Below are 139,642 nucleotides of genomic sequence, written 5' to 3'. Positions count from 1 at the left end.
GTGCGCTCTCACAGGGAGGGCCTCCTCGGGGTACCGTCGGTTAGACAATGTCGACTGGCGGCTCCCAGGGGAAGGGCCTTCTCTGTGGGGGCTCCTGCCCTCTGGAATGAATTGCCTCCGGGGCTTCGCCAACTCCCCGACCTCCGGACCTTCCGCCGCGAGCTGAAGACTCTTATTCCATCGAGCAGGGCTAGCCTAAAAATGCTGTTTTAATGGGGTTTTAGATTGTTATTGTTTAGTTTTTAGGAAAATTTGGCCATAAGTTAAATTAATTTTATCCTGTTTTTTTAACTTGTATAATAACGTGTTTTTTAAATTGGCTGTTAACCACCCTGAGTCCTTCGGGAGAAGGGTGGGATATAAATATGATTAATAAATAAATAAATAAATAAATAAATAAATAAACTCCCAGAATTCTCTAGTCAACATTGGGAATTCTGGGAGCTGAAGTCCAGACATCTTAATGTTATTGTGATGGAGGAACTCTGCACTAATGCATGCAAGACTTTCTAGATGGTTCTAGGGAAGGAAGGTTGTATTAATTTAAGCACTTTTCAGCATGATTTACTTTGTATGTATATATGTCTCCATGCACTTGTACCTGTGTGTGTTTCTCCAGTCGGTGATCTTATATCCCTGATGACCTGCTAATTTTACTGTAATACTTTGAACCTAAAATAAAGAAATAAATCTATTTTTTAATTCTTATTTTTGCATTTGTTTCTTAGCCAGCTTGCCTGCTTTTATGCGATGCAGGGACCCCCCCCTTAAAATGTCCACCTACATCAATGAGGCTTAACTCTCATGGGGCACATGCTGTGAGTCCAGCCGGGTGTGTGTGTGTCTCCTGGCCTGGGGGTCAGCTTCAGTGTTTCATGTGAATTCCTCTCGGGTGGTGGTCAGTTCCTCCTCTTTGGGGAACTCCAGCAGGGGCTGCTAGGGGTGCAGCTGCTGCTCCCAGGGGGCTTTGGATCCCCCCACCCACCAAAAAGTATGTGAGGTTAACTGCAGCTAGAATTGCATTTGCACAACATTGGAAAAGTGGAGAGATTCCTACTGAAGAGAAGGTGATAAGGGAAATATTAGACTGTGCAGAAATGAATAGATTAACCTTAGCAATTAAAGTTTGCTATTGCTATTGCTAACATAGTGTAAGCCGCCCTGAGTCTTCGGAGAAGGGCGGGATATAAATACAAATTTAAAAAAAAAATTTTTTTTTTTTTAAAAGAGAAAGACCAAACTGAATATGATATGATATGGGGAAGTGTTTTATCAATGGTTGGAGAATAAAAACGGAGTTTGGAAATGAAGGAGACCAAAAAATAAGTAGAAAATATATGAAGAAAGAATTATAAATAAGAGGAAAATTGTTAGTATATGTATGAAGAGAATAAGGATATTTGATGTTAACAGGGTATTATTATTATTGAAAGATGCTGAGAAGAAAATGGGGAATTTTCCAATATTTAAATGTGTAATGTACTTAACATAACATAACATAATAACATAATAACAGAGTTGGAAGGGACCTTGGAGGCCTTCTAGTCCAACCCCCTGCCGAGGCAGGAAACCCTACACCATTTCAGACAAATGGCTATCCAACATTTTCTTAAAAATTTCCAGTGTTGGAGCATTCACAACTTCTGCAGGCAAGTCGTTCCACTGATTAATTGTTCTATTGGGAAATTCCTCCTTAGTTCTAAGTTGCTTCTCTCCTTGATTAGTTTCCACCCATGGCTTCTTGTTCTACCCTCAGGTGCTTTGGAGAATAAGTTTGATGTTAACGTTAACGTAAACGGGAAAGATGCGATAAATGAACAACACGGTAGCACAGAGATCTATGTATCCAGACAACAAACTGTGTAAGGAAAGATGGAATGTTTTATCTTTGTTTTTGTTTTTTTAAATTATAAAAAAAGTAAAGTACATGAGGAAGAGGAAGATGTGACCACAAAGGCTTTGGGCAGCTATGATGGCAATCTTTCAGGCAGCAGGGAACTGCCCTGGCTGCTGATGGCTGCTGATGGCTGGGTCTTCCCTGGCAGTTATAGCCTCTCCTGCCCCCTCCCCTCATTCCACTGTGACCTCAGAGATGACCCCACCACCACCACAGGGCATAAGCAACAGCCACTGGGTGGGCAGTCACGCCCTGGCGATGCCACCTGGACTCAAGGGCTCAGACAATTGGCTCCCCTAAATGGGACCCAATTTCGTTTAGAAATCAAAGTATTGACCTAGGAGCCCCAAGATGGAAAGTTCTAGTCCTGGAATAGGCAGCAGACCCAGGTGCTTCCATTTGTACAGGAAAGGGATAAGTGTAATATTTATTTTACTATTTATTTATTTGTCAAACACAACAGTATATGTAAGTATAAGCATGAAATAACCATACGAATTGGATACAATCAAAGGGAACATTAGGACAGGAACGGAAGGCACGCTGGTGCTCTTATGCACGCCCCTTACAGACCTCTTAGGAATGGGGTGAGGTCAATAATAAGACAGTTTTTGGTTAAAGCTTTGGGGATTTTTGGAAAAGAGCACAGAGTCAGGTAGCGCATTCCAGGCATTAACAACTCTGTTACTGAAGTCATATTTTATATGAAATATGATCATATTTTATATGATCATATTATATATGAACATGTATATATATGTGTGTGTGTGTGTGTTCATATATAATATATGCTTCTGTCCATGTCTCTGGTATTTGTCTGTTTGCCATTACTTCATTCATAACTTCTAGTAATGGGAGACTCAATGACTCCTGAAATGTTTTATAATATTCTGCTGATAACCCATATGGGCCCGGTGCTTTCCCATATTTTTTTTTTAAGTGCTTCAGTCAATTCCATCACTGTTATATTTCCTTCCAACATCATTTCTATGTCTCTGGAAATATGGGGTAGATTTGCTTTCTGTAAATATTGTTTCGCATTTTCCTCATGTACAGTATATTCTCCTGATCGTATAGTTTTGTATAATAATCTTGTACAATTCTTCTCTTCTCTGTATTTACGTATTGAACCTGACCTTGATCATCTTGTATGATCAAAAGATCATACAAGACCCGGTGGCCTAGAGGTGGAGCTTTTGTTTCACAATCAGGAGGTTGCGAGTTCAATCCTAGGTAGAGGCAGATGTAGGGTCTCCTGCTTGGGCAAGGGGTTGGACTAGATGACCTGCAAGGTCCCTTCCAACTCTGTTAATCTAGTATTCTGTTATCCATTAATCCTATTATTTGTCGGGACTCTTTCTCTTTCTTCAGTTTATATGCTAGCCATCTACCTGGTTTGTTAGCATTTTCAAAATAATTTTGTTTCACCCCTCTATTTTTTTGTGCTAAATCTTCTTTTTCAGTTAGGGCCATTTTATGTTTAATTAATTCCATTTTCATTTTGACATCTCTTTCCTCTGGAAATTTCTGTAAATTTTTCTCTAACTTCTTATGGCTGTTTTCTAGCAATTTATAAACTTTGTCTTTTCTTAGCATTTTTCTTCCTTGCATAGTCTATAAACAGGCCTCTGGCGTATGCTTTCATTGTGTCCCACCGGTTCTGTAATGATGTATCTTCCTTTTTGTTTTCCTTAAAAAAAAAAAAGGTCAGGTCCTCTTCTATTTTCTGTACAAAGTCTTTATCTTTTAATAATGTAGCATTTAAAGTCCATCTACTTCTTCTCCTTTGTCCTTTCCATTTCATTGTTATAGGATTATGGTCCACCCAAGTATTAGGTTTTATTTCAATTGCGTTGTCATCCATATCGTATCTATTCTGGACCATGATAAATGCCTATTTGAATAAAAAGTATATTGGTTGCTTTTCGGATGTCTTTCTCTCCATACATCCTTTAAAATTCATTTCCTCAACCATTTTAAAAAATGATCTCGGAAGGATCTTTCTATTTTGTTTTGTCATTTTTTGAGTTTTGTAGTCTAATTTTCCATCAATTATGCCATTTAGATCTCCCATCAAACAGATATGTTCATAGTCCAGATCAGTGATTTTCAGGTGCAGTTTCCTAGAGAAGTCATCTTGATTATTATTTGGAGCATATATTGTTATTATGAGTATTTTCATATTATTATTCGTTATTTCCACCATCAAGATCCTACCATTTTCATAGAAATGTTGCTAACAACTCTGATTCCTGGAATTCAACCAATGTAACTTCTCCACTTGTATCCATGTCTTCCTCTTTAAGATGTTCTGCAGAAAATTCTCTGGCTTTATCTAATGAGTCAATTCTATATTTTTGTTGTTTCCATGTTAACATCAAACCCTCTGGTGTCAACGATTTGTAATTCACGCCCTTCTGCAACAGGACCTTGGTCAGAAAATGATATTCTCCTCTGATTTCCCTCACTCTTCTCGGGACTTGTTTCAACACCACAATGTCCTTATCTTTATATTTAAGTGTTTTATCTCTTGACACCTGTAATATTTGTGATTTGATCGATTTTTTAGTAAACCTTGTGTGAACTTCCCTTGGAAGATTGTTTCTTGTGGCATATCTCGTATGTACTCTAAAAATGTCATCGATACCGTCCATTATCTTTTCATTGGTAATTTCAAAGGCCTCAGCTAGGATCGCTACCATTTTCTCGGCCAAATTTTCTCCCTTTTCCTCCTCTATATTTTGAAATCTCAAATAAAATTCTGCTCTATCCATTTCCCAACCAAGTATTCCACTTCTATCTCGTTCAACCTCTGCCAATCTACTATAAATATTACTAAAGTTTTGTTCTCTGTGCTCCTCTCTTTCCTCAAACTTTTGAATTCTATCCTCATATTTTTGCATCATTTTGTGGATATTCTTCACCTTCTCATCTGTATTTTGTTTCCTTTCCTCAATTTTTTTCTGATCTTTGTTCAATTTTTTTCTGACTGTACAGGAAAGAAGCAAGAAACCCAGGAGGTGGTGAGTATTTCCAACGTTTTCCTTCCACAGCAAAAGACCAGAAGGTGGTGAGTATTTCCAACGTTTTCCTTCCACAGCAAAAGACCAAGAAGTTCAGCAGGTGGTGAATATTTCCAACGTTTTCCTTCCACAGCAAAAGACCAGGAGGTGGTGAGTATTTCCAACGTTTTCCTTCCACAGCAAAAGACCAGGAGGTGGTGAGTATTTCCAACGTTTTCCTTCCACAGCAAAAGATCAAGAAGCTCAGGAGGTGGTGAGTATTTCCAACGTTTTCCTTCCACACCAAAAGACCAGAAGGTGGTGAGTATTTCCAACGTTTTCCTTCCACAGCAAAAGACCAAGAAGCTCAGGAGGTGGTGAGTATTTCCAACGTTTTCCTTCCACAGCAAAAGACCAAGAAGCTCAGGAGGTGGTGAGTATTTCCAACGTTTTCCTTCCACAGAAAAAGACCAGGAGGTGGTGAGTATTTCCAACGTTTTCCTTCCAAAGCAAAAGACCAAGAAGCTCAGGAGGTGGTGAGTATTTCCAACGTTTTCCTTCCAAAGCAAAAGACCAAGAAACTCAGGAGGTGGTGAGTATTTCCAACGTTTTTCTTCCACACCAAAAGACCAAGAAGCCCAGGAGGTGGTGAGTATTTCCAACGTTTTCCTTCCACAGCAAAAGACCAGGAGGTGGTGAATATTTCCAACGTTTTCCTTCCACAGCAAAAGACCAAGAAGCTCAGCAGGTGGTGAGTATTTCCAACGTTTTCCTTCCACAGCAAAAGACCAAGAAACTCAGGAGGTGGTGAGTATTTCCAACGTTTTCCTTCCACAGGAAAAGAGCAAGAAACTCAGCAGGTGGTGAGTATTTCCAACGTTTTCCTTCCACAGCAAAAGACCAAGAAGCTCAGGAGGTGGTGAGTATTTCCAACGTTTTCCTTCCACAGCAAAAGACCAGGAGGTGGTGAGTATTTCCAACGTTTTCCTTCCACAGCAAAAGACCAGGAGGTGGTGAGTATTTCCAACGTTTTCCTTCCACAGCAAAAGACCAGGAAGTGGTGAGTATTTCCAACGTTTTCCTTCCACAGCAAAAGAGCAAGAGGTGGTGAGTATTTCCAACGTTTTCCTTCCACAGCAAAAGACCAGAAGGTGGTGAGTATTTCCAACGTTTTCCTTCCACAGCAAAAGACCAAGAAGCTCAGCAGGTGGTGAGTATTTCCAACGTTTTCCTTCCACAGCAAAAGACCAGGAGGTGGTGAGTATTTCCAACGTTTTCCTTCCACAGCAAAAGACCAAGAAGCTCAGGAGGTGGTGAGAATTTCCAACGTTTTCCTTCCACAGCAAAAGACCAAGAAGCTCAGCAGGTGGTGAATATGTCCAACGTTTTCCTTCCACAGCAAAAGACCAAGAAGCTCAGGAGGTGGTGAGTATTTCCAACGTTTTCCTTCCACAGAAAAAGACCAGGAGGTGGTGAGTATTTCCAACGTTTTCCTTCCAAAGCAAAAGACCAAGAAGCTCAGGAGGTGGTGAGTATTTCCAACGTTTTCCTTCCACACCAAAAGACCAAGAAGCCCAGGAGGTGGTGAGTATTTCCAACGTTTTCCTTCCACAGCAAAAGACCAGGAGGTGGTGAATATTTCCAACGTTTTCCTTCCACAGCAAAAGACCAAGAAGCTCAGCAGGTGGTGAGTATTTCCAACGTTTTCCTTCCACAGCAAAAGACCAAGAAACTCAGGAGGTGGTGAGTATTTCCAACGTTTTCCTTCCACAGGAAAAGAGCAAGAAACTCAGCAGGTGGTGAGTATTTCCAACGTTTTCCTTCCACAGCAAAAGACCAAGAAGCTCAGGAGGTGGTGAGTATTTCCAACGTTTTCCTTCCACAGCAAAAGACCAGGAGGTGGTGAGTATTTCCAACGTTTTCCTTCCACAGCAAAAGACCAGGAGGTGGTGAGTATTTCCAACGTTTTCCTTCCACAGCAAAAGACCAGGAAGTGGTGAGTATTTCCAACGTTTTCCTTCCACAGCAAAAGAGCAAGAGGTGGTGAGTATTTCCAACGTTTTCCTTCCACAGCAAAAGACCAGAAGGTGGTGAGTATTTCCAACGTTTTCCTTCCACAGCAAAAGACCAAGAAGCTCAGCAGGTGGTGAGTATTTCCAACGTTTTCCTTCCACAGCAAAAGACCAAGAAGCTCAGGAGGATGTGAGTATTTCCAACGTTTTCCTTCCACAGCAAAAGACCAAGAAGCTCAGGAGGATGTGAGTATTTCCAACGTTTTCCTTCCACAGCAAAAGACCAAGAAACTCAGGAGGTGGTGAGTATTTCCAACGTTTTCCTTCCACAGCAAAAGACCAAGAAGCTCAGGAGGTGGTGAGTATTTCCAACGTTTTCCTTCCACAGCAAAAGACCAAGAAACTCAGGAGGTGGTGAGTATTTCCAACGTTTTCCTTCCACAGCAAAAGACCAAGAAGGTCAGCAGGTGGTGAATATTTCCAACGTTTTCCTTCCACAGCAAAAGACCAAGAAGCTCAGGAGGTGGTGAGTATTTCCAACATTTTCCTTCCACAGCAAAAGACCAGGAGGTGGTGAGTATTTCCAACGTTTTCCTTCCACAGCAAAAGACCAGGAAGTGGTGAGTATTTCCAACGTTTTCCTTCCACAGCAAAAGAGCAAGAGGTGGTGAGTATTTCCAACGTTTTCCTTCCACAGCAAAAGACCAGGAGGTGGTGAGTATTTCCAACGTTTTCCTTCCACAGCAAAAGACCAGGAAGTGGTGAGTATTTCCAACGTTTTCCTTCCACAGCAAAAGAGCAAGAGGTGGTGAGTATTTCCAACGTTTTCCTTCCACAGCAAAAGACCAAGAAACTCAGGAGGTGGTGAGTATTTCCAACGTTTTCCTTCCACAGCAAAAGACCAGGAGGTGGTGAGTATTTCCAACGTTTTCCTTCCACAGCAAAAGACCAAGAAGCTCAGGAGGTGGTGAGTATTTCCAACGTTTTCCTTCCACAGCAAAAGACCAGGAGGTGGTGAGTATTTCCAACGTTTTCCTTCCACAGCAAAAGACCAGGAGGTGGTGAGTATTTCCAACGTTTTCCTTCCACAGCAAAAGACCAGGAAGTGGTGAGTATTTCCAACGTTTTCCTTCCACAGCAAAAGACCAGGAGGTGGTGAGTATTTCCAACGTTTTCCTTCCACAGCAAAAGACCAGGAAGTGGTGAGTATTTCCAACGTTTTCCTTCCACAGCAAAAGACCAAGAAGCTCAGCAGGTGGTGAGTATTTCCAACGTTTTCCTTCCACAGCAAAAGACCAAGAAGCTCAGGAGGATGTGAGTATTTCCAACGTTTTCCTTCCACAGCAAAAGACCAAGAAGCTCAGGAGGATGTGAGTATTTCCAACGTTTTCCTTCCACAGCAAAAGACCAAGAAGCTCAGGAGGTGGTGAGTATTTCCAACGTTTTCCTTCCACAGCAAAAGACCAAGGAGCTCAGCAGGTGGTGAGTATTTCCAACGTTTTCCTTCCACAGCAAAAGACCAAGAAGCTCAGCAGGTGGTGAGTATTTCCAACGTTTTCCTTCCACAGCAAAAGACCAGGAGGTGGTGAGTATTTCCAACGTTTTCCTTCCACAGCAAAAGACCAAGAAGCTCAGGAGGTGGTGAGTATTTCCAACGTTTTCCTTCCACAGCAAAAGACCAAGAAGCTCAGGAGGTGGTGAGTATTTCCAACGTTTTCCTTCCACAGCAAAAGACCAAGAAGCTCAGCAGGTGGTGAGTATTTCCAACGTTTTCCTTCCACAGCAAAAGACCAAGAAGCTCAGCAGGTGGTGAGTATTTCCAACGTTTTCCTTCCACAGCAAAAGACCAAGAAGCTCAGGAGGTGGTGAGTATTTCCAACGTTTTCCTTCCACAGCAAAAGACCAAGAAGCTCAGGAGGTGGTGAGTATTTCCAACGTTTTCCTTCCACAGCAAAAGACCAAGAAGCTCAGCAGGTGGTGAATATTTCCAACGTTTTCCTTCCACAGCAAAAGACCAAGAAGCTCAGGAGGTGGTGAGTATTTCCAACGTTTTCCTTCCACAGCAAAAGACCAAGAAGCTCAGGAGGTGGTGAGTATTTCCAACGTTTTCCTTCCACAGCAAAAGACCAAGAAGCTCAGGAGGTGGTGAGTATTTCCAACGTTTTCCTTCCACAGCAAAAGACCAAGAAACTCAGGAGGTGGTGAGTATTTCCAACGTTTTCCTTCCACAGCAAAAGACCAAGAAGCTCAGCAGGTGGTGAATATTTCCAACGTTTTCCTTCCACAGCAAAAGACCAAGAAGTTCAGGAGGTGGTGAGTATTTCCAACGTTTTCCTTCCACAGCAAAAGACCAAGAAGCTCAGGAGGTGGTGAGTATTTCCAACGTTTTCCTTCCACAGCAAAAGACCAGAAGGTGGTGAGTATTTCCAACGTTTTCCTTCCACAGCAAAAGACCAAGAAGCTCAGGAGGATGTGAGTATTTCCAACGTTTTCCTTCCACAGCAAAAGACCAAGAAGCTCAGGAGGATGTGAGTATTTCCAACGTTTTCCTTCCACAGCAAAAGACCAAGAAGCTCAGAAGGTGGTGAGTATTTCCAACGTTTTCCTTCCACAGCAAAAGACCAAGGAGCTCAGGAGGTGGTGAATATTTCCAACGTTTTCCTTCCACAGCAAAAGACCAAGAAGCTCAGCAGGTGGTGAGTATTTCCAACGTTTTCCTTCCACAGCAAAAGACCAGGAGGTGGTGAGTATTTCCAACGTTTTCCTTCCACAGCAAAAGACCAAGAAGCTCAGCAGGTGGTGAATATTTCCAACGTTTTCCTTCCACAGCAAAAGACCAAGAAGCTCAGGAGGTGGTGAGTATTTCCAACGTTTTCCTTCCACAGCAAAAGACCAAGAAGCTCAGCAGGTGGTGAGTATTTCCAACGTTTTCCTTCCACAGCAAAAGACCAAGAAGCTCAGCAGGTGGTGAGTATTTCCAACGTTTTCCTTCCACAGCAAAAGACCAAGAAGCTCAGCAGGTGGTGAGTATTTCCAACGTTTTCCTTCCACAGCAAAAGACCAAGAAGCTCAGGAGGTGGTGAGTATTTCCAACGTTTTCCTTCCACAGCAAAAGACCAGGAGGTGGTGAGTATTTCCAACGTTTTCCTTCCACAGCAAAAGACCAAGAAGCTCAGCAGGTGGTGAATATTTCCAACGTTTTCCTTCCACAGCAAAAGACCAAGAAGCTCAGGAGGTGGTGAGTATTTCCAACATTTTCCTTCCACAGCAAAAGACCAGGAGGTGGTGAGTATTTCCAACGTTTTCCTTCCACAGCAAAAGACCAAGAAGCTCAGGAGGTGGTGAGTATTTCCAACGTTTTCCTTCCACAGCAAAAGACCAAGAAGCTCAGGAGGTGGTGAGTATTTCCAACGTTTTCCTTCCACAGCAAAAGACCAAGAAGCTCAGCAGGTGGTGAATATTTCCAACGTTTTCCTTCCACAGCAAAAGACCAAGAAGCTCAGCAGGTGGTGAGTATTTCCAACATTTTCCTTCCACAGCAAAAGACCAAGAAGCTCAGCAGGTGGTGAATATTTCCAACGTTTTCCTTCCACAGCAAAAGACCAAGAAGCTCAGGAGGTGGTGAGTATTTCCAACATTTTCCTTCCACAGCAAAAGACCAGGAGGTGGTGAGTATTTCCAACGTTTTCCTTCCACAGCAAAAGACCAAGAAGCTCAGGAGGTGGTGAGTATTTCCAACGTTTTCCTTCCACAGCAAAAGACCAAGAAGCTCAGCAGGTGGTGAATATGTCCAACGTTTTCCTTCCACAGCAAAAGACCAAGAAGCTCAGCAGGTGGTGAGTATTTCCAACGTTTTCCTTCCACAGCAAAAGACCAAGAAGCTCAGCAGGTGGTGAGTATTTCCAACGTTTTCCTTCCACAGCAAAAGACCAGGAGGTGGTGAGTATTTCCAACGTTTTCCTTCCACAGCAAAAGACCAAGAAGTTCAGCAGGTGGTGAATATTTCCAACGTTTTCCTTCCACAGCAAAAGACCAAGAAGCTCAGGAGGTGGTGAGTATTTCCAACATTTTCCTTCCACAGCAAAAGACCAGGAGGTGGTGAGTATTTCCAACGTTTTCCTTCCACAGCAAAAGACCAAGAAGCTCAGCAGGTGGTGAATATTTCCAACGTTTTCCTTCCACAGCAAAAGACCAAGAAGCTCAGGAGGTGGTGAGTATTTCCAACATTTTCCTTCCACAGCAAAAGACCAGGAGGTGGTGAGTATTTCCAACGTTTTCCTTCCACAGCAAAAGACCAAGAAGCTCAGGAGGTGGTGAGTATTTCCAACGTTTTCTCTCCACAGCAAAAGACCAAGAAGCTCAGGAGGTGGTGAGTATTTCCAACGTTTTCCTTCCACAGCAAAAGACCAAGAAGTTCAGCAGGTGGTGAATATTTCCAACGTTTTCCTTCCACAGCAAAAGACCAAGAAGCTCAGCAGGTGGTGAGTATTTCCAACATTTTCCTTCCACAGCAAAAGACCAAGAAGCTCAGCAGGTGGTGAATATTTCCAACGTTTTCCTTCCACAGCAAAAGACCAAGAAGCTCAGCAGGTGGTGAGTATTTCCAACATTTTCCTTCCACAGCAAAAGACCAGGAGGTGGTGAGTATTTCCAACGTTTTCCTTCCACAGCAAAAGACCAAGAAGCTCAGGAGGTGGTGAGTATTTCCAACGTTTTCCTTCCACAGCAAAAGACCAAGAAGTTCAGCAGGTGGTGAATATTTCCAACGTTTTCCTTCCACAGCAAAAGACCAAGAAGCTCAGCAGGTGGTGAGTATTTCCAACGTTTTCCTTCCACAGCAAAAGACCAAGAAGCTCAGCAGGTGGTGAGTATTTCCAACGTTTTCCTTCCACAGCAAAAGAGCAAGAAACTCAGGAGGTGGTGAGTATTTCCAACGTTTTCCTTTCACAGGAAAAGAGCAAGAAACTCAGCAGGTGGTGAGTATTTCCAACGTTTTCCTTCCACAGCAAAAGACCAAGACGCTCAGGAGGTGGTGAGTATTTCCAACGTTTTCCTTCCACAGCAAAAGACCAGGAGGTGGTGAGTATTTCCAACGTTTTCCTTCCACAGCAAAAGACCAGGAGGTGGTGAGTATTTCCAACGTTTTCCTTCCACAGCAAAAGACCAGAAGGTGGTGAGTATTTCCAACGTTTTCCTTCCACAGCAAAAGACCAGAGGGTGGTGAGTATTTCCAACGTTTTCCTTCCACAGCAAAAGATCAAGAAGCTCAGGAGGATGTGAGTATTTCCAACGTTTTCCTTCCACAGCAAAAAGCAAGAACCTCAAGAGGTGGTGAGTATTTCCAACGTTTTCCTTCCACAGCAAAAGACCAAGAAGCTCAGCAGGTGGTGAATATTTCCAACGTTTTCCTTCCACAGCAAAAGACCAAGAAGCTCAGCAGGTGGTGAATATTTCCAACGTTTTCCTTCCACAGCAAAAGACCAAGAAGCTCAGGAGGTGGTGAGTATTTCCAACGTTTTCCTTCCACAGCAAAAGACCAAGAAGCTCAGGAGGTGGTGAGTATTTCCAACGTTTTCCTTCCACAGCAAAAGACCAAGAAGCTCAGCAGGTGGTGAGTATTTCCAACGTTTTCCTTCCACAGCAAAAGACCAAGAAGCTCAGGAGGTGGTGAGTATTTCCAACGTTTTCCTTCCACAGCAAAAGACCAAGAAGCTCAGGAGGTGGTGAGTATTTCCAACGTTTTCCTTCCACAGCAAAAGAGCAAGATACTCAGGAGGTGGTGAGTATTTCCAACGTTTTCCTTTCACAGGAAAAGACCAAAAAGCTCAGGAGGTGGTGAGTATTTCCAACGTTTTCCTTCCACAGCAAAAGACCAGAAGGTGGTGAGTATTTCCAACGTTTTCCTTCCACAGCAAAAGACCAGGAGGTGGTGAGTATTTCCAACGTTTTCCTTCCACAGCAAAAGACCAGGAGGTGGTGAGTATTTCCAACGTTTTCCTTCCACAGCAAAAGACCAGAAGGTGGTGAGTATTTCCAACGTTTTCCTTCCACAGCAAAAGACCAAGAAGCTCAGCAGGTGGTGAGTATTTCCAACGTTTTCCTTCCACAGCAAAAGACCAAGAAGCTGAGGAGGTGGTGAGTATTTCCAATGTTTTCCTTCCACAGCAAAAACCAAGAACCTCAAGAGGTGGTGAGTATTTCCAACGTTTTCCTTCCACAGCAAAAGACCAAGAAGCTCAGCAGGTGGTGAGTATTTCCAACGTTTTCCTTCCACAGCAAAAGACCAAGAAGCTGAGGAGGTGGTGAGTATTTCCAATGTTTTCCTTCCACAGCAAAAGACCAAGGAGCTCAGCAGGTGGTGAGTATTTCCAACGTTTTCCTTCCACAGCAAAAGACCAAGAAGCTCAGCAGGTGGTGAGTATTTCCAACGTTTTCCTTCCACAGCAAAAGACCAAGAAGCTCAGGAGGTGGTGAGTATTTCCAACGTTTTCCTTCCACAGCAAAAGAGCAAGATACTCAGGAGGTGGTGAGTATTTCCAACGTTTTCCTTTCACAGGAAAAGAGCAAGAAACTCAGCAGGTGGTGAGTTTTTCCAACGTGTTCCTTCCACAGCAAAAGACCAAAAAGCTCAGGAGGTGGTGAGTATTTCCAACGTTTTCCTTCCACAGCAAAAGACCAGATGGTGGTGAGTATTTCCAACGTTTTCCTTCCACAGCAAAAGACCAGGAGGTGGTAAGTATTTCCAACGTTTTCCTTCCACAGCAAAAGACCAGGAGGTGGTGAGTATTTCCAACGTTTTCCTTCCACAGCAAAAGACCAGAAGGTGGTGAGTATTTCCAACGTTTTCCTTCCACAGCAAAAGACCAGAGGGTGGTGAGTATTTCCAACGTTTTCCTTCCACAGCAAAAGATCAAGAAGCTCAGGAGGATGTGAGTATTTCCAACGTTTTCCTTCCACAGCAAAAACCAAGAACCTCAAGAGGTGGTGAGTATTTCCAACGTTTTCCTTCCACAGCAAAAGACCAAGAAGCTCAGCAGGTAGTGAGTATTTCCAACGTTTTCCTTCCACAGCAAAAGACCAAGAAGCTGAGGAGGTGGTGAGTATTTCCAATGTTTTCCTTCCACAGCAAAAGACCAAGGAGCTCAGCAGGTGGTGAGTATTTCCAACGTTTTCCTTCCACAGCAAAAGACCAAGAAGCTCAGCAGGTGGTGAGTATTTCCAACGTTTTCCTTCCACAGCAAAAGACCAAGGAGGTCAGCAGGTGGTGAGTATTTCCAACGTTTTCCTTCCACAGCAAAAACCAACAACCTCAAGAGGTGGTGAGTATTTCCAACGTTTTCCTTCCACAGCAAAAGACCAAGAAGCTCAGCAGGTGGTGAGTATTTCCAACGTTTTCCTTCCACAGCAAAAGACCAAGGAGGTCAGCAGGTGGTGAGTATTTCCAACGTTTTCCTTCCACAGCAAAAACCAAGAACCTCAAGAGGTGGTGAGTATTTCCAACGTTTTCCTTCCACAGCAAAAGACCAAGAAGCTCAGCAGGTGGTGAGTATTTCCAACGTTTTCCTTCCACAGCAAAAGACCAAGAAGCTGAGGAGGTGGTGAGTATTTCCAATGTTTTCCTTCCACAGCAAAAGACCAAGGAGCTCAGCAGGTGGTGAGTATTTCCAACGTTTTCCTTCCACAGCAAAAGATCAAGAAGCTCAGGAGGATGTGAGTATTTCCAACGTTTTCCTTCCACAGCAAAAGACCAAGAAGCTCAGCAGGTGGTGAGTATTTCCAACGTTTTCCTTCCACAGCAAAAACCAAGAACCTCAAGAGGTGGTGAGTATTTCCAACGTTTTCCTTCCACAGCAAAAGACCAAGAAGCTGAGGAGGTGGTGAGTATTTCCAACGTTTTCCTTCCACAGCAAAAGACCAAGGAGCTCAGCAGGCGGTGAGTATTTCCAACATTTTCCTTCCACAGCAAAAGACCAAGAAGCTGAGGAGGTGGTGAGTATTTCCAACGTTTTCCTTCCACAGCAAAAGACCAAGAAGCTCAGGATGTGTTGAATATTTCCAATGTTTTCCTTCCACAGCAAAAGACCAAGAAGCTGAGGAGGTGTTGAATATTTTCGACGTTTTCCTTCCTCAGCAAAAGACCAAGGAGCTCAGCAGGTGGTGAGTATTTCCAATGTTTTCCTTCCACAGCAAAAGACCAAGAAGCTCAGGAGGTGTTGAATATTTCCAACATTTTTCTTCCACAGCAAAAGACCAAGAAGCTCAGCAGCTGGTGAGTATTTCCAACGTTTTCCTTTCATACGAAAAGAGCAAGTAACCCAGGAGGTGGTAAATATATCCAACGCTTCCCTTTGTACAGGAAAGGAGCCTTTATGATTCTGGAAGAAAACCCATGTGATGAATGAGTATTTGTGTAACCTTGTAGAGGAATGGAAATTCATAATTTTGGATCTATAACCAGGCGATGGTGCGTATTTGTCGAACCTATTACAGGAAACTGCTTCATGATTTTGGGCCCATCATGAGGAGATGGTGAGTCGTTTTATAACCTATTACAGGAAAGAGAGCTTCTTGACCGACGACTTTAAAAGCATTTTTTTACTACCTATTCACCTGAACCGGTAGTACAAAAGTGCCTAAAAAGTTAAAAAAAAAAAGAAAAAGGTTCCAACAATCAGCCGAGCAAAGCGCGATCGTTGGACCATTTTTTAAAAACTTTTTAAAGCATTTTTAGCTACCGGTTCTCCAGAAAAAAATAATGCTAAAAAAGGGGGGTGAGAGAGTTTCGATCGTTCATTGCTCAGTTGATCATCGGCACTTTTTTCTTTTTTACATTTTTTACTACTGGTTTGGGCGAACCGACCTGAACCGGTAGCATTTCACCCCTGCGCAATAAACAGAAGACGGTAACTTCTCGTACTTTAATTGGAAAGGTAAGTTCTTATCGGCAATACACATGACTGGTGTTTTAGTGGCTTTGGGGCAATAGTCAAAAGATGGTGAATATTTTGTCGTGTCCCACTCCTCCGCTGACGGCCGGGTCAGGGAAATCCGAATCAGGCGTGCCTCTGCAGCTCTGCCAAAGTCCTAGCAAAGTCCTCAAGGCAGGCAGGAGACCAGAAAGTGACTTCAGCAAGATATGTTCGACTTTGCCTGACTCAGAGAATGCCAGAAAGCAGGTCCTTTATATAGGCCATGGGGTGTGGCTCCATGACTCAGCACTTATCCAGGCCTGCCCCTCCCCTCCTTCTGACGCCGCCGCCTATCAATTCTTCTGAAGCGAGGGTCACTCCAGTCGGCAGCTGTTGGTAATTGACCTTCCTCAGGCTCACATGCTGTGGGGGAGGGGGAGGGGTCTAGTTGCTCCGTTTGCCTGGGCATGGAGCCAGGGCTGGGGCCGGGAGGTGCTTCTTCCTCCTCAGCCTGTCTGGGCATGGAGCCAGGGCTGGGGCCGGGAGGCATACTAGGACATTCCTCAGCGTTCGGAAGCAGATAAGAAGGCCCCGGCTGCGGTGAGAGCGGGCAAGACACAACATATTTGTGGAACCTTATACTAAGACAGCCATTTTCACGACTTCAGGCCTAGAACCAGGAGTCAGTGATTTCTAATCTTGCAATACACATGACAGGCGGCTGAGTGACTTTGGGCCAATATCCAGGTGAAGATGTGTTCCATTCCTGCAATAGGCACGTCAGGCTGTCGGAATGAATTTGGGCCCATAATCAGCAGACAGTGAGTTCGAGTCCTGAAAATATGAATGACAGGTATCTGAATGATTTTCGACCAGGAATTGACGGTGAGTTCTAATCCTTCAATTCTCACAACGGGCCGGCTTGGTGACTTTGGACCAATAACCAAGAAAGGATTATTTCTTTTCTTGCAATAGGCCTGGTGAGTTTTGATCCTGGAATCCTCATGAGTGGCGGCTGTGTCACTTTGGACCTAGCACTAGGAGATGGTGAGTTCTAGTCCCCCAATAGATACCAAAGCCTTTCCTTCCTTCCTTCCTTCCTTCCTTCCTTCCTTCCTTCTTTCCCTTCGGTTTCTCCCTCCCTCCTTCCTTTCCTCCCTCTTTCTCTTTGGTTTTTTCCTTCTTTCCACCCAACCTTCTTCCCTCCCTCCCTCTGGCAGAAGGCCATCTCAGTGGCCTTAGGCCAACCATTCTTTCTCAGCCCTAGGAAGGAGGCAATGGCAAACCAGTTCTCCAAAACCTCTCCAAGAAAAGAGACCGGACTTGTTCAGACAGTCTCCGTGAATTGAACGGAAGGAAAAAAGAGCAACGTATGACGAAGAAGGAAGCCCCCCACCAGCGCATTACGTCCTGGTTAAGACCACGATGAGGCTGGACAGAGGCCCTCTCGGCCCCCACGCAGACCAGTGTCCTGTCAGATCCATCACCTTCGACTTGGCGCCTCACAGTCTGCCATGAACCGCAGAAAGGGAGGGGGGAACAAATGGGCCATAGAGGTGTGTGTCTTTACGATGGGAAATTGGGAGCAGGGGATTGACAGGTGAGGAAGAACAGAGCGGTTTGGAATCCAGCCTATGCCAGCATCTTCAAGGCCGCAAAACCTGAAAGCGGAATTTCACCAGCTTAAACACCTCAGCGCTTCCCAAAACATCCCAGCCCTTGGATGGACTATGGGGGGAGGGTTGGGGGAACCAAGCAGTTAATGCTGAATTGACGCGCTGGAAGTTCAGATTCTGCATGACTCTCCTGCGATGAGCGTCTGTCAGTAAACATGCCTTTCACTTCAACCAAAGAGAGTCGAGGGTTTTACTTCCTTGGGTGATCAGACTGGGGCAGGACTGACAGTCCCCACTCCCTCCATTGTGTGATCTGAAGTCAATGACTGAAGAGGGACCCAAACCATTTCACCGGGCAACTGCTGAATGAGCCACAAGTCCTCTGTTGTGTCAACCAACAACTCATGAATCCAGACCGAAGTAATCTGGGCATGCTGGCTGGGAATTCTGGGAGTTGAAGTCCCCACATCTCAAAGTCGCCAATTGGAGAAACACCGATTTAGAGGCTCTCTGACTCCAGATGGCTGCGGGCAGCTGACTTTCCCCAACAGACCTGTCAAAACAAAAATAAATGAAAATAAATGGACCATGATCATCTAGGAGACCTCTGAACACACGGCAACCCATGAGGGCATCTCTGTCACCAATCCCAACAACCTGGCACCACACCCAGCTTCGGCACACGGAAGAAGTCTACCTGGATTCATCTCAATTTGCTTCATAATTTATTCCTAATAAATGTCCAAGACAAATCACGATACCCAGTGACTCCTGAGCCCCCTTCATTCCGGCTGCCAAACTGTCCACTGGGCACACCTCAGAGTTTCATGGTGCCCCCTTTTCTATTTGAACTTTCTCTTGCATCTTCTGCCCCACGCCGGGCCTGGCTGCTCCCTGTCAGCAATTTCAAAGACGGTGATGCGCAGTTTGTCCAAACCCCACTTCTTCCGATTGGGGGATCCCTCTCCTGCCCTGCCCTGCCGTGCCCTGTCGGTTGTGCACCTCGCTCAAGAAATGCTCCAGTTCGTGCTCCATGCAAGCCAGCTGGTGGGTGAAATGCTGGAGGGCAGGGTTGGTGCCCAGAGGGCTGGATCTGAACTCGGGCTGGGCCAAGACGAGGTACTTGGACAATTGGTCCCTGTCTTCTTCTGAAGCGGACGTCTAGACCTCCTGCACCAGTGAAGGAGAATGAGGGGGAGACCTGTCTTAATTAACAACCAGTTGTAATTAATTGACTCCTGGTGGACAACCACATAAGTATGAGCCAACAGTAGGCAGCAGCAGTCCAAAATACCAATGCAATCCTAGGCTGCATTAATAGAGGGATATAATCACTTGAAGGTCTAATAATTTTTCAATTAATTAATGACCACTCGTAGTTTCTTCAATAATTAGTGGTCACTCATAGTGTCTTTATTAATTAATGACCAGTCATAGCTGCTTCATTAATTAAGTAATGGCCAATTTGTTACTCCTTGCAATGTCTTAATTAATGGCCAGTTGGAGTTTGTTCATTAGTGTTTTTTTTTATTTTTTTATTTGAATTTATATCCCACCCTTCTCCGAAGACTCAGGGCGGCTTACACAGTGTTAAGCAATAGTCTTCATCCATTTGTATATTATATACAAAGTCAACTTTTATTGCCCCCAACAATCTGGGTCCTCATTTTACCTACCTTATAAAGGATGGAAGGCTGAGTCAACCTTGGGCCTGGTGGGACTTGAACTTGCAGTAATTTCAAGCAGCTGTGTTAATAACAGACAGACTTAGTCTGCTGAGCCACCAGAGGCCCTTAGAGGCCATTAGTGACTATTCATCATTTTTATCAATTGTTGGAGCTTCTTCAGTAATGAATGACCAGATCAGTCATAATTTCTTCATCGTGACCAGTCGTAATTACTTTATTAATTAACCAATGACCAGTTGTAGTTTATAGTTTATAGAATAGAATAAGTAAGTTGTATTTACTTACTTATTAACCACTCATGTTTTAATTAGTGACCAGTTGTAGTGTATAGAATAGAAGAGAATAGAATTTTTTATTGGCCAAGTGTGATTGGACACACAAGGAATTTGTTTTGGTGCATATGCTCTCAGTGTACATAAAAGAAAAGATACGTTTGTCAAGAATCATAATGTACAACACTTAATGATAGTCATAGGGTACAAATAAGCAATCAGGAAACAATCAATATCAATATAAATTGTAAGAATACAAGCAACAAAGTTAGTTTCATTGATATATTACTCACCAGTCATACCATAGTTTCTTCATTAATTAATCTGCATTAATTACTCTGCAACCCAACAAGACAGACACAGACTTCAGAGGATCATTAGAACTGAAGAAAAAACCATGGCTACCAACCTGCCTTCCGTTGAGGACCTGTATACTGCACGAGTCAAAAAGAGGGCTGGGAAAATATTTATAGACTCCTCACATCCTGGACATAAACTGTTTCAACTCCTACCCTCAAAACGACGCTATAGAGCATTGCACACCAGAACAACTAAACACAAGGACAGTTTTTTCCCAAACGCCATCACTCTGCTAAACAAATAATTCCTCAACACTGTCAAATAATTTACTAAGACTGTATTACTATTATTCTTCTCTTCCTTGCTAGTATCTATCTCTTCCCACTTACGACTATAACCATGTTGCTTTTATCCTTATGATTTATACTGATATTGTTTCCTGATTGCTTAATTGTAGCCTATGACTATCATTAAGTGTTGTACCTTGACGAACGTATCTTTTAGAATAGAATAGAATTTTTTATTGGCCAAGTGTGATTGGACACACAAGGAATTTGTCTTTGGTGCATAGGCTCTCAGTGTACATAAAAGAAAAGATACCTTCATCAAGGTACAACATTTACAACACAATTGATGGTCAATATATCAATATAAATCATATGGATTGCCAGCAGCAAAGTTACAATCATACAGTCATAAGTGGGAGGAGATGGGTGATGGGAACGATGAGAAGATTAATAGTAGTACAGATTTAGTCAATAGTTTGACAGTGTTGAAGGAATTATTTGTTTATCAGAGTGATGGCCTTCGGGAAAAAACTGTTCTTGTGTCTAGTTGTTCTGGTGTGCAGTGCTCTATAGCGTCGTTTTGAGGGTAGGAGTTGAAACAGTTTATGCCCAGGATGTGAGGGATCTGTAAATATTTTCACGGCCCTCTTCTTGATTTGTGCAGTATACAGGTCCTCCATGGAAGGCAGGTTGGTAGCAATTGTTTTTTCTGCAGTTCTAATTTCTTTTATGTACATTGAGAGCATATACACCAAAGACAAATTCCTTGTGTGTCCAATCACATTTGGCCAATAAAAAAAAAATTATTGTAATGACCAGTTTTTCATTAACTGATGACCACTCATAACTTCGTAATCACACTCCTGATCTGTGGTATGTCCACTCCACCTGCTTTTGTACATGAATGGACCCCAACCTGCCACAAAAATGTATTTGCACCAAATTAGAAACCCCCAAAACAAACACATCCCTCCCAGCTCACATGGATCACTTTTATTTATTTATTTATTAAATTGTAATGGTGTCCATCTCATTGATACAACAACTCTGGGCGGGTTAGCATAGAATTTAAAAAAAAAAGACAATACAAAAGCATCTCAATGAAGATGCTTAAAGAGAAAGCCGTTTATTTGAGCCAGTCTGCATGGAGGCTGCAGCTACGTCTTTCCCTGACTTGGCTGCGTGGGTTGTGCGAAGCCAACCTTTGGGGGACTCCTTGCCATCTCAGAGAATCATAGAATCCTAGGGTTGGAAGGGACCTTGGAGGTCTTCTAGTCTGACTCTCCGTCCAAAACAAATTGTTCATCCATCCTTCCTTCCTTTTCTTCCTTCCATCTATCATCATTCTCATCTCCCTCGCTCCCTCCCTCTCTCTTGTATCTAATTTATCTAATCTCTATCATCTTATCTATCTCATAGAATCACAGAATCATAGGGTTGGAATGGACCTTGAAGATCTTCTAGTCTGACCCCCTGTCCAAGATAAATTATCTGTCTCTGTCTGTCTTTCTGTCTGCCTGTCTGTCTGTCTAATCTATCTATCTATCTATCTATCTATCTATCTATCTATCTATCTATCTATCTATCTATCTATCTATCTATCTATCTATCTATCTAATCTATCCATCCATCATTCTTCCATCCATCATCATCTCTCTCTCTCTCTCTCTCCCCCTCCCTCTCTCTCTTCTATCTAATCTCTATCATCTTATCTATCTCATAGAATCACAGAATCATAGGATTGGAAGGGACCTTGGAGGTCTTCTAGTCTGACCCCGTCCAAGACAAATTATCTGTCTGTCTGTCTGTCTGTCTGTCTGTCTGTCTGTCTGTCTGTCTGTCTGTCTATCTATCTATCTATCTATCTATCTATCTATCTATCTATCTAATCTATCCATCCATCATTATTCCATCCATCATCATCTCTCTCTCTCTCCCCCCCTCCCTCTCTCTCTTCTATCTAATCTCTATCATTTTATCTATCGCATAGAATCACAGAATCATAGGGTTGGAATGGACCTTGAAGATCTTCTAGTCTGACCCCCTGTCCAAGATAAATTATCTGTCTCTGTCTGTCTGTCTGTCTGTCTGTCTATCTATCTATCTATCTATCTATCTATCTATCTATCTATCTATCTAATCTATCCATCCATCATTCTTCCATCCATCATCATCTCTCTCTCTCTCCCCCCCTCCCTCTCTCTCTTCTATCTAATCTCTATCATTTTATCTATCTCATAGAATCACAGAATCATAGGGTTGGAATGGACCTTGAAGATCTTCTAGTCTGACCCCGTCCAAGACAAATTATCTGTCTGTCTGTCTGTCTGTCTGTCTGTCTGTCTATCTATCTATCTATCTATCTATCTATCTATCTATCTATCTATCTATCTATCTATCTGTGCCGTGGTAGCTCAGGCTAGTAAGAAGCCTGTTATTAGAACACAGCAGCCTGCAATTACTGCAGGTTCAAGCCCGGCCCAAGGTTGACTCAGCCTTCCATCCTTTATAAGGTAGGTAAAATGAGGACCCAGATTGTTGGGGGGGCAATAAATTGAATTTGTAAATATACAAATAGAATGAGACTATTGCCTTATACACTGTAAGCCGCCCTGAGTCTTCGGAGAAGGGCGGGATATAAATGTAAATTTAAAAAAATATTATCTATCTAATCTTTCCATCCATCATTCTTCCATCCATCATCATCTCTCTCTCTCCCCCCCTCCCTCTCTCTCTTCTATCTAATCTCTATCATTTTATCTATCTTATAGAATCACAGAATCATAGAGTTGGAATGGACCTTGAGGTCTTCTAGTCTGACCCCCCCCCCACTCAGGCAGGAAACTTAGTTTATACCATTCTAGACAAAGGCTGTCTAATCTCTTACAACGGCCCTTTAAAAATAGATTTATGACACTTTTTCACACTTGTTACCGTTGCAGCATTTATATGGTCAAATGATCAAAATTCAGATGTTTGGATTTTGAACTGACTTTTATTTATGACGGTCGCAATGTCCTGGGGGAGTGGACATGGCGGAGGGAGACTGCACCAAAAGGCTGGCCCCCTGCTGCCCTCTGCTAGGGCATGTGTGAAATAAGTAAAAATAAATGAATGTAAAACGGATTTATTGTGTTTTTTTGTTCATCAAAAAAAGTTTTGCGAGAGGTTGCACTGCCGCCCACCGCCAGCAGAGGGCAGCAAGAGACCAGACATAAATATAAGTTAGTATGGCTTTTTTAATAGAATGTCGGTTTACATCTAGTCCTCTACTTACAACCATTTGTTTAGTGACCGTTACACTGACACAGAAAACAGCGACTTCACCATTTTTTCACACACACACACACACATATATATATATTTCTTTTTGTCACAACAGTATACACAAACAATTGTCATAGATAAAACAACATATTTTGAAGAAAATATATACATATATGTAAAAAAAATATGCATCAACTATATTAATTTGATATGATGAAGGGAACAATAGGACAGGAACGGTATATGATCTCCTGCTTGAGCAGGGGGCTGGACTAGAAGACCTTCAAGGTCCCTTCCAGTTCTACTTCTGATTCTGAAAATTCAGGTGCTTAGCAACCGGTTCGTATTTATGACGGTCGCTGTGTCCCCGGCTCATGTGATCCCCTTTTGCAACAAGCCAAGTCAACGGGGGAGCCAGATTTGCTTAACCGTGTTGCTAACCTAACAACAGTGGCGAGAAAGGTTGTAAAACGAGGCAGAATTCACTTAGCAACTGTCTCGCTCAGCAGGAGAAATTGTGGATGCAACTGCGGTTGCAAATCGAGGACTTTCTGTATTTTAATTAGCCTGCTTTGCCAACTCAGAAACCCGCCCTTCAAAACTCCGTATTTTGCTTATCCCCCCACTAAATCTGAATTCTCTCTCTGATCCAGTAACCTCATGGCAGGAAGCAACTTTCCACAGACACCCGATGAGAAGGACTCTCCCTCTCTCTCCATCCATCCCTCTCTCCCGCTCTCTCTCTCTCTCTCTCTCTCTCTAATTATATATATAATCTGTATTTGTCTCTCTCTGTCATCTGTATCTGTATCTATTATCTATTAATCTCTCTCTCTCTCTCTCTCTCTCTCTCTCTCTATATATATATATATATATATATAATTATATATATATAATTATATATATATATATAATTATATATGGAATTTGTATGTCTCTCTCTCTATAATTATATATGGAATTTGTATGTCTCTCTCTGTCATCTGTATCTATTATCTCTCTCTCTGTCATCTTCAGGCTTCAGCTTCGTGCTTCTGGGAGCAATGTGTGATCGCAGCTGTTTCATTGCTCCCAGAAGCACGAAGCTGAAGCCTGAAGATGACGAATGAGACGAAACGTCGCCAAGACACTTCCAATTTTACACGGAGAAAACCCAACAACCAAAGACCTATATACAAACACCGTGAAAACCTCAGAAAACAAATATATATATATATATATATAATTATAATTATATATGGAATTTGTATGTCTCTCTCTCTCTCATCTGTATCTATCCATCCATCCATTTATCTACTATCTATCTATTATCTCTCTCTCCCTCCATCTCTCTCCCCCCCCACTCTCTATAATTATATATGGAATCTGTATCTGTTTCTCTCTCTCATCTGTATCTATCTATCTGTTATCTATCTATTATCTATCTATTTATCCAGCCATCTCTCTATCTATTCTCCCTCTATATTATGTGTTTGTGCGAGTGTGTGTTGTGTGGTCCGATAGATAGATAGATAGATAGATAGATAGATAGATAGATAGATAGATAGATAGATAGATAGATAGATAGATAGATAGATAGATAATGAAAACAAAAAGGAGAGAAAGATAATTTTTGGAAGTTGCATAGAGAGACTCCACTTCTTTTAGAGCCAGTTTGCGGTTTTTCCGCATTTCCAGCAAGGAAAAAAAGAAGAAGGGGAAAAAAAAAGGCAACGAAAACGACAAGAACGTTGAAAACTGCAGAATGAATGAATGGGAAAGCGTGAAAGGCGACCCGCCATCGCTTCTTCCACGTGGCCCTCTACATTCTGAATAACTCTACCGGCCGAGACAGTCGCTCGCGCGGGGAAGAGCTCCTCCCCTCCCCTCCCCTCCAGCCCAGCCGGCTGCGGAGCTCTCGCGAGACTTGGGCGCCGAGCGCTCGCGAGAGCCGAGGGCGTCGGTCTCGCGGGACTTGGCTGAGGGGGGCGGCGTTTCGGCGGCGGCGGGCAGCCGGAGCGCGATGGCGGCCGAGCGGGCCCGCTGGCGGCAGCAGAACCCGGAGGCTCCAGGGCAGCAGGAGCGGCGGCAGAAGCGGCGGCGGCCACAGCAGCAGCAGAAGAAGCGCTCCAGGGCCGGGCTGAGGCGGCGGCCGAGAGGGGCGGGCCGGGCCTGGCGGGGCGGCAGGGGCTGCTGAGGGGGCCTCAAGGCCTGCCGGGCGCCATGGGCCAAGGCAGCGGAAGCGGCGGCGGCGGCGAGCCGGAGGCCAAGGCTCTCCACACCAAGAGGCTCTACCGGTGAGCGAGCGGGCCCCGTCGTCCTCGGACGGCCCTGAGGGACTCCAGGTCCCATCATCCCCCGCGTGGGGGGGGTGAAGGGAGGGGGGAAATGAACACAGGCCGCGGTTGGTGGGGGAGGGGGGAGGAATGAACTCCTCCTCATCGCCCCTTTCTCGGCCCGCGGGAAAGCGTGCGGGACTCCAGCACCCATCATCCCCTGCAGGCGGGGCGGGGGCACGCGGGTCCCTCCTAGCCAGCGGAAGGTGGGGGGGATGGGGAGCCTCTTCTTACGATCTTAGCGGAAGTGGGAAGGGGAGGGTTTGCGACTGCAGGTAGTCCTCGACTTAACGACGGTCCGTTTAGTGACCGGGCGGTGGGGGGGAAAAACAACGACTCGGGGCTCGTTTTTTTTCACACTTTTAACGACCGTTGCGGCGTGTGTGGTCCATTTCCCCCCCCATCACGTGATGAAATATAGGGATACTTACGACGGGGAGGGGTTTGGGATGTCGTGTGATCCCCTTTTGAGTCAACGGCGGGGGGGGGGGAAAGCCGGATTCGCTTAACGACCGTGCTCCTGACTCCAGAATGGCGAAGGTTCGCTTAAATAACGTGGTGGCCAAGAAAGGATCTGAAATGGGGGCAAAACTCACTTAGCAACATGAATTTGGGGTGTGTGGGTTTGGTCGTAAATCGGGGGGGGGGACTTGCTAATAGCCAGCCAACATGGAGCAGGGCTTTTTTGGGGAATTATAGGTCCTGCTCCGAAATGCAGCCGTGGAGGGTGGCAGGGAATGTCCCCACCATTGAAACATGTACCGTTTGAAACCCCCTCCCCATTGCCCCCACCTAGCCCCCCCTCCTTTTTACCCCTTGCCCTGTCCTTTAAATCTGCAGCTAATTGTTGTCACAGCCTCTGTTGAAGGGGCTGAAAGGGTTCCGGCGTCCTGGTACAGTCAGCTTACGCCATCATTGACTGTTGGGGAGGAAGTACTGACCCCCAGGGAGGGAGTGCGCAACTTAGGCGTTCTCCTGGACGATCGGCTGTCCTTAGAAGAACACTTGACGGCCGTCGCCAGGGGAGCATTTTATCAGGTGCACCTGATTCGTCAGTTGCGCCCCTTCCTTGACCGGGACGCCTTACGCACGGTCACTCATGCCCTCGTCACTTCCTGCCTGGGCTATTGCAATGCTCTCTACATGGGGCTCTCCTTGAAGAGCACCAGGAGGCTCCAGCTAGTCCAGAATGCAGCTGCGCGGGTGATAGAGGGGGCACCGCGCTGCTCCCATATAACACCCATCCTGCGCGGCCTGCACTAGCTGCCGGTAGCCTTCCGGGTGCAATTCAAGGTGCTGGTTATCACCTTTAAAGCGCTCCATGGCTTAGGACCGGGGTATTTGCGAGACCGCCTTCTGCCACCGATTGCCTCCCAACGACCTGTGCGCTCCCACAGAGCGGGCCTCCTCAGGGTGCCGTCGACCAAACAATGTAGGTTGGCGGCCCCCAGAGGGAGGGCCTTCTCTGTGGCGGCAGGGGCTGCTGAGGGGCCTCAAGGCCTGCCGGGCGCCATGAGCCAAGGCAGCGGAAGCGGCGGCGGCGGCGAGCCGGAGGCCAAGGCTCTCCACACCAAGAGGCTCTACCGGTGAGCGAGCGGGCCCCGTCGTCCTCGGACGGCCCTGAGGGACTCCAGGTCCCATCATCCCCCGCGTGGGGGGGGTGAAGGGAGGGGGGAAATGAACACAGGCCGCGGTTGGTGGGGAGGGGAGGAATGAACCTCCTCATCGCCCCTTTCTCGGCCCGCGGGAAAGCGTGTGACTCCAGCACCCATCATCCCCTGCAGGCGGGCGGGGCACGCGGGTCCCTCCAGCCCAGCCGGCTGCGGAGCTCTCGCGTGACTTGGGCGCCGAGCGCTCGCGAGAGGCGAGGGCGTCGGTCTCGTGGGACTTGTCTGAGGGGGCGGCGTTTCGGCGGCGGCGGGCAGCCGGAGCGCGATGGCGGCCGAGCGGGCCCGCTGGCGGCAGCAGAACCCGGAGGGTCCAGGGCAGCAGCGGCGGCAGAAGCGGCGGGGGCCCCAGCCGCAGGAAAAAAAGCGGTCCAAGGGCGGGCTGCGGGGGCGGCCGAGAGGGGCGGGCCGGGCCTGGCGGGGCGGCAGGGGCTGCTGAGGGGGCCTCAAGGCCTGCCGGGCGCCATGGGCCAAGGCAGCGGAAGCGGCGGCGGCGGCGAGCCGGAGGCCAAGGCTCTCCACACCAAGAGGCTCTACCGGTGAGCGAGCGGGCCCCGTCGTCCTCGGACGGCCCTGAGGGACTCCAGGTCCCATCATCCCCCGCGTGGGGGGAGGGGGGAAAATGGAACACAGGCCGCGGTTGGTGGGGAGGAATGAACTCCTCATCGCCCCTTTCTGGGCCCGCGGGAAAGCATGCGGGACTCCAGCACCCATCATCCCCTGCAGGCGGGGCCGGGGCACGCGGGTCCCTCCTAGCCAGCGGAAGGTGGGGGGGGATGGGGAGCCTCTTCTTACGACCTTAGCGGAAGTGGGAAGGGGAGGGTTTGCGACTGCAGGTAGTCCTCGACTTAACGACGGTCCGTTTAGTGACCGGGCGGTGGGGGGGGAAAAAACGACTCGGGGCTCGTTTTTTTTCCACACTTTTAACGACCGTTGCGGCGTGTGTGGTCCATTTCTTTCCCCCCCTCCGATCACGTGATGAAATATAGGGATCCTCATACTTACGACGGGGAGGGGTTTGGGATGTCGTGTGATCCCCTTTTGAGTCAACGGCGGGGGGGGGGGAAGCCGGATTCGCTTAACGACCGTGCTCCTGACTCCAGAATGGCGTTTAAGGTTCGCTTAAATAACGTGGTGGCCAAGAAAGGATCTGAAACGGGGGCAAAACTCACTTAGCAACATGAATTTGGGGTGTGTGGGTTTGGTCGTAAATCGGGGGGGGGGACTTGCTAATAGCCAGCCAACATGGAGCAGGGCTTTTTTGGGGAATTATAGGTCCTGCTCCGAAATGCAGCCGTGGAGGGTGGCAGGGAATGTCCCCACCATTGAAACATGTAGGGTTTGAAACCCCCTCCCCATTGCCCCCACCTAGCCCCCTCCTTTTTACCCTTGCCCTGTCCTTTAAATCTGCAGCTAATTGTTGTCACAGCCTCTGTTGAAGGGGCTGAAAGGGTTCCGGCGTCCTGGTACAGTCAGCTTACGCCATCATTGACTGTTGGGGAGGAAGTACTGACCCCCAGGGAGGGAGTGCGCAACTTAGGCGTTCTCCTGGACGATCGGCTGTCCTTAGAAGAACACTTGACGGCCGGCGCCAGGGGAGCATTTTATCAGGTTCACCTGATTTGCGAGTTGCGCCCCTTCCTTGACCGGGACGCCCACGACGGTCACTCATGCCCTCGTCACTTCCTGCCTGGGCTATTGCAATGCTCTCTACATGGGGCTCTCCTTGAAGAGCACCAGGAGGCTCCAGCTAGTCCAGAATGCAGCTGCGCGGGTGATAGAGGGGGCACCGCGCTGCTCCCATATAACACCCATCCTGCGCGGCCTGCACTAGCTGCCGGTAGCCTTCCGGGTGCAATTCAAGGTGCTGGTTATCACCTTTAAAGCGCTCCATGGCTTAGGACCGGGGTATTTGCGAGACCGCCTTCTGCCACCGATTGCCTCCCAACGACCTGTGCGCTCCCACAGAGCGGGCCTCCTCAGGGTGCCGTCGACCAAACAATGTAGGTTGGCGGCCCCCAGAGGGAGGGCCTTCTCTGTGGCGGCACCGGCCCTATGGAACGACTTACCTCCGGGGTTACGCCAACTCCCCGACCTCCGGGCCTTCAAGCGTGAACTAAAGACTTTATTATTTCACCGAGCGGGACTAGCCTAAGAATGTATTTTAGCGAAATTTTAATGGGTTTTTAATCGGTCTTCGACCGTTTTAGTGATTCGGCCACTAAATATTTGTTTTTAAATTGTTTTTTAAATAGTGTTTATTTATTATATTTATATCATAGTGTTATATGTATTTTAATATTGGCTGTACACCGCCCTGAGTCAGAGGAAATGACAGGATTTGAGGTAGTAAAAAAGGTTAAATATTTAGGGGTCTATATTAGCTCATCGAACAAGAAACTTTATAAGAATAATTATGACTTGCTATGGCAAAAAGTTCAGAATGATATGAATGGCTGGAAGAAATTGCAGTTATCCCTATTGGGAAGGATTGCGGCTATTAAAATGAATGTGTTACCTAGATTTTTGTTTCTGTTCCAGATGATACCTATAATTAAAAAGGATAAAAATTTGGAAGATTGGCAGAGTGGGATTAATAAATTTATATGGCAGGGTAAAAAGGCGAGGGTTAAAATGAAAATAATACAGGATTCACGGGAAAGAGGTGGTTTAAGAATGCCTAATTTTAAACTATATTATGAAGCAGTAACCCTCTCAGTAATAAGTGACTGGTTTAACTTAACAGAGGAAAGAATTTTGAATATAGAAGGTTATGACTTGTTATATGGATGGCATGCGTACTTATTTTATGGAAAAAGTGGATAGGGCTTTTAAGAATCATGTGTTGAGAAGTGCTCTTTTGGTCTGGAATAAATATTCCTATAAATTAGATTATAAGATTCCTATATGGGCGAGCCCTAGACATGCAATAGAGAATATAAATATAGAACAGAAACAGGAAATGATTACATATAAAGAACTTTTGTATGCTGAAGGAGGTAGATTGCAATTAAAATCATTACAGGTATTAAATGAAGAAGGGAGGAATTATACTTGGTTTCAATATGGGCAAATAAGTGCTAGATGCAAAGAAGATCAAAAAATTGGTATAATGCAAAGGAGGAAAATTTAATAAAGCAAATTAGAAATCAGACCCAGGAGCATATAAAGAGATTGTATAATGTGTTGCTTGAAATAGATTCGGAAAAGGATTTGGTAAAGGATTGTATGATAAAATGGGCACAGAATATTCAGGAACCAATAATGTTGGAAACATGGGAGAAAATTTGGGTTAGAAATGTTAAGTTTACACAAGCACAGAATTTAAGGAAAATTTTTATAAGATGTTTTATAGATGGCATTTAGATCCCAAAAAATTATCATGTATGTATCCTAATATCCAAGCGAAATGTTGGAGGTGTGATTGTGATGATGCTACATATTTTCATATTTGGTGGACTTGCAAGAAAATTAAGGTCTTTTGGATAAGAATTTGGTGGATTATTCAAAATGTACTGAAGAAGAAGATAAAGTTCCTGCCACAATTTTTCCTTTAAATCTGCAGCTAATTGTTGTCCCAGCCTCTGTTGAAGGGGCTGAAAGGGTTCCGGCGTCCCGGTACAGTCAGCTTACGCCATCATTGACTGTGGGGGGGGGGAATACTGACCCCCAGGGGAAGAGTGTGCAACTTAGGCGTTCTCCTGGACGATCGGCTGTCCTTAGAAGAACACTTGACGGCCGTCGCCAGGGGAGCATTTTATCAGGTTCACCTGATTTGCCAGTTGCGCCCCTTCCTTGACCGGGACTCCTTGCGCACGGTCACTCACGCCCTCGTCACTTCCCGCCTGGACTATTGCAATGCTCTCTACATGGGGCTCCCCTTGAAGAGCACCGGGAGGCTCCAGCTAGTCCAGAATGCGGCCGCGCGGGTGATAGAGGGGGCACCGCGTTGCTCCCGTATAACACCCATCCTGCGCGGCCTGCACTGGCTGCCGGTAGCTTTCCGGGTGCAATTCAAGGTGCTGGTTATCACCTTTAAAGCGCTCCATGGCTTAGGACCGGGGTATTTGCGAGACCGCCTTCTGCCACCGATTGCCTCCCAACGACCTGTGCGCTCCCACAGAGCGGGCCTCCTCAGGGTGCCGTCGACCAAACAATGTAGGTTGGCGGCACCCAGGGGGAGGGCCTTCTCTGTGGCGGCACCGGCCCTATGGAACGAGTTACCTCCGGGGTTACGCCAACTCCCCGACCTCCGGGCCTTCAAGCGTGAACTGAAGACTTTATTATTTCACCGAGTGGGACTAGCCTAAGAATGTATTTTAGCGAAATTTTAATGGGTTTTTAATCGGTCTTCGACCGTTTTAGTGATTCGGCCACTAAATATTTGTTTTTAAATTGTTTTTTAAATAGTGTTTATTTATTATATTTATATCATAGTGTTATATGTATTTTAATATTGGCTGTACACCGCCCTGAGTCCTTCGGGAGATGGTGCCGTATAAAAATGTAATTATAAATAAATAAATAAATAAATAAAGGATCAATGGACAGTCTTAGGAACGGGGGGGGGGCGCGGTCCTGGTTGCTCTTGTGAGCTTGGCTGTTTCCCTGTAAACGTTTCATGACCCAACTAGGGAACGTCATCAGGGTTAAAAGGGAAAGGTGTTGCAGGGCGGAGACAACTGTGGGATCCTTGGTGAGGTCTCTAAGCTTGACAGACATTTCATAACCCAAACTAGGGGACATCATCAGTACACTGATTTCATGACTTAGTTGGGTAATCGAGCATCTGCAAGAAAACAAGAAAGCTCAGAGAGCGCCCAGGACCCCGCAGTCTTCCTCTTCCCCCTCCGCCCCTTCTCTTCTGGCACTGATGATGTTCCCTAGTTGGGTAATGAAATGTCTGCAAGAAAACAGTCAAGCTTAGAGACCGCCAAGGACCCCACAGTTGTCTTTCTCCTCCTCCTCCCTGCAACACCTCTGCAAGAAAACAAGCAAGCCTGGAGAAGACCCTATGGTCCTCCCCCCCCCTTGAATTTGTAAAAAAACCCACCCTGCGAATTAAGTTATGCCAATTGCTTTCATTGCTGTAGTGTACGTACTCGTGCAAAGGGTTTTTTCCATGCAAGTGAACTCTCCTCTCCACAAACCCCTTTCCCTTCTAGCACTGATAATGTTACCTAGTTGGATCATGAAACCTCTGCAAGAAAACCACCAAGCTCAGAGACCCCCTCATTTCAACCCTGAACTACAAATATTCTCCTTTACGGCCTCAGGCCTCACCTTGACCTATGTGTTCCATTATTTCTGCTTCTATTTGACTTTCCCATCTTGGGCACATAGGAGATTTCATTATTCATAAGACAGTGATGGCAGTTGACATTTTGAGCGGCCCTCTGGATTGGAGGAGTCTGGAGGGCATGTTAGGGGGCAGGCAACCCACTGACCACTTATCCACCTTTAAGCCTACTTCACGATTTGCCAGTTTGCCATGCCTGGCTGCTAAAGCCAGCAAGAAAAATGGGATGTGCGCTCAGTGATATTAACCAAGCAACTGAGAATCTTCCATCCTCCTTGATTTAGTGGGGATTCCCCAAACACCATTGATACTAGGTATTTACCAAGAACTTCACATAGTTCCCTCAACTTCTTCAAAAGTTAATTCCTGTTCTTCTGCATCCTCCAATAGCATCCTCAGTTTTGGTTGGGAGGATATTGTGCTCCTATTTTCCAGAGGTCTTAAAGCTATAAGGATCTCTTACACACACACACACACACACACACACACACACACACACACACACACACCCAAAAGAAGCAACATACCATGACATGAATGTCAAGTCAAGGTTTTGAGACTTGCTTTGTAAGGAGGACTTTGCAAAGGTTTGCTTTCGATGCTGGTGTTTGTACATACTGTGTGGCACAGACTGGATGGCTTGATCTGTCACTTTTCCCTGGCTTTGGAATGCTTGGATTGTGGCCATAGAGCTTGGCAGCTGGTGCCACTGTGAGGACTTTTAATAGACCATGGCACATGGCTTGCTATCTGCAAAGAAGCAAAGCCCGCAAGTATCTTCCCATCCCAGAGAAGAGGTGCTTTTAAGCGGCGGCTGGGGGTGGGGGTGGTTAGTACAATTCAGCAATGTTCCTTCTTTGGGAAGGCACAGAGCTTAGATCCGTGATGGCGAACCTATGGAGCGCGTGCCACAGTTGGCATGCGGAGCCATATCGGTGGGCATGCAAGCTCAGCTCCGGCGTGAGCATTTTTGGGCCTTCTGGGCCACCCAGAAGAAGGGAAACAGGCTGTTTCCGGCCTCCAGAGGGCCTTCTGGTGTGTGGGGAGGCCGCTTCCCTCTCCCCAGGCTCCTAGGGAGGCTCTGGAGCCTGGGGAGAGCAAAAAACGTGCCTATCGGGCCCACCGTGCCATCGCGTGCCAAAAGCGGGGAGCACAGGGGGTCGCGTGCCCATGCATGGGGGGTGGGCACATAGAATTATGGGTGTGGGCATGTGCATGCGTGACCTCCCCCCTCTTGGCATGTGATGGCAAAAAGGTTAGCTATCACTGGCTTAGATTGTCCCCCCCCCCCAAAGGTGTTTTTCCAAAAGGCAACTGGGCTGCCTTGTTGTTGTTTTTCCCCTTAAAAATGTTTTGTTTCTCATCTAAGAAGCTTCTTCAGTACCGGTTGCCTTTCAGCCAGAACTGAAGAAGCTTCTTGGTTGAGAATGAAACATTTTCGAGGAGAAAAAGAATACCTCCCAAGAAAGTCCAGTTGCCTTTTAGAAAAGCATCTTTGGGACAACCATGACCTGGATGATGGAAAATCTCCATAGTCAGGTTGGATTGTGGCTTTTTCTTGTCAATTGAAGCCATTGCGGGATGAGAAGGCTAATTTTACAGCCCTCCAGCTATGCATTCCAGAAAGGTTTTTTTTTTTTTAATTTGCATTTATATCCCGCCCTTCTCCAAAGACTCAGGACGGCTTACACTGTGTCAAGCAATAGTCTTCATCCATTTGTATCTTATATACAAAGTCAACTTATTGCCCCCCCAACAATCTGGGTTCTCATTTTACCTACCTTATAAAGGATGGAAGGCTGAGTCAACCTTGGGCCTGGTGGGACTAGAACCTGCAAGTAATTGCAAGCAGCTGCTGTTAATAACAGACTGTCTTACCAGCCTGAGCCACCAGAGGCCCTATTGGTGGCTGTATTATGACAGTAAAACCTACAACTGCACACTAAGCCATAAATTTATGGTATAAAAATTGCTTTGAGCGGGTTCATGTAACACGCTAAGCAATACATAGTCAAAGCGTATTTTACTTTATTTATATTTCATACTTCTTATCTGCCCATCTTCTTCAATGAGAGTGTCAGGCATTCTCCAGTCAGGAAGGAAAACCCTTGGCTCCATTTGGGTGAAGTGATAGGTTCTTTAACTAAAGGTTGCTGGTTGCAGTAAAATCAGGCTGGAACTAAGATTCCCCCCCCCCCCGCAAAAGGTTACAAATTTCCCCCCTCATCCCAGCCCTCCCCCCTTGTCCTCAGCCAATGGAGAGCCACATAGGTGTTTTGAGAACCACTGAGATGTTTGGTGCAACCCAAATTCCACTCTCAGAGAGTGGCCTTGAAGACTGGCACAAACCGGTTTTATGCCTCCCTCGTCTTCATCAAGCTGTCATTCCCCCTTCCCTATTTCACATCCCCATACACGTTTGTCCCCCTCCCCCCTAGCTTTTGATGGCAGAATGCCGGCAAGGCGCCAAGCCGAAGATGGCAGAACTGACGGAGAGGTTCTGGGCGGTGCTGAGGGGCTCTGGGTGGTATATTATAGCATCGTGTTATGTCTGAATCCAACTGAAGACTTTCCCAGCAGCGGCTCCTTCCTAACCTTAAATGCCTCCTGTGCTTTTCGTAGAGCTGTGGTTGAAGCAGTGCATCGATTGGATCTCATTCTTGGAAACAAGGCAGCTTATCAAGAAGTATTTAAGCCGGAGAACATCAGCCTGAGAAACAAGTAAGAAAATTGGACTTTTCTTTATTCCATGTTCTGTATTTTATCCAGATGTACGGTCTTGAAAGGCCAGGATGCAACAGTCTTACTTGAACGGAATAAGTCCGGGTGAAATATTGCTGGAAAAATTTAGTTCCATGGAAATAAGGTAAAGGTCAAGGTTCCCCTTGCACATACGTGCTAGTCATTGCCGACTCTAGGGGGCGGTGCTCATCGCCATTTCAAAGCCGAAGAGCCAGCGCTGTCTGAACACGTCTCCGTGGTCATGTGGCTGGCATGACTCAATGCCAAAGGTGCACGGAACGCTGTTACCTTCTCACCAAAGGTGGTCCCTATTTTTCTACTTGCTTTTTTTTTTAATGTGCTTTCGAAACTGCTAGGTTGGCAGAAGCTGGGACAAGTAACGGGAGCTCACCCCGTTGCACGGCACCACTAGGGATTTGAACCGCCGAGCTGCCGACCTTTCGATCAACAAGCTCAACGTCCTAGCCCCTGAGCCACCGCGTCCCCCTCCCATGAAAATACAGAATATCATAAAAAACAGTGTATTCCTGTGTGGCAAAACTAGCTTGCCGTTCATTCATTCATTCATTCATAGTCGAGCGTACTGTCTAGGGCTCATATTCCCGAGGTTCAGCCTCAACGTAATTCTACGGCGCAGAATATTGTCTGGAAGCAGCTTCATAGATAAGCAGCCTAGTAATCTCGGGTCTTTGCTGTGCGAATTGAGTGGCCTTGATGGGTGGGGAAGATAACCTGCTGACTTTTAACAGAAGGCAGTTCCTAGTCTTCGAAAATTGCAGCTATACTGCAGAGGCATTGTGGCACAGTGGTTAGAAGGCAGTATTGCAGGCTAATCCTGCCAACTGCCAGCAGTTTGATCCTGACTGGCTCAAGGTTGACTCAGCCTTCCATCCTGCCGAGGTCGGTTAAATGAGGACCCAGATTGTTGGGGGCCGTAGGTGACTCTAAACTGCTTAGAGAGGGCTGTGAAGCACAGTGAAGCGGTATATAAACTGCTATTTTTATTCTACTCTTGTTCTTCTATTCTATTGATATGCTATCTTTTTGCCTTTTGGGGTTTTCATGGCATGGGGTTTTCATGGCAAAGATACTGGAATGGGTTGCCATTTCCTTGGATCACGTTTTGTCAGAGCTCTCTGCTATGACCTGTCGGTCTTGGGTGGCCCTGCACGGCATAGCTCATAGCTTCATTGAGCTACACAAGCCCCTTCGCCACGACAAGACGGTGATCCATGAAGGGTGTTGTGACCCAGGCCCAAGTAGGTAGTAATAAATTCAGTCTGTGAAAAAACAAAAAAACTTTATTTGAACAGCTGGGAATTACTTCATTCCCAGCCTCGTTCAACTCAAAGTAAAACAAATGCCTCCCAACACAAATTCCTCAGTTATCTCGCAAACCTTGGTCCAATTAGGCAAACTGCCAAAGGCCCTTCCTGGCAAATGTCCAGAAGCCACAAAAACAAAGACGTAGCCAAAGCAGAAGACGCAGCTACAACGTTGTTTTCCGGCAAAGGCCAAATGCCGTTGCTGGTCTGTTTTAAGCCTTATGGGAGGGACCAATCTTCTCTTGGCCCTACTCCCGAGTTGTCCTCTTTGCTTGAGCTGCTCTTGCCTTCTGGCAGCTCTTCTCGTGTGCCTTAGGAACAGGAGGAGCCTGTTCCTCTGCCTCACTATCAGTCTCTGGAGGCTCTGGAGTCCGCACCTCACTCCCTGATGGCCCTGGCCCCACCTCAGCCTCATCGCTGTCTGACTCCATTGCCAGCTCTGTAGGCTGCTGACGGACCACAACAAAGGGGTAGAATATAGTATTGCAGGCTAACTCTGCCAACTGCCATCAGTTCAATCCTGATTGGCTCAAGGTTGACTCAGCCTTCCATCCCTCCATGGTTGGACCCAGATTGTTGGGGGCAAGAGGCTGACTCTGTAAACCGCTTAGGGAGGGCTGTAAAGTACAATGAAGTGGTATATAAGTCTTAAGTGCTATTGTTATATAAGGAGCTTATGCTTATGAGCCAAGGAATCTTGAAGTCATCCCACTGGCAGCTGATTTGTCACAGCAAGATCTGAGGAAGTGACGTCCTTCCTTCCGATCTTAGGCGTGTATACATGATTAGGACTTTTTTTAAAAAAAGTGGGTTTGAGACAAATTATGAGCAGCGTCTCTCTCTCTCCGCTCTTTTTTCCTGCCCCAGGCTCCGCGAACTGTGTGTAAAGCTGATGTTCCTACACCCTGTGGACTATGGGAGGAAAGCAGAGGAACTGCTATGGCGGAAAGTTTACTATGAAGTCATTCAGCTGATCAAAACGAATAAAAAGGTAAGCAATACGTTCTGATAATGTTTGTGTTAAGCAACACACTTTGCCTGTGACCACAGCAGGCCTTCATCCCCGGCTGTCAGCTTTAGTGATGCTGTGCCCAAGGGTGGTTGTCACAATGTTTGCATGGCTGTTTTTCTGAATGGTGGTGTGACCTAGGCCCAAGTAGTTATTACCAGACACAATCAGTCCTAAACAAACATATTTTATTAGAACAGCTGAGAATTAACTTCATTCTCAGCTTAGTCCAAATTAAATCCAAAACAAAGTCTTTCAGAAAAAATCCTTCAGCCTTATCACAAACCTTTGTCTTCTTTGGTACCCTGCCAAAGACTTTTCTTGGCAATGCCCCACGAAGTTCAGAAACAAGAGAAGCCGACTAGAAAGAGCCATCGCTGCTCTTTTAAGCCTTATGGAGGAGCCAATCATCTCCTGGCCTTACTCCTGAGTCGTCCTTTTTGCTTTAGCTGCTCTTGCCTTCTGGCAGCTCTTCACATTCATGCACTAGAAACAGGCTCCTCCTGTTCCTCTGCATCTCTGCTGTCCGCCTCTGGAGGCTCTGGAGTCCGCACATCACTCCCAGATGGCCCTGGCCCCATCACTGCCTCCGATGCAGAGCCCTCGTCCGGGCCTTCCCCTGACTCCAGGACTGGCCCATCGCCCTCCCCAGTCACTTTCCGACTCCACTGCCAGCTCTGCAGGCTGCTGGCGGACCACAACATTTTTTGACAAGCAGAATACAGAATAACAGTTGGAAGGGACTTTGTATTGTAGGTCATCTAGTCCAGGAGTCACCAACCTTTTGGACCTCAGAGACCACTAAATTCATAATTTTAAATCCTGTGGACCAGTAATGTGGATTTTTAAAGAAGATAAATAGTATTTAAAGGTAAAGGTTCCTCTCGCACGTACGTGCTAGTCGTTCCCGACTCTAGGGGGCGGTGCTCATCTCTGTTTCAAAGCCGAAGAGCCAGCACTGTCCGAAGACGTCTCCGTGGTCATGTGGCCGGCATGACTCAACGCCAAAGGCTCACGGAACGCTGTTACCTTCCCACCAAAGGTGGTCCCTATTTTTTCTACTTGCATTTTTAGGTGCTTTCGAAACTGCTAGGTTGGCAGAAGCTGGGACAAGTCATGGGAGCTCACCCTGTTACGCGGCAGCACGAGGGATTCGAACCGCTGAGCTGCCGACCTTTCGATCGACAAGCTCAGTGTCTTAGCCCCTGAGCCACCGCATCCCTAAAATAGTATTTAGTGCAATATAAAAAATGAAAATAACTTTTCTGCGGACCACCAAAATTTTCTCACGGACCACCAGTTGGTGACCGCTGATCTAGTCCAACCCCTTGCCCAAGCAGGGGACCCTGCACCATTTCTGACAGGCGGCAGTCCAGTCTTTTCTTGAAAGCAAAGTTGATGGGGAAGCCAGGTTCCCTTAACTGATCAGTTACTAACTGATCAGCTGCGGGGATTCACTTCCCAACTGTGCCAAAACGGGTCGTAAAATGGAGGCCTCTGGTGGCTCAGACTGCTAAGACAGTCTGTTATTAACACAGCTGCTTGCAATTACTGCAGGTTCAAGTCCCACCAGGCCCATGGTTGACTCAGCCTTCCATCCTTTATAAGGTAGGTAAAATGAGGACCCAGATTGTTGGGGGCAATAAATTGACTTTGTATATAATATACAAATGGATGAAGACTATTGCTTGACACAGTGTAAGCCGCCCTGAGTCTTCGGAGAAGGGCGGGATATAAATTCGAATTTTTAAAAAAATCAAGTTAACAAAATGTCTCGCTTAACAACAGAAATTTCGGGCTCCAATGTGGTCATAAGTTGAGGACTGCCTACGATGAAAAGCTAGAGATAGACCCTAACTTGCTCTCTTCTTTCCCCAATCCGCAGCACATTCATAGTCGGAGCACCCTGGAGTGCGCCTACCGGACTCACCTGATTGCTGGCATCGGGTTTTACCAGCACCTGCTTCTCTACATCCAGTCTCACTATCAGCTGGAGTTGCAGTGCTGCATTGACTGGACCCACGTTACGGACCCCCTGATAGGTCAGTGCTTCTCGAGGTTCGGTCCTGCTTGATCCATCTTGCCTATTCATGCTTTTGCGGCCAAGAATAACGGACTTGGAGGGGACTTTGGAGGTCCTCTAGTCTACTCCAATCCCCTGCTCAAGCATTCCTGCACCGTTTCAGGAAAATTAAAAAAAAACCCATCACTGGAGGTTTTTAAAAACAGGGCAGCCACAACTTCTGAAGGCAAGCCATTGCACTGATTAATGGTTCTCACTGTCAGGAAATTTCTCCTTAGTTCTCTCCTTGATTGGTTTCCACCCATTTCTTCAAAGACAGAAGGAACCTGGAATTAATGAGAAACTTCCTAACGGTGAGGACAATTAACCAGTGGAACAGCTTGCCACCAGAAGTTGTGGGTGCTCCGTCACTGGACAGTCACTTGTCTGAGATTGTATAGTTCTCCTGCTTGAGCAGTGGGCTGGACTAGGAGACCTCCAAGGTTCCTTCCCTTCCCTTCCCTTCTCTTCCTTTCCTTTCCTTTCCCTTCCCTTCCCTTCCCTTTCCTTTCCTTCCTTTCCCTTCCCTTCCCTTCCCTTCCCTTCCCCTCCCTTTCCTTTCCTTTCCTTTCCTTTCCCTTCCCTTCCCTTCCCCTCCCCTCCCTTCCCCTTCTTTTCCTGCCTTCTGGTGCTTTGGAGAGTAGGTTGACCCTCATCTTTGTGGCAGCCCCTTAGATATTGGAACATTTCTATCATGCCCCCCCCCCTCCAGAGTGACATGATAGCAGTGAGAAGTACACTTGAATTATTTTTCCTGAAGAAACATTTGTGTCAGATCAACCCTCTTCACTATGCCCTGCTAAGCTTGCCGGCATCCTTCCATAAATGGGAGGGGGGGTCAAGAGTAGTAAAAGGGGGAAGATGTCCAAGAGATGCATGCATGGGGGGGGGGGCGGAAATGGTACTGACAGGAACCAGACATATTAAACAAAACATCACACCGGCATGCTATTGGACAATGACGATCAAGCAGGGGAGGGCCACGAACAAGGGGACACTTCATAGTCTTTGCATGGGGAACATCCCTTCTAGCCTTGTTTTGTTTGCAACCGCTAATCCTTAGTAAGAGAACCTGTCACTTCAATCAAAGGGAGCCGAAGGTCTTTCTTTCCTAGGGACCAGGCTGGGGCCAGACTTGGTTAAATTCTAAACCAGTGGTCACCAACTGGTGGTCCGTGAGAAAATTTTGGTGGTTCGCGGAAAAATTATTGGCATTTTTTTGTATTGCACTAAATCAGGGGTCCTCAAACTACGGCCCCAGGGACGGATATGTGCAATGAACGGTTGTGTTGCTGCAGAGAGTCTCCCCCTTTGGGGTCTTTTTGTGTGGGTCGGAGGGGGGCGGAAATTCCAACTTGGGGTCTGCTTCAGCCTCCTGGTGCAGGCTTTGGGCGAAGGCTGGAGGGAAGTGTTGCTGATGGTGAAGATCCGGAGGGCCTCGTTCCAATGGGACTGCATCATGGCCTGGAACTGGCTGACCATCTCAGCCCACTGAACCTCCAGGTGCTGGTACTTGGCCTTGCACTCCCCCAGGTCTTCCCTCTGCTTGGAAAGCCTAGGAGACTCTATGGTGGGGGAACCTCCCTTGGGCAGGGGGTTGGACTAGAAGCTCCATTTCAGTTCTATGATTCTATGAAGTTGTATAATGAAACAGAGTTGAAATTTCGAGGTGGACAGTTGATACAGCAAAAATAAATACATGTAAATTGTGAAATATACAGAAATTACTTTCAAGATGGGGTTCGTGGGGACACTAGGTTCTCTAGTGTAGATGTCTTTTTTTTTTTGGAAGGTGGCTACTATTTCAGATAATTTTGATGTCAGTATTAGAATGCCATAAGATTTGATCTGTGTATTTAATTTTTAAAATTAACGTTTAACACGGGGGTTCTGCAGACATGGTCTTTCTTGGGGTTTAATGCATATTATCTTGCTCTTGATTTTAAAAAATACAATTTGGTTTTGGATTGTAGACCTCTGTTGGACCACAAGAAAAAATGAATTGACAGCTTAGAAGTCGTCCTAAATCAAATAATTGGGAACTGGTAACCTGAAGAATAATTTTGCATGACATTTGCACAATTATTTAAATTATCTCACACTAGCTTCTAATATAATAGGACAGTTGTTAGGAGCAGCTTTAAAAAGGCGGAGGGAATGGATTTTATTGTTATGTTTCTTAACCTCAATTTCATTGTAATCGCCTGAGATTCCTCAACAGCTTTAAGTGAGATAGAAATTTCCAGATTAAAAATTGCCTTGGAAAATAGAATAGAATAGAATTTTTTATTGGCCAGGTATGATTGGACACACAAGGAATTTGTCTTGGTGCATAGGCTCTCAGCGTACTTGAAAAGATACGTTCATCAAGAATTCTAAGGTACAATACTTCATGCTAGTCAGAGGATACAAATAAGCAATCAGGAAACAATATCAATATAAATTGTAAGGATACAAGCAACAAAGTTATAGTCATACAGTCATAAGTGGGAGGAGATGGGTGATGGGAACGATGAGAAGATAAATAGTAGTGCAGATTTAGTAAATAGTTTGACAGTGTTGAGGGAATTATTTGTATAGCAAAGTGATGGCGTTCGAGGAAAAACTGTTCTTGTGTCTAGTTGTTCTGGTGTGCAGTGCTCTATAGCGTCGTTTTGAGGGTAGGAGTTGAAACAGTTTATGTCCAGGATGCGAGGGGTCTATAAATATTTTCACGGCCCTCTTCTTGATTCGTGCAGTATACAGGTCCTCCATGGAAGGCAGGTTGGTAGCCATGGTTTTTTCTGCAGTTCTAAAGAGAATAATCACAGCTTGGTTTGTGATTAGGTAACTGCTAATCACATTTGCGCATTTTCAGCCCTCGGCTGGTGGGAATCTGCCTGGCTGTCGCCCATCGTAACTTGCTAGATGACAAGTGTCCTTGACAACCGTTGCTGTGAGCATCTCTCTGGCATTACTGTAGAATTGATGGAGTACGTTTTAACCATTTTCAGGCCCACGCTCAACTTCTTCGCCTTTTGGTGTCCTGGTTAAACCTTAAAATCTCATCCAAATCTCTGTAAAAGCCCTTGGCTGCACAGAGAATGAGTTATAACCCCCCCCCCCAAATGTGACAACGAAACTCAAAAGTAGCCCATTTTAGGCTTTTCTTAAAATGGTTTTAAGAAAACCAAGCTGTTTTTTTCCCCCCAGATGGGCTCCCCATCAGGCTGCAATCTACAAAAATAAAAATGAGAATACATTCTACAATCAGAACAAATGAATGTTGTTGATTTTGCGGCACATTCACAGCCCTGGCAGTTAAATTTATGACAGTTATCTTAGATCATAAATGACCTCATGCAAACTATGAAGTGTACATTTTACACAACCGGTGAAACCAAAACCAAGCCACTGTTTTATGGTTTGACTCCTGTGTGAGTTTTGCTCAGTTCCCTTGTGGTATTAAGGCTTCCTTTGGTTTCTCCCCCCCCCTTTTTTTTCTTTTCTTTCAGGGCTTAAGGTGCTCCCTGGCCATTTTTAAATCATACATTTTGCAGGTGGGGGGACACATATGGGAGGTCTGACAGTGAGTGGCTTCTCTAACCTTGCTTGCATCCTGCCATAAACGGAGGGAGGGTGGTCAAAACTATTTTGGGAACATGTGCAGGAGGCTGTAAAGTGGGAGGGGGAGGGAATGGCACTGACAGGAACCAGAAGTGTTACACGGGATTGATCCAGCCGCCCAAGAATGCCTGGCCTGGGAAAGAATGTGAAGCTGTTTCAAGCTGCAGCCGTTTCCAAAGCATCAAAACCATCGTAGCGGGTTGCTATTGAACACTGACAATGTGGTCACAGGAGAGAGGACCACGGAAGGGGAAAACCTGTGCGTGGGAATACTCAGTTCTAGCCTCGCTTTTATCCTTAGTAATCCTTAGTAAAAGAATCTATCATTCCAATCAAATGGAGTCGAGGGTCTTTCCTTCCTAGGGACCTAGCTGGGGCAGGTCTGACAGTAGAATAGAATAGAATAGAATAGAATAGAATAGAATAGAATAGAATAGAATTTTTATTGGCCAAGTGTGATTGGACACACAAGGAATTTGTCTTGGTGCATATGCTCTCAGTGTACATAAAAGAAAAGATACGTTCATCAAGGTACAACATTTACAACACAATTGATGGTCAATATATCAATATAAATCATAAGGATTGCCAGCAACAGAGTTATAGTCATACAGTCATAAGTGGAAATTGATTGGTGATGGGAACTATGAGAAGATTAATAGTAGTGCAGATTTAGTAAATAGTTTGACAGTGTTGAGGGAATTATTTGTTTAGCAGAGTGATGGCCTTCGGGAAAAAACTGTTCTTGTGTCTAGTTGTTCTGGTGTGCAGTGCTCTATAGCGTCGTTTTGAGGGTAGGAGTTGAAACAGTTTATGTCCAGGATGTGAGGGATCTGTCAATATTTTCACAGCCCTCTTCTTTTTTTTTTTTTTTTATTGAAAGAGTTTTAAAAAACAAAAACATTTCCCCCCTTTTCCCCCCCTCCCAAAACCCTCCCCGGCTTCCGGATCAATCACAAGGTATTGTTATACATAAACCAAACATAGAATAAAATTTTCCCTTCCAATCCAAATAACCACATCCAAAGCTTTTCATCTCCCAACCCCCTCCCCATTACATAAAATAACTTTCTAATTATTCGAAGGCAATCTGATATTTCTTAATCTGATATCTGTTTTGTAGATAATCAATCCATTTTTTTCCATTCAATTAAATATCTTTCCTGCGTATTGTCTTTTAAAAACGCTGAGATTTTAGCCATCTCAGCCAAATTAATAACTTTCAATATCCATTCTTCTATTGTAGGTATCTCTTCTTTCTTCCAGTATTGTCCAATCAACAGTCTTGCTGCTGTTATTAAATTCAGAATCAATTTAGTCTCAATCCCTGTACAATCCGTTATAATTCCCAAAAGGAAAAATTGTGGCAGGAACTTTATCTTCTTCTTCAGTACATTTTGAATAATCCACCAAATTCTTATCCAAAAGACCTTAATTTTCTTGCAAGTCCACCAAATATGAAAATATGTAGCATCATCACAATCACACCTCCAACATTTCGCTTGGATATTAGGATACATACATGATAATTTTTTGGGATCTAAGTGCCATCTATAAAACATCTTATAAAAATTTTCCTTAAATTCTGTGCTTGTGTAAACTTAACATTTCTAACCCAAATTTTCTCCCATGTTTCCAACATTATTGGTTCCTGAATATTCTGTGCCCATTTTATCATACAATCCTTTACCAAATCCTTTTCCGAATCTATTTCAAGCAACACATTATACAATCTCTTTATATGCTCCTGGGTCTGATTTCTAATTTGCTTTATTAAATTTTCCTCCCTTTGCATTATACCAATTTTTTGATCTTCTTTCCATCTAGCACTTATTTGCCCATATTGAAACCAAGTATAATTCCTCCCTTCTTCATTTAATACCTGTAATGATTTTAATTGCAATCTACCTCCTTCAGCATACAAAAGTTCTTTATAAGTAATCATTTCCTGTTTCTGTTCTATATTTATATTCTCTATTTATTTATTTATTATTTATTTATTTATTTATTAATCATATTTATATACCGCCCTATCTCCCGAAGGACTCAGGGCGGTTTACAGGCACTTAAAAATACATAACACAAATACAATATAAAAACAATTAAAAAACTTATTCTAAAGCCCGTTATTAAAATATAAAAACAGAACCCAATTAAAACCCATAAATTTAAAATCTAGCTCAGTCCTGCACAATTAAATAGGTATGTTTTAAGCCCGCGGCGGAAGGTCCGGAGGTCCGAAAGCTGACGAAGTCCGGGGGGTAGTTCGTTCCAGAGGGTGGGAGCCCCCACAGAGAAAGCCCTTCCCCTGGGCGTCGCCAGACGACATTGCCTCGCTGACGGCACCCTGAGGAGACCCTCTCTATGAGAGCGCACGGGTCGGTGAGAGGTATTCGGTAGCAGTAGGCGGTCCCGTAAATAACCCGGCCCAATGCCATGGAGCGCTTTAAAGGTGGTCACCAGAACCTTGAAGCGCACCGAAGGCCACAGGTAGCCAGTGCAGTCTGCGCAGGATGGGTGTCGCGGAGCCACGAGGGGCTCCGCTCTATCACCCGCAGCCGCATTCTGACTAACTGTAGCCTCCGGATGCCCTCAAGGAGCCCCATGTAGAGAGCATTGCAGTAATCCAGGCACGTCACGAGTGCGTTGACCGTGCATCATCCCGGTCCAGAAAGGCGCAACTGGCGTACCAGGCGAACCTGGTAAACGCTTCCTGGAGACGGCCGTCAAATGGTCTTCTAGAGACAGCCGCTCATCCAAACCCTCTCCATCGGGCCACTGACTCGCCACCGATGGTCAGCCTGATTTAGCTGACTGTACCGGGATGCCGGCATCCACAGCCACTCTGTCTTGGCGGGATTGAGCTTGAGCCTGTTTCTCCCCATCCAGACCCGCACGGCCTCCAGACACCGGGACAGCACTGAGCTTCGTTGGGGTGGTCCGGTGTGAAAAGTACAGCTGGGTGTCATCCGACACAGCTGGTACTTCACACGAAACCACTGATGATCTCACCCAGCGGCTTCATGTAGATGTTAAACAGAAGGCGAGAGGATCGACGCGGCACCCACAAGTGAGGCGCCTCGGGGCCGACCTCTGCCCCCTGTCAACACCGACTGCGACCGGTCGGAGAGATAGGAGGAGAACCACCGATAAACGGTGCCTCCCACTCCCAATCCCTCCAACCGGCGCAGCAGGATACCATGGTCGATGGTATCGAAAGCCGCTGAGAGGTCTAATAGGACCAGGGCAGAGGAATTGCATGTCTAGGGCTCGCCCATATAGGAATCTTGTATTCTAATTCATAGGAATATTTTTTTCCAGACCCGCAAAAGAGCACTTCTCAACACATGATTCTTAAAAGCCCTATCCACTTTTTTTTCATAAAATAAATACGCATGCCATCCATATAACAAGTCATAACCTTCTATATTCAAAATTCTTTCCTCTGTTAAGTTAAACCAGTCACTTATTACTGAAAGGGTTACTGCTTCATAATATAGTTTAAAGTTAGGCATTCTTAAACCACCTCTTTCCCGTGAGTCCTGTATTATTTTCATTTTAACCCTCGCCTTTTTACCCTGCCATATAAATTTGTTAATCCCAATCTGCCAATCTTCCAAATTTTTATCCTTTTTAATTATTGGTATCATCTGGAACAGAAACAAAAATCTAGGTAACACATTCATTTTAATAGCCGCAATCCTTCCCAATAGGGATAACTGCAATTTCTTCCAGCCACTCATATCATTCTGAACTTTTTGCCATAGCAAGTCATAATTATTCTTATAAAGTTTCTTGTTCGATGAGCTAATATAAACCCCTAAGTATTTAACCTTTTTTACTACCTCAAATCCTGTCATTTCCTCTAGTTTTTGTTTCTGTTGTATAGACATATTTTTAATTATCACTTTTGTTTTATTCTGATTTATTTTAAATCCTGATACCTTTCCATATTTATCAATTACTTCCAACAAAAATCTACTTGAATTTATAGGATTCGTTAACGTAACCACTACATCATCTGCAAAAGCTCTAACTTTATACTCATATTGTCTAATCTTAATTCCCTCTATTTTCATTAATTCTCGTATTTTATCTAATAATGGTTCCAGAGTCAAAACAAACAATAATGGTGATAAGGGACATCCCTGTCTCGTTCCTTTCGCAATCTTAATAACTTCTGTCAAGCTACCATTTACTATAATCTGTGCTGTTTGCTCTCCATAAATCGCTTTAATTATTCTAACAAAACAGTCTCCAAATTGCATTTTCTCTATTAATTTAAATAAAAAATCCCAATGCAATCGATCAATTGATCGATTGCACAGCCCTCTTCTTGATTCGTGCAGTATAAAAGTCCTCAAAGGAAGGCAGGTTGGTAGCAATTGTTTTTTTCTGCAGTTCTAATTATCCTCTGAAGTGTGTCTTTCTTGTTGGGTTGCAGAACCGAACCAGACAGTTATAGAGGTGCAAATGACAGACTCAGTAATTCCTCTGTAGAACTGGATCATCAGCTCCTTGGGCAGTTTGAGCTTACTGAGTTGGCGCAGAAAGAACATTCTTTGTTGTCTTTTTTTGATGATGTTTTTGATGTTAGCTGTCCATTTTAGATCTTGCGATATGATAGAACCTAGAAATTTAAAGGTTTCTACTGTTGATATTGTGTTGTCTAGTATTATGAGAGGTGGAAGTATGGAAGGGTTTCTCCTAAAGTCTACCACCATTTCTACGGTTTTGAGTGTTTTCAGTTCCAGATTGTTTTGGTTGCACCACAAGGCTAGTCGTTCAACCATAACAAGCAGAAGTTCTTTGTGAAGGGTAATTGTCAGCTGTATTGATTTTCCAGCATTTTGCTCTTAACGCTATGCCACCCTGTTTCTTATTTCTTCCACAGGTTGCAAGAAGCCAGTCTCTGCATCAGAGAAGGAGATGGATTGGGCTCAGATAGCCTGCCACCGGTGTCTGGTCTACCTGGGGGATTTAGGTGAGAGAGCATTTTCCCTGGTTAAAAGTCCTGTGGCTTGGATTTATTTGCAATTGGGTGGGGCAAAGAAAGCCCTGTGTAAGTAGGAGACCATATTGGTTGTGGTAGCTAAGTTTGTGACAAGCCCCTCGGGACTTTGATTTTTACTTTTCCACTGCATTTTGAAGATTAGTAATCTACTGTCTGAAGCATTTCCAGATACTCGGCTACATAAAAAAGGATTAGTATATTTTCCTTTCAGTTGGGCATCAGTTCCCTGGTGCTAGTTTATGACTGCCATAAAGTAATTTATTTACTTTCAGTCAGCTGTCAGAAGGCTTCCACTTTTGCACCTAAACCAGTCAAGTATCGTCGGTTGTGTATCCTCTTAGTTGTGTTTCTTAAGGCTTCTGTGTGTCTTTTGTGCCTTATCAGCTCGCTATCAGAATGAATTGGCAGGTGTAGACACAGAATTGCTGGCTGAAAGGTTTTACTATCAAGCTCTTTCCGTGGCCCCACAAATTGGTGAGTATTTAGTAACCCGACACGCACGTGTACAGATACGCACAATCAAACATCCACTTGTGTATTCGGTAACTGAGCACAAATATGAGTCGGCAACATAGACAGTATAACTTTTTTTTTGAATTGCATCCAAAAACAAAACAAAACCCGGGACCAACATATCAATACAAACTACCTCTCCAAAATTTGGCTCTGCCGGTAGTCCTCGACTTACAAAGTTCATCTAGTGACCAAAGTTTACAACGGCGCTGGAAAAAGTGATTTAGGACCGTTTTTCACACTTAACGACCGTTGCAGCATCCCCACGGTCACCTGATTTAACATTCAGACGCTTGGCAATGGACTCATATTTGTGACGGTCGCGGTGTCCCGGGGTCATGTGATTTCCCCCTTTAACGACCTTCTGACAAGCCGAGTCAATGGGGAAGCCAGATTCACTTAGCAACCGGGTTGCTAACTTATTAAACGGCAGCGATTCACTTAACAACCGTGGCGAGAAAAGTCGTAAAATGGGGGCAAAGCTCACTTAACAAACGTCTCACTTAACAACAGGAATTTGGGGCTCAATTGTGGTCGTATGTCGAGAACTACCTGTATTTATGGCGCTTGTAGCATTCCGAGGGGGGGGGGTGTCTGTGTGGCACATCATTGCCATTTACAACCTCCTGACAAGCAAAGCCACTGGGGGAAGCTGGGTTTGATTAACGACCGCATGGTTCACTTAACGACTGCAGTGATTTGCTTAACAACCATGCACAGTCCATGGGGGAAGCTGGGTTTGCTCAACAACTCACTCACGAACCGCAGTGATTTGCTTCCCAACCAGGGCCAAAAAAAAAAAAAAAGGTTATAAAATCAGATGCGATTCAATGGAAATTTGGGTCCCAATTTTGGTTGTATGTCAAGTACTTACCTGTCCTGGCTTTGGTCCCATAGCATTGCTAGAACATTAGCATCGGATCCCATGCACACCTTGGCCCAGGAAGTTCTGCTTTAAACGCAGAAGGAAGAATCTGTTGTGATTGTGAAGAATAACTTTACAAGGGCACAGTGTCAGGGTTCCAAGTAAGACTCTGAGGCCAGAGGTTCCTCAAAGTTCCATTTTATCGGAGATGTCACATTGGCACACCTGGGAAAACCCAAATTTGAAAATCTCCATGTTTTCCCCACCCAAAGGAACGTTTGAGTCCCTGCCCAGCACCCACAGGTCCATCACGCAGTCCTGGAGAGGCCTCCCAGTCATGCCACTCCAGGTGCAGGCTGAACCTCCTTGACTCCCTCAGGGCCTCTGGTGGCTCAGCAGACTAAGTCTGTCTGTTATTAACACAGCTGCTTGCAATTACTGCAAGTTCAAGTCCCACCAGGCCCAAGGTTGACTCAGCCTTCCATCCTTTATAAGGTAGGTAAAATGAGGACCCAGATTGTTGGGGGCAATAAAAAATTGACTTTGTATATAATATACAAATGGATGAAGATTATTGCTTAACACAGTGTAAGGCGCCCTGAGTCTTCGGAGAAGGGCGGGATATAAATTCAAATTTAAAAAAAAACTCCCAGAGAAAAGAATGTTATTGTGGCTAGATTAGGGGCGCGGCGGCTCAGTGGCTAAGACGCTGAGCTTGTTGATCAAAAGGTCGGCAATTCAGTGGTTCGAATCCCTGGTGCCGCCTAAACGGGGTGAGCTCCCGTTCCTTGTCCCAGCTTCTGCCAACCTAGCAGTTCGAAAGCACGTAAAAAAATGCAAGTAGAAAAATAGGGACCACCTTTGGTGGGAAGGGAACAGAGTTCCGTGCGCCTTTGGCGTTGAATCCTGTCGGCTACATGACCACGGAGACGTCTTTGGACAGCGCTGGCTCTTCGGCTTTGAAACGGAGATGAGCACCGCCCCCTAGAGTCGAGAACGACTAGCACGCATGTGCGAGGGGAACCTTTACCTTTATGGCTAGGTATCCCTGCAAGTCCATGCAACCGCCCCTCCCAGTTTCCCACAGCACTAAGTGTGGGCAGCCCTGAAGATCCGAAGGAAAAGATGGCTTCCCTGACAGGCCCTGGATGTTTGTGTCTTTAGGTTGTGTCGTAATGGAATGTGTTTGTTTTCTGTCTTTGGGGGACAGGGATGCCTTTTAACCAACTTGGGACGCTGGCTGGAAGTAAATACTACAATGTGGAAGCTACCTATTGCTACTTGCGCTGGTAAGTGTGTCTCCTACGGAAAAGAAACAATTTCTAAAAGGCAACTGCCCTTATTTTACTAGTCTAAAGAAAAGAAGAACTACGGGTGTGACAGGATAGCAGTCTTCCGGTGTTTGAGGGGCTGCCCCAAAGAGGAAGGGGGTCAAATTATTCTCCAAATCACCAGAGGGCAGGACCAGAAACAACGGATGGAAACTAACCAAGGAGAGAAGCAACCTGGAATTGAGGAGCAACTTCCTGACACTCGGGACAATTAAGCAGTGGAACTGCTTGCCACTAGAAGTTGTGGGAGCTCCATCACTGGAGGCTTTCAAGAAAAGAAATTATGCTGGCCGGTGCGCATAAGCTGGTCTTCAGCTTTCCGGCACATGCATGCGCGCCAAAAACCAGAAGAGCAGCTGGCAGTGGCGCGCGTGCCCACAGAGTGGGCTCTGCATGCCACAGGATTGCCATCATGGGTGTAGGTTTTCCTGCTTGAGTAAGGGGCTGGACTAGAAGACCTCCAAGGTCCCTCCCAGCTTTATTGTATTCATACTTACGGCATGAAAACCTCTCTGTCCAGTAGACCATGCCAGCTGGCGATGGAGGGCTACTGGGCTGTGTTTTTTTCTCCCATCTCTTGTGCCCCCAATAAGGCAACGCGATGCAGGGAGCGAGTGTCCCCTTTCTTCCCCTCTCCATATTGTCAGGATGGGCAAGATCATTCTTGCTTTTCCGCTTGGGCAAAGGACTGGACCCGAAGACCTCCATTCTCTATGGCTCTGCTATTTTGTGATTCCTTTTTAGGGAATTGAGGAGAGTATGTTTGAGGTCAGATTGGGTGGAACTGATGGGATGACTGGCGGAGGATGTCCTTCTGAACCTGAGCTTCTCCGTTGCTTTATTGGTGTTTCTCAAATTTAAGATATCTGGGCTTCAGTTCCCAGAATTCTCCAGCCAGCATAGGGGAATTCTGGGGGTTGAAGTCCAGACATGTTAAAGTTGCCAAGATTGACAAAGATTTGATTTAGATCATGGGTCTCCAACCTTGGCTGGACTTGAACTCCCAGCTTTGCTGTCTGAGGGACTCTGGGAGTTGAAGTACACAAGTCTTAAAGGGATCGAGGTTGGAGACCCCTGATTAGATGAAAAGCAAAATTGGGGATGAAATAGAGCTTGACTCATAGAAACTCTTGCCGAGTAGCCATTGCCTTTTTTTTGGAGGAATTGTTTTATTCCCAGCTCACGTTTCCTAAACAGAAAGGTGGCAGGTAGAGTTAGATTCGTATAACGCCTGGCAAAGGTTAGCGATGTGGCATTCGTAGCCTCCAAAGTACGTGGATCGTTTTTCTGGTGGCCTCCTTAACTAAATAGAATAGAATAGAATAGAATTTTTATTGGCCAAGTGTGATTGGACACACAAGGAATTTGTCTTGGTGCATATGCTCTCAGTGTACATAAAAGAAAAGATACGTTCATCCAGGTACAACATTTACAACACAATTGATGATCAATATATCAATGTAAATCATAAGGATTGCCAGCAACAAGTTATAGTCATACAGTCATAAGTGGTAAGAGATTGGTGATGGGAACTATGAAATGATTAATAGTAGTGCAGATTCAGTAAATAGTCTGACAGTGTTGAGGGAATTATTTGTTTAGCAGAGTGATGGCCTTCGGGGAAAAACTGTTCTTGTGTCTAGTTGTTCTGGTGTGCAGTGCTCTATAGCGTCGTTTTGAGGGTAGGAGTTGAAACAGTTTATGTCCTGGATGTGAGGGATCTGTAAATATTTTCACGGCCCTCTTCTTGATTCGTGCAGTATACAGGTCCTCAATGGAAGGCAAGTTGGTAGCAATTATTTTTTCTGCAGTTGAACAATGAACAAGAGTTCTGGTGAAATTTCAGCCTTCTTGTTTTTGTTTTTTTTTAAACAAAATTTACACCTATGACCTAGTCCAGCATTCTTGCAGTGGCTTCCATGACCTGGAACATGGTTTCTCTGAAGAATGTAGGCTTGGTTGATCTCAAGATTCCCCTTAAGGGGTACACACTGAGCATGAACTAGTTTCTATGTTTCATGAGCAGACAGGCAATTTTTGTGGAAGGGGGAGAAACTAAAATCACCAAGGTAAAACCTTGGAAAAACCTGGAAATAAGCGCTTGGCCTTATTATTTTGGGGCGTGTGGAGCAAAACGGCTCCTCTTGCTGTCTTACCTGATTTCCAGCTCTGTCTCCCTAACCCTAACCAGAGAAAATTGTGGGGACTGGCTGCGCATGCGCTTAAATATTTCCAGGGGAGGGCTTATTTTCTGGGGAGGTCTTATTTTTGGGGAAACACGGTAGAGGGAGGAAAGGAAGGAAAGAAGGAGGAAGGGAAGGAGGGAGGAAAGAGGAAAGGGGGGAAAGAAGGAAGAGATAAGTTTGAAAAAGGAAGGGAGGGAGGAAGGAAGGGAGGAAGGAAAGGGAGGGGAAGCAAGGAAAGGGAGGAAGGAAGAAGGAAAAAGGACAGGAGGGAAGGAAGGAAAGAAGGAGGGAGGGAGAAAGAGGTCTTCTGCGAATAAATTGATAAATTGCAGCGGCTATTTATTCTGACCTTTCATTCTGTGTTAAACATCTTGTTAGGAGGAAGGGAAGGAGGGAGGGAGGGAAGGAGGGAGGAAGAGAGGAAAGTGGGGAAAGAAGGAAGAGATAAGTTTGAAGAAGGAAGGGAGGAAAGGAAGGAAGGAAGAGCGAAGGAAGGGAGGGAGGAAGGAAAGGAAAGGAAGGGGAAGCAAGGAAAGGGAGGAAGGAAAAAGGACAGGAGGGAAGGAAGGAAAGAAGGAGGGAGGGAGAAAGATGACTTTTATTTATTTATTTATTTATTTATTTATCACATTTTTATACCTCCCTATCTCCCTAGGGACTCAGGGAGGTTCACAGGCAGATAAAAAAGATACATATAAATACAAAATAAAATAACACTTAAAAAACTTATTCTACATGGCCAAATTTTAAAAACAATATAAAATAACCCATTAAAACCAATATAAATTTAAAATCTAATCCAGGCCTGCGCAAATAAATAGATGTGTTTTAAGCTCGCGGCGGAAGGTTCGGAGGTCCGGAAGTTGACGAAATCCTGGGGGGAGTTCGTTCCAGAGGGTGGGAGCCCCCATAGAGAAGGCCCTTCCCCTGGGTGTCGCCAGACGACACTGCCTAGCCGACGGCACCCTGAGGAGTCCCTCTCTGTGAGAGCGCACGGGTCGGTGAGAGGTATTTGGTAGCAGCAGGCGGTCCCGTAAGTAACCCGGCCCTATGCCATAACTTCTGCTAATAAATTGATAAATCGCCGCAGCTATTTATTCTGACCTTTCATTCTGTGTTAAACATCTTGCTAGGAGGAAGGGAAGGAGGGAGGAAGGGAAGGAGGGAGGAAGAGACGAAAGTGGGGAAAGAAGGAAGAGATAAGTTTGAAGAAGGAAGGAAGGAAGAGCGAAGGGAGAGAGGAAGGAAAGGAAGGGGAAGCAAGGAAAGGGAGGAAGGAAGAAGGAAAAAGGACAGGAGGGAAGGAAGGAAAGAAGGAGGGAGGGAGAAAGATGACTTCTGCGAATAAATTGATAAATCGCAGCCGCTATTTATTCTGACCTTTCATTCTGTGTTAAACATCTTGCTAGGCACAAGATGTTTAAAAGAGAATTAAGGCTATTACTTGGAGAATCCGATTGAGAAAGTAATTTTTCTCCTCCCCGGACTTCCTTCCCCTGTTTAGCATTCAGTCGGAAGTGTCCTTTGAAGGCGCTTACGGGAATCTCAAGCGCCTCTACGACAAGGCAGCCAAAATATATCACCAGCTGAAGAAATGCGAGACCCGGAAGCTGTCCTCAAGCAAAAAAAGGTGAGAAGGCAGCGTCCATCCATCCATCCATCCCCTTCCCCGCCCCCAGAGGCCCTCAAGAATGACTCGGCCTCCCGTTGGCATTCAAAGGCGGATGCAAACTGGAATGGCCAGTCACTCATCGGACGGACAGCTCTCACTGTAGTTGGGCCCAAACCTGTTTAAATCTGCCATTTTCTGACTCTCTTTCATGGCTTTAAGACGTCGCTGGAGGATGCAGCGCTGATACATTCCTTTCTTTCTGTCTGTCTGTCTGTCTTCCTTCCTTCCTTCCTTCCTTCCTTCCTTCCTTCCTTCCTTTTTTTGCAGTGGTTTTCAAACTTGACAACTTTTAAGATGGGTAGAGTTGAAGTCCCCTTACCTTAAAAGTTGCCAAGGATGGAAAAATCTTGAGGAAAAAAAGACAAATTTGAAAAATACTGCTTTAGAGCAGGGGTCTCCAACCTTGGCAACTTTTAAGACTTGTGGACTTCAACTCCCAGAGTGGGCTGAGCAAAGCTGGCTGAGGAACTCTGGGAGTTGAAGTCCACAAGTCTTAAAAGTTGCCAAGGTTGGAGACCCCTGCTTTAGAGCTTAAAGTAAAACCAATCCAGCTTACCCAGTTGGTTTGTTGTTGTTGTTTAATCAATTTTTAATTTTTTTTAATTGGATTTTTTTAAAATTTAAATCGGATTTTTTAAAATCAAATTTATTTTAATCAAATGCTCTAGGAGTAAAATTCCATCTAAAGATAGTTTTCTACTTAAGATACATTAATTAGTTTATTCAGCATGAAATGGAGCTTAGTTACGTAGCATGAGGGTGTATATTCTGCAATATTGGGACTGTTAGTGAGTCAACCATGCGTCAGATAGAAATGATAATTATGATTTAAATCGAGTTGATTTAAATCAAGCCTTTTTACTAGTGTTTTAAATCGACTTGATTCAAATGAAATCCACCCTGCTCAATGATATTGGGAAGTGAGGTTGAAGCTTCTTTTAACCAACTTAAATTTGTTTCTGTTTTATATCCTTGGTCCTTGCTAGTGCTAGACCAGGGGTAGTCAACCTTTTTATACCTACCGCCCACTTTTGTATCTCCGTTAGTAGTAAAATTTTCTAACCGCCCACCGGTTCCACAGTAATGCGCCGTGTATCATCATCTGCGCATGCCTCTCGCGCATCGTGGATTGGGTTTGTGGGGGCGGCTACCAGCTCTGCTTGTCTGTTACAGCTGGGTGGTGTGGGGGGAGATGGGCGAGCTATTCTGGGACGAGGCTCTTTCGTTTGCTGTCGTACTATAATGTCATTTAGTTTCACTTACGTAACATGAACTAAACTTATGTTCGGGCGACACAAATCGTATATTTTCAGAAATTTAAATGGTCACGGGGAATTTTATGAAAACCTAATGAAAATGTTTTTAAATAATGCTATGAAATTTTTTAAAAAGTCAATTAAATTAAAAAAAAGGAAAGTGCTTCAATATCGGACAAAACCCCTACCGCCCACCATGAAAGCTGGAACGCCCACTAGTGGGCGGTAGGGACCAGGCTGACTACCACTGTGCTAGACCATAGCATAACAAGGAAGCCCTGGGGCAGTTATCTTAGATTAGAGGTGCCTTGGACAGCCAAAGTTTTGCTCTAAGAAAACCAGCTTGTTCGGCAAGCCCTTGGTACTTGCAAAGGTGGACAGTTAGTCCTCGCAGTTCATTTAGTGACCGTTCAAAGTTACAACGGTGACTTAGGACCATTTTTCACACTTAACGACCGTTGGCAGCATTCCCATGGCCACAGGGTCAAAAATTCAGACAACTCGGCAACTGGTCCATATTACGACGGTCGCAGTGTCCTCTTTGACGACCTTCTGAGAAGCAAAATCAACGGGGAAGCCAGATTCCCTTAACAGCCCTCCTCCTAATTGAACGACTGCGGGGATTCACTTAACAATGGTGTCAAGAAAGGTCATAAAACGAAGCAAAATTGGCCAAGTGTTCCCTCCAGTCATTTCCCCCCCCCCCCTTGGCAAAAGCAAACGAGCGAAAAATTCACGAGGTTTGTCTGACTTGTATCAAAACCTACTAAATGAGTTGGAATGGTGTAATGTCGGGACTGCTCGGCAAACACTCCCGAAGGGAAAGGGTAAGGAAAGAAGAGTAAAGAAGGAAGAAAGTAGGTAGGCAGGTGGGTAGGGAGGAAAGAAGGGAGGGAGAAGAAAAGATAGGAGGAGGAGAAGAAGGAGAAGATAGAGGGTTAGAAAGGATGGTAGTGAGAAGTGGGAAAGAGGAGGGGAAGTAGGAAAGCGAGGAGAAGGTGGTGGGGGAAGTTTAAGAAGGATGAGAAGGGAAGAAAGGATTAAAGGGGGGAGTGGCAGTCGAGCAGCCCTGACTGAGTATAATTTGAGTATAGGACTGATTGTTGGATAAGTGATTGTATTGTACACTGGTCAAATTGTGGGAATTATTATGGAAAAATAAAAATTTTGCAAAAAAAGGAAAAAGGAAAACCTACTAAATGCTCCCTCCCCCTGTTTTTTCTTCCCCACCGTCTCCAATTTGGCAGGTGCAAAGACATTAAAAGGTTACTGGTGAGCTTCATGTATCTACAGAGCCTCTTTCAGCCAAAGAGTAGGTAAGTCTAGAATGTGAAAACTTCTCATGCCGTAAACGCACTTATTTAAGAAAAATTTCAACAGTGGCCTTCTTTGGTGGACGCGTTGGGCTGGTCTGCTCCGCAGCAGACTTCTGCGCGCCCTGCATGGCATAACAGCTGCCACCCTAATAGCAACAGCACTTAGACGTATATACCACTTCACAGTTCTTTACAGCTCTCTCTAAGCAGTTTACAGAGTCAGCCTCTTGCCCCCAACAATCTGGCTCCTCATTTTACCCACCAAGGAAGAAAGGAAAGAAGGAAGGAAAGAAAGAAATAAGGAAATGAAAAGGAAGGATGGTTGGATGGATGGATGGAAGGAAGGAAAGAAGGAAGGGCAATAACACTTAGACTTATATATCGCTTCTAAGTGCTTTCCAGCCCTCTCTAAGTGGTTTACAGAGTCAGCCTCTTGCTCCCCAACAACCTGGGTCCTCATTTTACCCACCAAGGAAGGAAAGAAGGAAATAAGGAAATGAAAAGGAAGGATGGATAGAAGGAAGGAAATGAAAAGGAAGGAGAATGGATATTGAAAGTTTCCAATTTGGCTGAGATGGCTAAAATTTCAACCTTTTTGAAAGACAGTACTCAAGAAAAATATTTAAATGAATGGAAGAACTGGATTGATTATATTCAAAATAGATATCAGATTAAGAAATTTCGGATTGCCTTTGAATGAAGGATGTTGTTTTTGATTTTAATGGAAGAAGTCAGGTTATGTGGGAGAGAAGGATTATAATTGTGTTAGATTTTAAAAATTTAATGTATGATTGTTTGTTTAATGAACTATACCTTGTGTTTGCTCCAGGAAGTCGGGGGGGGGGAAGGGGGTTTTGGAGGGAGGGGGAAGGTGGGGAGGGGAAAAAAATTTAATTGTTGTTTTAAAACTTTTTCAATTAAAAAAAAAAGAAATGAAAAGGAAGGAAGGAAGGAAGGAAGGAAGGAAGGAAGGAAGGAAGGAAGGAAGGAAGGAAGGAAGGAAGGAAAGGCAATAGCACTTAGACTTATTTACTGCTTCACAGTGCTTTACAGCCCTCTAAGCGGTTTACAGAGTCAGCCTCTTGCTCACCAACAATCTGGGTCCTAATTTTACCCACCAAGGAAGGAAGGAAGGAAATAAGGAAATGAAAAGGAAGGATGGAAGGAAGGAAGGAAGGAAGGAAACAGGATGGAAGGAAGGAAAGGCAATAGCACTTATATACCGTATATACTCGAGTATAAGCTGAGTTTTTCAGCACGTTTTTTGTGCTGAAAAACGTCCCCTCGGCTTATACTCGGGTCTATACGGCTTATACTCGAGTTTTTGTTTTTTTTAAGCCCCTCGGCTTATACTCGAGTATATACGGCTTATACTCAAGTTTTGTTTTTTTTTCCTTTTTTTCACATTTTACCGGACGGCGCGGGGAAGCCCTGCCGGTGCAGTGAGAGGGCGGGGCGGGGGAGCCGCCAGCCTTCTCAGCTGAGGGAGGGAGGGTTTCCCCAACTGGTAGGTGCCTCATTTCCCACCCTCGGCTTATACTCGAGTCCCCAGTTTACCCCAGTTTTTGGGGTAAAATTGGGGACCTCGGCTTATACTCGGATCGGCTTATATTCGAGTATATACGGTAGCACTTCACAGTGCTTTACAGCCCTCTAAGCAGTTTATAGAGTCAGCCTCTTGCTCCCCAACAATCTGGGTCCTCATTTTACTCACCTCGGAAGGACGGAAGGCTGAGTCAACCTCGAGCCTGGTGAGATCTGATTACAGGCAGCCGGCAATCAGCAAATTACAGGCAGCCGGCAATCAGCAGAAGTAGCCTGCAGTACCGCAATCTAACCACTGGCGCCACCACAGCTCAATAAATTAGATGCTATGCTATTAATGATACCCTGTGTCAGACCTGCCCCCCTCCGATCCCTTCAGGAAGAGAAACCCTCGACTCCCATTTGGTTGAAGCAAAAAATACTTGTACTAACCAATCTGACGTCGTCGAGATGTTTTGGGAAACAGTGAGGTGTTTAGCCTGGTGATCTTGCAATTGTAAGATTGCAAATTTGTGTGTGTGTGTGTGTGTGTGTATGGATGCTGTGGGCTCTTTGTTCAGATGCTGTGGGCCATGTTTCAAGATTGTTTCCCCTGACATATTCTGGACATCGGCTTATTGTGGCTTTGCCGTGAGGGCCCCTGTTCAGATTCTCACACCTTCCCCCTGTCTTCTACACAATTGTGGCTGTCTCCTGGTTGCGACAAAGCTTGACTTTGCGCTTCGACCCTCTGCCTTTTCTCTCCCCTCAGTTCTGCCGACTCGGAGCTGACCTCCCTCTGCCAGTCGGTCCTGGAGGAATTGAACCTCTGCCTTTTCTACCTGCCCTCTTCACCCCACCCGAGCTCCACCACAGAGGAGGAGGAGGAGTGGGAGAACGGCTGCTCCTTCCTGCCAGACCTGCTCATCTTCCGCATGGTCGTCATTTGCCTGATGAGCGTCCACAGCCTCAAGAGGGCAGGTAAGTGGCACACCTGGCAGGTTCAGAGCCAGGAGGCTCCGGGTGCCAGATAGATAGATAGATAGATAGATAGATAGATAGATAGATAGATAGATAGATAGATAGATAGATAGATAGATAGATAGATATTTCTTTCTTTTTCTTTCTTTATCTATCTATCTATCTACCTACCTACCTACCTACCTACCTACCTACCTACCTATCGCCCCTTCCTATTATCTCTCTCTCTCTCTCTCCCTACCCTCCTTCCTTCCTTCCTTCTTTCCTTCCTTCCATCCATCCATCCATCCATCCATCCATCCATCCATCCATCCCTGTCTGTCTGTCTGTCTGTCTGTCTGTCTGTCTATCTATCTATCTATCTATCTATCTATCTATCTATCTATCTATCTATCTATCTATCTACTTCCTATTATCTCTCCCATCTACCTACCTACATCTCTGTCTCTCTCTGTCTTCCTTCTTTCCTTCCATCCATCTTTGTCTGTCTCTCGGTCTATCTCTCTCTCTCTCTCTCTCTCTCTCTCTCTCTCTCTCTCCCCTTCTTATTCTCTCTTCCCCATCTATCCTACCTACCTACTTACCTGCCTATCCTTATTATCTCTCTTCTCCATCTATCCTACCTACTTACCTACCTATCTCTCCTTCTTATTATCTCTCTATCTTCCTTCCTTCCTTCCATCCATCCATCCATCCATCCATCCATCCATCCATCTATCTATCTATCTATATCTTTTTCCTTCCTATTATCTCTCTCTCTCTCTATCTTCCTTCCTTCCATCCATGTCTGTCTGTCTGTCTCTCCTTCCTATTATCTTTCTCTCTTCTACCTACCTATCTCTCCTTATTATCTCTCTCTCTCTCTCTCTCTTCCTTCCATCCATCTATCTATCTATCTCTGTCTCCCCCTCTCTCTGTCTCTCATCTATCTATCTATCTATCTATCTATCTATCTATCTATCTATCTATCTATCTATCTATCTATCTCTTATCTATGTTATCTATGGAATTTCTAATAATAATACACACTTATATTAAGTTATAATCTGTCATTGTTCAATTATTTCATATTTCCTCTTATTTTTATTATATACTTAATTATTATACTTATTCAATTATTCCATATTTCCTCTTATTACTTTTATTTTATTTTATTATATACTGTATACACTAATATTCCCCCTTCTCTTATTTCTATCGCTTATTCTAACTTTTAATCACGTCACCCTTTACTAAAAAGTGTTTTCTTTCTATCCTACCTAACTTCTAGTCGTGTCACTGACCTAAAAAAAAAAAGAGAAAAAAGAACAACAAGAAAGAAAAAATATCTATCCATCGTCTCTTGCCCGCTTCAATACCTCAATTGCTATGCTTTTTTTGACTTGCCTCCCAAATTCCTCTCTTGAATCTTTATCCCTGTCTGTGTCTGCTTCTTGGCTTTGCAATCTAGGTATTTCTCCCTTGTGCGTTTTTTTGAACGGAGTTGTCGTCTTTTCTGAATTTGGTGTAACTGTGGCTGCTTCTCATTTTCTTTGCAGGCTCCAGACAATACAGCGCAGCCATTGCCTTCACCCTGGCCCTCTTTTCACATCTGATTAACCATGTCAACATCCGCCTCCAGGCCGAACTGGAAGAAGGAGAGAACCCAGTTCCAGCCTTCCAGAACGACGGCACCGGTAAGGACATGCATCCCCTGGAGAGCTGCCCCTTGGGCGGCTCATCTCTTGATCCTGGGGGCAAAGCAGATGGGGTCATACCAGAGCCCCCCCCAACCCAGCTCTTTAGGAGCAATGCACAGAGAAATTACATGTCCAAGAGACCAACACGTTGCCTAGTTGACTTAACAGGTTGTGTTTCTGAGTGCTAAAGGCAACATAGCGTATTTTTCGGAGTATAAGACACACCTTTTTTTCTCCCAAAAAAGAGGGTGTAAATCTGGGTGCGTCTTATACTCCGAATGTAGCCCCGCCCAGCTTCTGAAATCCCCAAACGGAGGTTTCAGATGCTGAAAAACGAAGCTTCAGCAAAAAAGCCCCTAAACAGAGCTTCAGAAAAGAAGCCTCCAAACAGAGCTTCAGAAAAGAAGCCCCTAAACAGAGCTTCAGAAAAGAAGCCTCCAAACAGAGCTTCAGAAAAGAAGCCCCCAAACAGAGCTTCAGCAAAAAAGCCCCTAAACAGAGCTTCAGAAAAGAAGCCTCCAAACAGAGCTTCAGAAAAGAAGCTCCTAAACAGAGCTTCAGAAAAGAAGCCCCCAAAAAGAGCTTCAGCAAAAAAGCCCCTAAACAGAGTTTCAGAAAAGAAGCCTCCAAACAGAGCTTCCGCAAAAAAGCCCCTAAACAGAGCTTCAGAAAAGAACCCCCCAACCAGAGCTTCAGCAAAAAAGCCCCTAAACAGAGCTACAGAAAAAAAGCCCCTAAACAGAGCTTCAGAAAAGAAGCCCCCAAACAGAGCTTCAGCAAAAAAGCCCCTAAACAGAGCTTCAGAAAAGAAGCCTCCAAACAGAGCTTCAGCAAAAAAGCCCCTAAACAGAGCTTCAGAAGAAGCCTCAAACAGAGCTTCAGCAAAAAGCCCCTAAACAGAGCTTCAGAAAGAAGCCCCAAACAGAGCTTCAGCAAAAAGCCCCTAAACAGAGCTTCAGAAGAAGCCCCCAAAAGAGCTTCAGCAAAAAGCCCCTAAACAGAGCTTCAGAAAAAGCCCCTAAACAGAGCTTCAGAAGAAGCCCCAAACAGAGCTTCAAAAGAAGCCCTAAACAGAGCTTCAGAGAAGCCTCAAACAGAGCTTCAGCAAAAAGCCCCTAAACAGAGCTTCAGAAAAGAAGCCCCCAAAAGAGCTTCAGCAAAAAGCCTAAACAGAGCTTCAGAAAAAGCCCCTAAACAGAGCTTCAGAAAAAAGCCTCAAACAGAGCTAAACAGAGCTTCAGAAAAGAAGCCCCCAAAAAGAGCTTCAGCAAAAAAGCCCCTAAACAGAGTTTCAGAAAAGAAGCCTCCAAACAGAGCTTCCGCAAAAAAGCCCCTAAACAGAGCTTCAGAAAAGAAGCCTCCAAACAGAGCTTCAGCAAAAAAGCCCCTAAACAGAGCTTCAGAAAAAAAGCCCCTAAACAGAGCTTCAGAAAAGAAGCCCCCAAACAGAGCTTCAGCAAAAAGCCCCTAAACAGGCTTCAGAAAGAAGCCCCCAAACAGAGCTTCAGCAAAAAAGCCCCTAAACAGAGCTTCAGAAAAGAAGCCTCCAAACAGAGCTTCAGCAAAAAAGCCCCTAAACAGAGCTTCAGAAAAGAAGCCTCCAAACAGAGCTTCAGCAAAAAAGCCCCTAAACAGAGCTTCAGAAAAGAAGCCCCCAAAAAGAGCTTCAGCAAAAAAGCCCCTAAACAGAGCTTCAGAAAAAAAGCCCCTAAACAGAGCTTCAGAAAAGAAGCCCCCAAACAGAGCTTCAGAAAAGAAGCCCCTAAACAGAGCTTCAGAAAAGGAGCCTCCAAACAGAGCTTCAGCAAGCCTAAACAGAGCTTCAGAAAGAAGCCCCCAAAAGAGCTTCAGCAAAAAGCCCCTAAACAGAGCTTCAGAAAAAGCCCCTAAACAGAGCTTCAGAAAAAGCCTCCAAACAGAGCTTCAGCAAGCCCCTAAACAGAGCTTCAGAAAAGAAGCCCCCAAAAAGAGCTTCAGCAAAAAAGCCCCTAAACAGAGCTTCAGAAAAAAAGCCCCTAAACAGAGCTTCAGAAAAAAAGCCTCCAAACAGAGCTTCAGCAAAAAAGCCCCTAAACAGAGCTTCAGAAAAGAAGCCCCCAAAAAGAGCTTCAGCAAAAAAGCCCCTAAACAGAGCTTCAGAAAAAAAGCCCCTAAACAGAGCTTCAGAAAAGAAGCCCCCAAACAGAGCTTCAGAAAAGAAGCCTCCAAACAGAGCTTCAGAGGCTTTTTCTTTTCTTCTTTTCTTTTCTTTTCTTTTTGAATTTTTTTTTTGAATTTTGTCTTGCCCTTGGGTGCTTTAGAATAGAATAGATTTTTTTATTGGCCAAGTGTGATTGGGCACACAAGGAATTTGTCTTTGGTGCGTACGCTCTCAGTGTACATAAAAGAAAAGATACCTTCGTCAAGAATCATAAGGCACAACACATAACGATAGTCATGGGGTTACAAATCAGCAACCGGGAAACCATCAATATCAATATAAATTGTAAGGATTACAAGCAACAGAGTTACAGTCGTAAGTGGAAGGAAATGGGTGATGGGAACGATGAGAAGATTAATAGTAGTGCAGATTTAGGAACTAGTTTGACAGTGTGGAGAGAATTATTTGTTTAGCAGAGTGATGGCATTTGGGAAGAAACTGTCCTTGTGTCTAGTTGTTCTGGTGTGCAGTGCTCTATAGCGTCGTTTTGAGGGTAGAGGATAGAGAATAGAATAGAGTAACAGAGTCGGAAGGGACCTTGGAGATCTTCTAGTCCAGGGGTCCCCAACCTTGGTCCCTTTAAGACTTGTGGACTTCAACTCCCAGAGTCCCTCAGCCAGCAGCAAAGCAGGAGTCTCCAACCTTGGTCCCTTTAAGACTTGTGGACTTCAACTCCCAGAGTCCACAAGTCTGGGAATTGAAGTCCACAAGTCTTAAAGGGACCAAGGTTGGAGACCCTTGTTCTTGTCCAACCCCCTGCTCAAGCAAGAGACCATATACCAGTGATGGCAAATCTTTTTGGCACCGGTTGCCCAAACCGGAATGTGCATGCATACACATGCATGTCCGTGGGTGCACATACCAGAGTACCAAACACCAGCTGGCCAGTGCACACATGCCTGGGTTTTTTTTGGCCATTTTTCAGGCCGTTTTCCTGGCTATTTTTCCAGCTCTTTTCCGGCGCCCGCGAAGACCAGCTGGAAACCAGAAAAGCAGTTGGCAACGGCAGGTGCCCACAGAGAGGGCTCTGCGTGCCGCCTCTGGCACGCATGCCATAGGTTCGCCACCACGACCCTGTACCATTTCAGATAATTAGCTGTCCAATCTCTTCTTAAAAAGCCTCCAGCGTTGGAGCATTCGCAACTTCTGGTGGCAAGCAGTTACCCTGATTAATTGTTCTAACTGTCAGGAAATTTCTCCTTCGTTCTAGGTTGCTTCTCTCCTTGATTAGTTTCCCTTTTTGGGGGAAGGCCAAGAGGGTGGGGTGGGTCTCACGGCGAGGGATGTGATGTTCCAGAGGGAAGAAAAATCCCTTCTCCCTGGACCCCTCCGGATGGAGTCCTTGACCAATATTATTATTATTTATTATTGTTTAAATTTATATACCGCCCTTCTCCCGAAGGACTCAGGGCGGTTTACAGCCAAATAAAACAAACATATAAACATATAAAAGTTAAGAGCATTATTAAAAAAACTTATTCAAATTGGCTAACACTAAAATCCAATACAATTAAAAAATTAAATTAAAAACTTCATTTAAAAGCCATTAAAAGCCCCATTAAAAACTATCAGGCCAGCCCTGCACGACGAAACAAGAATGTTTTTAGCTCGCATCTAAAGGTCAGGAGGTCAGGGAGCAGACGTAACCCTGTGGGTAGCTCGTTCCAGAGGGCAGGAGCCCCCACAGAGAAGGCCCTCCCTCTGGGAGTCACCAGTCGACATTGCCTGACGGACGGCACCCCAAGGAGGCCCTCCCTATGGGAGCGCACAGGTCGATGGGAGGCATTTGGAAGCAGCAGGCGGTCTCATAAATAGCCCGGTCCTAAGCCACGGAGTGCTTTAAAGATGGTAACCAACACCTTGAATTGCACCCGGAAGACCACCGGTAACCAGTGCAGCCTACGCAGGAGAGGCGTTACGTGGGAGCCTCCAGTTGCTCCCTCTACTACCCGCACAGCCGCATTCTGGACCAGTTGGAGCCTCCGAGTGCTCTTCAAGGGGAGCCCCATGTAGAGAGCGTTGCAGTAGTCTAGGCAATAGGGTCCGTAGCAGGGTCCCTTCCACCGGAATGATTGATGGCTCAGTTCTGGGGAGGGGAGGTGGCAAGGTCCATTGTGTCTCTGGGATTTTGAGCTGCAGCTGTGTTTGGCTATCCCTGCAGAGGGCCCAGAGGGCCAGGAGATGGCAAACTCTGTCGAGAGAGAAACGGAGGCCGACCCAGCCAGCCACCGGGCCCCGGGGGAGCCACGGCAAAACGACAGCCAAAAGGGCAAGAAGTATTCGCGCCTGTCTTGCCTGCGCCGTCGCCGCCGGGCCCAGAAGGTGGACGAGAGCGACTTGAGCGAGGGCTTCGACTCGGATTCCAGCCCCGAGTCCACCAAAGCCAGCGGCGCCTCGGAGACGGGCTCCGAGAAAAGCGACGAGGAAGCCGAGGCGGCCTTCGACATGGAGACCGATTCTGACATGAACAGCCAGGAGTCCCGCTCGGATCTAGAGGACATGGAGGAAGAGGAGGAGGCTGAGGCCGAGACCGAAGGGGGCAGCGGCCAGCCTCGGGGTGTCAAGAATGGGACCAGGGGAGCCCCAGACTTTGTGGCAAGCGAAGGGGGTCGGCTGCCGGACTCAAAGGGCCCCAGCCTCCCCAAGACTGAACCTCCGGAGCCCGTGGCCAACGGGCCAGGCTCCTTGGGCGGAAGTGAGGCCAGCATCGCCAGCAACCTCCAGGCCATGTCCACGCAGCTCTTCCAAACCAAGCGGTGCTTCCGGCTGGCCCCCACTTTCAGCAACGTCCTTCTCAAGCCGGGCTGTGGGCCGCCCGCCCCGAAGGAGGCAGCAGGAGATGGCAAGCCTTGTGTAAACGGGGATGTGGAGAGGTCGGCCGCACCTGAGCCAGGTGAGCTGCCAAGAGGGTTGGTTGGGGAAGACAGACAGACGGAGGGGCAAGGAAAAGGGGAAAGCCGGGTTTATCTGCCTCTCGGGCAGGAGTGAAATGTAAAATTTGTTACTACCGGTTCTGTGGGCGTGGCTTGGTGGTGGTGGGTAATGTGACTGGGTAGGCGTGGCCAACTTTTTTTTTTTAACTCTTAAAAACATTTTTTCTACAACCTCTTCAGCCGAAACAATGCTTGTAAGAGGTTCTGACAATCCCAGTTGAGTTGCCTGATCGTCAGAGACTTTTCTTTTCTTTTAAAAGCATTTTTTTTTTTATTTTAAAAGAAAAAAAGCCTCTGACGATCAAGCAACTCAGCTGGGATTGTCAGAGCCTTTTAAAAGCATTTTTTCTATAACCTCTTCGGCCGAAGAGGTTGAGAAAAAATGCTTTTAAAAGGTTCTGACGATCCCAGCTGAGCCGCGTGATCATCAGAACCTTTTTTTGTTTTTTACTTTTTAAAGCGTTTTAAATCTCCATTCCCTCCCACTCCTGGGGGAAGGATACTGCAAAATCCCCATTCCCTCCCCACTCCAGGGGAAGTATATTGCAAAATCCTCATTCCCACCCCACTCTAGGGGAAGGATGCTGTAAAATCCCCATTCCCTCCCACTCCTGGGGGAAGGATATTGCAAAATCTCCATTTCCTCCCCACTCCAGGGGAAGGATATTGCAAAATCCCCATTCCCTCCCCACTCCAGGGGAAGTATACTGCAAAATCCCCATTCCCTCCCCACTCCAGGGGAAGTATATTGCAAAATCCCCATTCCCTCCCCACTCTAGGGGAAGGATATTGCAAAATCCCCATTCCCTCCCCACTCCTGGGAGAAGGATATTGCAAAATCCCCATTCCCTCCCCACTCTAGGGGAAGGATATTGTAAAATCCCCATTCCCTCCCACTCCTGGGGGAAGGATATTGCAAAATCCCCATTCCCTCCCCACTCTAGGGGAAGGATATTGCAAAATCCCCATTCCCTCCCCACTCTTGGGAGAAGGATATTGCAAAATCCCCATTCCCCCCCCCCACTCTAGGGGAAGGATATTGTAAAATCCCCATTCCCTCCCACTCCTGGGGGAAGGATATTGCAAAATCCCATTCCTCCCACTCCAGGAAGGATACTGCAAAATCCCATTCCTCCCCACTCCAGGGAAGGATATTGCAAAATCCCCATTCCCACCCCACTCTGGGGAAGGATATTGCAAAATCCCATTCCCTCCCACTCTGGGGAAGGATATTGCAAAATCCCATTCCCTCCCACTCCTGGGGGAAGGATACTGCAAAATCCCCATTCCCTCCCCACTCCAGGGGAAGGATATTGCAAAATCCCCATTTCCTCCCCACTCCTGGGAGAAGGATACTGTAAAATCCCCATTCCCTCCCACTCCTGGGGGAAGGATATTGCAAAATCCCCATTCCCTCCCCACTCTAGGGGAAGGATATTGCAAAATCTCCATTTCCTCCCCACTCCTGGGAGAAGGATATTGCAAAATCCCCTTCCCACCCCACTCCAGGGGAAGGATATTGCAAAATCCCCATTCTCTCCCCACTCTGGGACCAGCCAGAGGTGGCATTTGCCGGTTCTTTGAACTACTCAAATTTTTCCACTACCGGTTCTCCGGAACCTGCTGGATTTCACGCTTAGTTTTAACCATCCGTTTTTCTCTGCTCTAAGACGATGTTTCCGAGTCGGAAGAAAGCATTTCCAGCAGCAGATCCTGCCGGAACGAGCGCTCGCTCCAAGAGAAGCTGGAAATTATAAGTGGCGAAGGATTGCTGCCCACGGTCAAGGTGTTCCTGGACTGGCTGAGAACAAACACCGACCTCATCATCATGTGTGCGCAGGTGAGTGGCTCTCGGCTCCTGCGGAAGCCTCTCTCCCCCCCCCCTCCCTTTTGCTGCCTTGGGTTCAAATGTCCCAAAGATGTTGTGTTGTTGTTTTTTTCCCTTCAAGAGGCAACTTGGACTTTCTGGTTTTTCTTTCGAAGACGTTTCGCTTCTGATCGGAGAAGCTTCTTCAGCCCTGACTGGATGGTGGGGAAGGGAAGGATTGATATTCCTTGCAGACAGATGGTCATTTGCATCCTTTTAGAGAGCCCGTTGGGTTCTAAAGCTGGGTCAGTTCACAGGAATTACCCCCCCAAAATCAGGAATGAACTGGACTTGGTGGCAAAGTGTCGCGAAACATGGAAAAGAGCAACTTTGCAACCCTGAGCTGCAAATTTGAAAGATAGGTTGCGCTGGTGTGTATCAGATACATCCCAGTAGAGAATTGGATGCACTTTGTATAAGATTCATTCAATCAGAGCTGGAAGGGACCTTGGAGGTCTTCTAGTCCAACTCCTTACTTCAGCAGGAGACCTTATACCATTGCAGAGAAATGGTTGTCCAATCTCTTCTTAGAAGCCTCGAGTGATGAAGCACCCAAATCTTCTAGTGGCAAGCTGTTCCACTGGTTAATTGTCCTCCCTGTTAGGAAAGTTTCTCCTTAATTCCAGGTTGCTTCTCTCCTTGATTAGTTTCCATCCATTGTTTCTTGTCCTGCCTTCTGGTGCTTTGGAGGAATAGGCTGACCCCCCCCCCCTCTTCTTTGGGGCAGCCCCTCAAATACTGGAAGACTGCTATCATGTCTCCCCTAGCCAGACCCGAATCCTGCAACCGTTCTCCATATGTTTTAGTTTCCAGGCCTTTTAATCATCTTAGTTGTTTTTTTCTCTGTACTTTTTCCAAAGTATCAACATCTTTTTTTGTTAACGTGGTGACCAAAACTGGATGCAGGACTCCAGGTGTGGTTGCCTGGCTAAACTTTGGATGCCTGACAACACTGGTGAGTTTGCAGCATCCCGTAGTCACATGACCATTTTCTGCAGTGGCTTTGCTGAAAACCAGCATTTGCATTTCCCCCTCCCTTCTAGCCCTGATGATGTTCCCTAGTTGGGTCATGAAACTTCTGCAAGAAGACCACCAAGGACCCCTTCTCCTTTCTTTCTTTCTTTCTTTCTTTCTTTCTTTCTTTCTTTCTTTCTTTCTTTCTTCCTTCCTTCCTTCCTTCCTTCCTTCCTTCCTTCCTTCCTTCCTTTCCTTTCCTTTCCTTTCCTTTCCTTTCCTTTCTTGCTTTCCTTTCTTGCCTGCCTGCCTGCCTGCCTGCTTGCTTGCTTGCTTGCTTGCTTTCTTTCCTTCCTTCCTTCCTTCCTTCCTTCTCCTCCCCCTCCTCCTCTTAGCAAACACCTCTCACTTCTAGCACTAGTTGGGTCATGAAACATCTGCAAGAAAACCACCCAGCTCAGAGACCATCAAGGACCCCTTCTCCTTCCTTCCTTCCTTCCTTCCTTCCTTCCTTCCTTCCTTCCTTCCTTCCTTCCTTCCTTCCTCTTTCTTTCTTTCTTTCTTTCATTCTTTCTTTCTTTCTCCTCCTCCTCCTTCTCTCTGCAAACACCTCTCACTTCTAGCACTGATGATGTTCCCTATTTGGGTCATGAAACATCTGCAAGAAAACCACCCAGCTCAGAGACCATCAAGGACCCCTTCTTCCTTCCTTCCTTCCTTCCTTCCTTCCTTCCTCCCTCTTTCTTTCTTTCTTTCTTTCTTTCATTCATTCTTTCTTTCTTTCTCCTCCTCCTCCTTCTCTCTGCAAACACCTCTCACTTCTAGCACTGATGATGTTCCCTATTTGGGTCATGAAACATCTGCAAGAAAACCACCCAGCTCAGAGACCATCAAGGACCCCTTCTTCCTTCCTTCCTTCCTTCCTTTCCTTCCTTCCTTCCCTCCTTCCTTCCTTCCCTCCTTCCTTCCCTCTTTCTTCCTTCCTTCCTTCCTTCCTTCCTTCCTTCCTTCCTTCCTTCCTTTCCTTTCCTTTCCTTTCCTTTCCTTTCCTTTCCTTTCTTGCTTTCCTTTCTTGCCTGCCTGCCTGCCTGCCTGCTTGCTTGCTTGCTTGCTTGCTTTCTTTCCTTCCTTCCTTCCTTCCTTCCTTCCTTCTCCTCCCCCTCCTCCTCTTAGCAAACACCTCTCACTTCTAGCACTAGTTGGGTCATGAAACATCTGCAAGCAAACCACCCAGCTCAGAGACCATCAAGGACCCTTTCTCCTTCCTTCCTTCCTTCCTTCCTTCCTTCCTTCCTTCCTTCCTTCCTTCCTTCCTTCCTCCCTCTTTCTTTCTTTCATTCATTCTTTCTTTCTTTCTCCTCCTCCTCCTTCTCTCTGCAAACACCTCTCACTTCTAGCACTGATGATGTTCCCTATTTGGGTCATGAAACATCTGCAAGAAAACCATCCAGCTCAGAGACCATCAAGGGCCCCTTCTTCCTTCCTTCCTTCCTTCCTTCCTTCCTTCCTCTTTCTTTCTTTCTTTCTTTCATTCTTTCTTTCTTTCTCCTCCTCCTCCTTCTCTCTGCAAACACCTCTCACTTCTAGCACTGATGATGTTCCCTATTTGGGTCATGAAACATCTGCAAGAAAACCACCCAGCTCAGAGACCATCAAGGACCCCTTCTTCCTTCCTTCCTTCCTTCCTTCCTTCCTTCCTTCCTTCCTTCCTTCCTTCCTTCCTTCCTTCCTTCCTTCCTCTTTCTTTCTTTCTTTCTTTCTTTCTTTCTTTCTTTCTTTCTTTCTTTCTTTCTTTCTCCTCCTCCTCCTTCTCTCTGCAAACACCTCTCACTTCTAGCACTGATGATGTTCCCTATTTGGGTCATGAAACATCTGCAAGAAAACCACCCAAGCTTAAAAGAGCACCCAGAACCCCACTTTCTTACATCACAGCTAATTTAAAAAAACCAAACCATTCTTTGTGCTTTCTCTAAGGAGCAGCTCTGGGTTAAAAGCCACATTATTTGGGCCCTGAAGGATCTCCCACTTTATCCTCCCAATAATTTGATCCTGTGGCTTACGGTAGGAAGACGCAAACCTCGCGGTTGAAGCAAAGACACTAACGCCCTGGCGAGATCTAAAGCCACGGGTGTGCCCCAGTATTCAAGCTTCCCTGTTGTTTCCCACCTTCTCTCCTTGCAGAGTTCGCAGAGTTTATGGAATCGGCTTTCGGTCCTCCTGAACCTGCTTCCTTCAGCGGGAGATCTGCAAGATTCAGGTACCCACCTCGGAAGGACGGAAGGCTGAGTCAACCTTTAGGAGGGAGGGAGGGAGGAAGGGAGGAAGGACTAGCAGTAGCACTTAGACTTATATAGTGCTTCACAGTGTTTTACAGCCCTCTCTAAGTAGCTTACAGAGTCAGCCTCTTGCCCGCTAACAATCTGGGTCCTCATTTTACCCACCTCGGAAGGACAGAAGGCTGAGTCAATCTTGAGCCGGTCAGAATCGAACTCCTGGCAGTGGGCAGAATTAGCCTGAAATGTTCTAATCATTGTGCCACCATGGCAAGGAATGGAAGGAAGGAAGGAAGCAAGGAAAGGCAATAGCACTTAGACTTATATACCGCTTCACAGCCCTCTCTAAGCCGTTTACAGAGTCAGCCTCTTGCCCCCCAACAATCTGGGTCCTCATTTTACCTACCTCGGAAGGACGGAAGGCTGAGTCAACCTTGAGCCTGGTGTGATTCAAATTGCCAAATTTCAGGCAGCCGCCAGTCAGTAGAAGTAGCCTGCGATACTGCCCTCTAACCACTGTGCCATCGAGCCTCATATTCACTCATCAAGTGAATTTTACCGCATTTTATGACCTTCCTTGCCACAGTTGCTAAGTGAATCACCGCAGCTGTTAAATTAGTAACGCGGTTGTTAAGTGAATCAGGCTTCCCCGTTGACATTGCCCGTCTGTAAGAGTGAAAAATACAGTCGTAACTCACCTTCTTCAGTTCCGTTGTCATTTTGAACAGTCACTGTTGTAAGTCGAGGGCTACCTGTATATGAATATTATAATAAAATAGAATAAAACCATCCAAATTCAGAATTAAAAAAAGGGCCCCAGAGAAGCTCCAGATCTTTCCTCCCGCTAGGCTCTGTCGGTGATTGTCTCCCTTCTTGTTGCAGGGTTGTTTCTCTCCAGCGAAGTGAAGAGCATGTTGTCGGGCTGCGAACTTCCCGACTTGAACACTTGCTTGCTCCTGCCAGAAGATGTGGCCCTCCGCAACCTGCCCCCCTTGAAGAGCGCGCACAAGAGGTTTAACTTCGAGCAGGACCGGCCTGTCCTTACCGAAGTGGAGGAGGTGATGGGAGATTCCTTTTTTAACAAAAAAAATAAAAAACACCCTAAAAGTTGGATTTGGGTTGAGTTGAGGGTTACAATAGCACTTAGACTTATATACCGCGTTACAGTGCTTTTGCAGCCCTCTCTAAGCAGTTTACAGAGTCAGCCTCTTTCCCGCCAACAATCTGGGTCCTCATTTTACCCACCTCAGTAGGATGGAAGGCTGAGCCCAACCTTGAGCCGGTCAGGATTGAACTGCTGGCAGTGGGCAGAGTCATCCTGCAATGCAGCATTCTAACCACTGGGAGGGAGAGAGGAAGGAAGATAGCAATGGTACTTAGACTTATATACCGCTTCGCAGTGCTTCACAGCCCTTTCTAAGCAGTTTACAGAGTCAGTCTATTGCCCCCCAAAATCTGGGTCCTCGTTTTACTGACCTTGGAAGGATGGAAGTCTGAATCAACCTTGAGCCAGTCAGGATCGAACTCCTAGCACTGGGCAGAATCAGCCTGCAATAGTATATTCTAACTACTGCACACCATGGATGGGTGGATCAATGGGCAATAGCAATAGCACTTAGACTTATAAGTTGTTTACAGAGTCAGCCTCTTGCCCCCAACAATCTAGGCCTCATTTTACCAACATTGGAAGGATGGAAAGCTGAGTCAACCTTGAGCTGGTCAGGATAGAAGGAATCGTACTGCTGGCAGCGAGCAAAGTTAGCCTATAATACTGCATTCAGATATAGATAGATGATAGACAGACAGACGAGAAACAAATAGATCTACAGAGAGAAACATAAGATGTAGATAGATAGCAATAGCGCCTAGACTTACATACTGCTTCGCGGTGCTTTTACAGCCCTCTCTAAGCAGTTTACAGAGTCAGCCTCTTTCCCGCCAACAATCTGGGTCCTCATTTTACCCACCTCAGTAGGATGGAAGGCTGAGTCCAACCTTGAGCCGGTCAGGATTGAACTGTTGGCAGTGGGCAGAGTCATCCTGCAATGCAGCATTCTAACCACTGGGAGGGAGAGAGGAAGGAAGATAGCAATGGTACTTAGACTTATATACCGCGTTACAGTGCTTTTGCAGCCTTTCTAAGCAGTTTCCAGAGTCAGTCTATTGCCCCCCCCCCAAATCTGGGTCCTCGTTTTACTGACCTTGGAAGGATGGAAGTCTGAATCAACCTTGAGCCAGTCAGGATCGAACTCCTAGCAGTGGGCAGAATGAGCCTGCAATAGTATATTCTAACTACTGCACACCATGGATGGGTGGATCAATGGGCAATAGCAATAGCACTTAGACTTATAAGTTGTTTACAGAGTCAGCCTCTTGCCCCCAACAATCTAGGCCCTCATTTTACCAACATTGGAAGGATGGAAGGCTGAGTCAACCTTGAGCTGGTCAGGATAGAAGGAATCGTACTGCTGGCAGCGAGCAAAGTTAGCCTATAATACTGCATTCAGATATAGATAGAAGATAGACAGACAGACGAGAAACAAATAGATCTACAGAGAGAAACATAAGATGTAGATAGATAGCAATAGCGCCTAGACTTACATACTGCTTCGCGGTGCTTTTACAGCCCTCTCTAAGCGGTTTTCAGAGTCAGCCTCTTGCCCCCAGTAATCTGGGTCCTCATTTTAGTGACCTCGGAAGGATGGAAGGCTGAATCAACCTTGAGCTGGTCAGGATTGAACTGCTGGCAGTGGCTCTTATGGCTCTTATGGTCCTCCATCTCTTCAAATGTGGCCAGGTCCCTTCCGTCCCTGCGATAATTGGAACTGGATGCAGGCTCTTCCACACTGCTCAAAGCAGGGATGTGCCAACCGTCCCACTAGCAAAGAAAGACTCCTGGCCATTAGTTTTTGCCAAGAGAAGCTTAAATGGTTGCAGAAATAGCAAAGCTGAATCTGAGGTTTTCCCGCGCAAACATCTCAAAAGTAAATTTTATACACACACATACAGAGGCTAGCTGCAAATGTCCAATCAGGTGTTTGTATATTATTTAGGAACCAGGTTCTCGGTTCCCACCTCAGCTGTCCTTGCCTGGCTGAAACTTCTCATAATTCACCCAGCTCAGCTGGGCTTCCATCCCCCCCCCCACTTCTTCCTCCTTACGTTCCAATCTTAACCTTACACACACACCCCGTTGCTAATGTCAGGCTGTCAGCTCACGAAGCTTGGATAAGAGGAAGCCATGACAGGATGTTTCTCAAATTAGATTCCCCTTTGTGTGAAGCAGGTCTTGTTCACCTTCCTTGAGAAATCCTCTGCCAGCTAATTGCAGTGGGCAGTTTGAAGTCCAGCTGGGCTGAGATGGTTACTTCCACTGTCCGTCCGTCCATCCTCTGCTCCCCCCCCCCAGCCCAGCCGCTTTGCTTGCCTTCTCCTTGGCTTGACTCCCCCTGTGAAATGTCCCACTCCGACGAACGAGTCAAGGAAGTCCGTAACAAACTTGGCAACGAAGCCTTTGCAGCTTGCCAAGTTCCTTTGAGGTTTATCAGGGCAGGCAGGAGTCCAAGTTGTGACTTCAGCGATAGAGTCCGATATCAGCAAACTAGATGAGACTTTGCTTGACTCAAGATTGGAATGCCAAAAGCAGGTCCTTTATGTAGGCTGTGGGGTGTGTCTCCATGACTCAGCATTTATCCAGGCCTGCCCCACCCTTCCTTCTGCTGGCGTCACCTCTCAGATCTCCGGAAGCGAGGGTCCTCCCACTTTGAATTGTCTTTAGCTGGATCTGCTGTCAGCGTCTGGGAAAGGGAGGGGTCAGAGGGAGTAGGCCCGGGTAATTCCACTACCTGGCTGGCTTCCTGCTCTGAAGGCTGAGCCAAAGGAACACACGCTGTATGAGTGAGGTTTATTGAGCTTCTCCTTTCACTCCTTGAATCCTCTCTGGGCATGGGGCCTTGGCCTGGGGCTGGAGTCATGACAGGCCGTTCATCTTCATTATCAGACTCGGAGTCTGATAAAAGGCCCCTGTTGGAGACGGGAGGGGCCCGGCTGAGGAGAGGAGGGAGGACGAATCACAACACCCTGGCTTCTCCCACTTGCCCTAAAGATGCCCTGTCTTCTCTCCCGGCAGTCCGTGGTTCGCATCTGTTGCATCCGAAGCTTTGGCCATTTCATCACCCGTTTGCAAGGCAGCATCCTGCAGTACAACTCCGAAGTGGGGATCTTCATCAGCATCGCGCAGTCGGAGCAGGACGGCCTGCTGCAGCAGGCCCAGGCGCAGTTCCGCATGGTGAGCCCAGAGGGGTGGAGTGGTGATAGAAACCAAGGCTGGGTTGGGTGCAGGGGTAAAATGCACTTACCTTGGTTGCCGGTTTAGAGATGTGAGTGCGTGCTCTCGCTACGTGTGTATGCACGTCTTCTGCGCATGCACAGAGAGTCAGCGTACGGGATGTGATGACGTTCAGGCGAAGAGCCAAGAGGGACGGGGAAGCGTCGGCGTGTCCTCTCTCTTCAAGCGGGTCAGGTGGCTTTTGCTGCGGCGTGGTTGCTCCAGCAGCTTTGGCTCTTTCTCTGGGCATCGAGAGGGCAAGCGCAGGCAGTCACTGGGCTTCGCTGCTGAAACCCCACATGCCAATGTGCTGGTGAAACCCAGCCGGCAACATGTGAAGGTTGCAGCTTGCAGGGAGAGAGATTTGAATCGGTTCGGTTTGGCGAACCGATTCAGATCGTCCCTACCGCCTCGGACGAAGCGGTCGAATTTCACCCCGGTTGATGTGGGCAGGGGAAAAACTAACCAATTTCGTTGTATATGTGATGTACAATAACAACAAAGGCTGTACTATGACTAGCTGACCGGTGGTCCCTCTGCCACGTAACTAGTCACAACCGTTGGCGGTCGTCTTCTCCTTTACTTCCTCTTTTACCGCTTCGGGTGTCGAGGGAGACGGTCGGTTCCTCGTACGATCCCCTCTTTGGAAAAAACTGGCTGATTTTTAAAAGGGGGCATTTCTTTGGGGTTTGCGAAAAGTTTGGAAACAGTGGGGTGTTTGGTGAAATTTTGAGAGGGGTGATGGGAGAACGTGGGGCTGTTAGCGGTCTAGTAGTGAAGGCGCCAGGTTAGAAACCAGGAGGTGGGGGAGTTCTAGTCCCGTCTTAGGCATGAAAGCCAGTTGAGTGACTTTGGGCCAGTTCCCCTCTCTCAGGCCCAGCTCACCTCACAGGGTGATTGTCGTGGGGGAAAATAGGAGGAGGAAGGTATTAAACCTGAATTTGATTGGGGTGTGGGATTGTTTATATCCTTGGGGGTTCTGACATGAATTCTGTCAGCGTTTGCGAAACTGCCTTCTGCCACCGATTGCCTCCCAACGACCTGTGTGCTCCCACAGAGCGGGCCTCCTCAGGGTGCCATCGACCAAACAATGTAGGTTGGCGGCCCCCAGGGGGAAGGCCTTCTCTGTGGTGGCACCAGCCCTATGGAACGAGCTTCCTCCGGGGTTACGCCAACTCCCCGACCTCCAGGCCTTCAAACGTGAACTGAAGACTTTATTATTTCATCAAGCGGGACTAGCCTAAGACATATTTTAGCGAATTTTAATTGGGTTTTAATCAGTCTTAGACCGTTTTAGTGATTCGGCCAGTAAATATTTGTTTTTAATTGTTTTAAAATATTGTTATTTATTATATTTATATTGTATAGGTGTGGGTATTTTAACATTGGCTGTAAACCGCCCTGAGTCCTCCGGGAGATGGTGCGGTATAGCAATGTAATTATAAATAAATAAAATAAAGCATTCCAGAAAACCCCCCTCTTCAAGTAAAGACTCCGAAGCAAGCATCTTTCAAAGTTCTTGTCAGGCCTGGAAACCATACTAGACTTTAGGGTTCCAGACCCTGCCACATTTTTCCCCTGAGGGGAGGAAGGGGGGCTGAGGGGTATGGTAACATTCTTCAAGCGGTCAAGGTCGGATGGTGTTCACATCTGCAGGAAGAGTGGCGAGAAGATATTCGAATGAACTGGGAGAACGTGGGACCATGTGACCAGCAAAGGGGTCAGGGGGGGTGGGACTCTTGGGGTTTGTATAACTGGGGAAAAGAATCCGGAAGTTCAGTTTTGGAATTTCACTCATCGCGTGCCAGTTTCCTCATGCTAGTAAAAAACTCTGAAAGACAATGGCTTCTGAGTTTTTTTTATGCAGAAGAGGTTTTTCTGGAACCTTGACAGTTCTTTTACCAGAATAGGTAAACTGGCACAACTGGGGAAATCCGAATCTGGGAGATCCGGGTCTTCCCCCCAGTGAAACACACTCCAAAGCCAACCTCCCGACCCCTCTGCCGATCACATGCTCCAGTTGCCAGCCGTCCCATCTCGAGACATCCTCTGACCGCTCCTTCTCCAGATGCAGTCCTGGCCTGACCTTGACGGGCAGGAAGAATGTTATTATGTCTAATGGCCCCTTCTACCAAACCCTCCCCCCACTCCCACTTTCCCACACAGGATAAAATGGCAGCGCGGAAGCCTTCTGCCTAGTGTGGCTTCCAAAGCTGACAGACGTCCCCGTCCCCCCCTTGCAGAAGAAAAGACACCCTGGAAAACAAGACAGACAAATACAAAAGATGGAGTTAACGCCCAGCACACACTCTCCTCAGTACACCCTCGCCTAACCCCCTCTCCCCCTCTCCAGAAGGACCTTTAGGTTTCTCAGGGAATTTGTCGTGAAATTGCTTGACTAGAGTATGAAGCATTCACATCCCAACTTTTCACCCACGTAGCTTCTGACAAATTCAGTTCGACACAGTTTGGAGCTGTGGGGGAGGATGGAGCCTTCAGCCAAAACAACATAGCTAGCCGATCAGTCAAGTACATTCCAACGGCTGTCTGGCAAGAGAAGAGAAGGCGGCAGGCAACCGGCTCTCATCTTGGTTGGGCAATGTGACGGTTTGCTTTGGAAAAATGTAAAAAAAACTTATTACTTCTATCGGGGGTGGAAAGCGCGGAAACTTTCAGTACTGGCTTTCCACCAGGAGTGCCAAGATGATGCATCTATTCTAAATAAATTCGATCTTTGAGGAAATGCAGGGCCTCGGAATTCGATTTGTAACAGGTGCATTACTTGGAACCTGACAGAAGGAAAGGGGTATTAGGTCTGCTTGCTGCCTTGAGTGATTTATAAAAACCAGGTGGGGGTTAAATAAATAAATAATCTAGCCCTTCACTCTTTGCCTGTCCTTTGTCCTTCTGAAAAGAGATTCGCCTTGACAGTAATGTTTCTGTAAATCTGGATAGAAGTACGTATTGTCCTCAACTTTGGACCGCAATGGAGCCCCTAAGGGAGCCTTGCCCCAATTTATTACTTTCCTCGCCGTGTTTCTTAAGTGAATTACTGTGGTTATTAAGTTAGTAACACAATTGTTAAAGTGAATTCGGGCTTCCCCATTGATTTTGATTGCGAGAAGGATTCAGAAGGTGATCCCGTGACTTCTGGGGCACTGCAACCGTCATAAATGTGAGTCAGTTGACAAGCATCTGAATGTAAATTGTGCGACTGAGGGTCTTAAGTGTGAAAAACCATCGTAAGTCACTTTTTTCAATGCGGTTGTAACTTTGAATGGTCACTAAACGAACTGGTGTAAGTCAAGGACTACTTGTACACATTCCGGTTCATTTAACAACCGTTCAAAGTTACAACCGCCCTGAAAAAAAGTGACTAAGGACCGTTTTTCGCACTTAACAACCATTGCAGCATCCCCAGGGTCGTCATCTCAAAATGATGGTCAGCTTGGCCACTGACTCATATTTATGACGGTTGCAGTGTCACGGGATCCCCTTTTGCGACCAAAGTCAATGGAGGGGTGGAAAGCCAGATTCACTTAACAACCGTAGTCATTCAGTAGCCTTCTCCTTGGCATGACTCCGTCTGATGCTCCAACTGTGGCAAGAAAGATCGTAAAACGGGGCAAAAAAAATTCCCTGAACTGTCTCACTTAGGCAAGATAAACTTTGGGCTCAACTGTGGTCATAAGTTGAGGACTACCTGTATATGCACACACGAGAGGGGTTCTTGCCCGGGGTGCTTGCAGGTTAAACCTCATGAGTCCAGTTGCTGGAAATGCATAATAAGGGAAGCTGCCCTTAATTGGTGCATAATCAGAAATGGTATTCAGCTGGTTCGCGCCGGTTCAGGCGAACCGGTAGTGGAAATCGCAGGTGGGCTCTATGCCGTCCTATTTAGGCACATTTTTGAGGCTGGGCGCATGCGCGGAAGTGGCGCGCATGCTCACATTTGCGAACCGGTTGGGAAAGTAAGTGAATACCAGCCCTGTGCCTAATTCCAGCATAGGGTTACGGCTATGGAGTTATACCAAGGATTTGGCAGGACAAGAAGTTACTGAGGGATAGAATCAAGATCACGTGAAGCGTTAATACCACTTTATCATGCCTTGGGAAGGCCACACTTGGAATCCTGCATTCAGTTTTGGTCGCCACAATGTAAAAAAGATGTGGAGACTCTAGAAAGAGTGCAGAGAAGAGCAACCAAGATGATTAGGGGACTGGAGGCTAAAACATGATGAACGGCTTCTGGAACCGAGTATGTCTAGTTTGATGAGAAGGACAACTAAGGGAGACATGATAGCAGTCTTCCAATATCTGCCACAAAGAAGGAGAGTCAAGCTATTCTCCAAAGCACCTGAAGGCAGGACAAGAAGCAACGGGTGAAAACTAACCAAGGAGAGAAGCAATTTAGAAGTAAGGACAAATTTCCTGATAGTTAGTAGAACGATTAATCAGTGGAACGACTTGCCTGCAGAAATTGTAGATGCTCCAACACTGGAAGTTTTAAAGAAGATGTTGGACAACCATTTGTCTGAAGTGGTGTAGGGTTTCCTGCCTAAGCAGGGGGTTGGACTAGAAGACCTCTAAGGTCCCTTCCAACTCTTATTCTATATTATTCTATTTTGATGAGGTACTGAGAGACATCACAATTCAGGCACGTAAGGTGCAAAGACAGAGCAGGAACACACCTGTTGGGGAGCAAGCATGGGAAGAAAACTTACGGTTTATACTTGGCTTTATCAACACGTCATCTGCAAATACCTGGTCCCACTCCGTTCTTTAAGTCATCTGTGAAACTAGGTAAAATATAGGCCTATAAGCAGGATTCAGCCCAACATAGCTTCTTCCTGGATCTTAAATTTAGTTTTTTGGGTCTTTAAAACTTGGAAAAGTTTTCTGGGTCTTTCCAAAGGTTTGCATGGAAATGTTGTATGGTCAGCATGATTAAAGTGGGGGGGGGGAAACACCCCTATATTATCTGGTATCTGTCAGAGAATGAAGCGTGATGGGAATTCACTCTTCGCCATCGGGAGTTTTTGGAAGCCGTAAAAAGTATTGTATCTGGAAAACGGAGAGGTCATGATTTAAAAAACTGCCTAACTTGGTGTCCCCTCTGTCCATCCCTCCTAGGCTGCCGAGGAAGCCCGACGGAACCGGCTGATGCGTGACATGGCCCAGCTTCGGCTGCAGGTACAGGGGCTGGCTGAGTGGGGAGGAAGGAGGGCCAGGTGGGGCTGCTGCATGTCTGTCTGAATCGGGACCCTCTGTCAGTTTTGGAAGGCAGTTTTCTTTTTGCTTCTAAACTGCCACATATTTTAGCTGGGGAAGTTGGGAGGGGGTTGTTGTTGGAGCGGTAGAAAGTTAGTCATAACAACATTCCGTATTCAAGGACTTTTGCCTGCGTCTGATGTAGACTGCCTGAAGACTGTCTCCAATCGAGTGCGAAGAGTTGATTGGACAATGTGATGAACTTGTGGGTGTGGGGCAGGGCTGGAAGTTTCAGATTCGGTTTTTCCCCAGATATACCAACATGACATCTCTAATAAATTGGAACTTTGAGGAACCTCAAGCCTCAGAGCTTTATTTCGTTGGGGGGTGTTCCCTGGAACCCTGATACCCTCCTCCAATCAGATCCATCCTCCTGAGCAGGGAAGGAATCTGACTTGCTGAATCATTTATTTATTTCATTCATTCAATTTGACTTGACTGATAAGGCTGTCCCTCTTGGGAAGCAACTCTCCTTGGCAAATCCAATTAAATAGCAATAGCGCTTAAATATTGCCCCGTTACACTTTGCACGCTCTCTGAGGGGTTTATAAATATCAGCCTCTTGCCAACCCTCCAACAATCTGGGTCCTCATTTTACCAACCTTGGAAGGATGGAAGGCCGAGTCAATCTTGAGTCCTGTCGGGATCGAATTTCTGGCTGGGGGCAGAGTTTGCCTGCAATACAGGTAGTTCTTGAGTTACCACAATTCATTTAGTGGACAGCGGCGCTAAAAAAGGTGATTTATGACCATTTTTCACACCTACGACCGTTGTGGTATCCCCATGGTCACTTGGGATTCAGACACTTGGCAACTGGTTCGTATTTATGACGGTCGCAGTGTCCGCAGGTTACGTGATCCCTTTTGTGACCTTCCGACAAGCAAAGTCAGTAGGGTAGCCGGATCTATTTTTAACAGCTGTATTACTAACTTAACAGCTGCAGCGTTTTCACTTAATCCCTGGCAAGGAAGGTCGTAAAATAGGGCAAAATTCACTTAACAGTTGTACCACTTAGCAACTGGAATTTTGGCCTCAAGTGTGGTTGTAAATCGAGGATTTACCTGCACTGCACCACCAGATCTCAGACATCCGTGTAAAAATCTTAGGCAGTTGGAGTGAGCAAAGCACCGGAAAGCATTTTCGCCCGCACAGTGCCATGCGCTTCCTTCGGTCATCCTGTACGGCAAGTATAAAAAGATACCATTGGCTGAAAGACTCTGTTCTTGTGGCTCAGGAGACGGGCAGACTGTGGGTCTCATACTCCTTCAGTGTTCCTTTTATACAGAGAGTCGGAAAAAAACATATACTGCCAATAATTGATAGGTATCCTGGCCGTTCCGACATTGCTTATCTCCAGTGGCTGCTTAACGATGAACGGTCCATATCTACAAGGCAGGTGGCCAGATTCTGCGCATCAGCACTGGGGATTCGTCGGAAACACACGTCTATTCCACCATAGTTACGTTATATAACAAATGGGGTAAACGCTTTGCACTGCTTAGTCCTTTCCAGAGATGGTATTCAGCCGGTTCGTGCCGGTTCGCATCGGTTCGGGTGAACTGGTAGTAGCAACCTGCGGGTGGGCCCGCCGTGGCGCCATGCCGTCATATTTAGACATATTTTGAAGCTACGTGTGAACAAAACGCATGCATGGAAGGCTGCGCGCATGCATCGAGGTAGCTCATGCAGTCACATTTGTGAACTGGTAGGGAAAGTAAGCAAATACCACCTCTGGTCCTTTCCCTTTTAGTATCAAACTGATATTAGTATTAAACAGGCCACACATTTTATGGATTGTAATTTTTAGTATAGTTAGACCATGTATAATTGACAGACTGGATTTTATCATAGATTTTAGTTATTATTTCATAATAAGTAATAAATAATCATATCATTTAGTTAGAATTTTCAGTTGTACATTTACTGAGTATTGTTATTTGTTCTGCTCTCTGGTCCATGACTGTAATAAACCGAATTGAATTTGAAGTGTAGTAATAATAAACCCCAGGGAAAAAAATATGAAGCACATAAGTGAAGCAGAGACGCAAAGAATCCGCTTTGCACTTGAATCAAACATCGCAATATTCCATTCCTCCATCCATTGCAATCTGCCTGTATTTAACTATATTAATTCTGGGAGAGGAATTGCGCTCATTCCAGCTGAGAAGATGGCAAGTTGTGTGTGTTTGCATGAAATAACTTTCTGGCTTTGTTGCTTTCTGCCGAGCTGCAAGGAGCCACTCGAGACGTGACGTTTCTGCTCAGAGCTTCTTCACTAAAGATTCTTGTTTCCATTTCTTTCCCCCTCCTTCCCTCAAAAAGCTGGAGGTGTCCCAGCTGGAAGGCAGTCTCCAGCAACCGAAGGCTCAGTGTGTGATGTCCCCTTATCTGGTCCCGGACACCCAGGCCCTTTGCCAGCATCTCAGCCCCATCAGGCAGCTGGCCGCCAGCGGGAGATTCATTGTCATCATCCCACGGACAGGTAAGCAGAACTCACGTAGAAGCTGAAGCAGAATGGATCCCTTCTGGCGCATTCCTAGTAGATTTAACCCAGGGAAGTTTCTTCTGTACCTCAAAAAATGGCTGCCTAGAAAGGAAGAGGAAGGTGTCTGGGGATGTTGGGCCATGAGAAACATGCAGGGGTGGGATTCAGCCGGTTCAGGCGAACCGGATGTTAATTTTAATCTGATTCGCCGAACCGGTAGTTGCAAGGACTGGCTAACCCCTCCCTTCCCAGGAGTCTCCACGTGGCATGTTTTGGATGCCAGGTTAAGTGCAGGGCCCACATGGAAGCTCTGGTACAGTGAAAAATGGACCTACTGGAAATGGCCGTTTTTGTCCTCCCGGAGGCTCAAGAAAAGCCTTCAGAACCTGGGGAGGGCAAAAAACGGGCCTACTAGAAGCCCAGAATTTAAAAGGAAACAGGTAAGGTGGTCCTGCCCTGATCGGCTTTTGCCTCCACAGATTCATCAGGCGGGGAAAAAACATTCCAAATGTCAAAATTACCCTCCGTTGAAACATTTTGAACGAACGACATTCCAAAGAAGAAAAGGAAATTTAAAAGAAGCTGCTTTGTCCCCTTATTTTTCATTGATTGGGAAGGTGGTTTTTGTTACTCGTGAAACTACAGGTCGTCTTCAAATTACGACAGTTCATTTAGTGACCATTCAAAGATACAACAGCACTGAGAAGGGACTTACGACCGTTTTTCATGCCTGGCGACCATTGCAGCATTTCCATGGTCACGTGATCAAAATTCAGAGGCAACTGACTCGTATTTATGACGGGTGCAATGTGCCAGGGTCTCCTGATCCCCTTTTGCGACTTGACAGGGCACCTGGATTCACTTAACGACCGTGTGACTAACTTAACAGCTGCAACGATTCACTTAACGACCGTGTGACTAACTTAACAGCTGCAACGATTCACTTAACGACCGTGTGACTAACTTAACAGCTGCAATAATTCACTTAAACAGTTATGGCAAGAAAGGTTGTAAAATGGGACAAAAGGTCCTTAAGTGTCTCGCTTAGCAACAGAAATTTTCAATGGCTTTAGGAAGGTTTCCAGCCCCTTGGGACTCGAGGTTGCAGGGGCGGATTCAGCCGGTTCAGGCGAACGGATGTTAATTTTAATCTGATTCACGAACCGGTAGTTGCAAGGAGCCACTCGCTTCTTCACTAAAGATTCTTGTTTCCATTTTTTCCCCGCTCCTTCCCTCAAAAAGCTGGAAGTGTCCCAGCTGGAAGGCAGTCTCCAGCAACCCAAGGCTCAGTGTGTGATGTCCCCTTATCTGGTCCCGGACACCCAGGCCCTTTGCCAGCATCTCAGTCCCATCAGGCAGCTGGCCGCCAGCGGCAGATTCATTGTCATCATTCCGCGGACAGGTAAGCAGAACTCAAGTAGAAGCTGAAGCAGAATGGATCCCTTCTGGCTTATTCCTAGTAGATTTAGCCCAGGGAAGTTTCTTCTGTACCTCAAAAAATGGCTGCCTGGAAGGGAAGAGGAAGGTGTCTGGGAATGTCGGGCCATGAGAAACATGCAGGGGCGGGATTCAGCCGGTTCTGGAGAACCGGATGTTAATTTTAATCTGATTCGCCGAACCGGTAGTTGCAAGGACTGGCTGACCCCTCCCCTCCCCGGAGTCTCCACGTGGCACGTTTTGGATGCCAGGTTAAGTGCAGGGCCCACATGGAAGCTCTGGTACAGTGAAAAATGGACCTACTGGAAATGGCCGTTTTTGCCCTCCCGGAGGCTCAAGAAAAGCCTTCAGAACCTGGGGAGGGCAAAAAACGGGCCTACTAGAAGCCCAGAAACGGGCTCTTTTCCAGCCTCTGGAGCCCAGGGAAGGCCGTTTTCAACCACTGGAGACTTGAGGAAAGCAAAAAGTCCTTCCCCCCCACCCCCCCACCCCACGGTGCAGGAAGCCGACTAGGCCATGCCCACCCATGGCCACACCCACCCAGCAAACCAGGCAGAGAACCGGTTGCTAAAATTTTTCAATGGCTTTAGGAAGGTTTCCGAGCCCCCCTTGGGACTTGAGGTTGCAGGGGGCGGGTGGTCCGTCTGCTCGGTGACCTACGAGGAAGTAACCAGAATGCTTAACTCTCGTTTTCTGCTTTTTTAGTCATTGACGGCTTAGATTTCCTGAAGAAGGAGAATGCAGGCGCTCGCGACAGCATCCGATACTTAGAAGCAGAATTTAAAAAGGGAAACAGGTAAGGTGGTCCTGCCCCTGTTCGGCTTTTGCCTCCACAGATTCATCAGGCGGGGAAAAAACATTCCAAATGTCAAAATTACCCTCCGTTGAAACATTTTGAATGAACGACATTCCAAAGAAGAAAAGGAAATTTAAAAGAAGCTGCTTTGTCCCCTTATTTTTCATTGATTGGGAAGGTGGTTTTTGCTACTCGTGAAACTACAGGTCGTCTTCAAATTACGACAGTTCATTTAGTGACCATTCAAAGATACAGCAGCACTGAGAAGGGACTTACGACCGTTTTTCATGCCTGGCGACCATTGCAGCATTTCCATGGTCACGTGATCAAAATTCAGAGGCAACTGACTCATATTTATGACCGTTGCAATGTGCCAGGGTCTCCTGATCCCCTTTTGCGACTTGACAGGGCACCTGGATTCACTTAACGACCGTGTGACTAACTTAACAGCTGCAACGATTCACTTAAACAGTTATGGCAAGAAAGGTTGTAAAATGGGACAAAAGGTCCTTAAGTGTCTCGCTTAGCAACAGAAATTTGGGGGTCAATTATGGTCTTTAAGTTGAGGACGACCTATACAGGAAAGAATGGCCTTGGGAAGGAGTTTTTGAAAGAAAGAAAAAATTAAGCAAAAAGCTGTAAGCAGCTGTTTAGTGTGATAATTTTTAAATATCTGTACAAAAATAATCCTTTTTTTAGAATTTAGAAAAAAAATGTATTGGTCAAGTTTATTTTTTTTATTGGCCAAGTTTATTGGACACACAAGGAATTTGTCTTGGTGCGTATGCTCTCAGTGTACATAAAAGAAAAGATACCTTCGTCAAGGTATGGAATAGAATAGAATAGAATAGAATAGAATAGAATAGAATAGAATAGAATAGAATAGAATAGAATAGAATAGAATAGAATAGAATAGAATAATATATACAGTAGAATAGAATAGAATAGATTTTTTTTTTAATTGGCCAAGTGTGATTAGACACACAAGGAATTTGTCTTTGGTGCATACGGTCTCAGTTTCCATAAAAGAAAAGATACCTTGATCAAGAATCATAAGGTACAACACTTAATGATAGCATAGAAAATTAGAATAGAATAGAATAGAATAGAATAGAATAGAATAGAATAGAATAGAATAGAATAGAATAGAATTTTTTATTGGCCAAGTGTGATTGGACACACAAGGAATTCGTCTTGGTGCGTATGCTCTCAGTGTACATAAAAGAAAAGATACCTTCAACAAGGTATGAAATAGAATGGAATGGAATGGAAGAATAGAATAGAATAATATATACAGTGGAATGGAATGGAATAGAGAATAGACTGGACTGGACTGGACTGGAATGGAATGGAATGGAATGGAATAGAATAGAATAGAATAGAATAGAATAGAATAGAATAGAATTCTTTATCGGCCAAGTGTGATTGGACACACAAGGGATTTGTCTTTGGTGCATATGCTCTCAGTGTACATAAAAGAAAAGAAACATTCATCAAGAATCATAAAGTACAACACTTAATGATAGTCATAGGGAACAAATAAACAATCGGGAAACAATATCAGTCGTAAGGTTAAATCGTAAGGATACAGCAACAAAGTTACAGTCATACAGTCCTAAGTGAGAGGAGATGGGTGATAGGAACGATGAGAAGATTAATAGTAGTGCAGATTTAGTAAAATAGTTTGACAGTGTTGAGGGAAATATTTGTTTAGCAGAGTGATGGCGTTCGGGAAAAAACTTTCCTTGGGTTGATATTTCTCCATCACAGAGACAGAAACTTTCTCCACCCTCAGTTCTAAAGCTATTTGCTGCATCTCTTACGGCTAGTTTTTCCTTCCTTATATTTAACCTCGGTTACCCCCATTTTTTTTCCACTGGGCTCCTTGACCTTCGTTGCTAGTGCTTGCACATCATTCGCCTCTTTCGCTACCGGAGTAAGGTCATGACTACTTAATACTATTATTATTCTCTTCTCTCCAGGTACATTCGCTGTCAGAAAGAAGTCGGGAAAAGTTTTGAGAGGCATAAGCTGAAGAGACAAGATTTAGATGCTTGGTAAGTGTAAGGACCAGCTTACTCCCCTTTCCCCCTCACCCTACCCTTCCGAGAAAGTACGAACTCTTGAGAATTTTGTTTTCAAAAGGAAAGTTTTATTGAAAGGGATGAGAGCAAGTCAAAACTCAAAGCAGGCTCTGGGGCCCCTCAGGGCGTGCAGTTCGGGATAAAGGAAATTAGGAACCCCTGCCCACCTTCCGATGTGGATTCCGACCAATGTGAATGCGAATTGCACCAGCCTGTCTGAAAAACAGATACAAAGAGCTTCTCAGGGTCATCTTACAATCCACTCATTTCCACCACCACCTTCCCTTTCATTTCCCGAGACCGTCGGGAAGTTCTCCAGACATTCCTGATTTCCTTAGAAATCAGGTTAAAGTTTATACAAAGGGGACCAGGCAGGAAATTGGATACTTGGAACACATAGGAAAAGAACTAAATGTGAGAACTCCAAATCCACACACACACCCTTCTTCCACGAAGAATGGCAGATATACAGATCTGACAGTAAGCCTGTGGACTTAATCCCTTAACTCGGGGGTCCCCAACCTCAGGGCCGTGGGACCCCTACTGGGCTGTGGCTTGTTTGGAACTGGGTTGGCCCAGCGACTGGCCAGCGCACTCATGTGTGGTGCATGGTGACTTGCAGCTTACGCGGACAGTTCAAGTTTACAACAGCACTGAAAAAAAGTTAACCGGGGACCGTTTTTCACACTTAACAACCATTGCAGCGTCCCCGTGGTCGCGTGATCAAAACCCAGACACCTGGCAACAGATTCGTATTGACGACAGTCCGCAACGTCCCGAGGTCACGTGATCACCTTTTTGCGACCTCCTGGCAAGCAACGTCAAAGGGGAAGCCCGATTCACTTAACAACCGGGTTACTAACGTATCAGTTGGGGCGATTCACTTAAAAAAAAAACGAGGAAAGGAAGGTCGTAAAATGGGACAAAGCTCCCTTAACCAATGTCTCACTTAGCAACACAAATGTTGGGTTCGGTTGTGGTTGTACCTTGAGGACTACCTGTACCTGGGGGTTGCTATCTCTCTCTCTCTCTCTCTCTCTCTCTCTCTCTCTCTCTCTCTCTCCTACTGCCTTGTTTCCACCTTGTGTCCGTCCTTCCTCCCTTCCCAGGAACCTCTATAAGATCTTGGACAGCTGTAAGCAGCTGACCGCCTCTCAGGGAGGCAGCGAAGACGACACGGCTGGCATGGTGACCGTCATCACCGGCTTCCAACTTGAGGATCCCAGCAAACTTTCTGCTCCCATGCAGGTAGGTGTCCGGCATAGACTAGAACGACAGAGAATTGGAAGGGACCTTGGAGGTCTTCTAGTCCAGGGGTCTGCAAACTTGGCTCTTTTAAGACTTGTGGACTTTAACTCCCAGAGTTGGAAGGGACCTTGGAGGTCTTCTAGTCCAGGGGTCTGCAAACTTGGCTCTTTTAAGACTTGTGGACTTCAACTCCCAGGGTTGGAAGGGACCTGGGAGGTCTTCTAGTCCAGGGGTCTGCAAACCTGGCTCTTTTAAGACTTGTGGACTTCAACTCCCAGGGTTGGAAGGGACCTGGGAGGTCTTCTAGTCCAGGGGTCTGCAAACTTGGCTCTTTTAAGACTTGTGGACTTCAACTCCCAGAGTTGGAAGGGACCTGGGAGGTCTTCTAGTCCAGGGGTCTGCAAACTTGGCTCTTTTAAGACTTGTGGACTTCAACTCCCAGGGTTGGAAGGGACCTGGGAGGTCTTCTAGTCCAGGGGTCTGCAAACTTGGCTCTTTTAAGACTTGTGGACTTCAACTCCCAGGGTTGGAAGGGACCTGGGAGGTCTTCTAGTCCAGGGGTCTGCAAAACTGGCTCTTTTAAGACTTGTGGACTTCAACTCCCAGAGTTGGAAGGGACCTGGGAGGTCTTCTAGTCCAGGGGTCTGCAAACCTGGCTCTTTTAAGACTTGTGGACTTCAACTCCCAGAGTTGGAAGGGACCTGGGAGGTCTTCTAGTCCAGGGGTCTGCAAACTTGGCTCTTTTAAGACTTGTGGACTTCAACTCCCAGAGTTGGAAGGGACCTGGGAGGTCTTCTAGTCCAGGGGTCTGCAAACCTGGCTCTTTTAAGACTTGTGGACTTCAACTCCCAGAGTTGGAAGGGACCTGGGAGGTCTTCTAGTCCAGGGTCTGCAAACTGGCTCTTTAAGACTTGTGGACTTCAACTCCCAGAGTTGGAAGGGACCTGGGAGGTCTTCTAGTCCAGGGGTCTGCAAACTTGGCTCTTTTAAGACTTGTGGACTTCAACTCCCAGGGTTGGAAGGGACCTGGGAGGTCTTCTAGTCCAGGGGTCTGCAAACTTGGCTCTTTTAAGACTTGTGGACTTCAACTCCCAGGGTTGGAAGGGACCTGGGAGGTCTTCTAGTCCAGGGGTCTGCAAACTTGGCTCTTTTAAGACTTGTGGACTTCAACTCCCAGGGTTGGAAGGGACCTGGGAGGTCTTCTAGTCCAGGGGTCTGCAAACTTGGCTCTTTTAAGACTTGTGGACTTAACCTCCCACACTCTCATTCTAATCTCCTTTCCTTTCTTTTCTTTTGTCTTCCCTCTTCATTCTCCTTTCTTCTTCCTTTCCTTCCCTCTTTCCTTCTTTTTCCTTCCTTGGTCTCTTCCCATCTTCTTTTTTACTTTTACTTTTTCTTCGTCTTTGTTCTTTCCCTTTCTCGTTTCCTGTCCCTTCTTGGAGGCTGAAATGCAAAAGGGAAAGAAACCTTTCTCCTTTCGTTTCGTTTTGAGTTGGTTTTGCTAGCCCTCCCTCTGCCAGCGAAAACGGAGGCTGGAGGAGGTCGCACCCCTCCCTGGCCCCATTTTTCCTGGCACTGGGGGCCAGATTTTAAGCATCCCGCGAGCCTTGAGTTTTGACACCCCTGCCCTAGACTTTCTTTACTATGAAAGACAAATCAAAATAAACTTCTCAAAATAATGATGGTCTTCCCCGTTGCTATTACCGCTTCCCAAAAATGCCTTGTTGGGAGACAAAAGACGATCTTAATTTATTTAAGAAAATTTATATAGCTGCCCGGCTCACTCTCTAGTGCAGGGGTAGTCAACCTTTTTATACCTACCGCCCACTTTTGTATCTCTGTTAGTAGTAAAATTTTCTAACCGCCCACCGGTTCCACAGTAATGTGCCGTGTATCATTGTCTGCGCATGCCTCACGCATCGTGGATTGGGTTTGGGGGGGTGGCTACCAGCTCTGCTTGTCTGTTACAGCTGGGTGATGAGGGGGGAGATGCACAAGCTATTCTGGGACGAGGCTCTTTTGTTTGCGGTCGCACTATAGCGCCATTCAGTTTCACTTACGTAACGTGAACTAAACTTACGCACGGGCGATAGAAATAGTATATTTTCAGAAATTGAAATTGTCATGGGGAATTTTATGAAAACCTAATGAAAATGTTTTAAAATAATGCTATGAAATTTTTTTAAAAAGTCAATTAAATTTAAAAAAAAAGGAAAGTGCTTCAGTATCGGACAAAACCCTTACCGCCCACCATGAAAGCTGGAATGCCCACTGGTGGGCAGTTGGGTCCAGGTTGACTAGCACTGCTCTGGTGACTGCAAGCAGCTTACTGGGATAAAATCCCCCATACAAAAAGCAATAACACCCTTTTAACTAGGAAGAGTGACAGTTCGCGCAGGACGGCAACAGCAGTGGATTCCTGCCCGGGGCAGGGGGCTGGACTAGATGAGCTCTGGGGTCTTGAGGGTGGCTGAGCTGCAAGGCTGGGACTGCTCACTGGAATCCTTCCTCTGCTCTCCTCCTCAGTCCGCCATCCAAGCAGCGGCCAGCGCCAGCATTGAGATCCAGAACGTTGTGGAGTTTTACAAGCAGTGGAAGGAGATGGGCTGAGCCCCTCGGGACCACCGGGTTGGTTGAAGCTCCGTCTGCCCGTCTCTGGACGCACCGCATTGGAACGAAAGAACGTCAAACCGCAGGCGCTAACTTGGACACGATGCAACCGCGGCGGCAACCCACCAAAAGAAAAAACCCGAGCAACCGGGATGTGTGCGCCAAACACACAGGCGCGGGGGACGCGCACACAACACGCACGCTAACTGCCCCGCCATCACCTCCCCTCCCCGCAGAGGAGGTGGCGCGCGTGGGGACATCGCAGCCCCTCTGGGGGAGAGAGGCGCACCTTGGCCGCGTCCCGGAGAGACAGCGGCGGGCGGGAGGGGGTTCCGTTCTCGACGCTCGCTCGGTTTCTCGTTGTCAGAAAAGGCGCCGGCGGCTCGCCTCCCGCGCTTAACAATGAAACAAAATGGAAATTCCCTTGATTTACCCCCACCCCCGTTTCCTCACTGCAGGGAGAAACCTTCCCAAAGGGCCTGCGTGATCCTAGCGGGAATCAATCAGGATCTCCAAAGGAGGCTCTCTTGGAAACCAGCGGTGGGGAAAGGGGGCACGCTCTCCTCTTTTGTTTTTAACTTAAATGTTCCCTCTTTTTTTGTCCCTCCTCCCTTGCTTTGTTTCTCGGGCGAAATTGACTCGGGTTTTTTTTCGGAGGGGGGGTCCCTGCATTCCGGAGCAGGACAGAGGGAGGCCGGGGCGCCGGTCGGACTTCGAAACCTTGGAAAGAATGGCCAGAGTCGCAAGGGAAACGGGTTTTAGGTTTTAGGACGGGAAGCTATTTATTCCTTGTCCCCCTCCCCCTTTTTTTCATTCTTTTCCTCTGAAGCTGTCGCAACCATGCCTTCCTTCTCCGCAGCCCCGGAGCCTTTGCATGCCGTCTTCCCTCGCCCCTTTCCTGGATGCTGTGTGTATGTGTGTGTGTGTGAGAATCCCTGCAAAAGAGAAGGGCCTGCAGAACGGGAAAAAGGGGCTTTCTAGCTAAAAAAAAATAATAGAAAAATTAAAAAAAAAAAAACCCCAAACCACCGATACTAACTTTGGTTGTTGTTTTTTTTAAACCAGGGGACTGACTCGGATGAACCTGGCCTCCTCTTTTCCCCCTCTTTCCCTGTAGAAAGTGCGATGCAGGAGAGGACGCTGGGATTGGCTTTGCCCCACTCGGTATAACCGAAGCGGCAGGTATCAGTCAGTGGTCCCTAACCAAGCGCCTGCCTTTCTTCTCTGTAATAACCACCAGAGACGTTGTCCTTCGGGTGCGTGCGCTTAGCTTATTCTGACCGTGTGGGGCGTGGCGGGCCTGGAAATCCATTTTTTTCTCCCCCAGCCTTGCCTAGACGTGGAAAAGGAAGCGTGGGGGCTTCCACTAGCCATGCGGACATCGGCATCCTCAACCTGCCCCCACCCCCTTTCCGCTTCGTGCGACGGCAGAGAAAATTTTGATCTCGTTCTCCCACCTGCGTTGCGGCTCTGCCACGGGTAACCACGGCCTTTGGCTGCTTTCTCGGTCTCTCTCTCTCTCTTTCTCTGCTTTTCCCTCTAATGCCTCCCCTCTCCCCCCACCCACCCAAGGCCCCTCCCAGGAGAAGGCAGCTCTTCTCAGCTCCTTCCCTTTTGGAGTGGTAGGCAGACCCACTCCAGCTTGCGGTTGCAGAAACGGTGCCCAGGAAGAGCAGCATTCTGCCGATGGGTCCTGCTTTTGAATCCCGGCAACGGAATTAGCCCTCCTGGCCCCCCACCCACCTCCCTCTGACCCAGGAAGGGATCAAGGGGAGAAGCCCCCTCAAGCCTGCCGAGAGACTCGGAGCGGGGCTGGCCTGCGGGTTCGAATGGGGGGGATGGTGGAGGTCTGAGCACATTCGGCTTCTAAGACACCTGCAGGAGAGCGAACTCTGCAACCGTCAACATCTGTGGCACAATTTTTGGCATTGATTTAACTTGGGGGTTGTGGGCTTTTTTTGGGGGTGGGAGGGAGGTGGGCGGTTGGGATCGAAGCTCATTCAGAAGGGACATTTTTAAAAAATGAAGAGCGTTAAGGGTCTCCCCCCTCCGGCAAACCGAGGCTGGCGGTCTGGTCAGGGGGTTCTCTTCAAGTGCTTCTCGGGGGGGGGGGGGAGGGAGGAAGGGAGGGGTGCATCGGTCTGAGCCACGGCTGTCCTGTCTGTTGACACATGTCAAGAGCATTTTTTTTTTAATTTTTATCATTTTTGGAGCAAGGGGAATTGCATTGCCATAATAAACATTTGTGAAATCAAAGAGTCCTCATTCGTACTTTGAGGAGGGGGAAGAACGATCCCTCGGGGGCGGGATTGTTTTTGCAAGAGGTTTCGTTCCTTGATGCTCACCTGGACAGGTAGAAGGAGCACCTGCTGGACTCCAAAGGATGGAACCTGCTCCCTGGTCTGTGGAGAAGCATCTTTTCAGGTGGAGCAAAATAAACCCAGGTGGGGCAGAATAACCCCGACCGTGAAAGGTTCCCAAAAAGAAAACCAGACAGTTATTGTTCGGTGACCCACGGAGCTTTCAAGCAGCCCCCTTTCATCCCATTGGGGGTTTAGGAAGTGCAAAATTAACATTAGCCCACCTGTAGGGTCCTTGGTGGGACGTGGTGGCTAAAATGCTGAGGTTGTCGATCGAGAGGTCGGCAGTTCAGTGGTTCGAATCCCTAGCACCGCGTAATGGGGTGAGCTCCCGTTCCTTGTCCCAGCTTCTGCCAACCTAGCAGTTCGAAAGCACATAAAAAATGCAAGTATAAAAAAAGGAAGGGAATAGTGTTCTGTGCGCCTTTGGCATTGAGTCATGCCGGCCACATGAACACGGAGACGTCTTCGGACAGCGCTGGCTCTTCGGCTTTGAAACTGAGATGAGCACCGTCCCCTAGAGTCGGGAACGACTAGCATATATGTGCGAGGGGAACCTTTACCTAGGATCTTTTGGAGTCTGAGCTTGGTGGGGTTTCTTGCAGGCGTTTCATTACCAAACTAGGTAATGTTATCAGTGCGAGGGGTGGTGGTGATAGCACTGGTGGTGTTATCTATTTTGGTAATACACTGCAAGAAAACCACCAAGCTTGGAGAGCACCAAGAAATGGTGGTAAATATTTTCACTCTGCATCCCCCGAGCCGGGCCCCCTGCCAAAAAGTGACTTGGGAAGTGCTATCAGGACTTACCTCTGGAGCACCGGCTTCCCTGGCTCAGCTCCAGGAGCCAGAAACAGGCCAGGTGGAAGAGATAACAAGGCCTCCGTCCCCTGACTCTTCCCCCCCCCCAAGGCTATGCCTTCAGACCCGGCTGATGGCAATCAGGCCTGGCTGGACCCTAGGTTTTGTAGGCAGGAGAGGCGGGAACAACAGAAGCAAGGGTGGGGCAGGTCTAGGAAGTGCTGAGTCATGGAGCCACACCCCACAGGATATAAAAGCAGCAAGGGCTGTTATACCCCTTCGTGGCAAGCAAATCAACTGCTTAACTAAAGCTGAAGTACTGTTTGTTCCTGGTTGGTTCATCGGCATCAAGAGAGGTAACAGAGACACTTGGCAGACGCTCACTAGTTTGCTGCCAGAGCTGATAGTTGCCGGCTAATTAAGTCATCGCTCGGACGGAGGCGAGGGGGACAGAACACAGCCCTCTTTTTGATAATTGAGTTTAGAACTCTGGAAAGAAGAGCAATAAAGATAATGATGATGGGACTGGAGGCTAAAACAACGAAGAGTTGCTGTAATTGGGTTTGGCTAGTCTAACAAAAAGAAGGACCAGGGGGTGACATGATAGCAGTCTTCCAGTATTTGAGGGGTTGCCCCAAAGAAGAGGGAGTCAAGCTGTTCTCCAAAGCCCCTGAGGGCAGGACAAGAAGCAATGGATGGAAACTAACCGAGGAGAGAAGCAACCAAGAACTAAGAAAGTTTATGACAGTGAGAACAACTAATGGACAACTTGCCTCCAGAAGTTGTGGATGCCCATCACTGGAGACTTTTAAGAAGAGACTGGACAGCCCTTTGTCCAAAATAGTAAGGTCTGCTTGAGCCGGATGTTGGACTAAAAGACCTCCAAGGTCCCTTCCAATTCTGTTATTCATCTGGACTTTTGAAAACGTGTGACCTCCATGACTGATAAGAGGCAAGTTTAAAGTCTCACTCAACTGCTAAGCCTTAAAGGTCAGAGTGGTTTCTTCCGTTAGATCTATCCTAGCTTTCAGGCCACCTTGTCGGCCGGAGGCTTCGTTTCCAAGAAAACGACGGGACTGGGTGCGTTGCAGGAACGAAATCCAGCAGGTTCTGGAGAACCGGTAGCGGAAATTTTGAGCAGTTCGGAGAACCAGCGAACGCCACCTCTGGCTGACTCCAGAGTGGGGAGGGAATGGGGATTTTGCAGTATCCTTCCCCCAGGAGTGAGGAGGGAATGGGGATTTTGCAGTATCCTTCCCCTGCCACGCCCACCAAGCCACACCACGCCCACCAAGCCATGCCCACAGAACCAGTAGTAAAAAAAATGGATTTCACCACTGGTCCGTTGGCATCGTGTGTGTGTGTGTGTGTGTGTGTGAAGTGGTCCCCCTTACTGGCTGGTCCAGCTGTGGAGGGCAGAGGAAGCTGCCCTCTTCTCTTCAGACTAATTAAAATGCATAGCAGCCTCAGCCCCTTGATGAGGTCTTTCCCCTTGTTTTCCCTTAAGCCCAAGGGAGGCAGAGCAACCACTTTGCATTTTGCTCGGAGTCTCTGCCTTTCTCTCGGCTTGGTTGCTGCTCCAGCGGCCAAAAAAGGGCCATTGTGTCCTTAAATCACCCCATCGCCCTCAAGTGTCTCTCCCGGCCATGGAGCCGATTCTTCCCAACAGAAGAGCTTTTCTTTTCTTTCTTTCTCTCCCTCTTTCTCTCGTTCTTTCTTTCTTTCTCCCCTTTCTTTTCTTTCATTCTTTCTCTTTCTTTCTTTCTTTCTTCTTTCTTTCTCTTTTTCTTTCTCTCCCTCTTTCTCTCTTCTTTCTTTCTTTCTTTCCCTCTTTCTCTTTCTTTCTTCCCTTCTTTCTTTCTCTCTTCTTTCTTTCTTTCTCTTTCTATCTCTCCCCTTCCTTCCTTCCTTCCTCTCTCTCCCCTCCTTCCTTCATCCTTCCTTCCTTCCTTCTTCCTTCCTTCCTTCCTTCCTTCCTTCCTTCCTTCCTTTCTTTCTTTCTTTCTTTCTTTCTTTCTTCTTTCTTTCTTTCTTTCTTTCTTTCTCCCTCCCTTCCTCTCTCCCTCTCTCTTTCTCTCTCTGTGTCTCTCTCCCTCTTCCAATTTGTTGGGTGAGTTTTGCCCCATTTTATGACTTTTTTTGCCACCGTTGCTAAGTGAATCACTTTGTGGTCAGCATTTAGGGTGGCTCTTTGCACTTTTCAAAACATTGTCCAGCCTCCTCTAGGAAGAGACTTTGGAAAGACAGACACACACACACACACACACACACACACACACACACGGTTGGACCTCCCTCTGTCCTGTCCTAAACCTGCAGCCACCAAGTCAGAAATATTGCTGTTGTTTTGCTATGGCTTGGAGGGGAAGGGAGGGAGGGAGGGGGCGATGGGCTTTCAATGCTTTTCTTTCTTGCTTCCTCGGGTTTCGGGGTTGTGGCTCCGGCGACAACAGGCCCCTTTTTTCATTCCCTCCGGCCCTCTGGCGAGGAGGGCGTCTTGGCAGGCGTCCATCAAGGCTGGCAAGGAAACCACGTTGGGAAGAAGGAAGGAAGGAAGGAAGGGGACCGACCCAAGACAGTCCAGGAACTTGCAGCAATCCGGAAGGCCACGGGGCACCAATGAGAGGGGAGCAGTTTTGTTGGGGGGCTGGACGGGTCCCCACAGTAAGTCCCATCCTCTCCGCAGAAGGTATGGCTTGGGTGTCTAGGAGTTGGCTTGGTTTTCTTCCACTCTTCCAAGAAGGGCTGGACTTCCTTCCTTCCTTCCCTTCCCTTCCCTCCCTCCCTCCTCCTTTCCTATCTTCCTTTCCTTCCTTTCTTCCTTTTCTTCCCCAATTCGTCTCTCATTCCTGTTTTCTTCTACCTAATTCATCCCTTCCTATTGTTTCCTTCCTTCCTTCCTCCTTCCTTCCTTCTCTCCTCCTCCCTCCTCCTCTCCTCCTCCTCTCCTTCCTTCCTTCCTCCTCCCTCCTTCCTTCATCCTTCCTTCCTTCCCTTCTTCCTTCCTTCCTTCCTTCCTTCCTTCCTTCCTTCCTTCCTTTCTTTCTTTCTTTCTTTCTTTCTTTCTTTCTTCCTTTCTTTCTTTCTTTCCTTCCTTCCTTCCTTCCTCCCTCCCTCCCTCTTTCCCTCCCTCCCTCCCTCTCTCTCTCTCTCCCTCTTCCAATTTGTTGGGTGAGTTTTGCCCCATTTTACGACTTTTCTTGCCACCGTTGCTAAGTGAATCGCTTTGTGGTCAGCATTTAGGGTGGCTCTTTGCACTTTTCCAAAACATTGTCCAGCCTCCCTCTAGGAAGAGACTTTGGAAAGACAGACACACACACACACACACACACACACACACACACACACACACACGGCTGGACCTCCCTCTGTCCTGTCCTAAACCTGCAGCCACCAAGTCAGAAATATTGCTGTTGTTTTGCTAAGGGAGGGAGGGAGGGGGCGATGGGCTTTCAATGCTTTTCTTTCTTGCTTCCTCGGGTTTCGGGGTTGTGGCTCCGGCGACAACAGGCCCCTTTTTTCATTCCCTCCAGCCCTCTGGCGAGGAGGGCGTCTTGGCAGGTGTCCATCAAGGCTGGCAAGGAAACCACGTTGGGAGGAAGGAAGGAAGGAAGGAAGGGGACCGACCCAAGACAGTCCAGGAACTTGCAGCAATCCGGAAGGCCACGGGGCACCAATGAGAGGGGAGCAGTTTTGTTGGGGGGCTGGACAGGTCCCCACAGTAAGTCCCATCCTCTCCGCAGAAGGTATGGCTTGGATGTCTAGGAGTTGGCTTGGTTTTCTTCCACTCTTCCAAGAAGGGCTGGACTTCCTTCCCTTCCCTCCCTCCCTCCTCCTTTCCCTATTTTCATTTCCTTTCCTTCCTTTCTTCCTTTTCTTCCCCAATTTGTCTCTCATTCCTGTTTTCTTCTACCTAATTCATCCCTTCCTATTGTTTCTTTCCTTCCTTCCTCCCTTCCTTCCTTCTCTCCTCCTCCCTCCTCCTCTCCTCCTCCTCTCCTTCCTTCCTTCCTCCCTCCCTCCTTCCTTCTTCCTTCCTCCTCCCTCCTCTCCTTCCTTCTCTCCTCCTCCTTCCTTCCTTCCTCCTCCTCCTCCCTCCTCTCCTTCCTTCCTTCCTTCCTCCTCCTCCCTCCCTCCTCTCCTTCCTTCCTTCCTTCCTTCCTTCCTTCTCTCCCTCCTCCCTCCTTCCTTCCTTCCTTCCTTCCTTCCTTCCTTCCTTCCTTCCTTCCTTCCTTCTCTCCCTCCCTCCCTCCCTCCCTCTCCTTCCTTCCTTCCTTCCTTCCTTCCTTCCTTCCTTCTCTCCTTTTTTAGAAAGAATTTCCAGCTTTCCAAGTTGCTGAGCAAAGTTTTTCAGGACACGGGGGAAAGGTGGTGTGCTACGTTTCTCACCTTCGTCCTTGGATCCCTTCGGGGTTGGAGGTCCCTGGACCTTCCACGGTTAAAACCAGGGCTGCAATTTTAGGTGTTGCAGCCAAGGGGGGGGGGGAAACCAACAGCAACGAAACAACCAAACCAAACCAACAACAACAAAAAAACAGGCTGCCTGTTGAAAGCCTCGGGGGTTTTGCATCTTTTCCTTAAAGACAAGCCTTCATGAGCCCACCTCTGAAATAAACGCTCGTTTTCTTAGCAGTTTTTGGGTAGGGAAGGGTTTTAGAGACACCAAGATCAGCTGGAGGCTATGGATTGCTCCTAGCTGCTAATTTTTATTTTGTTTTGAAGTGTTTTTATTAGTTGGGAATGGTAACCTGGTTCTGTTATTCTTATTTTGGGATGGGAAGGCAAACTTTGGATTTTCTTAATGGAGTGATGTTGAAAATTGTGATTGTGATTGAGGAATGTCAAGCAAGGGAGAGGGGGAGGGGGAGGGGAGGGGAAGAGGAGGGAGAGAGGGAGAGAAGGAAGGAGATGATGAGGGGAGGGAGGGAGGGAGGAGGAGGAGGGAGAGAGGAGGAGGAGAGAGGAGGGAGAGGAGAGAGAGAGAGGAGGAGAGGGAGAAAGGGAGGGAGGGGAGACAGGGAGAGAAAGGAGAGAGAGGAAGGGAGGGGAGAGATGAAGAGATGAGAGGGAGAGGGAGAAAGGAGAGGAGAGAGAGGGAGAAAGGGAGGGGAGAGGAGAGAGATGGGGAGAGAGGGAGGAGGGAGAGGGAGAAAGGGAGGGAGGAGAGATGGGAGAGGGGAGACAGGGAGGAGACAGGGAGGGAGGGAGAGGAGAGAGAGGAGAGAGATGGGGAGAGAGGGAGAGGGGAGGGAGGAGGAGAGAGGGAGGAGGAGAGAGATGGGAGAGAGGAGGGAGAGAGAGGAGAGAAGGGAGGGAGGAGGGAGAGATGGGGAGAGAGGGAGAGGAGAGAGGGAGAAAGGGAGGGAGGGAGAGGAGAGGAGAGGGAGAAGGGAGGAGGGAGGGAGGGAGAGGGAGAGGGGAGGGGAGAGGAGGAGGAGGAGAGGAGAGATGGAGAGGGGAGGGAGAGGGAGAGGAGAGGAGGAGGGAGAGGAGAGAGGGGAGGGAGGGAGGGAGGGAGGGAGAGGGGAAGGGAGGAGAGAGAGAGATGGAGAGAGGAGACAGAGAGGGGAGGGAGAGAGGAGAGAGGGGAGGGAGAGGAGAGAGGGAGGAGGGAGAGGGAGACAGGAGAGAGGGATTGAGGAGATTGGGAGAGAGGGAGGAGAGGGAGAGAGGGAGGGGGAGAGAGGGGGATAGGGATTGAGGGAGAGAGGGAGAGGGGAGGGAGAGGGTGGGAGAGAGAGGGAGAAAAGGAGAGGGGAGAGTGAGAATGCTTTAACTACTATTATTTTAGTCTTTTATTTAGCTGTATTTCTCAACCTTGGTGACTTGAAGACAAGTGCATTTCAATTCCCAGAATTCCCCACCTGGCTGAGGAATTCTGGGAGTTGAAGTCCACCCGTCTTAAAACCCATCTTCATGGAGAAACCCTGAATTAGAGAAAAGGCACCTATTAATACCTGGCATAGCACCCCATCCGGCTTTGCCAGGTGATTCTTTGATCATTTTTCTCCACTCTGTTGGCTTAGCGGTAAGTTCTGGACGTATCAAAGAAGCTGTTGTTTTTAATTCAGTGACAGAGTTGGCTTCCCATGGTGGAACCGAGCCAGATCGCCAATGCTGAACCTACCGTCTCCTCCTGTCCCGGAGAAGGTGGAGACCTTCATCCCCAACCACCAAGGGCCTCCGAACCTGCATCACCTGAGGGGAGATTATTTTGGGGATACATATATATGTATATACTTTTAAGAAGAATTCTACCTGTATCCCCAGAAATGTTAACCATCAAGTTGCCGCAAATCTTCAGGATCCATCAAGTACCTCGGGTGAGTAACTCAGAATACAGAATAACAGTCTTGGAAAGGGAACTTGGAGGAGGAGGAGGAGGAGGAGGAGGAGACATTGATCACACCATTCCAGACAGGGTGGCTGCGCAGTCTCTTCTTAAGAACTTCCCCGTGATTGAGTGTTGTGACCCAGGCCCAAGTAGGTAGTAATAAACTTAGTCCGTGGAAAAACAAACTTTATTCAAACAGCTGGGAATTACTTCATTCCCAGCGTCGTTCAACTCAATGTGAAACAAAGACCTCCCAACACAAATTCCTCAGTTATCTCACAAACCTTGGTCCAATTAGGCAAACTGCCAAAGGCCCTTCCTGGCAAACGTCCAGAAGCCACAAAAACAAAGACGTACACGAAGCAGAAGATGCAGCTACAACGTTGTTTTCCGGCTGTTGCTGGTGTGTTTTAAGCCTTCAGAAGTCACAAAAATAAATGCAAGACGTAGACGAAGAAGAAGACGAAGCAGAAGATGAAGCTACCAATGTTGTTTTCCGGCAAAGCCCAAACGCCGTTGCTGGTCTGTTTTAAGCCTTATGGGAAGGGCCAATCATCTCTTGGCCCTACTCCCGAGTTGTCCTCTTTGCTTGAGCTGCTCTTGCTTTCTGGCATCTCTTCTCATGCGTGCATTAGAAACAGGTTCCTCCTGTTTCTCTGCATCACTACTGTCAGCCTCTGGAGGCTCTGGAGTCTGCACCTCACTCCCCGATGGCCCTGGCCTCACCTCAGCCTCATCTCTGTCCGACTCCGTTGCCAGCTCCATAGGCTGCTGACGGACCACAACATGGAGCACCCACGATTTCTGGAGGCAAGCTGTTCCACTGGTTAATTTCTCCTTCATTTTAAGTTGCTTCTCTCTTTTCATGATTCTCCACCTGTTACTTCTGGTCCTGCCTTCATGGTTCAGGAAGGAATGATAGGATTGGAAAGGACTTTATTTATTTATTTTGTCACAACAATATATATAAGTATCATACAGAAAAAATTATATAGTGTATAAACATATGTAAGAGTAAATATTAGGAGGAATAAGCATATATATATATAAGAAGGAGAAAAAGAAAAACAATAGGACAGGAACGGTAGGCACGTTTGTGCGCTTATGCACGCCCCTTATGGTCCTCTTAGGAATGGGGTGAGGTCAATAGTAGAAAGTTTTTGGTTAAAGCTTTTGGGATTATGGGAAGAGACCACAGAGTGAGGTAAAGTGTTCCAAGCACTGATGATTCTGTTACAGAAGTCATATTTTCTGCAATCTAGATTAAAGCGGTTAACATTAAGTTTAAATCTATTGGTTGCTCTTGTATTATTGCAATTAAAGCTGAAGTAGTCTTTGACAGGAAGGACATTACAATAGATGATTCTGTGAGTTAAACTTAGGTCTTGTCGAAGGCAATGGAGTTCCAAGTTTTCTAAGCCTAGGATTTCAAGTCTGGTGGGATAAGGTATTTTATTGTTTTCAGAGGAATGAAGAACTCTTCTTGTAAAATATTTCTGGACACGCTCAGTTGTATTGATGTCAGATATGTGGTGAGGGTTCCAAACAGGCGAGCTGTATTCTAGAATTGGTCTAGCAAATGTTTTATATGCTCTGGTTAGTAGTGTAGTGTTTTTGGAAAAGAAGCTCCGCAAGATTAGGTTTACAACTCTTAGAGCCTTTTTTGCTATGTAGTTGCAGTGGGCTTTGGCACTTAGATCATTTGACATGAAAACTCCAAGGTCTTTAACAGGGTGGGGGTCATCAGTTAGGTAATGTCCATCAAGTATGTACTTAGTGTTTGGGTTCTTTTTTCCAATATGTAAGACTGAGCATTTGCTGGTTGAGATTTGGAGTTGCCAAGTTTTGGACCAAGCGGTCCAAAACAAAGCTTTGGTTTCCTGGCTGAAGGACTCTGGGAGTTGAAGTCCACAAGACTTAAAGTTGCCAAGGTTGGAGACCCCTGTTCTAATCCAACCCCCTGCTCAAGCCAGGAGACGTGATATCATTCCAGACAAATATCCAATCTCTTCTTGAAAACCTCGAACAAGGGAGCGCCTGGAACTTCTGAAGGGAAGCCATTCTGTCGATTAATTGTTCTCACTGTCCTAGGTGGGCTCTCTCATTAACAGATTCCCCACCTGTTCCTTCTTGTCCTGTGCTCCAGGGCTTTGGAGGATGTCGATCCCCTCTTCTTTGTGATCGTGTTCGGCACCCCTGGTTTTACGTGGTTCTCACACTCCTCTTGTACAATCTGCTCTGGCTCCCGGTTTCCTTCCAGTTTCAATTCAGGGTGATGGATGTCACCTTTAAAGCTCTTCATGGCATGAAACCAGGCTACCTGTGGGACCCCTCGCCTCACTAGAGGGGATAGGCTAGGCACACTCCGGGGGGGTGTATGACAGTTCACCATGGCCAACTGGCCATGGGATAACTCATCACAGCCAACTTGCCATGGCCAACTCATTATGACCAACTTGCCATGGCCAACTCAATACAGCCAACTTGCCATGGCCAACTCATTACGCCCAACTTGCCATGGCCAGTTCATTACGTCCAACTTGCCATGGCCAACTCATTGCACCCAACTTGCCATGGCCAACTCATTACACCCAACTTTCCATGGCCAACTCATTACGCCCAACTTTCCATGGTCAACTCATTGCACCCAACTTTCCATGGCCAACTCATTACGCCCAACTTGCCATGGCCAGTTCATTACGTCCAACTTGTCATGGCCAACTCATTGCACTCAACTTTCCATGGCCAATTCATTACGCCCAACTTGCCATGGTATACTCATTGCACCCAACTTTCCATGGCCAACTCATTACGCCCAACTTGCCATGGCCAGTTCATTACGTCCAACTTTCCATGGCCAACTCATTGCACCCAACTTTCCATGGCCAACTCATTACACCCAACTTTCCATGGCCAGTTCATTACGCCCAACTTGCCATGGTCAACTCATTGCACCCAACTTTCCATGGCCAACTCATTACGCCCAACTTGCCATGGCCAGTTCATTACGTCCAACTTGCCATGGCCAACTCATTGCACTCAACTTTCCATGGCCAACTCATTACACCCAACTTGCCATGGCCAACTCATTACGCCCAACTTGCCATGGCCAGTTCATTACGTCCAACTTGCCATGGTCAACTCATTACACCCAACTTTCCATGGCCAACTCATTACACCCAACTTTCCATGGCCAACTCATTACGCCCAACTTGCCATGGTCAACTCATTGCACCCAACTTTCCATGGCCAACTCATTACACCCAACTTGCCATGGCCAGTTCATTACGTCCAACTTGCCATGGCCAACTCATTGCACTCAACTTTCCATGGCCAACTCATTACAGCCAACTTTCCATGGCCAACTCATTACGCCCAACTTGCCATGGCCAGTTCATTACGTCCAACTTGCCATGGTCAACTCATTACACCCAACTTTCCATGGCCAACTCATTACACCCAACTTTCCATGGCCAACTCATTACGCCCAACTTGCCATGGTCAACTCATTGCACTCAACTTGCCATGGCCAACTCATTACGCCCAACTTGCCATGGTCAACTCATTGCACCCAACTTTCCATGGCCAACTCATTACACCCAACTTGCCATGGCCAGTTCATTACGTCCAACTTGCCATGGCCAACTCATTGCACTCAACTTTCCATGGCCAACTCATTACAGCCAACTTGCCATGGCCAACTCATTACACCCAACTTTCCATGGCCAACTCATTGCACTCAACTTGCCATGGCCAACTCATTACACTCAACTTGCCATGGTCAACTCATTGCACTCAACTTGCCATGGCCAACTCATTACACTCAACTTGCCATGGTCAACTCATTACACCCAACTTTCCATGGCCAATTCATTACGCCCAACTTGCCATGGTATACTCATTACGCCCAACTTGCCATGGCCAACTCGCCACAGGACAAGAGATACACTAATATCAAAGAAATGGCGACACAGGATCATTAAAAAAAAAGGATATGGAGGGACAGAATGAAATGCAAAGGACAAAAATTAAAAGAAAATTTAAATCTTAAATAATTAAATTGAACTGTTAAATTGTCCCTTGGTGAGTTGACCATGGCAAGTTGGCCATAGTGACTTGGCTGCTTGGGTTAATAATAATATAATTAGTTCCACAAAGGCCATGCTAAATAGTAGCTATGAATCACTTGGTGAAGTTCTAAGAACTTTTCTGCAGGTGGTCCTCAACTTATGCAAAACATTCATTTAGCGACTGCTTGAAGTTTACCACGGCCCTGAAAAAAAGTGACTCGTAGCATCTCTCACCATCACATGTTTAAAAAATTCAGGTGCTTCGCACGCAGCACATATGTATGGCAGTTGCGGTGTCCCGGGTCACGTGATCACGATTTTCAAACTTTCCCAGGGTGCTCCCCGCAAGGAAAGCCAATGGGGAAGAAGCCAGACTCATGTAATGAACATGCAATTCACTTAGGACCCACCCTTGAAGTGCTAATGACCGGATGATTGCAAAGAATACAAATCACTTCCATTCCCCACCAGTCTTGGATGAGAAGGGAAACATTTTTTTTTTAATTGAAAAAGTTTTACAAAACTTCCCCCACCCGTTTCCCCACTCCCCCCTCCCTTCACAAACTCCCCTCCCCCCCGCCCCGACTTCCCAGAACAAACATAAGGTGTAGTTAAAAATAAAACAAACCTATGCTAAAAAATTTTCCCTCCTAACTCAATTATACTCCTACAATTCTCATCAATTCCTAACCTCCCCCCAAAACAATCAGAAATAATACATCCTAATCATTCAAAGGCAGTCTGATAACTCTTAGTCTGATATCTGCTTTGAATATAGTCAATCCATTTTTTTCCATTCACTTAAATATCTTTCTTGCGGAATGTCTTTCAAAAAGGCTGATATCTTCGCCATCTCAGCCAAATTGGCAACTTTCAATATCCATTCTTCTATTGAAGGTAATTCTTTTTTCTTCCAGTACTGTCCTATCAGTAATCTTGCCGCTGTTATTAGATTTAAAATCAATTTAGTCTCAATTACTGTACAGTCCGTGATAATTCCCAGCAGAAAAAAATTGCGGCAGGAACTTTATCTTCTTTTTCAGAACATTTTGTAGAATTACAAATTTTTTGGGGGAAAATTTGGTGGATTCTACAAAATGTTCTGAGAAGGGAAACGTTTTCAAGGAAGAACAACAACAAAAAAGTCCAGTTGCTTTTTGGAAAAACATTTTTATGTTACCACATTTTGTTCAGTTATGAGGTCTTGTAAAATACAAAATACAAAAGCAGATAAGAGGACAATGAAGGAGAAGGGGAAAAGGAGAAGAAAAGTGAGGAAGGATAGAGAAAGAAAAAGAAAAGGCCCAGCCTGCCCACCTGTCCCGGCGTTATGAAGTCCTATTTAGCTGCATTTTCTAAACTGCACGAATACATACAAGCCGCACGCATGAGCAAACACATGCGTGGAAGGCCGTGCACATGTGCGGTGAACCAGTGGTAAAATTATATGAAACCCACCTTTGATTAGCATCAAATCACAGCTTTTTGCTTTCCCATAATAGCATGAACAAGTCATTTCTATAAAGATCTATCAATCTAATCTGTAAACCCCCAACATCAAAGTTTCATTCTTTCCCACATCAAGCATGAAGTTCAGGAGCGGTTTCCATGCGGGGAAACAAAAGTACTCTTATGTTGTTGTTTTTTCTTCGATCAAAATAGTTGGTTTTGTGCCAGTTCAGCCAACGCCATCAACTTCTGCAGCCATTCTTCCATTGTAGGCGTTTTTTGGGACAACCAGGGATGGTTGAGACTTTCCATGGACGTTCCCTTAAAAACAGAAATGGTTCACTTAACAACGGCGGCAGGAAAAGGTTATAAAATGGGCACGGATCATTTCACAACCGTCTTGCTTAGCAATGGGAATTTTGATTCGAATTGTGGTCATAAGGCGAGAACTTTCCTGCACATGGAAGGCACCAAGAGACGAGGGTTTTCCAGAGCACCTAGGTGTTGCCTACGGAGCTGGCAACAAAGTCGGACAGCGATGAGGCTGAGGTGAGGCCATGGCCATCGGGAAGTGAGGTGCGGACTCCGAAGCCTCCAGAGCCTGGCAGTGGTGAGGCAGAGGAACAGGAGGAGCCTGTTCCTAAGGCACACATGAGAAGAGCTGCCAGAAGGCAAGAGCAGCTCAAGCACAAAGGACAACTCTGAAGTAGGGCCAAGAGATGATTGGCCCCTCCCATAAGGCTTAAAACAGACCAGCAACGGCGTTTGAGCTTTGCCGGAAAACAACGTTAGCTTTGTCTTCTGCTTCGTCTACGTCTTGAATTTATCAGGAGGAGAAGGAGAAGGAGAAGGGAAGGATCTCCTTCTTGACCAGGGGGCTAGACTAGAATACCTATTATTCTGAGGAGAAGGACAATAGAGAAGGAGAAGGAGAGGAAGGATCTACCTGCTTGACCAGGGGGGTTAAACTAGAAGACCTATTATTCTGAGGAGAAGGAGAGGAAGGATCTCCTGCTTGACCAGGGGGGTTAAACTAGAAGACCTATTATTCTGAGGAGAAGGACGATAGAGAAGGAGAAGGAGAGGAAGGATCTCCTGCTTGACCAGGGGGGTTAAACTAGAAGACCTATTATTCTGAGGAGAAGGACGATAGAGAAGGAGAAAGAGCAGGAGAGAAGGATCTCCTGATTGAGCAGTGGGTTGGACTAGAAGACCTCCAAGTCCCTTCCAACTCTATTACTCAGAGGAGGAGGAGGAAGAGGAAGAAGAGGAGGAGGAGGGAGAGACAAGGGTCTCCTGCTTGAGCAGGGCATTGGACTAAAAGACTTCCAAGGTCCCTCACAACTTATTGTTATTACTATTCAGAGGAGGAGAAGGAGAAGGAGAGAAGACTCTCCTACTTGAGCAGGGGGTTGGACTAGAAGACCTCCAAGGTCCCTTCTAACTCTTCTGTTAAATGTGAGGACCGTTGAACCTCCTCAACTGAGATTATTACTACTTTCAGGGAAGCATGGGGATTGTAATCCCGACATTTATGGATCAGTGGTGGGTTTCAAAAAATTTTTACTACTGGTTCTGTGGGTGTGGCTTGGTGGGCGTGGCAGAGGAAGGATACTGTAAAGTCTCCATTCCCTCCCGATCAGCTGGGACTCGGGAGGCAGAGAATAGATGGGGGGACAGGGACGGTCAGAATTTTTACTACCGGTTCTCTGAACTACTCAAAATTTCCGCTGCCGGTTCTCCCGAACTGGTCCGAACCTGCTGAAACCCACCTCTGTTTTGGATCCCTCGCTTTTTATCTTGTAGATTTTCTGGGAAGAAGGTATCATGTCGGGCTACCGACACCCCAAAAGTTCTGCCTTGGATTGCGTCCTCAGCTCTTTCCAACTGAACAATGAAACCGTCAATATTTGGACTCACTTCCTACCAACTTGGTAAGTTTGTGGATTTTAGCCACAGTTCAAAGCTTGGCTGGTGCCTGCTCTTCCTCTCACGTCCTGTTCCTCTCTTCTTCTTCTTCTTCTTCTTCTTCTTCTTCTTCTTCTTCTTCTTCTTCTTCTTCTTCTTCTTCTTCTTCTTCTTCTTCTTCTTCTTCTTCTTCTTCTTCTTCTTCTTCTTCTTCTTCTTCCTCTTCTTCTTCTTCTTCTTCTTCTTCTTCTTCTTCTTCTTCTTCTTCTTCTTCTTCTTCTCCTCCTCCTCCTCCTCCTCCTCCTCCTCCTCCTCCTCCTCCTCCTCCTCCTCCTCCTCCTCCTCTTTGTCCAATTGCACCATTGCTCGGGTGGTTGTCTCCCTGGAGGAATTACGGCTAATCTTCGACTTAACAACATTCGTTTTGTGGCACAGCCCTGGAAAAAAGTGACCAATTTTCACACTTAACAACCATTCAGGCGTTTCCTCATCTAAGTAACGTCGTCAGTCGAAAGGAAATTTTGGGTAGACAGAAAGTCAAGAGAGTCATTGGCAGGGATGGGATTCAGCCGGTTCGAGCAAACCGGATGTTAATTTTACATCTGGTTCGGTGAACCGGTCGTTCTGATGACCGGCTGGCCCCGCCCCACCCTGCCCCTCCGAGGAGTCCCCACTCGGCCCATTTTGGATCCCAGATAAGAGCAGGGGGCCTGTGGTGCCCGAGGATGTGGAAAATGGGCCCTCTGCAGCCTGTTTTTGCTTCCAGCGGGGTGCAGGAGGCTGAGTGCTGCCTGTCACACCACTGGCCATGCCCACTATGGCCACGCCCACCCACCCAGTTATTAGTGCAGAGAACCAGTTTTTAATTTATTTGAATCCCACCAATTGAATTGTCGATTGTCGTTGCCGAGGGTTGGGTTCATTCCCACGAGACTTTGATTCTCTGCCTACCCAAAATTTTGTTTTGACCGAAGACGTGACTTCGATGAGTACTGAAGCGTCTCAGTCTTAATAAACTTTGGTCCAGTGGCCACGATTTAATCTTTTGAGATACAGGGTAGTCCTCGACCTACAACCACAACTGAACCCAAAATTTATGTTGCTAAGTGAGAAGTTTGTTAAGTGAGTTTTGCTCCATTTTTGTAACTTTTCCGGCCAGATTTGTTAAATGAATCGCTGCAGTTGTTAAATCAGTCACACGGTTGTTAAGTGAATGGCTTTCTCGTTGATGGTGCTGGTCAGAAATGTCACAAAAAGGGATCACATGACCCAGAGGTGGGTGTTGTGACTCAAACCCCAGTAGGTAGTGAGTCAGTGTAAAAACAAACAAACTTTATTCAAACAGCTGAGAATTATTTCATTCTCAGTGTAGTTCAACTAAATTAAAGCAAATTCCTCCCAACACAAATTCCTCAGTCCTATCACCAACCTTGGTCCAGTTAGACAAACTCCCAAAGGCAAAAGTTCTTGAAGTTCTGAACTTCTTGGCAAAAGTTCAGAAGACACCGATACAAAACAAATGCAACAAGACGAAACTATCAACGTTGTTTTCCGGCAAAGCCCAAATGCCGTTGCTGGTCTTTTAAGCCTTATGGGAGGGGCCAATCATCTCTTGGCCCTACTCCCAAGTTGTCCTTTTTCCTTGAGCTGCTATTGCCTTCTGGCAGCTCTTCTCATGTGGGCATTAGGAACAGGCTCCTCTGCCTCACTACTGTCAGCATCTGGAGGATCCGGAGTCCGCACCTCACTCCCAGATGGCCCTGGCCCCACCTCAGCCTCTGACGCAGAGCCCTCATCCAGGCCTTCCCCAGCCTCCAGGACTGGCCCACGCTCTTCCTCAGCCTCATCGCTGTCTGACTCTGTTGCCAGCTCCGCAGGCTGCTGCTGAACCACAACAGTGGGATTCACTTACCTTCCCTACTGGTTCGCAAATGTGCGTGCGTGTGTTTCCGTGCGTTCTCAACCTTCCATGGATGCTGTTTGCTTCGGGCGTGCATGCACAGGGCATGGCTACCGGTTTACCCGAACCGGCCGAATCCCACCACTGACCGGATACCGCGCCCGTTATAAATATGAATCAGTCGCCAGGGGTCTGAATTTTGATCACGTAACCATGGGAGATGCTAGGATGGTTGTGTGAAAAACGGTCGTAAGTCCCTTTTTTTCAGTGCCATTGTAACTTCGAAGGGTCACTAAGCGAACCGTCATAAATCAAGGACTCCCTGTACTTTTGGCCTGGGATGAATGACTGAATCTTCATTTGCAGATTGTCTGCATTGTTTGATGCAGAGGTCTCCAACCTTGGCCACTTTAAGACTTGTGGACTTCAACTCCCAGAGTTCCTCAGCCCGCTCCATGGTTGGAGACCCCTGCTTTGCTGGCTGAGGGACTCTGGGAGTTGAAGTCCACAAGTCTTAAAGGGACCAAGGTTGGAGACTCCTGCTTTGCTGGCTGAGGGACTCTGGGAGTTGAAGTCCACAAGTCTTAAAGGGACCAAGGTTGGAGACCCCCTGCTTTGCTGGCTGAGGGACTCTGGGAGTTGAAGTCCACAAGTCTTAAAGGGACCAAGATTGGAGACCCCTGCTTTGCTGGCTGAGGGACTCTGGGAGTTGAAGTCCACAAGTCTTAAAGGGACCAAGGTTGGAGACCCCTGCTTTGCTGGCTGAGGGACTCTGGGAGTTGAAGTCCACAAGTCTTAAAGTGGCCAAGGTTGGAGACTCCTGCTTTGCTGGCTGAGGGACCTGGGAGTTGAAGTCCACAAGTCTTAAAGGGACCAAGGTTGGAGACCCCTGCTTTGCTGGCTGAGGGACTCTGGGAGTTGAAGTCCACAAGTCTTAAAGGGACCAAGGTTGGAGACTCCTGCTTTGCTGGCTGAGGGACTCTGGGAGTTGAAGTCCACAAGTCTTAAAGGGACCAAGGTTGGAGACCCCTGCTTTGCTGGCTGAGGGACTCTGGGAGTTGAAGTCCACAAGTCTTAAAGGGACCAAGGTTGGAGACTCCTGCTTTGCTGGCTGAGGGACTCTGGGAGTTGAAGTCCACAAGTCTTAAAGGGACCAAGGTTGGAGACCCCTGCTTTGCTGGCTGAGGGACCTGGGAGTTGAAGTCCACAAGTCTTAAAGGGACCAAGGTTGGAGACCCCTGCTTTGCTGGCTGAGGGACTCTGGGAGTTGAAGTCCACAAGTCTTAAAGGGACCAAGGTTGGAGACCCCTGCTTTGCTGGCTGAGGGACTCTGGGAGTTGAAGTCCACAAGTCTTAAAGGGACCAAGGTTGGAGACCCCTGCTTTGCTGGCTGAGGGACTCTGGGAGTTGAAGTCCACAAGTCTTAAAGGGACCAAGGTTGGAGACTCCTGCTTTGCTGGCTGAGGGACTCTGGGAGTTGAAGTCCACAAGTCTTAAAGGGACCAAGGTTGGAGACTCCTGCTTTGCTGGCTGAGGGACTCTGGGAGTTGAAGTCCACAAGTCTTAAAGGGACCAAGGTTGGAGACCCCTGCTTTGCTGGCTGAGGGACTCTGGGAGTTGAAGTCCACAAATCTTAAAGGGACCAAGGTTGGAGACCCCTGCTTTGCTGGCTGAGGGACTCTGGGAGTTGAAGTCCACAAGTCTTAAAGGGACCAAGGTTGGAGACTCCTGCTTTGCTGGCTGAGGGACTCTGGGAGTTGAAGTCCACAAGTCTTAAAGTGGCCAAGGTTGGGGACCCCTGGTTTGATAGGTCAGTTCAGTGGCCGAAACGGGCTCACAGCAGTGATAACCTTTCTCACCTGGCAGGTATTTCTTATGGCGGTTTGTGATCCTCTCCTATCGCCTGGACTTCTGGAGCGACACCTACAGCTGGCCATTCCTCGCCTACATGGCTCTGGTCTGCCTCTATCCCTTCGCGTCCAGCTGTGCTCACACCTTCAGCACCATGTCCACCCACGCCCGACACATCTGCTACTTCTTGGACTACAATGCCCTCAGCCTCTATAGTTTGGGTAAGGTGCTTGTCGTGGTTTTAAGGCTCGCCTCTTCTTCCTGTCTCACCTTTCCGAGGGTCAGCGCTACCATTCCCCAAATCCTCAGCCGACCAAATGCCGCTGGGGCGTTGTGGAAGCTGCAGCTGAGCTCTCGCCTCACAATCTGGAGGCTGTGAGTTCGATCCTAGGGAGAGGCAGGTATTTCTCTCTCTGAGCACAATGAGAATATATCTGCTGAATATATAACAACTCCGCACTGGCGACCGGAAGGGCATCCGGCCAATAAACACTGCACTAGCTCCATTCAGTTGCCCAGACTCCACCCCATAAAGAATTATGGGGATGTTAAAAGCTGATGATGATTCTGGAGGCTGCAGCCTCAGTTTCTTGGAAGGTACCAAGTTGGGGAAGAGAATGAACCAGAGTTTTTAAATCTTACATGGACTTCAGCTCCCAGAATTCCCCAGCCAGCATGCTTCAAGAGGGGTGGACTTCAATTCCCAGAATTCCCCAGCCAGCATGCTTTAAGAGGGGTGGACTTCAATTCCCAGAATTCCCCAGCCAGCATGCTTTAAGAGGGGTGGACTTCAATTCCCAGAATTCCCCAGCCAGCGTGCTTTAAGAGGGGTGACTTCAATTCCCAGAATTCCCCAGCCAGCGTGCTTTAAGAGGGGTGGACTTCAATTCCCAGAATTCCCCAGCCAGCATGCTTTAAGAGGGGTGGACTTCAATTCCCAGAATTCCCCAGCCAGCGTGCTTTAAGAGGGGTGGACTTCAATTCCCAGAATTCCCCAGCCAGCGTGCTTTAAGAGGGGTGACTTCAACTCCCAGAATTCCCCAGTCAGCGTGCTTTAAGAGGAATGGACTTCAATTCCCAGAATTCCCCAGCCAGCGTGCTTTAAGAGGGGTGGACTTCAATTCCCAGAATTCCCCAGCCAGCATGCTTTAAGAGGGGTGGACTTCAACTCCCAGAATTCCCCAGCCAGCGTGCTTTAAGAGGGGTGGACTTCAATTCCCAGAATTCCCCAGCCAGCATGCTTTAAGAGGGGTGGACTTCAATTCCCAGAATTCCCCAGCCAGAATGCTTTAAGAGGGATGGACTTCAATTCCCAGAATCCCCCAGCCAGCGTGCTTTAAGAGGGGTGGACTTCAATTCCCAGAATTCCCCAGTCAGCATGCTTTAAGAGGGGTGGACTTCAATTCCCAGAATTCCCCAGCCAGCATGCTTTAAGAGGAATGGACTTCAATTCCCAGAATTCCCCAGTCAGCATGCTTTAAGAGGGGTGGACTTCAATTCCCAGAATTCCCCAGCCAGCATGCTTTAAGAGGGGTGGACTTCGACTCCCAGAATCCCCCAGCCAGCATGCTTTAAGAGGGGTGACTTCAACTCCCAGAATTCCCCAGCCAGCATGCTTTAAGAGGGATGGACTTCAATTTCCAGAATTCCCCAGCCAGTATGCTTTAAGAGGGGTGGACATCAACTCCCAGAATCCCCCAGGAAGGAATACAGGCTGGGGAATTCTGGGAGTTGAAGTCCACCCATCTTTAAGGGGCCAAGATTGGGAAACACTGCTGTGAACAAAATGCACATGTATAGATCACTCCATCCTTAACTGCTCTGATTTTGCGCTGCAACAATGCAGCGCAGTCTGAAGATGGGCTTGGGAACTCTGTTTCCCCCCCCACACACATGGGACAGGGAATCAGCTGCAAAGTACTGCACAGTTCTCAGCCTCGGCAGGGTTAGAAGCCCCCCACCCCCCCACTCCTAACCGTGTCCTTGTGTGTGTTTCAGGCTGTGCATTCACATACGGCGCCTACGCAATGCCGGATCGTTGGGTCAACAGCCTGGGGCACCACTGCTTTGTCCCCATGGCTGCCATCAATTCTTTTATCTGCACCAGCCTTTCTTGCTATTCTCGGTAGGTATTTCAGAATAACAAGAGTTGGAAGGGAGCCTTGGAGGTCTTCTAGTCCAACCCCTGCCCCCCCGCTCAAGCAGGAGACCCTGCACCATTTCAGACCAATGGCTGTCCAGTCTCTTCTTAAAAACCTCCTGCGATGGAGCACCCACAACTTCTGGTGGCAAGCTGTTCCACTGGTGAATTGTCCTCATTATCCAGGACATTTCTTCTTCTTCTTCTTCTTCTTCTTCTTCTTCTTCTTCTTCTTCTTCTTCTTCCTCCTGTTCTTCCTCCCCTCCCCTCTTCTTCTTCTTCTCCTGCTCCATCTCTTCCTCTTTTCTTCTCCTCCCCCTCCCCTTCCTCTTCTTCCTCTCCTCCTCCTCCTCCTCCTCCCCTCTTCCTGCTCTTCTTTCTTTTCCTGTTCCTTCTCTTCCTCCTCTTCTTTGCCTCCTCCTTCCCCTCCTCCTGCTCCTGCTCCTCTTTTTCTCCTCCTCCTCTTATTTATTTAATTTAATTTAATTTATTTGTCAATCATATCTAAGATAACAAGTCAAAGTATGACCATAATTTGGATACATGAAAAGAATAAGTAAAAAGGAATAGTAGGACAAGGACGGTAGGCACGCAGGTGCACTTATTCCATGCTGTCTTCTTCTACCTCTTCTCCTCCTCCTCTTCCTCCTCCTCCTCCTCTTCTCCTCCTCCTCCTCCTTGCTCTCTAGATTCTTGGAGCTGGAGTGGCCCCGCTGGAGCAAGACTGCCCGGACGGCCGCCTTCGTCTACCCGTTCTTCTTCGACAACATCCCGCTCTTCTTCAGGGTAGGCGCCAGAAGGAGAGGAGAAGGGGACGCCGGGCAGGGTTGTGGGTCCGATCAGACGGATCAACTGTAGGTTAGACCCACAACTGCCGAGCTGGCGGGGGACATCTCTGGAATTGTTGAGGATGGCTTGGGGGGAGGGGTCTCTTTGCAAATGGTTCGCATCCCCTCCCCTCCCCCGCAAAGAGAAAGGAAAAAAAAAGGCTTTAACTTAATCTTGCGCAGCTTCTTCTCCAGAAACACTACACGACTAACCAGAGCATGTAAAACATTTGCTAGACCAATTCTTGAATACAGCTCGACTGTTTGGAACCCATACCTCGTTTCGGACATTAATACAATTGAACGTGTCCAGAAATATTTTACAAGAAGAGTTCTCCACTCCTCTGATTACAACAAAATACCTTATGCCACCAGACTTGAAATCCTGGGTTTAGAAAATTTCGCCGCCTTCGACATGACCTGAGCTTAACTCATAGAATCATCTGTTACAACGTCCTTCCTGTCGAAGACTACTTCAGCTTCAATCGCAACAATACACAAGCACACAATAGATTTAAGCTTAATGTGAACCGCTCCAATCTTGATTGCAGAAAATATGACTTCAGTAACAGAGTTGTTAATGCTTGGAATAAACTACCTGACTCTGTGGTCTCTTCCCAAAATCCCCAAAGCTTTAACCAAAGACTATCTACTATTGACCTCACCCCATTCCTAAGAGGTCTGTAAGGGGCGTGCATAAGAGCACCAGCGTGCCTACCGTCCCTGTCCTAATGTTCCCTTTGATTGAATCCAATTTCATATAGATATTACATACTTATGCTTATATATATGCTTATATATCGTATAGTTATTTCATACTTATCCTTATATATACTGTTGTGACAAATAAATAAATAAATAAAAAGGAGCTTTTCCGCAGGAAGGCAGCCTGCAAGGGGAGTTGACCAGTGGTGGGATTCAAATAATTTAACAACTGGTTCTCTGCCCTAATGACCGGATGGGTGGGCGTGGCCATAGTGACAGGGCGTGGCCAGGGGTGTGACAGGCAGCACTCCACTCCTTGACCCCCCAGGAGCAAAAATGGACCGAGGGGGGGCATTCCCCGTTTTGGGCCTAATAGGCCTCCCTGCAGTCTCCTGGGAGCAAAAACAAGCTGCCGGGGGGGGCGCTGTACCCCCGGTACCCCGTTTTGAGCCTCGTAGGCCTCGCTGCATTTACCTGGGAGCCAAATGGGGTGTGTGGGGGCTCCTGGAAGGAGCGGACGGGGCAGGGCAGGGCCAGCCAACAATTTAACTACCGGTTCATCTGAACTGGCTGGAACCGGCTGAAAATCCACCACGGGAGCTGAGCTTTGAAAACTCGGAGGGGAAAAGTTGCTGCCTGGGGAATGGCTAGATAAGAGGACGCTGAGCCCTCAGCTGCACAATGGGTGGGCTCCTCCCAACGTTATCAGGCTAGAAGGGAGATTTACGCAGGTAGTCCTCGACTTGCGACCACACGTCGAGCCCAAAATTTCTGTGGTTCACAGCGAGACATTTGTTAAATGATTTTCAACCCATGTTACGAGCTTTCTTGCCGCGTTTGTTACGTGAATCACTGCAGGTGTCTTTTTTTAAATTAGCAACCCGGTTGTTAAGTCAATCTGGCTTCCAGGTTGACTTTGGGTGTGAGGCGCTCACAAAAGGGGATCACGTGATTTTGGGTTCACTGCGACCGTCATAAATATGACCCAGTTTGCCAAGTATCTGAATTTTGATCAGATAATCATGGGGATGCCACACAGGTTGTCATGGGTCATAAATCACTTTTCGTTGTAACTTTGAACGGTCACTAAACAAACCGTTGTAAGCCAAGGACTACCTCTAATTTGGTCTTGTCCAGGCAGAGCTCCATTCTGGTTTCAAATTAGAAAGAAATGTTGATGTGGTTCTGGAGAATAAATACTATGGTTAAAGATTTATTTATGTAAATAATATTTTAAGATGAGTAGCAGGGGTGAAATGCTCCCGGTTCGGACCGGATCGCCTGATCCGGTAGCGATGGTGGCGAGTGGTTCGGAGAACCAGTAGCAAAAATCCCTGCCCCCCCCTCCCGCACCCATGCCCAGCTAAGCTGTGCGATCATCAGAGGTTGTTTTTTTTTTTTAACTTTTAAAAGCATTTTTTCTTCGGCCAAAAAATTGCTTTTAAAAGTAAAAAAAAAAAGTCTCTTGATGATCACACGGCTCAGCTGGGATCATCAGAACCTTTGAAAAGCGTTTTTTCTACAACCTCTTCGGCCGATTGTAAAAAAATGCTTTTAAAAGGCTCTGATGATCCCAGCTGAGTTGCCTGATAGCCAGAACCCTTTAATCCTTCGGCCGACGAGGTTGTAGAAAAAATGCTTTTAAAAGGCTCTGACAATCCCAGCTGAGTAGGCTGATCGTCGGAGGCTTTTAAAAGCATTTTTTTACAACCTCTTCGGCCGAAGAGGTTGTAGAAAAAATGCTTTTAAAAGTAAAAAAAAAAAAGTTGGCCACACCCACCCAATCACATTATCCCACCACCACTAAGCCACGCCCACAGAACTGATAGTAACAAATTTTACATTTTACCCCTGATGAGTAGGTGTTAAGTTCTACTCCAGAAATACAGAATCGGTCGTTCTGTAAAGAGTTTTAGCAATTGAGAATAAATTTGCATCAACTGAAAGCGATTTAAAGTGACCCCCATCTTGTCCTAAGCACCACTGTGCTGGTCTCATCATCCGTGGTCTGGGCAGTTGGGGAAGATGGTCCCTGCTGTACTCCGATTCCTCTTTCCTGGGCCAACTCACGGTGGTCTCCTTTCCTTCCAGCTTTTGTTCTGTTTTGGCGACGATTGTACCTGGAACGACTCTGTGGCCAGTTATTTCTACCACCTTTTCTTTGCCCTGCTTACCGGCTTCCTCTTCGCGTCGCATTTGCCGGAACGTCTGGCTCCCGGTCGCTTCGATTTCATCGGTAAGCGAGGATGTGTGTTTATAAAGAATATCCAAAGTCAGAAAGTGGAGGGGGTGAAATGCTCCCGGTTCGGACCGGATCGTCCGATCCGGTAGCAATGACAGGGACATTCGGAGAACTGGTAGCAAAAATTCCTGCCCTCCCCGCATCCATGCCCAGCTGAGCCACGCAATCATCAGAGGTTGTTGTTGTTTTTTAACTTTTAAAAGCATTTTTTCTTCAGCCGAAAAAAATGCTTTTAAAAGTTAAAAAAAAAGCCTCTGATGATCGTGCGGCTCAGCTGGGATCGTCAGAACCCTTTAAAAGCATTTTTTTTACAACCTCTTCGGCTGACGAGATTGTAGGAAAAATGCTTTTAAAAGGCTCTTCTGGCGATCCCAGCTGAGTTGCCTGATCATCAGAGGCCTTTTAAAAGCATTTTTTACAACTTCTTCAGCCGAAGAGGTTGTAGAAAAAATGCTTTTAAAGGTTTTTTTTTTTAAAAGTTGGCCACGCCCACCCAGTCACATTACCCCGCCCCCGCCAAGCCACGCCCACAGAACCGGTAGTAACAAATTTTACATTTCACCCCTCCTTTGTTTGTTAGTATCCACCTATATGATTTTTACAAATCAGGTAGTCCCTGACTTACGACCACAATGGAGCCCAACATTTCCGTTGCTAAGTGAGACAGTTGTTCAGTGAATCAATGCCCCCCCAAGCAGCTGTTCAGTTAGTAACCTGGTCGTTAAGCAAATCTGGCTTCCCCATTGGCTTGTCAGAAGGTTGCACAAGGGGATCACGTGACCCCGAGACACGGCAACCGTCATAAATACGAGTCAGTGGCCAAGTGTCCCAATTCTGATCATGTCACCATGGAGATGCTACAACGAAGTGTGAGAAAAGGTCACAAGTCCCTTTTTTTCAGTTCCGTGGTAACTTTAAGTGGTCACTAAATGAGCTGCTGCAAGTCGAGGATTTCTTGTAACCCAAGGTGACAACCATGTTCAACAAACTTTCCTCCTCCTATTTTCCCCACAACAACAACCCTGTGAGGTGGGTTGGACCGATGAAGAGTGACTGTGACCCAAAGTCCCCCAACTGGCTTTTGTGCCTAAGGTAGAACTATTAGAACTCACCATTTCCTGGTGATTGGCCCAAGGGAATTCTGGGAGTTGAAGTCCACAAGCCTTCAAGTTGCTGTTCGGTCCCCCTTCGCCTCCGTCCAAGCGATGGCTTAATTAGCCTGCACTATCAGCTCTGGCAGCAAAATAGCAAGCGTCTGCCAAGGGTCTCTGTTATCTCCCTCGACGCCGATGAGTCAAACAGTACTTCAGCTCTTAGTTAAGCAGTTAATTTGCCTGCTACGAAGAGGCACAGCAGCTCTTGCTGCCTTTATATCCTGTGGGGTGTGGCTCCATGACTCAGCACTTCCTAGGCCTGCCCCACCCCTGCTTCTGTTGTTCCCTCCTCTCCTGCCTACGAAACCTAGGGTCCAGCCAGGCCTGATTGCCATCAGCCGGGTCTGGAGGCGTGGCCTGGGGGGGGAAAGAGTCAGGAGACGGAGGCCTCGTTATCTCTTCCACCTGGCCTGCCTCTGGCTCCTGGAGCTGAGCCAGGGAAGCCGGTGCTCCCGAGGTAAGTCCTGATGGCCCTTCCCCCTCACTTTCCAAATCACTTTCTGGCAGGAGGCCCGGCTCGGGGCGAGGTTGCATTCCGTTGGTATAGGGTCTCCTCCTTGAGCAGTGGGTTGGACTAGAAGACCTCTGAGCTCCTGTTCTGACCCAGTTCCCCAAACACGACAAACCCTCTGAAGTGAACTCAAAGATTCCTTTAATTAGGAGTGCCATCAGCCCCGGCAAAACAGTTTCTCTCTCACCGCAGGCTAACAAGTCCGTCTGGCCATAAGTTGAATAGTTGTCTGTCACATCTATTCGTCTCCGCCCCCTGCCTTTTATCCCCAGAGCCAGGGCGGGGCTTCGCAAGCAGCGATGGCTCTTCCGTCCCAAGAACCAGCCCATAGATTTCCACTGTTCTCCTCTCCTCTGCCTTCTGTGCATCAGGCACCGGACCCAGCTGTTCCTCCTCTTCCTCATCAGCTACCTCCAGACCTGGGGGCTGTTGACTCTCCATCTGAGGGCTGACGGGCGGCCCAGACTCCGCCCCCCCCTTTCTCTCTCTCTCTCTGTCTCTCTCTCTGTCTCTCTCCCCCTCTCCCTCTCCCTCTCCCTCTCCCTCCCTCCCTCTTTCCCTCCCTCTCTCTCTCTCTCTCTCTCTCTCTCATTCCTTTCCGTGTCCTTTTCTCACTCTTCATCCCTGGAAGCTTTCTAGAAGAGACTGGACTGCCCTCTGTCAGAAATGGTGCAGGGTCTCCTGTTTGGGTGGGGGGAGTTGGGGGCTGGACTAGATGACCTACAAGGTCCCTTCCAACTCTATTATTCTGTTATTCTCCCGCTTCCCCTCACCCATTTGTAGGCCACAGCCACCAGCTGTTCCACATCTGTGCGGTGGTGGGCACCCATTTCCAGCTGGAAGCCATCCTGGGCGACATGAACTCTCGGCGGATATGGCTGAGCGCCCACACCCCGCCGGCTATGTTCACCCGTACTTTCGTCGTTCTGGGTGCCACCTTGCTGGGCAACCTCATCCTTTTCGCCGCCTTTGCCGTGGCCCTCTTCCGCTTGCCGGCCTCTATCCGGATCCTGCAGGGCAGCCTCCCCGAATCGGAGGGCTCCAAGGAGAAGTAGCCGCCGGGGGAGGCGGGGGGGGCACCGCGGTGACTCTTCTGGAACGGCGGGCCCTGCCAGCTCACCAGGGATGCCTTCGTACCTCAAGATCGCCTGGGCGTGGAGGAAAATGGAACCTGGGGCCGTTCCCCCAATCCTGAGCACTTTGTCCACACGGTTAGCTGGCTGTCTCTCCGTGCCTGTGTCCTGGGTGCAAGTTCAGGCAGTTCTCCCTGTACAGGTAGCCTCGACTTACAACAGGTTCATTGAGTGTCCGTTTGAAGTGACAACAGCACTGAAAAAAAGGGACTTAGGCACAGTTGGGATTCAGCCGGTTCGGTCTGGTTCGGGCGAACCGGTGGTGGCCACTGTGTGAGACTCCGCCCACCCGCCCGGATGTAATCCGCGAGCAAATAGCATGCGCGGGAGGCCGTGTGCATGCGCAGAGGAGGCATGTCCGAATGAAGCGAGGGCACGCGCTCACATTTGCGATCCGGTAGGGAAGTTAAGTGAATCCTACCTATGGATTTAGGGCTGTTTTTCACACTTGCGACCGTCTCAGCTTCCCCACGGTCAAAATTCAGATGTTTGGCAACTGACTCATATTTATGACGGTTGCAACGTCCCTGGATCACGTGATTCCCCTTTTGCGACCTTCTGACAAGCCAAGTCAATGGGGGAAGCCGGATTCACTTAACAACCGTGTGACTAACTTAACACCTGCCATGATTCACTTAACAACAGTGGCGAGAAAGGTTGCGGAATGGGGCAAAACTCGATTAACCAATGTCCCACACTTAAGAACATAAATGTTGGGCTCTATCGTGATCATAAATTGAGGACTTACAGTTAGTCCTCGACTTACAGCAGCTCACTTAGTGACCGCTCAAACTTACAACGGCACTGAAAAAAAGTGACTTATTGACCTTTTTCCCCACAGTTACGACCTCTGCAGCATCCCCATGATCACGCGATCAAAATTCAGCCGCTTGGCAACTGCTTCGTACTTATGACCGTCGCTGCGTCCCAAGGTCACATGTATCCCCTTTTGCGACCTTTTGACAAGTCAAGCCAATGGGGGCCAGATCCCCTTAACGATCATGGCTACTAAATTATCAACTGCAGGGATTCAAAAGGTCATAGAGTCGTAAGTTGAGGACTAACTGTATTTCCCTGTGTTGGTGGCGAATGTCGTGTCCCCCTCCCCCTCCGACGACTGGGTCAAGGAAGTCCGTATCAAACGTAGCAACGAAGCCTCTGCAGCTTTGCCAAATTCCTCCGAGGTTTCTCAGGGCAGGGCAGGAGTCCAAGTTTTGACTTCAGCGATAGAGTCCGATATCAGCAAACTAGATGAGACTTTGCTTGACTCAAGGTTGGAATGCCAAAAACAGGTCCTTTATATAGGCTGTGGGGTGTGGCTCCATGACTCAGCATTTATCCAGGCCTGCCCCTCCCCTCCTTCTGCTGGTGTCGCCTCTCAGATCTTCAGAAGCGAGGGTCCACCCACACTGAATTCTCTACAGCTGGATCTGCTGTCAGTAATTCCAGCACGTGGCTGCTTCCTGCTCCCACGCTGTAGGAGTGAAGTTTCTCGGACTGGTCTGTTCACTCCTGACATCCTCTCCGGGCATGGGGCCAGGGCCGGGAGCTGGAGGCATGACAGGCCATTCATCTTCATTATCAGACTCCGAGTCTGATAACAGGCCCAGGTGGAGATGGGAGGGGCCCGGCTGAGGAGAGGAGGGAGGACGAGGCACAACAGCAAATGCCTGCCAAAGCAGAACAGAAGGTGGGCTCCAATTTTGCTTGGGGCTTTTTGAGTTCAGATACTGGGGGGTGGGTCTTCATTCCTTCAGCTCCTGCCCAGTTCAAGATGTGTAACACCCCCAACGAAAGAGAACTCCGAGGCTTGACGTTCCTCAAAATTCCATTTTATTAGAGATGCCATATTGGTACATCTGGGGAAACCCCAAATCCGGAAACTTCCAGGTTTTTCCCATCTAAAAGGAAGTCCTAATCCCTTCCCCCTGTACCCACATGTCCATCATACGGTCCAATCAAAGCACCGTCCCAAAACTGGAGATGCCTCCCAGTCACGACACTCCAGGCCTTCCAGAAACGGCCTTCTCAAACTTCCAGTATGCCTGTTTTTCACCCTCCCCAGGCTTCGAAGGCTTTTCTCGAGCCTCCGGGAGGGCCAAAACGGCCTCCCCAGCCTCCGGAGGCCCTCTGGTGGCTGGAAACGGCCTTCTCAAACTTCCAGTATGCCTGTTCTTCGCCTTCCCCAGGCTTCGGAGGTTTTCCTCGAGCCTCCGGGAGGGCAAAAACGGCCTCCCCAGCCTCCGGAGGCCCTCTGGTGGCCGGAAACGGCCTCCTCAAACTTCCAGTAGGCTTGTTTTTCGCCCTCCCCAGGCTCCAGAGGCTTTCCTCGAGCCTCCAGGAGGGCAAAAATGGCCTCCCCAGCCTCTGGAGGCCCTCTGATGGCTGGAAACGGCCTCCTGAAACTTCCAGTAGGCTTGTTTTTCGCCCTCCCCAGGCTCCGGAGGTTTTCCTTGAGCCTCCGGGAGGGCAAAAACGGCCTCCCCTGGGCTCCAGAGGCCGGAAATGGACCCATTTCCCGTAGGCCCGTGTTTTGCTGTCCCAGAGCTTCCGTGCGGGCCCTGAACTTACCTGCATCCAAAATGGGCTGCGTAGGGACTCCTGGGAGGCACGGGGTGGGCAGGGCCAGCCAGGTGTGGGATTTGGGGGTTCTCCGAACGGCACGGAACCTTAGCTAGTCTGCATTTGACGTGTGTCAGGGAAGCCCTCTCAAAGAGACGGTAGCCAAGAGATTGCTGGAAGCTGCCCCAAAAGATGGACCAAGGATGTAGCAAATACGGCTGGAGGGTCGAGGCAGGTTGTAGAGAGATCTGGAAGCAAAAGGCTTCTCCTGGTTGGTCATCCCTCTGATCTTTGGATCAAAGAGAGCCACCGTTGTGGCTGGAGCAGATGATGGAGTGGAGGTTTGAAGGTGTTCAGGTGGGCCAGTCTAGAGAAAAGGAACAGCAGGGGTGACCAGCAGTCTTCCAGGATATGAAGAGCTGCCCCAAAGAGTAGTGGGTCCACTTATATAGCGTTACAGGTAGTCCTTGACTTACAAACATTCGTTTAGAGACCACTTGGCAGTGCAACAGAGGCTGAATAATAAGAACGAGGGCCCCGTTCTCACACTTATGACGGTTGCGGCCTTCCCCAGGATTATGGGGTTACCCTCTGGGAACCTTCTCAGCCAGCTTCCGACGAGCAAAGGTCATGGATTTGCATAATTTAACTGCAGTGATTCGCTTAACGACTGTGGCCGAAAAGGTCATGAAATCCAGCGTGGCTCACTTAACGACCTCCTCGCTTAGAAATGGAAATTCTGGCACACACACACACACACGCATTGCAGTTGTAAATCGAGGACTATCTGTACGAGACCTTTCCCCATTGGCCAAGAAGGCAGCGGTAGGTGTGGCTTGGCCAATGCGGCCAATCGGGGTTGGAAAGGAGGGTACGGTGCTTGGCAGTGGGTTCTATAATGGAGAGGCTGCCTTTTTCAGGCGTTCTTTCTCTCCAACTCCGTTGCTTGGAGGACCCAGCTCAACAACTTAGGATAAGCAACTGGGTTGACTATTCAAACCCGTCACACAGGTGTCTAACCAAGCTTGGTTATCCCTATATATCTGGGTCTATCCTGAGGATTTGTCAATTGAGTTGATTGGATTATTTGCACAATATATTAACTTTTAATTAACTCTGTTCTCTGTTCAGCCCCAATATATTTTGAAGCATTATATCCATTTCTGTCTGGACAGACCGTGCTTGCTGCTAAAAATAAATAAAATGAGTCAAGAAAGGCCCAAAAACAAATGAATGAAACCACGCTGAGAAACTATACCATGTTTGCTGTCTTAACAAAATAAAGATGTATTTGTTTATTTTTTTAAAAGAAGGACGATGCTGGTGGTTTGAGATGAAACAGACGTGCTCCAAAACTGGAAAGACGGGGGGGGGAATAAAATTTGAAATCCATTCTTAATTTTCTTTTCTCTGCTTGTTTGTTTGGAAGGTCCGTAACAAACTATTAAGTAGAACATGGTATGGAACCTCAGAAGTCTTCTAGTCCGATCCTCTGTTCAAGGCAGGACACCTTAAGTAGATATAAATATATAATTAAGTACCGTATTTTTCGGAGTACAAGAAGTTCCGGACTGTTTTTTTGGGGGGGAGGAAACAAGAAAAAAAAAATCTGCCTCCCAGCCATTTGCCTCATTGCAGCAAACGGCAGCCTGTTTCAGTTTCAGCACAGCCTGATTGATTAGCACAAGAAAAAAAAAATTGCCTTTGCCTGCCAGCAATTTGCCTCTTTGCAGCAAAAAGCAAACAGTGGAGGCCAAAAATGGGGCGTGCGGAGGCGGCAATAGGCAATAGCAGTCCCTGCAGCCTGAAACAGCTGATGGTCGGGAGGCCGATCCAACCGACAATCAGCTGCTTGTGCTAATCAGGCTGTGCTGAAGCTGAAACGGGCTGTTGGCCGTTTGCTGCAAGGAGACAAATTGCTGGCAGGCAGAGGCGGATGGGCGGGGCTACATTCGGTGTATAACACGCACCCAAATGTTTTCACCCTTTTTTAGGGGGGAATAAAGTGCATCTTATACTCCGAAAAATACGGTACATAAGTAGGTGGGAATATAATTCTTGGGAGTTTTTAACTCAACCCACATTTTTGTCCGCTGGTCTTTTCTCCATATCTCAAAAGGTTTTCCATAGTAGCTAATATACAACCATGGTTTTTAGTCTCCGTTGGAAGGGTTACAGGGTCGTGGCATCAAAGAGAAATGGAAAGAAAAGGAAGAGCAGAAGACATTCAAACTCTGGCCTTTTTCATATCATGATCTCCTAGAAACTGGCTTTAGGAAAATGATGGAGACCAGATGGGGCGGTTCCTTCCAAGAGGAAAATGGGACACACCCAGTCCTCTATCTTGCTCCCTTGGTTGCTTTTTAGGAAAAAGACTTGCCCTGGTCCACATTAAAGTTCCTGTTGTTGTTATTAGTTGCGAAGTCATGTCCGACCCATCGAGACCCCATGGACAATGTTCCTCCAGGCCTTCCTGTCCTCTACCATCCTCTGGGACCATTGAAGCTCCCATTGACTACTTCAGTGACTCCATCCAGCCCCCTCGTTCTCTGTCGTCCCTTTCTTCTTTTGCCCTCCATCTTTCCCAGCATTTGGCTCTTCTCCAGGGAGTCCTTCCTTCTCATTAGGTGGCCAAAGGATTTGAGTTTCCTCTTCAGGATCTGGCCTTCTAAAGGGCAGTCAGAGTTGATCTCCTCTAGGACCGACTGGTTGGATCGCTTTGCAGTCCAAGGGACTTGCAGGAGTTTTCTCCAACACCAGAGTTCAAAGGCCTCCATTTTTTGGCGCTCAGCCTTCCTTCTGGTCCAACTTTCACAGCCATCCATTGCAACTGGGAGAACCATGGCTATGACTATACGCACTTTTGTTGGCAGGGTGATGTCTCTGCTTTTTAGTACGCTGTCTAGATTTGCCATAGCTTTCCTCCGCGGGATCTTCAAGGTTCTGCTGTAATTTGTTCCCAAAGGGCCTCTGGTGGCTCAGACTGGTAAGACAGTCTGTTATTAACAGCAGCTGCTTGCAATTACTGCAGGTTCAAGTCCCACCAGGCCCAAGGTTGACTCAGCCTTCCATCCCCTTTATAAGGTAGGTAAAATGAGGACCCAGATTGTTGGGGGCAATAAGTTAACTTTGTATATAAATATACAAATAAGATGAAGACTATTGCTTGACATAGTGTAAGCCGCCCTGAGTCTTCGGAGAAGGGCGGGATATAAATGCAAATAAATAAAATAAATAATGATATTCACAATCAAATATTTTATATCTCTAGTATATATCTCAGGTATAATTCCCAACAGAAAGACTTCTGGCTTAAAGACAATATGTTTTTTGATCATTTTTTTCCAACCACGTGTATATTTTAGTCCAGTATCTTTTCGCTTCGACGCATGTCCACCGACGCATGTGGTAATATGATCCAGCTGTCTGATGACATTTCCAACATTTTTCAATTTGTCCTTAAACATTCTAGCAATTCTTGTCGGGGGTAAATGCCACCTGTAAAACATCTTATACATAGAATCATCTATTGCAAGGTCCTTCCTGTTAAAGACTACTTCAGCTTCAATCACAACAGTACAAGAGCAAACAATAGATTTAAACTTAATGTGAACCGCTCCAATCTTGATTGCAGAAAATATGACTTCAGTAACAGAGTTGTTAATGCCTGGAATGCACTACCTGACTCTGTGGTCTCTTCCCAAAATCCCCAAAGCTTTAACCAAAAACTGTCTACTATTGACCTCACCCCATTCCTAAGAGGTCCGTAAGGGGTGTGCATAAGAGCACAAACGTACCTACCATTCCTGTCCTATTGTTTTCTTTCATTATATCCAATTAATATAGTTATTGTTATATATAATATAGTTATATATATATATATATATATATATATATATATATATATATATATATATATATATATGCTTCTATATTATATAGTTACTTTCATGCTTATGCTTATGTATACTATTGTGACTAAATAAATAAATAAATAAATAAATAAATAAAAATTCTCTTTGAATCCCTTCCTCGAGACTGAAAGAAGTTTGAGAAAACTTGGGCAGCTGCAGATACAGGCCGTCCTCGATGTACGACCACAACCGAGCCCCAAGTTTCTGCTGTTAAAGAGAGACATTTGTTAGGTGCGTTTTGCCCTGTTTTACGACCTTACTGGCCACCGTCGTTCAGTGAATCATTGCCATTGATTCACTTAGCAACACGGTCGCTAAGTGACTCTGGCTTCCCCCGTTGACTTTGCATGTCAGACGGACGCAAAAGGGGATCACGTGAACCTTGGGAACACAGCAACGGTCGTAAGTATGAACCAATTGCCGAGTATCTGAATTTTGATCCCAGGATCACGGGGGAGGCTACCAAGGTTGTGCGTGTGAAAAACGGTCCCATTTTTTTTCAGTGCCGTCGAACGGTCACTAAATGAATCGTTTTAAGTCGAGGACTACCTGCAACACGGAGAGACGGAACTAAGGAGAAGAGGTGAGCAGAGCCACCTGGCTAGGTGGCTCAGTGGCTAATCCCTACTACAATTCTCCTGCGTGAGCAGTGGGTTGGGCTAGATGACCTCCAAGGTCCCTTCCGACTCTGATACTGTTACTGAGTCACCCCATTCCTGGGTCACCTTGTCATTCAATCCTCGTGAGAACATCTCACACTCCACCCAGGGCAGTTTCACTGCTGTTTTGTCCCCCTCGGAGAGAAATTTCATCGGACAATTCGCTTTTATTCAGACCAGGGAACTGGGAAGGAGGAGAAAGCAGGACAGTTTCTCTTCCTGGTACGAGGGGAAACAAAGGCAGCCCTTCATGTTGCGAAGGCTGACGCACAAAGGCTCCCATTCTCCTGCCCAGGGAGAGTTATTATGCCACTTGGGCTGGGCGCCCTCGGAGTCCCCTGCCAAATGGGTCCCGTCTGCGGTGGAGAGACGCAGGAATGGGGGTCAGGGCACACCGCGTGTTTTCCAGCCTCCCCTGCAGGTCTTCAAAGGAAGAAGGGAGGGGAGAGGGGAGAAATGGAGGAGGGAGGGAGGAAGGAAGGAAAGAGTTGGGAATGAGAAACGGAAGGAGGAAGGAAGGAGGGAGAAGAAGGAAGGAAGGAAGGAAGGAAGGAAGGAAGGAAGGAAGGAAGGAAGGAAAGAGTTGGGAATGAGGGAGGAAGGAAGGAAGGAGAAAAAGAAGGAAGGAAGGAAGGAAAGAGATGGGAATGAGAAGAAGGGAAGGAGGGAAGGAAGGAAGGAGATGGGAATGAGAAGAAAGGAGGGAGGGAGGGAGGAAGGAGAAAAAGGAAGGAAGGAAGGAAGGAAGGAAGGAAGGAAGGAAGGAAGGAAGGAAGGAAGGAAGGATATGGGAATGAGAAGAAGGAGGAGGAAGGAGGAGGAAGGAAGGAAGGAAAGAGATGAGAATGAGAAGATGGGAGGGAGGAAGGGAGGAAAGAGAAGAAGGAAGGAAAAAGTTGGGAATGAGGGAGGAAGGAAGGAAGGAGAAAAAGAAGGAAGGAAGGAAGGAAAGAGATGGGAATGAGAAGAAGGGAGGGAGGGAAGGAGGGAAGGGAGGAAGGAAGGAGATGGGAATGAGAAGAGGGGGGGGGGGGGGGGAGGGAGGAGGGAAGGAAGGAAGCAGAAAAAGGAAGGAAGGAAGAAAGGAAGGAAAGAGATGGGAATGAGAAGAAGTGAGGGAGGGAGCGAGGAAGGAAGGAAGGAAGGAGGGAGAAAAGGAAGGAAGGAAAGAAAGAAAGGGAGGGAGAAGGAAGGAGGGAGAAAAGGAAGGAAGGAAGGAAGGAAGGAAAGAGGGAGGGAGGGAGAATAAGAAGGAAGGAGGGAAGGAAGGAAGGAGATGGGAATGAGAAGAAGGGAGGGAGGAAGGAAGGAAGGAAAAAAAGGAGGGAGGGAAGGAAGGAAGGAAGGAGGTATTGGAAGGGAAGAAGGAATAACAGAATACACCATTGAAAGGGACCTTGGATGGTCTTCTAATCCAACCCCTGCTCAAGGAGGAGACCCTATATACTGTTCCAGACAAAAGGCTGTCCAGTCTCTTTTTGAAAGCCTCCAGAGATGACAAGACATTCCATCGGTTGATTGTTCCCTCAGGAAATTTCTCCTCAGTTCTAAGTTGCTTTTCTCCTTGATGAGTTTCCATCCGTTGCTTCTTGTCCTGCCCTCCTCAGGCGCTTGGGGAAATAGCTTGACACCCCCCCCCCCATTCTTTGTGGCAGCCCCTCAAAAATTGGAAGGTTGCTATTGGGTCCCGTCCCCCCCCACCGCCGCCTGGTCCTTCTTTTCACTAGACCAGACATACCCAGTTCCTGCAACCGTTCTTCGGAATCGCTGTATGAATGAGAAGAGGGCCATAAACGTTGAATAAATAAAACTAGGTTGTGGTAAGCTGGAAGGTGGGTGGGGGGCTTGTTTGGGGGCTTCTAATGTGGGGCAAACACATTTTGGTGGCAGTTTGGGGTCCATTCATGAACAAAAGCAGGCGGGATGGACAGACCATAGATCAGGAATAGAATGAAGAAATTCTGTGGTCATCTAACCAGGGACCCAGTGGCTCAGTGGCTAAGATGCTGAGCTTCTCAATCGAAAGGTCGGCAGTTCAGCAGTTCAACTCCCTAGCGCCACCTAACGAGGTGAGCTCCCATTACTTCTCCCAGCTTCTGCCAACCTAGCAGTTCGAAAGCACGTAAAAATGCAAGTAGAAAAATAGGAACCACCTTTGGTGGGAAGGGAAGAGCGTTCCGTGCGCCTTTGGCGTTGAGTCATGCCGGCCACATGACCACGGAGACGTCTTTGGACAGCACTGGCTCTTCGGCTTTGAAACGGAGATGAGCACTGCCCCCTAGAGTCGGGAACGACTAGCACGTATGTGCAAGGAGAACCTTTTATGATCATCTATTAACAAAAAATGTATGACTGCTCATTAATTAATTAATTAATTAATGAAGAATTAATGAAGAAACTATGGCCAGTCAGTAATATATCAATGAAGGAACTACATCTGGTCCTTAATCAAAAAAAAAATTTTTTTTCGTGAATTAAATTTAAAAAATGGCCGTTTATGAATGAAGCAACGACAAGTGGTCATTCATTAAATAATAAAGCATTTATTATTAATGAAGAAACTCCAGCGGTCATGAACTGACACATTAGGAGTGGCCAACTGGCCATTAATTAATGAAGAAACTATGAGTGGTCATTAATGAATTGAGAAATTACAACTGGTTGTTAACTGGTTAATTAACACAGGTCTCCCCCCTCATTCTCCTTCACTGGTGCAGGAGGTCCAGATGGCCAGAAGAAGATGGGGCTACCAATCTCAGGTGCTCATCCCGGCCCATCCTGAGTTCGAATCCAGCCCTCTGGGCACCAACCCTGCCCTTCAGGATTTCACCCACCAGCTGGTCTGCGTGGAACACGAACTGGAGCACTTCCTGAGCGAGGTGAGAAACTAGCAGGGCACCCTGGGGGCCAAGGCAGGGAAGGAGAGGGACCCCCCCCCCCCGAATCTGAAGAATTGGGGTTCGGACAAACTGTGCACCATCCTCTATGAAATTGGAGACAGCGAGCAGTCAGACCCAGTGTGGAACGCAAGAGGAAGCTCAAATAGAGAAGGGAGAACTGTGAAACTTCAAGGTGTGCCCAGTGGGTGGATGGCAGCCGGAATGAAGGGGGCTCAAGAATAACTGTTATTATTTGTCTTGTGACATTTATTAGGAATAAATTATGAAGCAAATCGAGTCGAATCCAGGTAGACTTCTTCCGTGTGCCGAAGTTGGATGTGGTGCCAGGTTGTTGGGACTGGTGACAAGAGATGCCCTCATGGGTTGCCGTGTGTTCAGAGGGTCTCCTAGATGCTCATGGTCCATTTATTTTCATTTATTTTTGTTTTGACGGGTCTGTTGGGGAAAGTCAGCTGCCCGCAGCCATCTGGAGTCAGGGAGCCTCTAAATCGGTGTTTCTCCAACTTGGCGACTTTGAGATGTGGGGACTTCAACTCCCAGAATTCCCAGCCAGCATGCCCAGATTACTTCGGTCTGGATTCATGAGTTGTTGGTTGACACAGCAGAGGACTTGTGGCTCATTCAGCAGTTGCCGGGTGAAATGGTTTGGGTCCCTCTTCAGTCGTTGACTTCAGATCACGCAATGGAGGGAGGGGGGGACTGTCAGTCCTGCCCCAGTCTGATCACCCAAGGAAGTAAAACCCTCGACTCCCTTTGGTTGAAGTGAAAGGCACGTTTACTGACAGACGCTCATCGCAGGAGAGTCATGCAGAATCTGAACTTCCAGCGCGTCAATTCAGCATTAACTGCTTGGTTCCCCCAACCCTCCCCCCATAGTCCATCCAAGGGCTGGGATGTTTTGGGAAGCGCTGAGGTGTTTAAGCTGAGGTGAAATTCCGCTTTCAGGTTTTGCGGCCTTGAAGATGCTGGCATAGGCTGGATTCCAAACCGCTCTGTTCTTCCTCACCTGTCAATCCCCTGCTCCCAATTTCCCATCGTAAAGACACACACCTCTATGGCCCATTTGTTCCCAACTCCCTTTCTGCGGTTCATGGCAGACTGTGAGGCGCCAAGCCGAAGGTGATGGATCTGACAGGACACTGGTCTGCGTGGGGGCCGAGAGGGCCTTTGTCCAGCCTCATCGTGGTCTTTAACCAGGACGCAATGCGCTGGTGGGGGGCTTCCTTCTTCGTCATACGTTGCTCTTTTTTCCTTCCGTTCAATTCACGGAGACTGTCTGAACAAGTCCGGTCTCTTTTCTTGGAGAGGTTTTGGAGAACTGGTTTGCCATTGCCTCCTTCCTAGGGCTGAGAAAGAATGGTTGGCCTAAGGCCACTGAGATGGCCTTCTGCCAGAGGGAGGGAGGGAAGAAGGTTGGGTGGAAAGAAGGAAAAAACCAAAGGGAGAGAGGGAGGAAAGGAAGGAGGGAGGGAGAAACCGAAGGAAAGAGGGAGAGAAAGGAAGGAAGGAAGGAAGGAAGGAAGGAAGGAAGGAAGGAAGGAAGGAAGGAAGGAAGGAAGGAAGGAAGGAAAGGCTTTGGTACCTATTGGGGGACTAGAACTCACCATCTCCTAGTGCTAGGTCCAAAGTGACACAGCCGTCTCTCATGAGGATTCCAGGATCAAAACTCACCAGGCCTATTGCAGGAAAAGAAATAATCCTTTTTTGGTTATTGGTCCAAAGTCACCAAGCCAGCTGTTGTGAGAATTGAACAATTCGCCTACTCCTTGCCGTTAGCCCACACGGTCAGTTCTGCGTATTGCAGGACAAGAACTCACCGTGCATCTTGCAGGAAAGGAAGTCACCGTCTCTCGGTTGTTTGTCCCAAAGTGACACAGCTGCCCATCATGAGTATTGAACAATCAGAGCTCACCGACCGTCGATTATCCTAACTTCACAACCCCTTTGCACCTAGCAAGATAATCCACAGATACTCAGAGAAACTGCAGGCGTTTCACAAGGTCAGAGGGAGAGAAAATTCTGCTCATTTCTTAAGAAAATATAAAAATTGGGCAAAAGGAATTGTGTGAAAAATCCTCCCCCTCCCCCCACCTGCAAGGATGAGCTCCCAGCGTGTACCGACAATTACGAAGCTGTTTTTTTTTATAAGATTCCACAAAAAATTACCTTCTCTTGGTTCCGGGCCCAAAGTCACAAACCTGGCTGTCCCGTGTCATATTCGACAACTCTTCGTCGATTCCTGCTGATTCCTGCAAAGAGAAGACCCTGGCTGCCTCGCGTAAGAATATAAAATACTCACCATCACAAACCTGGCTGTCCCGTGTCATATCCTACAAGTCTTCGCTGAATTCTTCTGATTCCTGCAAAGGGAAGACCCTGGCTGCCTCATGTAACAATATAAAATACTCACCATCACAAACCTGGCTGTCCCGTGTCATATCCGACAAATCTTTGCTGATTTCTTCTGATTCCTGCAAAGGGAAGACCCTGGCTTTCTCGCGTAATAATGTTAAATACTCACCATCACAAACCTGGCTGTCCTGTGTCATATCCCACAAGTCTTCGCAGATTCCTGCTGATTCCTGCTGATTCCTGCAAAGGGAAGACCCTGGGTGTCTTGCGTAATAATGTAAAATACTCACCATCACAAACCTGGCTGTCCCGTGTCATATCCTACAAGTCTTCGCTGAATTCTTCTGATTCCTGCAAAGGGAAGACCCTGGCTGCCTCGCGTAACAATATAAAATACTCACCATCACAAACCTGGCTGTCCCGTGTCCTTTCCGACAAGTCTTCGCTGATTTCTTCTGATTCCTGCAAAGGGAAGACCCTGGCTGCCTCGCGTAACAATATAAAATACTCACCATCACAAACCTGGCTGTCCCGTGTCATATCCGACAAGTCTTCGCTGAATTCTTCTGATTCCTGCAAAGGGAAGACCCTGGCTGCCTCGCGTAACAATATAAAATACTCACCATCACAAACCTGGCTGTACCATGTCATATTCGACAATTCTTCGTCGATTCCTGCTGATTCCTGCAAAGGGAAGACCCTGGCTGCCTCGCGTAACAATATAAAATACTCACCATCACAAACCTGGCTGTACCATGTCATATTCGACAATTCTTCGTCGATTCCTGCTGATTCCTGCAAAGAGAAGACCCTGGCTGCCTCGCGTAAGAATATAAAATACTCACCATCACAAACCTGGCTGTCCCATGTCATATTTGACAACTCTTCGTCGATTCCTGCTGATTCCTGCAAAGGGAAGACCCTGGCTGCCTCGCGTAAGAATATAAAATACTCACCATCACAAACCTGGCTGTCCCATGTCATATTTGACAACTCTTCGTCGATTCCTGCTGATTCCTGCAAAGAGAAGACCCTGGCTGCCTCGCGTAAGAATATAAAATACTCACCATCACAAACCTGGCTGTCCCATGTCATATTTGACAACTCTTCACTGATTCCTGCTGATTCTGCAAAGGAAGACCTGGCTGCCTGTAATAATATAAAATACTCACCATCACAAACCTGGCTGTCCCATGTCATATTCCACAAGTCTTCGCTGATTCCTGCTGATTCCTGCAAAGGGAAGACCCTGGCTGCCTCGCGTAAGAATATAAAATACTCACCATCACAAACCTGGCTGTCCCATGTCATATTTGACAACTCTTTGTCGATTCCTGCTGATTCCTGCAAAGGGAAGACCCTGGCTGCCTCACGTAACAATACAAAATACTCACCATTACAAACCTGGCTGTCCCGTGTCATATCCGACAAGTCTTCGCTGATGTCTTCTGATTCCTGCAAAGGGAAGACCCTGGCTGCCTCGCGTAACAATATAAAATACTCACCAACACAAACCTGGCTGTCCTGTGTCATATCCACAAGTCTTCTGATTCTTCTGATTCCTGCAAAGGAAGACCTGGCTGCCTGTATAATATAAAATACTCACCATCACAAACCTGGCTGTCCATGTCATATTCCACAAGTCTTCGCTGATTCTTCTGATTCCTGCAAAGGAAGACCTGGCTGCCTGTAATATAAAATACTCACCATCACAAACCTGGCTGTCCGTGTCATATCCACAAGTCTTCTGATTCTGATTCCTGCAAAGGAAGACCCTGGCTGCCTGTAATAATATAAAATACTCACCATCACAAACCTGGCTGTCCTGTCATATCCACAAGTCTTCGCTGATTCTGATTCCTGCAAAGGAAGACCTGGCTGCCTGTAATAATATAAAATACTCACCATCACAAACCTGGCTGTCCTGTGTCATTCCACAAGTCCACTGATTCTGCTGATTCCTGCAAAGGAAGACCTGGCTGCCTGTATAATATAAAATACTCACCATCACAAACCTGGCTGTCCTGTCATATTCACAAGTCTTCACTGATTCTTCTGATTCCTGCAAAGGAAGACCCTGGCTGCCTCACGTAACAATACAAAATACTCACCATCACAAACCTGGCTGTCCTGTGTCATTCCACAAGTCTTCGCTGATTCCTGCTGATTCCTGCAAAGGAAGACCTGGCTGCCTGTAACAATATAAAATACTCACCATCACAAACCTGGCTGTCCTGTCATATCCACAAGTCTTCGCTGATTCTGCTGATTCCTGCAAAGGAAGACCTGGCTGTCTGTATAATATAAAATACTCACCATCACAAACCTGGCTGTCCTGTGTCATATTCCACAAGTCTTCACTGATTCTTCTGATTCCTGCAAAGGAAGACCTGGCTGCCTCATAATAATATAAAATACTCACCATCACAAACCTGGCTGTCCTGTCATATTCACAAGTCTTCTGATTCCTGATTCCTGCAAAGGAAGACCCTGGCTGCCTGTAATAATATAAAATACTCACCATCACAAACCTGTCCTGTCATATCTCCACAAGTCTTCGCTGATTCTTCTGATTCCTGCAAAGGAAGACCCTGGCTGACCTGTAATATAAAATACTCACCATCACAAACCTGGCTGTCCGTGTCATATCTACAAGTCTTCACTGATTCTGATTCCTGCAAAGGAAGACCCTGGCTGCCTGTAATAATATAAAATACTCACCATCACAAACCTGGCTGTCCTGTCATATCCACAAGTCTTCGCTGATTCTGCTGATTCCTGCAAAGGAAGACCTGGCTGACCTGTAATATAAAATACTCACCATCACAAACCTGGCTGTCCTGTCATATCCACAAGTCCACTGATTCTGATTCCTGCAAAGGAAGACCTGGCTGCCTCCTGTAATAATATAAAATACTCACCATCACAAACCTGGTTGTCCTGTCATATCCCAAGTCTTCGCTGATTCTGATTCCTGCAAAGGAAGACCCTGGCTGACCTGTAACAATATAAAATACTCACCATCACAAACCTGGCTGTCCTGTGTCATATCCACAAGTCCACTGATTCTTCTGATTCCTGCAAAGGAAGACCTGGCTGCCTGTAATATAAAATACTCACCATCACAAACCTGGCTGTCCTGTCATATCCACAAGTCCACTGATTCTTCTGATTCCTGCAAAGGAAGACCTGGCTGCCTGTATAATATAAAATACTCACCATCACAAACCTGGCTGTCCTGTCATTCCACAAGTCTTCGCTGATTCCTGCTGATTCCTGCAAAGGAAGACCTGGCTGACCTGTAATATAAAATACTCACCATCACAAACCTGGCTGTCCTGTCATATCTACAAGTCTTCGCTGATTCTTCTGATTCCTGCAAAGGAAGACCTGGCTGCCTCATAACAATATAAAATACTCACCATCACAAACCTGGCTGTCCTGTCATATTCCACAATCTTCGCTGATTCTTCTGATTCCTGCAAAGGAAGACCTGGCTGTCTGTAATAATATAAAATACTCACCATCACAAACCTGGCTGTCCTGTGTCATATCCACAAGTCTTCGCTGATTCCTGCTGATTCCTGCAAAGGAAGACCCTGGCTGCCTCATAACAATATAAAATACTCACCATCACAAACCTGGCTGTCCTGTCATATCCACAAGTCTTCGCTGATTCTGATTCCTGCAAAGGAAGACCTGGCTGCCTCTGTAACAATATAAAATACTCACCATCACAAACCTGGCTGTCCTGTCATATCCACAAGTCCACTGATTCTTCTGATTCCTGCAAAGGAAGACCCTGGCTGCCTGTAATAATATAAAATACTCACCATCACAAACCTGGCTGTCCTGTCATATCCACAAGTCTTCACTGATTCTTCTGATTCCTGCAAAGGAAGAACCTGGCTGCCTGTATAACAATATAAAATACTCACCATCACAAACCTGGCTGTCCTGTCATATCTACAAGTCTTCGCTGATTCTTCTGATTCCTGCAAAGGAAGACCCTGGCTGCCTCGTAACAATATAAAATACTCACCATCACAAACCTGGCTGTCCGTGTCATATCCACAAGTCTTCTGATTCTGATTCCTGCAAAGGAAGACCCTGGCTGCCTCGTAATAATATAAAATACTCACCATCACAAACCTGGCTGTCCTGTCATATTCCACAAGTCTTCTGATTCTGATTCCTGCAAAGGAAGACCCTGGCTGCCTCATAACAATATAAAATACTCACCATCACAAACCTGGCTGTCCTGTGTCATATCCTACAAATATCCACTGATTCTTCTGATTCCTGCAAAGGAAGACCCTGGCTGCCTGTAACAATATAAAATACTCACCATCACAAACCTGGCTGTCCTGTCATATTCCACAAGTCTTCTGATTCTGCTGATTCCTGCAAAGGAAGACCCTGGCTGCCTCCTGTAATAATATAAAATACTCACCATCACAAACCTGGCTGTCCTGTGTCATATCCTACAAGTCTTCGCTGATTCTTCTGATTCCTGCAAAGGAAGACCTGGCTGCCTGTAATATAAAATACTCACCATCACAAACCTGGCTGTCCTGTGTCATATCCTACAAGTCTTCGCTGATTCCTGATTCCTGCAAAGTGAAGACCTGGCTGCCTGTAATATATAAAATACTCACCATCACAAACCTGGCTGTCCTGTGTCATATCCACAAGTCTTCACTGATTCCTGCTGATTCCTGCAAAGGAAGACCCTGGCTGCCTGTATAATATAAAATACTCACCATCACAAACCTGGCTGTCCTGTCATATCCACAAGTCCACTGATTCCTGCTGATTCCTGCAAAGGAAGACCTGGCTGCCTGTAACAATATAAAATACTCACCATCACAAACCTGGCTGTCCGTGTCATATCTACAAGTCTTCGCTGATTCTTCTGATTCCTGCAAAGTGAAGACCCTGGCTGACCTGTAATAATATAAAATACTCACCATCACAAACCTGGCTGTCCTGTGTCATTCCACAAGTCTTCTGATTCCTGCTGATTCCTGCAAAGGAAGACCCTGGCTGCCTGTATAATATAAAATACTCACCATCACAAACCTGGCTGTCCTGTCATATTCCACAAGTCTTCTGATTCTGCTGATTCCTGCAAAGGAAGACCTGGCTGCCTGAATAATATAAAATACTCACCATCACAAACCTGGCTGTCCTGTCATATCCACAAGTCTTCGCTGATTCTTCTGATTCCTGCAAAGGAAGACCTGGCTGCCTCTGTAACAATATAAAATACTCACCATCACAAACCTGGCTGTCCGTGTCATATCCACAAGTCTTCGCTGATTCTTCTGATTCCTGCAAAGGAAGACCTGGCTGACCTGTATAATATAAAATACTCACCATCACAAACCTGGCTGTCCGTGTCATATTCCACAAGTCTTCGCTGATTCCTGCTGATTCCTGCAAAGGAAGACCCTGGCTGCCTCATAATATAAAATACTCACCATCACAAACCTGGCTGTCCTGTCATATCCACAAGTCTTCGCTGATTCTTCTGATTCCTGCAAAGGAAGAACCTGGCTGACCTGTATAATATAAAATACTCACCATCACAAACCTGGCTGTCCGTGTCATATCTCCAAATATCCACTGATTCTGATTCCTGCAAAGGAAGACCTGGCTGACCTGTATAATATAAAATACTCACCATCACAAACCTGGCTGTCCTGTGTCATATTCCACAATATCCACTGATTCTGATTCCTGCTGATTCTGCAAAGGAAGACCTGGCTGA

General features: G+C 46.9%; 2 protein-coding genes and 1 long non-coding RNA gene across 5 annotated transcripts; 2 read left to right on the top strand and 1 right to left on the bottom strand.

Annotated features, from left to right (window-relative positions):
* The first annotated feature begins 27,074 nt into the window (after positions 1-27,074).
* On the top strand, positions 27,075-94,280 carry SMG5 (SMG5 nonsense mediated mRNA decay factor). Of its 3 annotated transcripts, none has more exons than XM_058160170.1 (22): positions 27,075-27,151; positions 35,154-35,252; positions 37,466-37,589; positions 39,493-39,649; positions 48,170-48,259; positions 48,674-48,763; positions 50,878-50,956; positions 54,689-54,814; positions 57,360-57,428; positions 59,725-59,933; positions 61,472-61,609; positions 65,974-66,705; positions 68,416-68,585; positions 71,748-71,823; positions 72,722-72,897; positions 75,969-76,127; positions 81,300-81,359; positions 83,760-83,919; positions 86,065-86,155; positions 88,138-88,212; positions 89,349-89,487; positions 92,014-94,280. In XM_058160170.1, the coding sequence occupies exons 1-22, from the start codon at positions 27,078-27,080 to the stop codon at positions 92,095-92,097; spliced, it is 3,177 nt and encodes a 1,058-aa protein (XP_058016153.1). In that variant the 5' UTR covers positions 27,075-27,077; the 3' UTR covers positions 92,098-94,280. The 3 variants fall into 3 exon arrangements, with proteins under 3 accessions (XP_058016153.1, XP_058016155.1, XP_058016154.1); XM_058160171.1 differs by lacking the exons at positions 27,075-27,151; positions 83,760-83,919 and adding exons at positions 27,613-27,771; positions 85,165-85,324 and having other exon boundaries at positions 92,014-94,278; XM_058160172.1 differs by lacking the exons at positions 27,075-27,151; positions 83,760-83,919; positions 89,349-89,487; positions 92,014-94,280 and adding exons at positions 27,612-27,771; positions 85,165-85,324; positions 88,944-89,281.
* A 4,500-nt stretch (positions 94,281-98,780) lies between these two features.
* PAQR6 (progestin and adipoQ receptor family member 6) lies at positions 98,781-125,666 on the top strand. Its single transcript, XM_058160173.1, has 8 exons — positions 98,781-99,004; positions 101,330-101,581; positions 108,918-109,045; positions 112,786-112,991; positions 114,769-114,895; positions 115,600-115,696; positions 118,534-118,678; positions 121,133-125,666. The coding sequence occupies exons 2-8, from the start codon at positions 101,348-101,350 to the stop codon at positions 121,402-121,404; spliced, it is 1,209 nt and encodes a 402-aa protein (XP_058016156.1). The 5' UTR covers positions 98,781-99,004; positions 101,330-101,347; the 3' UTR covers positions 121,405-125,666.
* A 5,620-nt stretch (positions 125,667-131,286) lies between these two features.
* LOC131186515 (uncharacterized) lies at positions 131,287-133,782 on the bottom strand. The gene is made up of 3 exons (XR_009152379.1): positions 133,335-133,782; positions 133,122-133,193; positions 131,287-132,863 (listed from the first exon to the last, which is right to left on the bottom strand). It is a non-coding gene; the product is annotated as an uncharacterized LOC131186515 (long non-coding RNA).
* Between the last annotated feature and the right edge of the window lie 5,860 nt (positions 133,783-139,642).

The sequence above is a fragment of the Ahaetulla prasina genome, chromosome 17 (assembly GCF_028640845.1).
Source record: "Ahaetulla prasina isolate Xishuangbanna chromosome 17, ASM2864084v1, whole genome shotgun sequence".
NCBI classification, from domain to species: domain Eukaryota; kingdom Metazoa; phylum Chordata; class Lepidosauria; order Squamata; family Colubridae; genus Ahaetulla; species Ahaetulla prasina.
The sequence above is the reverse complement of the archived record's forward strand: the minus strand, read 5'-3'. Positions and strand labels throughout refer to the sequence as shown.

Coding starts and splice junctions, on each gene's coding strand:
- PAQR6 (XM_058160173.1), top strand. CDS start 101,348: ATGGTGGAACCGAGCCAGATCGCCAATGCTGAACCTACCGTCTCCTCC. Junction 112,992..114,768: donor CCTCAGCCTCTATAGTTTGG/GTAAGGTGCTTG, acceptor TGTGTGTTTCAG/GCTGTGCATTCACATACGGC. Junction 114,896..115,599: donor AGCCTTTCTTGCTATTCTCG/GTAGGTATTTCA, acceptor CTTGCTCTCTAG/ATTCTTGGAGCTGGAGTGGC.
- SMG5 (XM_058160170.1), top strand. CDS start 27,078: ATGAGCCAAGGCAGCGGAAGCGGCGGCGGCGGCGAGCCGGAGGCCAAG. Junction 83,920..86,064: donor TGTCATCATCCCACGGACAG/GTAAGCAGAACT, acceptor CTGCTTTTTTAG/TCATTGACGGCTTAGATTTC. Junction 86,156..88,137: donor GAATTTAAAAAGGGAAACAG/GTAAGGTGGTCC, acceptor TCTTCTCTCCAG/GTACATTCGCTGTCAGAAAG.